The sequence below is a fragment of the Megalops cyprinoides genome, chromosome 4 (assembly GCF_013368585.1).
Source record: "Megalops cyprinoides isolate fMegCyp1 chromosome 4, fMegCyp1.pri, whole genome shotgun sequence".
Lineage (NCBI taxonomy): Eukaryota > Metazoa > Chordata > Actinopteri > Elopiformes > Megalopidae > Megalops > Megalops cyprinoides.
Window position 1 is genome coordinate 45,307,655 of NC_050586.1, and position 135,048 is coordinate 45,442,702.

Sequence of the window (135,048 nt, forward strand, 5' to 3'; positions counted from 1 at the left end):
TTCTTATTAGTGTTACTAGTCTGCATGTGAAACATTCTAAGACTGGAAGCATGTAGGTGCTGAACATACTGTAACATATGCAATGCCTTATCTGAACTTATTTGTAATTATTTCTTCATACACTACCAGTCACCTGATTAAGATAATGGGAAATAGGCATTCAAAGACATTTTGATCTAAAGACTTACACTTAAAAGCTTGAAACGCCCATGTCCTGTCCATTTAATTACTGATGTCTTTACTATTATTCTAAATGTGCAATACAGTAAAAATAAAGAAAGTGTGTCCAAACGTTTGACTGGTAGTGCATATTAAAATAATAAAATGTGTAATAAGACATATATTGTATGGATCTTAGTACAAGATAATGTGTTTTTCTATTTTGTTGTACATGTGCATTCTTATGATCAGAAACTCTTTGATTGAATAGCTTAGGCATACACTACTACTTTGGTCAACGAGTTGGTCCTGTACTGGTCTCATGGCTACTCTTTAGCATGGCTAGCCTTTGAAAAGGGGTCATAGGTGTGCATAATGTGAATTTCATGCCTCCACAGTCATGTTCTATCTGGAGCTTTCATGAGGGCGGTACAAGGCATGCCACAATGACTCTTCCTATGGTAAAAATCTGGGAAGATAATGAATAATGCATGTCTCGTGAAAACACGTTCTTACTAAGTGAACTGGGAACCAAGTATCGCACTCGTCTGCTGGAGGTCTGTTCCAGGTGTTAATTTCACTTGATTAAGTTAGGCTTAGGTAGACAGTAATTAGGACATTTAAAACGTAATTTACTCATGCCAGGGTATAATTATTTTTTTAATATAGCTAACAGCTCTCTGTCAAGCTCTTGTGTTATCATGAAAGGGCTGTTCATGACCATGCTGTATTAACCTTGTGCCTTTCCCCATCATGAAGAAAGTTTCTACATGTCCTCTTAAACATGAACATCACTGGTGGCCAATTTTGGCAGCTTTACTATTTTCTTTTATTGCATTTAGCCATACTGAATACATTTATGTTTTGAATAGACAGCAATATATCTTTAGAGTGCCATCTATCGACTGAAGTATAAATCACTTTCAATTTTAGTAGCCTATTTTATAATCTAACATTTAGATTAACGTAGGGGATTTGTGTGCTGAGGTTGCATAAAATTATCTGTACTTATTTATTCATGTATTTATATACCTGTCGTCATTATCCAAAATGATTGTCAAGTACACAGTGTACCCTAGTGGTAAGGAACAGGACTTGTAACCAAAAGGTAGGTTGGGTTGGTTCCCCGCTGTTGTACCCTTGAGCAAGGTACGTAACTTAGAATTGGCTAAGTAAATATCCAGGTGTATAAATGAATAACATTAAAAAAATTGTAACCTGTGTAAGTTGCTCTGGATAAGAGCGTCTGCTAAATGTCAATAATGTTATATAATACATCATGCCAAGATACATGCATGTAGTTCCAGAGAGGCTCTCAATTAATTTTGTTTCATGGGAACCACTAACTAAACAGTGATCTGGATTTTATATCACAAGCCATTTCAACAATGCAGAATTAAGTCAGCGTTTCTGGATTGAGAACATGATGACAAGGAACAACTTTTGGCCTGGGCCCCACCCTCACGGGGGCCCTAGCTCCTGCAAGCACATACTGAATCAGTGTTTGGCATGTCCAGCCTAATTCTGTGTCTACCTTCCTATTATGCAATTTTAGATAAGTATTCCACTACATTGTCACACTGATGATTTACAAAACCACTGGTACATGACAACAAAAGATGATCAATACAGACAATCAAAGCAAAGAATATTGTTATCTGATACTTGCAGTTATTGTTTCTTACTACTACTTCTCCTATTCCAGCTCTGAATAAACGTTCTCCTAACTTCACATATTTACTATACTTTGCCCAATTTAGTTTGCTAAGTTTGACAATTTTTTTGGTGAGCCTTTTAGTTTTTGGTTTATGGCTTGTTAAATACTCAAAATTTTCCACAATTTAAGGCATACATTATAGTGTCACGCTAACAAAAGAGCTCAACAAGACACTGCTATTTCACTGGTTGGAATTTTTCAGCTGTCCTGCATCCGTCAAAAACACATTATAAATGCCATATTTTTCGAGGTTTCTAGGATCACTGTTCCCTCCTCAGAGGAATTCTTGTCACTGCACTCAAAATGTCATCAGGCTGTAGTATGTTAGGGATTCATGAGCGCATAACCATGATATTGCATGACTGGGACAACTATCTCCACAAACAGGGAGGAGGCCATTGAGGATAAACTGAGGATCTCATCTGTGCTTTGTTTGGTTGGTTTTGTTCAACCTGCAATCATTTTGAATTTCAAATGTCACATGCACTAAAAACCTCATTGGAACATAAAGACACTGAAATGGTCGCCGATGATAATAAATGCATTATAGTCTAGCAGAGGTGATCAAGGACACGTGGGGATCACTTCTGATAGAAAACTATTTTAATGGTGTGGGGCTTCTGGTGTACATTTATACAACTCCACAGGCAAGAACACTCACATGCACTTACATTAGCTAATATACAGTACGGTGGGCACACTAAAACATTGCATATGTTTCTGGTTATTATCCAGAATTTCTGAAAGATGTAAGCCTCTTAGTGAGATGGTGAATGTTCAAAGAATGCCCTGTGGACGGTACTCCAACCTCTCCCTTTGGTCTTCACAGATGGCATCACAACGCCACAGCAACTTAAAAACACCAATTTTATGTCCCCAAGGGTTTGGCCACTAAAAGGTCTGCAATAGTGTTATTAATGTCAGATGAACAGCAGCACAGAGGGGTGGGACAGGGTGGTGGAGGCAGGGTACTCTAGGCGCCATAATTGTTGAGATCATTCATAAGGTCTGGACCCTCAGATATGATGTGTTAGATCAGGATGGAATCAAATCTCATCAAACTTTCTTGTCACACCTGATTAAAATATTGTAGCACGGGGTGCAAAAGACAGTTAAAAGTAGTCAAGCGACCAGAAGCCGAAGCCTTAAATTCTGCTGACATATATTTATACACCATTCTCCACCGTAAACAACTGGAACAAACAACTGCAACACACACACACAAACAATACACATTTATGAGCAAATTAAATGTGCAAATCGCAGTAATCTCAGTAAGATATCTCAAATGCATCCTTTTATAAAGCAGTCTGAGTAAAGTATGAGTGTGGAATAACATTCACATGATCAGTTTAACCTTAAAGCTTGTTGTAAGATACATAGCCTAATTAATTAGGGTTTCCAAGACATGTGACCATGTTGAATATTTCAGGAATCCTGGAGATGTTACAAGCTCAGCATATGACTTCTTAGCACATTTTCAAGTCTTAACGTTTCATTGTGTTACTCTTGATTTTATGTTTCCCTAGTACATTCCTCATAGAAAATATCCAGGTAAACCTGCTATGATGTCAGTTTGCTAACTAGCTTCAATGTTTGTTTTAGTCTCTAAGATGATGTTTTAAAGACTGAGTTGCTGTGCAGTCTTTTGATTGGGTTTTTATGCCCAAGGAGATTAAATGGACAAATTGAAGAAATTACATGCTGCCAAAATGCCTCCCTGAAACCCTTCCAGAAAACTGTCTTGAAAATCTTTATGAATTTAGTGCTTTTTTCCCCTCAGTGTTATATGCAGTGTCGTGCCCAGCATCTGTACCATGCTGTGAGGTATACCACGTGTATCTCATGTCTCTGCTGCATGTATTTCAGGTATCTGTTGTACATGTGCATGAATACAAACATATGAGAACATTTGGTGATAAGATGCACACTGCTCTATCTCTGGATGCCTTGCTTCCACACGCCTTCTGTGAAGTGAACAGAGGAGCCACAGAGTCATTGTATGGGTATGAGCGAGAACGCAAATGAGTCAATTAAATCAGTCAATCAAATAATTAATTCATGGCTAAGGAGTCCTGTGCAGCAGCTGTCAGGCTGGAATGACTGATTGCTCAGGCGTATGTTCCTCCTGGCTTCGCACTCTGTCAGATAAAAGATGGTGGATGATACTGCAGACTAGCTATAGCTTCCCATGACAATTTTCAAAGAATGATTTACAATGGCACATGCTCATGCAGGAGATAGATACTGACCCCCCAAGGTCCTTTCTGCTTTACAACTACCATTTGTCAGTGAGGCTAAAGCAGAGAGGACCTTGGGGGGCACTGTCTATCTCCTAGATGAGTGTCTGCCAGTAGATAGACACAGCAATGCGAGTGGGGGACAGAGAGCCTTTAAAATGCAGGTAGCATGTAGATCAAGAATACTGTAATTAACAACAGCGCCACTCTGAGATACTACAGCAGTTGTGCTATGTCCTTGTGATTGCTAGGTTTCAAAACGAGGTTGTGTTGATTTGCATATGAGAATGTAAATGAAGCTTGCACTTGGAAACTCACATCAAACTTCTTGAATCCCTGAGAGAAGTGAATGTGTGTGCGCTCTGGGCAAATGTTCAGACATATATTAACCTTTACAAAGGGTTTCAGGCTAATTACTCTCTGAGTTACTGGAATAATTGGAAACATTACTGTAATGAGTATTTGAAGCACACTCATTAACCTTTGTAACTAGCCTATATTAGAAAGATTGTGCATGCTGAAGGGTGACGGCCAGTAGCTATTGTTATATTGTCTCACAGCGCTGCCCAAACCCTCACCTGCTTTATGAGATAGGTTTATCATTTTACAAGCGCTGGTTCTCTGTGCTTATTTCAAATGACAAATGAATAGCCTTTACAGACAAATGACACTTACGGACACATTCATTTGAACTACATTTTGCTTGTGCTTAACATTTTACCCATATTTTTACGTAATATTGAAATGAGCAGAATCATTGAAATAAACACAAATGGAAAAGAACAACCCTTTGTGGCAAAATTTAAATTGAGCCCAAAGATAACTTCCATGCTTTTAATTTGATGCTAAAGATGCTAATTGATATTAGTATTATTAGGGCGGCAGTGTAGCATAGTGGTTAAGGAGCAGGACTCGTAACCGAAAGGTTGCCGGTTCAATCCCCGCTGGGACACTGCTGCTGTACCCTTGGGAAAGGTACTTAACCCACTGGTGCCTCAGTAAATATCCAGCTGTATAAATGGATAACATTGTAAAGAACTGTAACCTATGTAAGTCGCTTTGGATAAAAGCGTCTGCTAAATGAATAAATGTAATGTAAATATTATGATGTACCTCACTTGAATACATCTACTTCCTGCTTGTGTATGGTAATGTTTATTATATTTTTAGATGAATTAGCTGGCATTTTTCTGTATTATGAAGTTTCTTTTTTTTAATATAAAGTGGGGCAAACCTCTTCACAGACTGAAACATTGGTGCAGTTTTGTAATCTTGACCATAGATAAAAGAATTATATACACTGCAGTGACTATCTGACAGTCAATCAAACATGTGTTAATGCTATGGTCTACAAGCTGTTGTGACAGAGCTGAGCTTTAAAATGGATTTATTTCTTCTTACAAGCAGCACACGTCTACTCACAGTGCCTTCAATTTTTGGGTACTCATAAGATTAGCAGTCTAGGAATAGGAACAATGACTGACGTTGCAGCGAGGATAAAAAAACAACTCACTAGGAATCAGTTAAATTTTTACTTACGTACGACTTGTTCCAAGTCACAAGTCTTGTAGATATTTTGTGTAAGCTGTATGAAACCTTTTTATTTATTTTAATAAATGTTCTTCTGAGGGAGGAGAGCAAAAGAGAAAGCGTGCACTCTTCTGTGTAGATGCGCATGTAAGTGTGCAAGACAGAGAAAGATATAGAGAAAAAGATAAGCAATATCCTCAGCTATGACAGCATTACATTTGGAATGAGGCCAGGATAAGTTTGCTATGGTACATTCATACAGACAGAGGCTACACAACATAGACAGCAATATAGAAACAACTGAGAGCAGGAGTTAGGCCTCAGTGGTCACTATTCAGCTTGCAGAGTAACTACAGTACAGCCGCAGCTCATTCAGCCGTTTTTGCAGCAACACTGTAGCTGGACACACCTTCTTCCTATCTTCCATACATCTACATTTTACATTTCCTGTACCTGCTACCTGTTAAAAACAGTTGAGAAATTCTGGAATTTTTTGGGTTCAACAAAAATAGAAATTAAAAGATACCTGAAGTTTTGCGTCATATGAAGATTACTGTCCATTGGGCTTTATCACTGAATAAGGAACCTCTGAAATAGAAAACGGAAAGCACATTCCTATGTCCAAGGCTTTAATAATTCTATCAATATGCAAGGACGAAGAATGTTTTTGAATGAAGCTTGAGATTTTACCTTTCAGAAAGTTTCACACTCTGTACAAATAATTCCATAATCACCTATCACTGCATTTGTTATTTTACAAGTGCAGTTGTAGATTTATACTGTAAATCATTTTGATTTTATCATCAGCATCAAGCCTTTGGAAAGCAGACAGTGTGGAGAAACAGTGATGAAAACAGATGTGCAGTTACCCCCCTTCAGGCCAGCGGAGTTACTGCAGCTGCTCTCTCTCCTCACACAAGTCCAACAATCAAAATGATTCTGCCGTCTCCTGCTTACTTCCATTTGTGCAAGGTTTATATGAATCTGCGTAAAACTTCGAACCCATTCTTCTGTTTTTTTCAGCATCATGAAATGTATTTGTAATGTGGAATTGTTTTGTTTCCTTTTGTTTTCTTAATTAATTTGCAGAGCAAATTGTGCAGAATGTGTCTGGAAAATGTCATTTGTAAAATGATTTCATGCTCCTAAGAAATGTCACATATAAAGCAAAAGACAAAAAAGCAAGCCAGAAAGTCAGATAACATGCCTCTTGGCTACAAAATCAGGTCTTTTCCATATTTAGTTCAGACCTCAGTAAAAAAAAAAAGTAAAGTGACAGCAGTATGTCATTTTTAAATGCCAAATGGCAGATTTTTCCCCTTTAAGGACAAACTTACTGCACACCCTGTGGTGCATTCTGGGAACACCAGGACCAAACTGGACATTCCTCAATGATTCTCGGGATGTTTGCCAACCAGTACCCAAATCTGCTTTGTGGAAGACAAATCTAAAAGTTTTCAAACTACAAGACACTCTTTGTGACAGAAAAAGTAATAAGTAATACATTGCTGTATGTTATCTTGCTAATTTGTTCCTATAAATCCTTAGTAATGATGATTAGAGTTCATCTTAATTAAGCTTCATTTGTTTTTCCTTTAATTATCATAGGACCTAAAAAATAATTGTTTGATTGAGGAAGAGACCCCACCTTTGTTTAAGGAGCTGATATTGAAAAAATAAGCAGAGGCAGCACATTTATGTTAGTCTTGTCATAGTTAGTAACATGACTTCAGCCACATATTTCAATGAGAAAAGATTCTCATCAGGTAACTGTCAATAGATGTAATATCCTGTTCAGCATTCAGTTAACTACTTACTTAAACCACTTCATGTTTAATGCCTCCTCTCCTTCTCCTACTGTTGTCTTAATTTCTTCTTTGATTATAAAATGGCTAGACCTAAAAACCAGTGGTGGCTTTAGTATATCCTGATATACAATAACGCTTCATCTATGTTTAGTTGGTTGCATGATTTCTTGTTGGTTGGCTTCAGGTTGATTTAGACAATTTTGGTTGCATTATAATGTAATATTGTATTATTTATGACTGAGCCTGTTGTTGCAAATATGTGCTGCTTCATCCCAGTATTGTTTTTGTTGATGTAGTTATTATGTGTGAATTTTTGAACAAAAAATGTTTCCTTGTATGATGAAGCCTGTTTATATGAGCATTTGGCAAGCAGTTTATTTTTTGATCAGAGTGGCTCTCTAAGAATTGGAGATGCTACATTAAAAAGAACTTTGGGGGGCAATAAAGAACAGAATGTATGTTGTAGTTGTAAATATTTATGGACAATGTATTGTGACGTAGAGCTTCAGCAGGCAATTTTCAGAACTAAAGTTAGGGTCCACACCAATATAGCCAAGAGAAACACATTTTGACCCTTTAGCTTTGTAAAATCCAGTAGTTTTTAATTTTAATTAATATTGTTCTCATTGTGAAATGAACATTTTGCCTTTTTTGTTACTGTACTTAAACAGCCCCAGATAAACACAGACAGGGGTAACAACTACATAAATATCAATGTTTCTTTGCAACATGTTACAGCACATGATTTAAAATGTTATCAGCAAAACATGAAACGATGATACAAAAATCAGCTTTGTTTTATTCTAAAACATACAGATAATACAGCACAAGGAATGGGAGAGTTGTAATTCCTCTTCGGTTAAAACAAACAGTAAAGTCAGCCATCAGGAAGTCTGTTTCATTTCTTCTTACAGTACCTAAGGGAGATATAACACCAAGCAGTTATTACACAGAATGACATTTATACTCCCAAGGAAACTGAGTTGACTTTAGCCAAGTGGTGGATTGCTATATCACATGAAGCAATATCAGCAACTTTCAAACTTAATGTTCCATGAAGAAATAATAACACTTTAAAATGCCTCATATTTGTTACCCAGAGTTAAGGACAAAGTACAGTGAAATAATATTGAATGGTTTTAATTTCACAGGGTGCTTAGAATCCATAGAAGACAATCCAGTTCTACAGCTGAACTATGTATTAATACATACTCGACATCACATGCAAACATAACTGAAATAAGATGAAACTATTAATTCAAAAGCTCATGACCATTTCTGACAGGGAAAAAAATTACCAGACACAGGATTGTCCCAAAAACGCAGCAAAAGCAACCAGTCCAATGAATCCTCCAGCAATAAGTGTCACAGACTGTATAATGTAGGATGTCCCTGCAAGGGAGAATGACTCCTATTGCCATGTATGACTCATATTGCTCCATTACCCTGAGCTGTCTTAAGATGCGGCATGGTAAGAAATAAAAAGGCTGTGCTCTGTCAGCTTAGGATCTCTGTATTACACAGGAATGCACATATTTCAAAGTAGTGATTCTGTTCTTCCAGTCCATTTGTTCAAAACACTAGCTCTACATTCTCTTTCATTTCTGAGCGAAATGATTCTGTTATACACTCAAACTGTTGAAAACTTGTGTGAGTACATTAATGAAAAGGTAAAGGCAATTCGATATTGTCTTAAGAAGCAAATGACTCTGTTACCTCTTGCCTTTGCCCACGTGACACAAGATTGCTTCCTGACCTGCAAAAAATATGAAGGCAAAACCACAGACAAAAAACAGCTAAATGTCACAAGAGATACTTAGAAAGTCTAATGCCTTGACATTCATTAAATATGCAAAATATTCCAAATACATACAACCCAAGATCATTACCTAAAGCGAATACATAAATTTAAAACATGAAATAGTAAACATTAAACCATGCAGAGCCTTTTATTGACACATTTATTAGAACAATCCCTCTGAAATCTATTCATAAAACAGGAGGTCTCTGAATAAAATATTTTCTTTCTGCAACTTGGCTGGAGTTAAATCAAAATGTTGGCCAAACACTGTTAATTCGGTACTTACTGAATCATCTGATGGAATTGTTCTTGGCATTTTTTGTTAGAGTGAGTCCAAAAATGAGCCCATAATTCCTTGTGAGCTTTCAACTAAACCACACAGACTGATGGATTCCAACATTCACATTACGTAACAAGTCAGATTAGTTACAGACAAGAGGCATAGCTGGGGTGGGGTGGGGCATCATATCAGGCAGACTGTCAGAGGCAGGTGCAGAAATTCAAGGAAACTGAGCTGACCAGTGCAATAATTCAATTTACTAAACAAGCAGAAACAAGATGGCAAAGGAAAGGGTGACAACAGAAAATTGTCCGGTGTATAACAAAAACCTACCACCAAGCTCTTTGGTAGGTATTTAAATGTCACAATAACTGTGCAACCCACTCTGCTTGTCCTAGGTTCCCTTAGGTTTAAAGCACACAAGTATTCAGTTTAAGTCATGTCTGGATAATGCAGGTCTTGCCCTTGCCAAATGACTCCTGGCTCCTGGATTTTTAATGGAGTATGTCTGTCCTTGACCATGTCACTCTCTCTGTCACACAAGGAGTAGTGATGTTGCATTCAGTACTGATATTGCATTCAATACAAAGCTGCAGCATCTCTTAACATGTTTCCCCAGACTAGATAACCACCTTTACCTTTCCCCACTGATTGACAACACGTAGTATGATGTAGTAGTCTTTGCCAGGCTCCAGAGGGGCATTATAGTAGCCACCGTAATAGCTCTGGTCCCCCACAGTGAAGCTCAGCTCACTCCCTATCTCCTCCACCCGCATCTGTGCTGCCACATACAACCCATGTGCCTCTCCCAGGCCGTGGAAGTGCGGAGTGCTGGGAGATCTGCAGTCAAACTCCATGGTTCCCTCCAGGGGCACCACGAACACCTGGTACACACTGTAAGCACACACAAAAAAATCTTTTTTGCAGGTAATTTTCTACACCTACTGTACATTGGAAAAATATACCTGCATTTCATTTCTTAAGAAGTTAAGAAATACTTGTTTTTCTACAAACTTGTAATTTGATTTCAGTCTTGTGCTTTTTTAAGAAAAATTCATTAAAAAAAACAGGAGAAAAATGTTTTTGAGATGGGGCGGTCACAGAAGAAACATAACTCAAGAAATTCTAAAAGATAATTGTTGAATTAGATTTCCTTTTAATTAGATGAGCATCTCTGTCATCATTGGAGAGGGATGCTGCCTGTGACCAAAAAGTGTGCAGCTGTTTGACCTTCACTGTTTGATTGCAGTTACTTCAGGCTTCTGCTGCTGCCATGCCACCCTGGATCACCTTCTTGGAAATGATGTGGAACAGAATCACAACTGACTGCAGATTGTTTCTGTTTCTGAGGTGTGGCAGGGTGGTGGTGTGGCTGGGTCAGGGGTAGGGGTGTGGGCACTCAGCACGTGTGTGTGATTGAAAGCAGCTCTCAGGGCTGGGGGTTTGGATGGTGGGTGGGTGAGTAGTGACAGTGGGATAGTGGGGTGGGGAGGTTGAGAGGGATTGGCACGCGTCTCCTGCAGCCACTGACAGGTGACACAGTCATCTGGAATTTGTTCATTGTCACGCGTCATTCTGCAGGGACCGCTGCAGCATAAAACAGTGACCCTCACAGCCTCCTTCTTCATGCTCTTTTATTCATAATTACCTGTTGTGGTACTACTCTGTGGTACTACTCTGTGCAACCTCCAGGAGACGCATTGAATCCTATATACAGTATTATGTTAGTATGGATCTGTTAGGAGACAGTTTTGTGGAACGGCATGGCATTTGATCCGGAGACACGCGATGTGTGTTTGAATTCAAATGCTGGAGACAAGTGATGTGTATTCGAATACAAAGCGATGCCGCTACATCCGACTGGAGCCAAACGGCGCCTCTTGTGAACCCCATGGAGCCAATTAGGTTACAGGGCTCAGGAAAAACCCAATTAGAGAGGAAGCTGTTTGGCTATGCACAGCTCCACAAAACCAATCAGAAACAGCACCCCTGCTGGTCATCATAACTCACATGTAAATGTAACTGTATAAAAAAAGAACAAAATGTTATACTAGTTGAACTTCTGCTGTTCCCACGGCTGTGCAAATAAATCTTCCTGTCTTTTTTACGAACATTGAATCTGCTTCTCTGTCATAATGAAACACGTTTTAGTGTTTGGGACTTTTACTAACAGATCTAAAAACCATGCTTGCTTTATTTGTTCTTTATTGTTTATTTGTTCTACCATCCATCTCTTCACACCACAATTTAGGGTTAGGGATAGGGTTAGCTTCCTCAGCCTCTTGCAAATTTGCTACAAACTGAAGAACTAGGAAATGGTTAGTATTAGTAAATATTAGTAAATAGTTTCTGTCTGTCTATTCCTGATGATGTTACCCCTCTTTAAAATCAAAACAATGACTACAGCTATAATGTACATATATAGTGTACTGCAGTGAGACGTGTTTGCCATTTTTCATCAACAATTGGAATGAAGATCGCACCTTTTGTTAATGATCTAAATGTTGTTTGTCAAAATTTTAAATTGTTAGTGTAATGAAACAGACTGGGAACCAAGTGCCGTTAAGGGGCTTTAATAACAGAATCCAAAAACATGGTCAGCAACAAAACAGGTTGGCAACGGGAAGCAGCAGTACACCAATCCAAATCCAAAAACACAAGCAAGGTCCAAAGAACAGGCAAAGGGTCAAAACACAGGATCACATGTGAGAACAGCAGAGAGCAGGCTTGATAGAGTCACAGGAACAATACCTCACAACGAGGAAACTGAACTGAGTCCTTAAATAGCCAGGGCTTGATTGAGGAATGGTTACAGGTGTGCTTGATGAGTGGGCGTGGTTGAGCTAGGCTGAACTGGGCGTGGCTGGTCTGGCTGAGCGGGTTGAACTGGGCGTGGCTGAGCTGGCAGGTGTGACAGTTAGGCTCTGAACTCATCCTAACAGAGCATGTGACGAATATTTCACATGAAATGTTTCAATTATCCTAATGTTATTATCCCACTTAGCCATCAGGCACTTTCCTGTCTGGATTTTGACAAACAGGTCCAATTTAAAAACTGGAATTGAGAGGGAGTCTCTGGATTATTGTGAGAGTCCATGACTAAAAGCAGCCTTCAGTTTAAAATCAATTAGCTATATATATTCAGTAGGCTCGTTGGTGATGGTCAAAGAGCTTGTGTAGACTCTTAATGGCTGAAGCATTTTTGTTATGTATTATAGTGCAAACACAAGTTTTCCAGTAATAATATCTTAAAATCAATACTAAAACTAATATAATCTGAAAGCCAATGTAGAACTTGAAACAGTGGGAGTAAGATATCCTCTCTATTTTACCGGCAGTGTGGCATAGTGGTTAAGGAGCAGGACTCGTAACTTAAAGGTTGCAGGTTCGATCCCTGCTGGGACACTGCTGCTGTACCCTTGGGCAAGGTACTTAACCCATGATTGCCTCAGTAAATATATCCAGCTGTATAAATGGATAACATTGTACAGAACTGTAACCTATGTAAGTCACTTTGGATAAAAGTGTCTGCTAAATGAATAAATGTAAATGTATTTTTTGTGACCTAGCTTCTGCATTTTGTTCTTTTACCAATTATGTAATTATGCAATTTGGAACACCAAAATACAAGGAGTTACAGTTCTTCAATGGTGATATGATAAAAGCCTCATTGCAGATGACATCTCCAAGTGAGAGCAAATATCAATAAAGGTACCAGAATAGAGTCTTGAGGAGATGCCACAAGTAAATGCTTCTTTTCCTGGGTAAAAAGTGCAGAAGAAACTGTTCAACCTGTTAACTAGAATTCAAACCATCTTAGCAATGTGTCAGGTAGTTCTTATCATATTTTAAAGCTGCTGCAGTAGAATGTTGTGGTCTGCTGGATGCAAAGCAGCACTGAGGTCTAACAGAACCAGCATCCCAGCATCTGCACTTAACTACAAGTTGGCTCCTGATTATTTTGTTGACCTTTTAACCCCTTACATAATTGACCACCCACTTAAGATTTTCTGATAAAGCCCTTCTAACTGTTCATGAGTCCTAAAAATCTAAAAAGTAAAGGAGAAGTTAAGAAGCTTGTTTTTACAAAGTTTTAAGTGTTATCTTTTTCAGTGTGTTTTATTCAATTACTGTTGCTGTTGCTTTTAATTTTATAAAGCACTTTAAGAAGCACATGTATTAAAGCTGCTTTAGAAATAATTTTTCATTGTATTAGTATATTGGCTGATGCATCCAAAGTGATACTTCAGTCTAATTATGAGAGACAGAGTGGATTATTTCTGATTGTTTTGTGTATATGGAAGAATGTATTGCTTTAATCTGCTGAATTGCCATGGAATGTACTGTTCAGTCTTTGCACACATGCATTGCAAAATGTTCCCAATGCCAGAGTTTGGCCTTTGTTACGATATAGGTGATATATCCTATATACCCAAACGGTCACAGAGGGGGATATGGCAGCAGGCTTTCCAACTTTCATTAACCTCTAATATTTCCAGTATTTCTAGTATTTGGTGAAGCTAAACAGATAACAATCAATATAATGACCATCATACCAGATAGTTAATATTCCTGGTGGCAATGAAATTCTGTGGACAAGGAAAACGACCAGGGCTGAAGAGGTCTCCACTTGCGCACAGGTCGCAATTTAAAAGTACATTTTGAAATCTTTATTTCGCCCAGAGTATTTCATAGACAATGTAAGCAAATGTCACATAAAAGAAATTAAATGACCTTAAACTCTACCCACTTATGAAGATGAAGCAATCTTTATAAACATGAAAAATATTTTCCTCCATGTTTTTAGTTGGCATGAATATTTATGTAATTTTTAAGGGCCCTTCATAAGCTTTGCCCATCGGGCCTTTTTCCTGAGCTTCACATTGGTCAGTATTGGTATGCATGAGGATGTCTATGTGTGTGACTCTGCTTATGTATTAAGTTAAGGGTAACTGGCTAAACGTTTTGATTGCTCACACCTCCTAATTAAGAAGACCAAATGAGTATAAGTGAGCACAGTTTGTGAATGGGGAGAGGGCAGAGACCGAGCAGGGAGGTTATTTGCGTTTAGGCCTGGATTTAATCTTTTTAAATCCCCTTTCACTTCTTCTTTACTTGTGATTTACTTATTGTAACTTCTCATATGTATCTGGAGGTAACTCATCCTTTCTGTCATATATCTCTGTTCTGGGTTGTTTTTAAGGAATATTTTTGTGATGAAGTGTTGGTCACCTTCATCATACTGCCTTAATAGAAATAAATAATAATCAAAGCATTTCAGCAACTGTTCTCACAAGTAGAAGGGAGTTGTATCATTACCTTATAGGGTCCAAGGTGTTGATGGATCTCCGGAGCCAAAGAGATGGCAGGGGCGTCTCTACATCTCTGAACACAACCTCTGGCACTTGTGGCACTAAGGAACAATAAAGACATATTATACTGTTCATGGTTCTTCAAGCTTAACGATTTTGAGAAACACAAATTGCTATTATTAGATATGGTTACTTATTTCAAAAAGCACATTGCAGACTATTTAACACATGTGAGGAAATTGAATCCTCTTCGATTCTAGTTTGGAACAGGAAGTTCTGTTTTTCCTTTTCAGTCGCAGCTTGTCCATGATTTCAGTCATCTTGTTGTGGCTGCTGGTCAGCTGATCTCAGCCTACTCCAATAAAACCTTATTACTGCATTGTGTGGTGACCCTGTTTAACCTCGGTTGTATTGGAGAGCCTTATCCTGAGACCATTTGGCTCATTATGCTGTTAATGAACTGAAACGGATGAAATGGCCATTTCCCTTGTGAATCCCATCTTGTCGACTGTCGACTTTGTCTTTCCACCAAAGACTGTTGTGTTCCCTCTACAGCGGTTATATGTAATTTCAGCCTTGTCCTTGTTTCAGCCTTGGCTCTTACTCACTGAATGTACACTGGGTCAGCAGGTCTCACATAGATTGCATTCAATCATTTTGGTGAATGAAACTGAATATTTGTTTCAGGTCCAAATATGGATTCTTGCTTATGTTACGGGTATGCCACATGACGTCAGGAAAAGGGTGCACGGAAGTAAAGGTTAGGGGTCACATGACGTCAGGGTCACGGGGGCACGAACTTGTGCACCTCGGGTAATTTAAACGTCTATGGCGGCAAGCACAGTCGGGGGGAATTTGAGTGAGTACCAGAGTACTATATTGTGCGAATTTAGTTGTTGTCTCACTTCGTGTTTAAAAGCAGCTTTATGTGTAAAGTTCGTGAGACGGTGGTGCATTTTTTTGTCGAGTTTATTTTCTAGTTTTGTTTTGGTTGTTTTGGATAGGACGGTGGAGCCGGTCCGACGGTCTATTGCAGACTGGCCGGTCCCCACCGTTTTATTTCATTCTTTTGCGCACCGATCTCCAGATCCATACTTTTCTTTACTCCACATTACTTTCTTCCCTCTCTCAAACCACTCTTTCTAAAACTCCAGTGCACTGCTATCTCTCCAACTATCTGTTCTCCAATCTGTATAAATACTGTTCAACCCGTTCAACTGCGAAGCACTCGCCGCTGCGTCTTCTGCCCGGCTGGACCAAACTCGGAAGAGTGAGTAGCCGGGGTGTTGTATTATTATGTGCGGAGTATTTGTCCTGCCAACTGCCCTGTGACTGCCTGTATTCACCTTTGGTAGGAGTCTGGCCGTAACACTTATCACAAGAAAACCATTTTCAAATTCAGATTTGTTTTTCAAACCTTTCAAACCTTTGCTAACAGCATTGCCAACACACACCTCTTCTACTCATAGCTATAGTGGAGGTTATGTGATCACCCCTTCATAGCTCTCTGACTGGGATCAGAATAGCTGAAAAGGCAAATGAATTTTGATGGAAATGACCCATGACCCAAGAGTGCCAATGAAGTATTGATGCGTGAATACGGATACAGACATCTTTTGTATAAGTCTGATATATAAACTTAAACAGTGGTGTATACTTCTGCATGACAAGACTGATATCTGTCAGAGGCAGAGAAAATATTTTACAAGGTGTAAAAATAAGTTAATGTCTTAAAATTACTTATGTAATTTCACCCTAACCTTACAAAACACAATGTCCTTGTTTTAGGACCAAAGGTTAACATGACATGACGTGTTATTTTGTAATTTAATGCTTTAATGACCTTGCCAGAAGTCAAAACATCTGCAGTTTCTTTCTGGAAAAAAAGAGAGTGAAGGCCTTATGCAAAAAAGGTAATGCCAGTTGAAATCTTAGGCTGAACTGATCGCAAGGTACTCTCCACATGTATTCTTTATAGTGCTTTACTGCTGAATGTCGCTGGAGCAACACTCCTAACATACACTGTTTTTAGAAGACATTAAGCAAACACATTACACTTACCACAAACAAAGATGTGAATACTTTCCCGACATTTAAAAGAGATGTGAATTGTTCATAAACAACTTGCAAACCAATTGACTTATATGGCTCACTCTCTGAAATTGTTTCATTGCTTTTTGCTGCTTACACTGATACTCTGCCATATACAGAGGAATCCCAACATGGTATGGCTGTTGTGGTATCACAAAATGTACAATAGTCATTTAAGACTATTTTTGTTACAAATTCGCTCATTCTAAATAATGGTGGAATGCTGTTTATAGTGGCTTCTTAGGTCATATTTCAGTGAATCCTTCCTTGACTTGTTATTTTAAAGGAAGTGACAGTGAACAGTGAGCAGCATTTGTACCTTGGATGCTAGTGTTGGCTATGATGATTGAGGAGAACCTGGCAGACTGTGCAGTGATGTTAATAGTGTAGTTTGTTCCAGGCAGTAGGTTCAAACAGAGTTCAGGCCAGTCAGCTGTTGAGCTGAAGACCCTCTTCCTCTTGTCCTGGAACATCCTCTGATATTCTCTGGATCCCACAAACTGGACCTGCATTACATAGGAGGGATCAGCCTTATGCAAAAATGCATTTCAGAAGATGAGCTTGCAAATACCCGATGACAGCATTTTAATCTCAAATAACAGTGTGCTCCTGAGTTCTGGGGGTACATACTTACTTACGCACGTCTGGCTCAGTTTTTAATCATAAAGGTACCTGATAAAGTGCGATAGCCTGATTACTGCAGTACCAAAGAAGATTCCACTCTGGTTCTGATGGAAATCACATGATCTTTCTCCTCAAGAGGCCATAGAGGAACAGCCAGAATGATAGTGGGGACTGCCCTCTAAAACTTGCCAAAGCAATTTCAGTGACAATACATGGACACAGGTACACAACTCTTACACTTGGGGAGGGCTGTGTTAGCTTCAGGTACAACATAGTATTGGTAATTGATAACAAATGTGTAAATAATAGCAAATACAGTAGGTATCACAAACAGTAAAGCAGACCATTGGAACTGCACCACAATATTCAGACACAAATACATAAATACCATGTAATCCTCCTTGTCCCCATCATATATTTCTGCTTTCCATCGCAGACATTTTTCATTAAAAACCACTGGCTTGCTGATCGCCGGCTTGATTTCTATTATTGACAGGAAATAAGAAAAGGTATGATCTTGGGGCAGAGCATCTGAATGTACTCATTAATGACAGGGGTAGAGAAAAAATACCCAGAATGCAATGGTCTTGGTAGAAATCATTATTTCAGCATTAACAGTCAAATATGACGCCTGTTAATCTGTGATGGAGCACGCAAGAGAAATTCTTGTTACCTATTGCCTAATGCAAATATTTTAGCTCCGACTGCAATTTGGAACATGTAGTTAGCTCAATTCCTTTTGCAAGAAAGCAGTTTTTTCCTCTTAGCAGAATGTGAAATGGGATGCTCCCTCATGGGTGCACAGGGCACACTCTGGCTTCAGGCTGAGACCCATTGTTGTGGAGGCAAAATCACTACTTCTGTAATAAATATCAAAATAACCACTTCTGGAACTGCTTATATGAACAGATGGACAGCCTGGGGCTTCTTGCAATCAATCTTGCAAAATCGCTTTGGTCTCATTTCCTATTGATTCCATGTAGGCTGCAGGGTTTCCGTTAAATTAAAAACTTGTCAAAATGGCTGGTAATAATGCTCATACAAAATGTAGCTATAATGAAGGCTATCGAATTAAGACGGTGCTGCAAAGTTTTCTGGAGGAGGAGAGAGTGAAGCGGCTTATGCGCATTGCAAGATGCAGACACATTGGACATGTTTGATTTCAAGTTGGCAGCAGAGGACTTTGCCGCAATGAAAAAAAGGAGAATATAAAATGTCACCTGGTAGCCTATAGGCTACATTTGATGCCATGTAGGCCTAGCCTTTTTTTAAACAGGCTACAGATGTTACAGGTTACAGATGTTTCGTAATAACCTACATCTTAGCAGCTAATGTTGAGGTTTTGCTCAATCATTACTGTTTGTTTTGCTTAATCGTTACTGTTCATTAAATAGACAAACTGATTTGAGGGGGTTGTCATTCTTTAGTCAACCATCAACCATCAACATTCTTTTGGTGTACATTCTATTTGTGTTTGTAACATAGACTGTTATTGAAACGTAACCGGTAAGTTTCAAATTTGTCCAGTAAAATAAATTCTTCCTGGACACCAGACCAGCAAGAAAAAATCCTAGCGGAAACCCTGGTACGGTGGTACACGTTTTTGGGGTCGTTTCAACATAAACCCTCTGAATGAGTTGGGGGGAGAAACAGAGAACAGCTAGGGGTGCGTTACCTCTGCAGAGCATCGTGGCCACCAGCCAGTCCCCAGTGTCCATGCAGACAGACAGGCCTGTCCCCCTACGGCTTCGGTACCCGCTGCGACAGCGATGGAGAGCCACGCTCCCCGCCACGCTGCCATTCTGCCATGCCACATCAGTGTGAGGCAGTGAAGGGACAGGACCACAGTTTGCTGGAGAGGAGGGGAGCATGCCATAAGTGCTCTTAGGGTCAAAAAAGACTTTTTTGTTAAACTACTTCTGAAACATATGGCTCACTGGAGCAGCAATCAGGACTCAATCACAGGAGGAATGATTTATCATAATAGTTCCACTGTGAATATATTAGCTTTAACTGAACATAAGAGACATAAACACAAACACAAACACAAACACAAACACACATACACATTCAGGTACGTAAATGCACATGTGCACGCATGCACACACAGACGCACACGCGCGCGTACACACACAGAAGCTGAAGCTTTCCACCTCAAATGTGTCTTGAGTTAGGCTCAAGAATTTTGTGTCTGTGAGGTTAGCAATACTAAATCATTGTCTTCTCTGTGCTGTCACAGAGAGGCATAAAAATGTGCAGTGCTAAGTGGCATTGCTCATCCCTTTAAGATGTTGCTGTCATTCCCCCAGAATCTTATTCGTTTGTGGTGTCTTCTACCAAAGCAATGAAATAAGCCTCAAGAAAATGCAGGCAAACCAAAGATTTTCACTGAACACATGCACTCTGTGCATGTGTATTATTGAAAGTCTGACCAGACTATTTTCTTAGTCTCTTGCTCTAGGATGCAGAAATCAATGAGCTGTACTATACTTAGAGTCAAACCTTATTAGGTCAGCTGGCCCCTGTGTTTTTAATCTTTGTTCCCATTTGTGCCTGGGAGCATTATAGATCTGATAAAAGCAGCTTGTTCCAGTCCTCTTTAATCCTGGATTAGGCCTTCACTCTCTTCCTGTGAGCTGTTTCTGCCGCTGTGCTGTTTCACTGACTGGGGGATTAATGACTTGAGTCATTCCCAAACCCTGAAAGAGTCTCATTTCACCTGAGACAGTGAGCTGGAGGTGTTCAAATCCCAGATTTTCTTTCATTTGCATTTTCAATATCATTTTTATCCGCATTTTATTAAATCATTCGCAAAAAAACTTCACCTATGATTAAGGTGTAGGCAGTTGACACTGACTGTTACTACAATGAAGAAAAAAGGTAATATACTGAGAGGCATTAAAATGTGACAAACAGGCCTCCTGAGTGATTCAGTTAGCAAAGGCGCTTTCATGAGCATAGGCAAAGACCCACAGCTCATTTGTCAACGGTGACCAGGAATCTGCAAAGGTGGAATACATTTGGCTTTGCTCCACTGGGGTAGCCAGCCAGGGTCCCCTCATCCTACCACCATGGGACCCTCTTGTGGCTAGTGAGGCAACTGCAAGTCACTGAGATATCACCAGTTCTAGATACAATGATTCCTCTTTCTTAGACAGGATTAATGATCAGTATATAAAAAGGGGCCATTATGACACATTCATTACTGAATCCATGATAAAATGAAAGAGTTAGGAAACCCTAGACTTTGACATTCTTGTCCTCAGCCTCCAATTTGTTTATTCTACCTTGAAGCATGAGGGGCTTTTCATTTCTAGAACTATCGCTAGTTTTCCAGGCTTTTTATGCCAATGATGTAGAGAAAAGCATGTAAATTGCAGAATCCACATTTGCACACCATGCTATATTTGATAAAATGGAATCATTATACCAAATATAGTATGGTACAATTGACTGAGAAGAGCTTTTCAGGTTTGGTAAATTGATTAAGAAATGAGACCAATTAACTGATTCTAATAGATTTTAGAGCCAAAATGATTTGTTGTGATTTTAATGCCTTCCAATACATTTTGACAATAATAATAATATTCAGAGCTCTCCAGCAATTTACAATAACTTGAACAAAAATAATCCCAGGATTCAACTCTAAGAGAAGCACTGTCAACAGCAAATGTTAAGTGCATTAAAAGCACACAGGACTTAGTTGCTACATGATCTCAGATGATTAATTTATCCACACACTTTAACTCACCTTAACCTGCCTTTATATATCCTAAAACAATTCTACGATATCTAGGACAACAGAAATATGACACATGGAATGTGATATTATACATTAGTATTATTGTTATATTTGTAGTTATAACATTGACATTGCTTCTAATTCTCATGGCAATTTCTTTCTCACTCTGCATGCTAAGAATGTGAACAGAAAGTCCCCAAATGTGACCTAGCATGGGCAAGCATTTCATGTTGCACATTCAGGCTCAGCTTCTAAATGTGGAAAGGCATTACCTCTGCATGTTACAGTAATATGTTCCCACTCTCTGGCTGATGTGCATGTGGATTGACTACCTCCTCCTTCCTGGTAATATCCATGTTTGCATGTATAGCGAACCACACTCCCCAGCCCTGTAGTACCATCCCAGTGCATGTCAGTGTTGGGGAAAGCAGTTGGGGGGCCGCAGTTGATCTCTGTCCATTAAAAACAGTATATATGACATGAGAGAACAGTGCAAACACAACTCTTCCAAACTGCTCTGCTCAGGTCTTGATAAATAGAAAAATTCTGCATCAGTGCACCCCTGACATGCAGCTACCATATTGATTTAAAATTGTAAATGCAGAATTTTCTTTTGTTGGAATCATTAAAGCAATTACTCTGAAGAAAGTAAAACTACCGCCCATAATAAATAGTAAAAGAGACCGTCCATAATACTGAAATGATTCAAAAGCACAATAGGTCAAATTACTTTCACAGTGTAGCGCAATATCCTCCCAATGTCCATTTCGTCCACAGACAGACTCATTCCTCTTGCTTGTACTGTAATATCCTTCATCACAGTGATAATACACAATGCTACCCATCTTTGCCATCTGGTCCCACAGGATTGTGGAGTGAGGTATTGAAATTGGTTCTCCGCAGTTAGTTTCTACAAATTCAAATGAGGGAGGATCATTTTATAGAGTTTTGTGTTGTGGGTTTCTTTTATGTACAATTAGTGCCATCCTACATGAATTAATACTGTATAGGAATGATTGAATGACTGAAGGTGAATATACTGAATACATTATATGAATGCATTTAATGTCTGGTTAAAATTGAAAATGTTTTCATCTTTCAGACTCTGCATTACATAAATCACTATAAATTTACATACCCAGGAAGTGGACCAATACGTCATGAAATATATAGAAAAACAAAACAAATCTATCCACTTTTCTTTTGTGCTTGAAGATGGGGAGGGACTGGCTATCAGTACCTTGACACAGTAAAGTAGCATTGTCCCAGTAACCATGCTCCATGCAAACTGAGACACTCCATCCACCCACGGCGTGAAATCCATCCTCACACTCATAATACACCACTGAGCCCACCGTGGTGCTCTTATTCCACATCATTACAGAGTGGGGGAGAGCAGGCGGCTCACCACAGTCAATCTCTAGGAGGAAAATTAGCAGGAGATTATCACCGAACCCAGGATACCATGAGAAAACATCATACAGGTATGCCAAGGCAAAATACTACATCAGGCTGACTGCAACAGCTCTCCCATACAGGGCAAAGTTTGTTGTGAAACTTCCCAAGGAGGTTTCAAAATGTGGGATTTCCCCCAGGAAATACCAAAAGTAATGTGCGTGATTCATTAATTCTTGGAGGGGGTCAAATATCTAAAATACCAGCAGTTGTTTTCAAGCTTAAATTGAGTAAGAAACATTTCTGCTGAGAAAGAAATGTATTGGTGACTGAACAACCAGGGAGATCAATGCACAACGAAAAGTAAATAATGACACAGATACCTTGACACAGTATATTAGGATGAGTCCAGTAACCTTCAGCTGTACAAATTGAAACATTCACATTTCCTGCATTGTAAAATCCAGCATCGCATTCATAATGCACCACTGTGCCCACTATAGTGCCCTTATTCCACACCATTACAGAGTGGGGGAGAGCAGGGGGGTCACCACAGTCAATCTCTAGGAGAGAAGGCAGCAAGAAATCATTACACAGACTATAGAAACCCACAGTTCTTCAGTTAGGCTCAGATGTTGTGTTTTGATAAGCCTTGGGGAAGACACAGACATCAATATCATTTTCTTTAGAAGGAATGTGCATTCCTAATAAAAAAAATTACAGTAACACAGAAGGCTGCAGGGTGCTATAACCAACCCACGCTCCCTCCCATTACTTTTACATATTACATGCATGTATAGAAACCCACACATATATATGCATATCAATCACTTTTTCACTGCATCGTTACATGCATGTTTTAAATGAGGTTGTCTTCTGGTCAGGCACAATTTCGCTTTGGTACAGTGGAGTGTTCTCTGATTCCCTCACTCACAGGGATTTCAAGAATGTGTTCCCTGTGAATGACAGGGGTCTCCAGTAAAGCAAGAATCCATCACCTTTGTGTGTTTAAAGTGATGTTCTGCCTCTGACTACCCACAGTGCACACAGACACGTTCACTCCTCTGCATGGTAAAATGCCCTCCCAGTGGGAGTCCCCATCCTCATGCTGCCATCGTATGAGAGCCGGGGGGGGGGGGGGGTTGGGGGGGGGGTACTGCATTTGGTCTCTGTGTGCAGAGTGAGCAAATCTGAAGGTGTTAGCTACCTGGAAGTGACAAAAAACTAAACAACAAAAAACTGTATAAAATGCGTAAAATAATTAATAGAGAGAATCAATTACCTTTGCACTGTAAAGTTGATTTGGTCCAGTAACCATTTCCTATGCAGAGAGAGACACTCTCTCCTCCCGCATGATAAAATCCCTCATTACAGTAATAGTACACAGTGCTGCCCAAATTTGTGCTGCCGTTCCATGCCCATCCACTGTGAGGTAGTACTGGAGGATCCCCACACTCAATCTCTGAGTTAAAGCACGACAGCAGTATGTGAGTACCAGGAATATGTCTACACTGTCAGTGGATATCTCTTCTACTCTCCTGACTTCCACCTATATTTGTGCTGGGTACTGGTTCTAATGGTTATATGTTATTATCTGCCCTTATCTTCAGATATTTTGTCAAGAATTAACACATGAAATTTAACAACATATTTCATGCAGGTGTCTATGTAACCTCAGTATGTACATTTGCTTCTCTGATCAGGCTTGTGAGAACTTATGATGAGATAAAGGTTTTGAAGTTATTTTCTATCTCTAGACAAGCTGCTGCAATTGCCCATCACTAGGCTAACAACCATCATCATTTGAACATGATGATGCTAATTTTGAAATAATAAAATAATTTCCTGAAAATTAGTGCTGTAATTGTTCTGACAATCTGAGATGTGGTCTCCAATTTTTTGCGAAGAAAATATCATTTAAAAATGCTCTCTCTGTAACGGGTGGTATCTTGCGTTGTGTTTAATATGATGTTCCGTAAGTCGGCGAGAGAGCGAGTTTCAAACCGAGGTTCTTACTGCTCGCTACCAACCCCTTACAGCCAGCGTTGTTACCAGTTGAGCTAAAGGCAAACTGCCCTTAACCTAATCGGCTACCTGCTACCCGCTACCTAAGGCTTTACGCAGGACTCACAGGAGCTAATCACTTCAGCTCTGCTACATATCTTCAGGTTGATTTAGTTATAAGACAATAATTATTCAATTATTATACATAATTGCTATTGAAAAAAGAGTCAGGCCTGGGCTTCAAGTGGTAAAACTTAAGAATACATAGGATCCTTCATCTATTGATGGTCTAGATTACCTTCTTATTCAGTAGAATGTACCACGCTTTTGTTCTCACTACCACAGTAATAAAAATGACCACTGCGAAGAGTTGTTAAAACGGAATTGCACTATTACCTTCACAAAGTATAGATGCACCGTCCCATCGGCCACTTGTGGTACAAACTGAAAAATTCCCATGTCCTGCATTATAGAATCCACCCCTGCATTCATAATACACCACTGTGCCCACTGTAGTGCCTTTATTCCACACCGTTACAGAGTTTGGGAGAGCTGGGGGCTCACCACAGTCAATCTCTAGGAAGCAAGGCAACGACATTGGAAATCTCAGATCTGGCTACCATGGAGTTTTCCCAGCAAGATCACTACAGCTCTCAGTCATTGATTTAAAAAAGAAAAAATGGTTAATGTATTGCAAGTTATCAGGGCTGATTAATATTTAGTGACAAAAACAAACTGAAAACACTGATTAAAATGAGTTCTAGAGAAAATTTCAAGCCAAAAGACTTGTTTCTTAAATACGGTCACAGCAAACCAATCACAAGACAAAGTAGTCACACAATGTCCTCTTTACAAAGACCCTTTCTTTTGACCCACTGTTTTCATTTACGTAAATATATTTAGTCTGAATTAGAGGTAATATTTTGTAATGACATGTATAGCAGATAGTTTTGTATTAAGATTTATTATATTATAATGCAAATTTACCATTCTATAGTTTTGATTGCAGTGTTTTTGTAATGGTAGTCACTGTTTGTCATTATTTTTCTTTATTTTAGCATGCATTTCAGCGTCACATGCTACTGCTTTCCTGCAAAAGTCTGGCATGTTCACTCATACATGTTCACTTATATGACAGGGTTGCAAGCTGATAACTGAATAAACAAAGGGTGAAAACAAAGAAAGAAAAAGCAAACTCCTTTACCTTCGCACACCAGACTGGGACCTTCCCACACACCTGTGGCCCCACAAACTGCTGAGTCATGCCCACTTTTCTGGAAGAATCCTTCCAGACAACCAAACTTAGCTATGCTGCCATAACGGGTTCCCTTGACAGAGAGCAGGGCAGCGTTGGGGATGGAGGGAAGCTGCCCACAATCAATGGCTAGAAACACAGAAAGCACAAGCTAAATGGCCGCTGGGTTTGCTCGCCACTACTTACAGAACAGTCAAGGAGAATGGCTGTTGCATCTTTTTTTCCAAACAGGAGTCATGGTCATTTTCAAAGTAAATACATTATTGCATTGCATTATTCATTCAGCAAACACTCTTATCCAGAACGACTTACATAGGTTTTATCCTTTTATACAGCTGGATATTTACTGAAGCAATTATGGGCTAAGTACCTTGCCCACGGATACAACAGCAGCGCTCCAACAGAGATTGGAACTAGCAACATTTCGGTTACAAGCCTTGCTCCGTACCTCTACACCCAAAACTCATTCTTTGAGGTAGAGTCAATGAGATGGGTCAGGTCTTTGAGTAAAAAAGCCAGGGGCTGTCAATCTCATGATTGATTGATTATTTATTTATTTATTTATTTTTTACATTTGGACAGTCTTTGTTATAATTACCTTTGCAGAAGGCCTTGTCCCGGTGTGGGTGGAATGGTTCTGATCCATTCTGCACTTTATATCCGACTTGGCAGAGGCAGTTAAAGTCACCCTGCACGTTCCTGCATCGGCCCCCCTCTCCACAAATACCTTGTACCCTACACTCATCAATGTCTACAATAAACAGGAAAGTGGTGTTAGCATGTTCGCGCACACACATGCATGGACATGCACGCACATGTACACTCACACACAACTAAAAATCATAGCTAGTCAAAAATGACAGAAGTATCATCTAGCTATAGAGGAGGATGAATAAGATTAGAATAAGATGAATAAGAATTAGATAGATAGATAGATAGATAGATAGACAGTGTTGTGCATAAATGCATTAAAAGCGTGTTCATTGAATGTGCTCATTTTTTCAGTGAATGGTGAACTTGAACGTATCCATTTGCAACTAAAGAACGTGAACTTGAGCTCGTTCAGGTTTGCATGAGATTTGGAATCCTTGGGTGTGTTAAAGTCAGAGGTGGACACCCCGGCTTCAGAAAGTAAAAGTCCTGCCACATATTTGTTCTAGCCATTCATTACACCAGATGAATTTAATTAGCACAACTCTTCAGCCAGGTAGAGGAGCTAATTAGTGAAATCATCTTGTTTAGTGAATGGATAGAACAAATACGTGGCAAGACTTTTACTTTCTGAAGCCGGGGTGTCCACCTCTGGTTAAAGTTACTGCTTGATTAATAAACACGGACGGCGTTATTCCATACTTGAGATGTTTTTATTAGTGCAACTCATCAGATACACAGCTCAACAGCTCACAACCAACTGCCCATATCCCGCGTAACAATCACTGAGCATGTAGACGTACACATAAAATAGTCCCTGGAGCACCTCATTTAAAAAATGGAAGAAATGAACTGGGACTGTGAACTTGTTCAAAATTCAAAATTGTGAACTTGAACAAGAACTTGTTCATTTTAATCTGTGTGAACTGAACTTTGAGGAAGCTCTTGTGAACTTACACAACACTGTAGATAGATAGGTTTCTTTGTGAGAGGGGGAAAGTCACTGACGTTTTGCCTGAAAGCTGGGCCTTTGAAGCTAGCACCTCCATCGTCCTGGAATGCAACTTTTTATGGAAGCAAACAGTAGTGTTGGTGGTGTTGTAAACATACCATTACAGTGGGTTCCATCATTGGGAATGAAAATCACCAGGTTGTTGGATGGGCTGTAGCCGCTGAGGCAGGTGCAGTAAAAGCTGCCGTAGGTGTTGTGGCAGACCGTGTGATCTCCGCAAATTTTATCAGCCCCCATCTCACACTCATCTTTGTCTGGGAAGAAATAAATCCAATTGTGTGTTTAGGAGGAAGTTCTATTTGAGGAAAAAATAAACCAATAGGTTAAGCCGAACGGCTATTATATCCAGAAATATAATAGCAGACTCAGCAAGAAGAGTGGCTCACCTAGACATTGAGTCCTGCCGTTGCCTAGGAAGCCATACATGCAGTTGCAGACCTTGCCTCCGCTCCCATCCATCTTGTCCTCACATGTGGCGTTTGCATGGCAAGAGGTGCACACATCTGGCAATTCGCCAACCACCCAAACTGCAAAAGGGAAGAGCTGGTAACTGGTATGTAAAGCCTGGTGAAAATAATTAAAATAAGCAGAACAGAAGGGCCCAAAATGCCTGCTTATCAGAGAACAGTACTTTCGTGGCATTGATATATTAGAGGCAGGACTGAGAGCACATTGTTGCTTGCTGTGTGGGTTGTTCAAGGCCAGGAATTTATAACATTGCAAGACAATGACACACTTATCATCGATGGCTGACAAAGATCAGGGAAACATCACATGGTATTCTGTATTTGTAGTCAGTCAGGTTCTACTTCATCAGAAAGTCACATCAGAGCAATCTGCATATCAGCATTTCAGCTGTGAGGAGGTGGCAACACAGTAATTATTTGCAGGCTTGAAAAGCCCAGGTGATCACCCAGAGTCTGAGTTACCTGACCAGAGTTCACTGGTGCAACAGAAGGAGAGTCAAAGCATTGTTAATACCACCCTGCTAGACTTCAGCAAGGGCTTTCAGAGCAATACCATTTTTTGTTGTGATTGACAAATCAATCAATAGGTAGGTCCAAGTATGTTGGCCTGGGGCAGGAGTGGTTAGCCACTACAGAACTCTTTGTAATGACTGATGGCAACCTGACTGCATGGTAGCAAAATGATGAAGTCCTGTGACCTATTTTGCTACCTTTCCTGAGGTGTCATCCTGATGTGACAACATTCCAGCAGGAAAACGTGAACCCTTACGCTGCTTGTGTAGCAATGGCTTTAATGCTCTTGCCCCTCAATGTTGGAATAAATTCCTCAAAACAGTCAAGACAGCTGAGCTGTTGTCCATATTCCAGTAGAGACTGAAAACTTATCTGTTCAAACTACATCTTGGTTCAACTAATCCTTCAGTCTGATCATTCATTCCATATCCTGTACTATATTTGTTAAATAGAAGTACTCCATCCTACTATTTTTGTAAGTCGCCCTGCTAAATGACTACATGTAAATGTAATGCTAGATGAGAATGTCACAGCTTTGCTGTGGATGCCCCACTTGTCAGACATTAGCCGCCTTGATCGTTTGTGGGGCGATCTGGAATAATAGTGGCCTACCAGACACCCCAGACTGAGTGTGACAGCATACTCACTCAGTCCAGCCAATGATGTTGTTCTCTTGACATGTGGGCATATCAGTTTCTATCTCTGTTTTGCTTTCTTAGTTTTTACCGGCCTTGATATTCAGGGGGCTAAATGATCTCATAGCCTGGGCCTCCTCACCTCTTTGAAGAGTGAGGGCTAAGACAAGAGTCAAAGTCAGTATTGCATATCAAAATCAGTCACAAATGATAATTTAATCACATTAATCAAATTTAATAAAAAAATTAAATAAATATTTAAAATGCTTTTTTAAAAAAATCAAAAGCACATACTAAAAGTGGTATTTTAATATTGCTGCTGGTAGAATACTTCCAAGAGAATATAATCCATAGAATGCACATGAAGCAAACCTCAATAGCTCATCTAAACTGTTGTTTTGTCAGGTTTACTTTAACTCTCTATCTGCCTGAAATTCAGAATTTCAACCATGTAAGTGACATTTTTAAATTGCATTTTTAAATCTAAAACACCATGTCCCATGATAATGTGTTTCTCCATGAATCAAAATGTATTTTAATAGTTGTGTTCTGTTTTTTTTTTTTTTCATAGCCATGATAAATGTTGTTTCAAGAGCTCACCTTTGAGCACACCGGAGGTGAGGTAAAGCAGGAAGGCCTTGGTCACGACTGCCTTTTTCGAGAACATTCGGTCCACACTCATTTCTCGCCTTGTCTACGATGTTCCTGACGGGGGTTCCTTTGTGTTATATGCATTTCACTTTATTTCCTGCTGGCAGACTCCTTCGCCCTGACCAGTTTTGATAACCAGGATTGGGAGCAGGATATTGGGGGTATCTGACTCCAGAATATGAGAGCTGACTGTTGCTCTGTTCCTCTCGAGAGCTGCTCTGGCTGTGGTGGTTTGAGGGAATGTCTGTCACGTATAGCTTTTTTTTTTTTTTGACATTTTCAGCTCCGCATCACACTTGTGAAGACCACCCTCTACACTGAGGTCATGTAAAAACACACTCGTAAAACAGCAGTGTCATGTTTAGCTAGCTGATAAGAGCTATATTTGGTGCTTAGGAAGATGTGCCTGACTTTGTGAATGCTAGCTTAATATAGTAGTGGGCACCACTTAAACATTATAGCATAGTGTTATGGACCATTAATATGTTTATATTAGTTAGTAAATAATTATTAATTATATCAATAGTAAGATGTGCTGTGAACATTAAATTGACTCATAGAAAAATTACTGTTTTTAAAAAAATATACAAGGGATAAGTAAGTAAAAGTAAGTAAAAGCTTTCAGAATCCATGCATCATCATTGAAGACAAATTGACCCAATCAGTTGATTTCAACATTCAATGGCTCCATTTCTCAGCAGAGAGACTGGATTACACTCATGGTATATGATTTATGCCTTAGGCTGGTATGCAGTTCATGGTGACAAGTGGGTGACATATTTGTTAATATGCTTTCAGGAGGAACCTGATGATGTTAAAATACATGTTATGAAACTGACTGAATTCTGAATTGGCCCTTTAGCGCTTACACCAATAGCGGCCGTTTTCATTCACGGCCCAGTTGGATTCAGCACAAGCTGAGGGAATGGTGAGCTTGTGTGGGGGCAGAAGATAAGTTTGGTTTGCCCCTATCACACAGCCCACCAGTGCCTACAGGGCGCCCCCCTATCATTTACACATAACCCCCCGCCTTAATGTCTTCAGCGCCAGGCCTGCTGTAACAGTCTGATTAAAACAGCCTTTCCCTCTTAGCCACCAGTCTGCCCTTCACTGATGCAAGATTAGGAGCAGATAACTTGCCAGAGGTCGGCATAAAAACACCCCGGAGGTGATGAGGGCCTGGCTGGTGGCATGCTAACTTATACTGTATGAATAGCCTTTAACATTGCTAGTGTCAAAGTCATGAAAAATTTTTTTACAGAGAAACTCAGGTACAATGCAATGGGAGTACAATTCCCAAATCAGAATTCAACTCCAACCCCCAATCTCTTGACCCGAGCCCTGACCACAGTGTCCCCTGCTGGTTGATCTGTGTCCACAGTTGTGGATTCCCTGCATTTCTTTATGGTAAGGAGGATCCCTAGAATCTGTCTTTGAGGAAAAAAGGTGCACAAGTGGCCACTGAGAGCGAAAGAGAAGACAGAGTGGTTGAACTAAGCAAAAGGATTTTGTGTAAAGGTACAGTAAAGTTGAATATCTTGAAAGTTGAAAGAACAGAATATAAGCACTCAGAAGACAATGAAATGCAAAGTAAAAAAACCAGGCACAGTGAAGGACTGAAGAAAGTACATGACAAATGACATTTATTGAAGGCATGCAACAATTAAAAGCTAAGAAAACAAAAGTAAAAGTTTAGTAGTAGTAGTAATAATAATAATAATAATAATAATAATAATATTTATTATTAATAATAACTTTAACTAAAGACAAAAGCCCTGCTCCACCATGCACAGTGCAATTAGAAAATGTGTTTTTAAATTACATACATTTTTTCAAAAACTGAACAGCTATAAATTCACTTCTTTTCCTGCCTTGTCCTATCACTGTCAGACAAATTCATTTCAATGAAAGCTGTGAAGTGTTTGATGTATTTATAAATACAAAAATAAGAGAAGGCCATTTTTGTCTCACAAAAACTTTGTCCAAGCATCACTAAGAGAAGGAGAATTACAGACTCCTGTTTTCATTTTTTTTCCATTTTAAGGGAAAGACACTCACAAAGGACCTGGACTTCTGAAACTGAAAACAAGTGAAACAAAAAACATACATTATGAAACTTTATCAACAGTGTTTACAAACTTTCATGAAGTCTGAATAGGCTTGGTAATTTGATTTTGTAATTGATAGTTTTCTGTTTCAAATCCAAAATACTATCTACATATCTATATTAAAAGTTAACATCTCTATCTATATAAAATGTTAATATTTCAAGTAATAAAAGGATTTTTTATTTATATTCTCAGACAGTGCTTTATAATGTACATTTATAATAAACTGACGCTGTTCTAGATAAGGTAAGAGCAAGTAGATCAAATAAGGTTGATTAAAGGCACATAAACTTTGGTCCACCACTATCATACACTTTTGAGTATCAGTAGTATAGGAGTAGAACAATCTTAAAGAGATTTGGTCTATCAATGAGGTGAAGTGTCTTAAGGTCAGCCTGAATTGTAGGACCTGTCATTTGACAACAATCCAGGAGAGATGTAAGGAGCAATGGAGAATGTCATGTACACAAATGGTGACAGGAATTTGAAACAGGCAGAGCTTGAATGGGCCTACAATAATCCAGCAAGTATGTCTGCAGTTCAGGACAAGGTCTAGCTTTTATCCTTATGAAAAAATAAAAAACACAGAAAAGCCAATGCTAATAAAACTAAACAAATGGGAGAACTAATGTACAGCTGCTAAATATCGAGAGCTGCTGTTTGTTGCTAGGAGGGAACATAAATAAAGATTCACAGTTTGCAATGATTTACTGAGAATGGATTCTAAGGTCACTGAAAAATAATTACAAGAGAAAGCATCAATCCAGCATGCATAAAAGCAGACAGCCTAGAACATACCAAAAAAAAAATCAATAGAATATTGAAGCACATCAATGAAAGTGTTGCTCCTGGACAGTGAAAGCCTCATGAGTAAAAATGAATGAATGCAGCCTACTCCAGGACAGTGGCAAGCTGAAAGTTGTTGAAGAGATATTTAGTTTAACTGGTTTGGACATTAGCAGTAGGCATGCCTTTAGTCAGATGACATTGGTCGGGAAACACAGGTGTACTTAAAAACAGCAATATGAATATCAAAAGATCAGACTTAAGGCTGTTTAATTACATCCCTTATTTAAAACCAGTTACCTCAATGTAAAAAAACGTTTAGATGGAGAACAAACAATATCAAGGTCCACAGGTCCAATAATGAATGACATGGAACATTATTGTTCATCTCAAGGGACATGGAGAATTTGCAATGAAACATTCTCCAGTGATCCATTTAAACTGGCAAAAAATAAATAATTTTAATCCTGCATTACTTTAATCAAAGCTTTTCTTCCTGTTTATGTTTAATCTATACATGAAGGGACCACATTAATGTCTCAATAAAAAGGCAATAAAAAGTTCAATAAAATGTAAGCCCTCAGCCAGGCTTTCTGAGTTTCCTGCTGTCATCCAATACAGAGTGACATGCAAAGTGACAATACAGAGGCCCCTGTGAAAGAGGGGTGGCTGCCTCTGTGGGAATGTGACATACGAAGGAGGAAACCGTACCAAAACTGACCAGACAATAGGTGTCACGCCCCTGACGAGGCAGGGTTTCCAGCTGAGATATGCCTGCGGCTCTCTCCATTAGAGACTGCAGCAGCAATCCTTTTAGAGCGAGGTAAAGGGCAAATCTACCAGCTGTGCCTTCTGTGCACATGCAAGCTCCCTACCTAAACAAAATTCTCCATTTTTCTACACCCAGACCACAACATGGTGGAGTCCTTAAGTTATGTGTCACAGCCCACCTGTACTTGAGTTTCATAACAAGACTTACAATACATACCATGTGACAGGCATATACACACACACACACACACACACACACACACACACACACAAAATACAGATATAGATAGATACATAGATAATGGATTGATAGCACACAGCATCAATTACTTGTATAAAGAATTACCTGCAGTTGCCATATTTTGCAGTGTCAGCCCAAAAGTCTCATCTAAATAATATTTCGTAATGTATTTCAGTAAACATATATAAATGTATACACTAATTTAGTGTTATGTACATGTTCAACATGTGCATACAGTAACTTCCTAGTAAAGAGACAGGTAACCCCATACATAGTTATATGTAGTGACAGATACTTGATATTTATTCAAAAAAGTGGCAATATAGAAAACATCATGGGGACACAGAAAACGCCAGGGGCAAAATTTCAAACGTATGGTTTATTTCTAAAACTGATGGAATTAGTCTGAACTCAGCATGGAACTGACATATTCCACAAGACCGGGAACATTTGAAACTTAATTTTAAAAATCAGGTGTTGATAACCAATTCACATACTATAGCTTGAAACTGATATGAAACTAACATGATTTCACAAGATGAGACATCTAAACCACCCAATCAGTTACATTACCTTCTGCAGAAGCACTGATGGAACATATGGTGGGTCAAAATAAAGAGAACTTTCTGAATGCAACCATATGGACATTGCTCCATGTAATTTACAGCTGACCAGCCTGAGACTGGCAGAAGGTGAGCAGACCACAGCACAGCAAAGAGCAGACACTGCTGCACTGTGATGAAGACTGCATGATGGAAACATGCTCATGAATTCCAACCTGGAAGCAGATCAATATTCTCTTCCATCAAATTAGATTTTCTACCCAGCACCTGTGAATAGTAATGCATGTGTTTTTGTCTTCGTGTTTATTTGAATCTTTCTTTCCCCACAAAAATGCACATCTAAAAATAACCCCTTCAAGACAAAATATAATAATATCATACAATAAATCAACCCTCTTACCAAACCCACTAAAAGTACATATATTAAAACAACTAAAACAAATTTTGTGATAATGATAAGGCACATACAGTAAGAAATAACTAAATACAAGACAATGCTTTTTTTCCCCCACAATGACTTCTGGAATAACTACAGTGGTACACTAACCCCAGTGAGGTTTGAGACTTTTTTTTTTAATCTTCTGTTCTGTAAAAAAGAACTAATTACCAAAAATAAGTAACTTCTTTACAAACTCGACAGTCCTTTAAATATATAAACCTGAATAGCACTGTTTTAAGACTGTAAACATTTCTTATTTAATATAAAGAAGTGCCTGTTCTTTCATTACTCTAGATCCATTTTTTATTACAAATAGATCTTCCCTTGCATTGCTTTTTAATGAAATCGATCTTTATTGGTCATTAAACCTACAAAGTGTTACTGAGCTGACAGACACGCGGTTATATCCCCCTTTTGCTACTCACGGGGGAGCCACAACAATGTTTCTTGGAATGTTAAGGCTGACTTGACACACCAGTGTTTACACAGAAGAGACATGGCCTTTTTTATGAGGACCACTCAAGCCCAGACTATTTTGCAGACTGCGTAAGCCACTGTCTCTCCAGCCTGTGATGCACTCGGGCCCTGGTCCCCATTGTCTCTCCAGCCTGTGATGCACTTGGGCCCTGGTCCCCACCGACACAAACTGCCTGTGCAATGTTTAGTCTGATCACATGGATGTGTGTTCTGTGAAACTGCAAAGACGAGGAGGAGTACCCCCAAGGGGTACAGGTTTGAACTGTAACAGCAACAGGTTAAAACAAAACTGTCAGTTGACATAAGGCAAGACACGCACAAACAGCACCTGTTGCTTGTTGACAATTTGAGGGAAAGTGGAAATGCCATTGAGACTTGTTTGATTTTGGGAGATAGACGAAAAGTGACCTAGAAACCATTTTTTCGAAGGAAAATCACATTCTTGATTTCACTGCGGGGAGCCAAAGTATCTTTAGCAAAAGGCCACGGACAGGAATGCTGCTTGGAGGGCCCCAAAGGGCCTTGCTTCTCAGTTTTCTTAGCTTCATTTACAGTTTCTGTTCTGGTTCCAGAGTCAACCAAACGATTACAATAATGATAATGATAATAATAATAATAATAATAATAACAATACTAACAGAAGGCAAATTAATCCATATTTTGGAATCCCATGTGTGGAAGCAATTAAAAGCAAAAATAATAATAATAAAACCATCAGCCTATTAACAGACAACAAATTTTCATGTCCACTCAATAAATTCAGAGGTTAAGCGGCATTTCCCCCTCTGTGAACTCTGTCCTCAAATAAAAATACAGAAATAAATTACATGAAGTCACAACATTAATAAATCTAAAAATCAGCATGACGTGAGTTTATTTGTGCGTCTCTTCTGTCCAGCGTGCAAATTTGTACTGTGGCAAGAAGGCTGAGCCTGTGTTTTCATCACCCACATGCTACCATTTTCCTGTTTTTTTTTTTTTTTTTTTAAAAAGAAAGTCCATTGGTCAGAGCTGCAACTTCAGGGTTTTTCAGAAACCTTCCATGTTGCTCTCCTACTACATCCAACGACGAAGGCCGCCCCCACCCCAGGGCTACAAGACTGACTTGTACAGAGAGAAAGACGCATTGAACAGGGCGATGGCAAGATTTAAACAGCTTCAGCACACTGGCAGCAAGGCCTCCCCCCAGGTGGGTGGAGTCACTCATGCACACTCCATTCCAGCCAGGAAATAGCTTGTGTCTTTTCCTCTTTCATTGTCTGCAGCATTTTATAAAATGTCCTCAGGTTAAAAAGATGCTTGAGTCCTGCTGAATGTCTGTGAGAACTGCAGCTACTTCCATGGTGAATGGCCACTGGAAATGTGAGGTGGCTAGGCACACCAAGGCAACAAGGTCCCCTGGACTACTGCAAGCCCCTAAACTGTAAACTGGGAAACTGCATCCGAAAAGGGTCTTTGTGACTCTCTGGTCTCTGCCTGAGGACTTTGTTCAGGCTCTTCCTGTAGTGTTTTTTCCATGATCGTTCCACTTGTGTCCCTCAGTCATAAATTGCCAGTTTACCCCCTTCCTCTCTCTTGATCGCCCTTGGGGAGAAACAGCAAAAAGACCATCTGGGTGGAGTGTGTGCTGTTGGAGTGGCTGCTAAATGGTGGACTTGGAGAAGGACACGCGGAGGTGGTGGTTCTCGCCCAGGTCGTGGTTGTGGAGGTCGATCAAGGCCTGGATGGCCTCCTCCACTGAGCCCAGCTGGATGAGGGCCATCTTGCGGTCTTTCCTACCAAACAAAAGGGAGCCTATCAGGCCCAGCCTGAGCATGATGGACCAAATTCAGCATCAAGCAATACACCGAGCAATTAAGCAGTAAGCAGACACTCCAATCTGGAATATGAGAAATGAATAGCTCTTTTGTTTTGTGAATAGCTTCAAAGTACAGTGGGGGACAGGAAATGGGAGTGGAAAACGCATGGACCACAATGATGTGTACAATGGAACGCTGTCTGAAAATCTGTTTTCTCTTTTCCTGTGTACTCTGTAAAGTGCTTCCCTCTAGTGGTTAAACATATGTACTACAGATTTAGACCTAGTCACACATTTTACACAGCATACACAGCATTTACATTTACATTTATTCATTTAGCAGACGCTTTCATCCAAAGCGACGTACAAAAGTGCATATAGTGGGCAAACAGGCACAAGGGCAAAATGTGTACAGGTCATACAATGCAGATAGTGCTGAAGCTGAGCACAAGGTCAGTGTAGCAAGACAGAACTAATCTGATCTAAGGTTACATATATCAAATACAGTCACTGGGACTATAAAGTGCCACTATACTACCTAGGCAAAAACGTGCTACGAATACAAGGTAAGAGATAGTGCTACAAGTGACAAGAGATAAAAGTTTGTGGCAACAAAAGCTTGGTGGTTGGAAAATAGCAGTAATGGTATTGGTTATTAGTATGGGTATAAAAGCACTTTTACGGTTACCTTTACATTTTACGGTAATGTTTCCCACAATGGTGCTATGTTACAAGTATGACACTAATGACTTCTATCTATACATATATACATCTATACAACTACTTGCCTAACCCTACTAAATGCATTTTGTAAGCTGCTATGGATAAGAGCATCTGCCATGTCTGACATATAGTGCTCTTGAGAGGACAGTGCCCCTTTTCACCAATGCATTTCGACAGCCAAAGAACCGGCTCTCTGCCACGAAAACTGGATAGAGAGCAGCGCCAACACTTTGCTGGTCTAGAACAAAGAACCGCTACGTCAGGGGTTGGGGGGCGGGATTATCCAACTAAGTCCAACTAAAACTTTGTGACCGCCATTTTTAAAAAACCAGAGCTAGTATAGCATGTAGTCTGCCTAAAAAGAAGAAGAAGAAAAACGTGTTATGTGTTACGAACGTTTTACATGTTAGGAACGTATCACTGATGGCTAGCTAGCTAGCTGTTGGTCAGCTAACATTAGCTAAGCAAGCATAGCTAATAATTTCTCACATCAATGTTACGTTCGATGTTCGTATCATTGACGTGAGAAATTAGTAGCTATGCTTGTTTGGGTAATGTTAGCTGACCAACAGCTAGCTAGCCAGCTACCGTAACCTTGGTAACAGTAGCTAACGTTAGCATGCTACTTTCTAACATTGCCATTGATTCACCTACCAATGTCACTAAACATCTGGCTTCACAAAAGGCTAACATTGTATAATGTGTAGTGGACAAGTTTGTTTTATAAAGCACCGTTCTCTTGTTTTGATTGTTGTTGTTGGTTCCCGCTAGCTTGCAGTGGCGGCTGCCATCCTTGTTAATTAATCTCACATTGTAGCTTTCGCAAGCACACAAACTACAGACAATCTGCGGTATTTCACGAGCATAATCATTTATTCTAACTACGCGATTGGTGTCGATTATTCTGTGAATTATTTGTTTTATTGTTAATCAAGGAGAATAAAGGGGAACAGGTTGAACATAATGATAGATTTAAAGGTAGTGTTTGGGCTTCCCCTGTCTCCAGCTCACCAGCCACCACTGCTAGCTTGGCGCTAGCGGGAAAACGGAGATGTATACAGACGTATACAGTGACATAATGACATGGCTCTATAGTGGCTCTCTAGCCCGTGGAAAAGCAAACCTGTTCTTAGAAGGTTTGCAAGTTGAAGCAACTCTGAACCTGTACTAGCACCAGCCCAGAACTAGCACGTAGTTCGCATTGGTGGAAAGGGGGTACTTGATAAAACCATCAATTTTATGAAAACAAGTGGAAAACCCCTCCCCAAAAGATAAAACTTTGCCTAGATTATCTCTCTTCCAATTATCTGACTATTTGCACATAAGCACTAACAAACAGCAGTCTTAACCTAAATTCCCTCCGATGACAGAAGTGTAATTGTGGACTTACAGGAAGAATTTGAAGGCTCTCACTGAATACCCACAGCCAGCAAACAGATTCTGAAGGACGTCATCAGTGACTGAGGGTCTGGAGGGAGCAAGGGAGTGAGGTTGTGAAGAGAATGGCATGTATAAAATGATCATTTACCACAATCAAGTCCATCATAAAAAATAGCAGCCTTTTCTAAGTGCAGCCTGCTGAAAGTAGTTTCAGAAAGCGTACGCTGCAGCCACCAAAGAACCAAATCAATGGTCATTGAGGATAATGGTGGTCTATGGTTGACACACTGTTCTGTTCTATCCCACTCTCATTCGCTTTCACTACTTAAATTCATCAGCAGTGTTAACAACTGTAGAATACTCATTATCTCTTTGGATATTAGTACTTGAAAAGAACATATTCTTCCCTCTAATTTGCTCATCTTTTCAATGTCGAGGGCATGGTATTTGGGCCCCTGGTTCATGTCCACCATTTCCTTCACTACACGAGTGTACTTCAGAGCCATGACATTCTAAAGTTCTAGAAATGTGAGTGAGAGCCTCCAGAGCCTGAGGAACTCATACTGGGTCACCACTGTCAGAGCTGCCAAAGCAGTGGTACTGCAAACCAAAGAGCATCCTGCGGTCGATAGCTCCACAGAAATTTGCAAAGCCTTGTGTTAATGGAGATGCACAGCTATATATTAAAAATCATCATCACAAACATCTGAGTGTGCTACTAGTTTAAGAGAGATAGAGAGAGAGAGAGAAGACAGAGGAAGAGAGGGAGGGAGAAAGAGAAGAAAACAGAGAGAGGAAGAGAGGGAGGGAGAAAGAGAAGAAAACAGAGAGGAAGAGAGGGAGGGAGGGAGACAGAAAGAGAGACTGACTCACGGAATGTTGGACAGGTGCAGGGTGGCTGAGGGAGGGAAGATGTTCTGGAAGTTCTTGGAACCGGGCTTCTTGAAGCGGTGCAGGGGGCTGCCACTGTAGTCCTTGGTCAGGCCGTGGTCCTCCTGTCCCTCCCTGGGCAGCTGTACGGCCTGGTGCTTTGAGATGGTGACCCGCATCACCTTTCCATGGAGCCGCTGCCCATTCAGGTGGCTCATCGCTGGGGAGAACGAGGCCGGCATGTTCAATCACACCATTTTGAGAAATAAATACAACTTTTCTATTCGTGACAGTTCCATCCAACACCTTATTGAAGGATTTTGAACTGGATTTCATCCTGCCATCTCTTTTGGGCAACAATTTGATCAGTATACAGAAATATTTGTAGAGACTTAAATCAAGTGGCTTAAATAAGGTGTGGTAACGGTGGCTGAGATGGACACATGAATAATATCTGGATAAATTTGTATTTACAATGCATTCAAACTGTGCTTTCACCATAAACAGTACAGTATTATTCAAATCTGACTCAGAGCTTCAGAAAAGATATCCCATTCTATATCCATTCTAACAATACTTATGGGATATTAATTTGATTATAGTGACGCAAGCCTTACCTAGCTGAGCTTGTGTGGCATCTGCCATCTGTATTAAGGCGTTATCTTTCTTGTTGAACATAATCTTGACTCTATGCACATCCCCATAGACTCCTAAAACAAAGAGAGAGGAGAGACATATTAGTGAGACTTAGTTAAATAACCATTAATAAAAAACAATTATACACAACCACACAATCAAATACATTTAATACACAACCATGGCGAACGCAAAAATGATAACACCACAAGCACAATGTTAAAAATAACAATGGACACAGTACACTCAGAATATTAAATACATTGCTTTTCTTAAGCCAAGATCATATCAACACCAAAACCACCTTATTCAGCTAACTCCAGCACCATCTATTGCCCACCTATTTTAAGGTTATTTGTTAAATCACCTGTATCTAATTCTATGTTCTGGCAGCAGTCATCATTTATCAACAGCACCATCCCACCCTTGGCCCTCCTGTTTCAGCTTATGTGATGTTCAAATTGCAAGTTTTTTGCAAAGATATTAGAGTATTCACACTCTCAAAGGCCACACTTAATGTCCTGACCGACATGTTTGATTAATCCAAGTAAGCAGTCACAACAGTTGCTTTGTTCTGACTGCCATAAAGTCACAACAAAAGGTGTCTATGTCAGCCACAAAATGGTCACTTCCCTTGGTCAACTATGAACCAGTTTGTTGGAGACAAAGCTGTCCACCAGTTTCCTCCAACAGAGATTTAGCACTTGCTTAAAGTGTGGGTCTTTGTACACAAGCCTGCAGGAAGGGCAGTGTACCTTTTACCTGCCCTGTAAACAGTGCTTTAACATAAAAATGGTACATGAATTGCTATATTATTCCTTAGAAAGAGAAAAAGAAAGAGAAGGAATAAAAGAGAGAGAGGATGAAAGAGAATTAGAATAAGAATCAGAGCTTGGTGCTAAAAATTAATGGTACCATTTATTTATTTGGCATATGCCTTTATCCATGGGGGCTTAAAGAGCCTTAAAATCTACACTCATCTACAGGGAAAGAACTGTGGGAGAAGGGGTGGTCTGATCAGTCCATTTGACAACGATTTTAAACCACTTTTTCATGTGGGCCAGATAAACATTTTCTTCTTTCTACCGATACAACAACGGACAAATAAGTAGTATGTATACATGTATGAGTGTCCTAGACATGCACAGATTAATGTTATGGGTTCTTTGATTCCAAGTGAAAAAAGGGTCAACAGGAAGTCTGCGGTCATTCAGCTCTTGACCATTTGAATCCTAGTGGTCACAAGCTGAATGACCTTGCCCAATTATGATTGCCAGTTTACACTAACTGCTTTGAACTGTTTTTTGACAGAATCCATGCTATGAACAACTTTCAGACACAGAGGTGATACAATCTGTTGTACCTTTTTCCTGCATGAGAATAATGATGGTTTCATATCAGTTAAAATATTGTTCACAAGACCTCAGAGCTTGTTATTTACCATTTAGACTGACGGCTTTTAAATGACTGACACAACATTAATATAACAGAATCTGCAATAAACTATTTTACAACACAATCTATAATAGCTTGCAGGGGTTTGTGTGCTCCCTGTTAATTACTTTAAGATACAGTGAGCTTATGTTTGTGTTGTAACTGATTTCTGTTGTAACAAAGAGTGTGTTTGCTCAAAAATAAATTCTAAATGGAAATGGAAAGTATTTTGTTTCTTACCAAACAAGATGAAGAGTCCATGTGGCGATATGCTCTGTATGAGGGAGAGAATCACAGGAGCTGTCAGTCAGAAGGCTGATGTTGGGAGTGCAATAGACAATTTATGCCAATGTTAAAATGTTAGATGAGAAACAATAATGGAAACTGAGGGAAAGAAATACCAGTGTACAAAAGGATATGCTGCTAAATCTAAACTGGGAAAGAAACAAATGGTCTTTTTCAAGTTTTCTTTTTCCATTTAGAAATATACCAGTCTCTCTAGTTTGGCATTCCCTCTCCATTGACAGTTTTTCTTTTTTCATTTTTATTCCTTCCTGGATTGTAGTTTTGTATTCATAATCAGTGATACATTAACAGATACAAAAAGCCATCATTCACGTAGTGACTGCTGGGTATCGAGGTGAGTGTATTGCTTTAATTATGAAAATAACATTCTATACCAGTAATGACACATTTTAAATTTTGATTATAACACAATGTGACATTATTATGAGACATATGATGGCACAAATATAACTTCAAAGTATAAAGTCAAAAGAATGAAAACAAGCCATTATTGTAAGTTAAATATGAGTCAAAATTCCAAGAAAATTATCAGTTATAACTGTAAAGAAATGATACAGAGAAGGCAAGTTCAAATTATGAGATGCATGCATCCTTCACTATATAGGTGTTCCTCAAGATGTAGCTGCACTGACTGAACACGTGAAATAAACTCATGAGAAAATGAGAACTTCAGCAGCATTCAGACCAACAGATATACAGTTCAGGAGGATGTGCAGACCCTTTACCTAAAGTTCATTTAGCTGAATATCATATTGGTGGTTAGTGAGAAATGTACAGAACATGTTATTTTGAGAGCCACTTTAGTGTAACTACATTTAGAGGAACACGGCTGTGCAGCAAGATCTAATAATGGGGTAAAATATGACAAAAAATTTCCAGAAAATTATATTTTCTTTCATTTGTGTTGGCTATGAGCTTCAATTAGAAAGTTATTTGTTCTCAAAATTCCCCCCTTTCAAGCTTCTAAACGATTTAAAAAAAGTCATGAACTGTGTCCTTTTCCCATTACCCATTTTGAGATTTCTCTTCCTCATTGTGAATTCTTTTCTCACTTGCCTTTCCTATTCCCCATTTAATACTTCCTTGTAATTTTGGCATAGAGTAAGTATAATGGAAGCATGCCAAGGTTTTATGCTAATCTACATAGTACACTCATCTGCTTTATCATCAGATGTTTTCATTTTCTAGTCCTGAATCAAACAAACTTCAAAACTCAAGGTCATTTTTCCAATTGAGTAGATTGTTATTCAATTTTTGCCCTTGTGAAATATGTAAAAAGATATGCGTTTTGAAACTTGTTACTGGCTTACAAACACAAGCTCCAATGGTTTGCTATCCATTCACTGACAAACCTTTGTCCACAGGTGCCACCTTTCTTAATTTAGCTTTACTGTAGGCACAATTTGGCTAGTCAGTGAATTTTGTGTCGTTACATTTTCGTGTGTATTTCTTATACTTATTTCCAATATGGTGTTTACATATTAATAGACCCCACCAAGGGGACAGTTCTGAAGTGTGGAGACAGTGGAGGACTGCAGGACTCACACTGGGGTTGAGGTTGGAGACAAGGAGGACAGCGTTCATGGCAGCGGGCGGCATCCCTTGGATGGCCATGCGCCCTGCCATGGCAGAGGTTGGGATGGTAAGTGGCTCTAGAGCACCTGGCACCATCTGTAGGGACAGACCTGATAGGCAGGGGAAGGGGAAAGTCATGAGCGGGGATGATGGGGGAAGAGATGCAGACAAATAATAAGTGTGTGTGCGTGTGTGCGTGTGTGCGTGTGTGCGTGCATGTGTGCACTTACTGGATAAACTGTGCATTCTTAATAGGGTTATATGTTTATTCTGTGCATAGAAAAAGATCTTCATTCAACCACATTATGGTTTGTCCTTAAATCTGAGCTTCAGCTGCAAGCAAATTGCTTTGGAATCATATCATTCATTAATTCAAGCAACTACCAAGCCCACTATATGGTGCGCATAATGAAGAAAAAACACACAGGATTCAATGGTATGGACAAACTGTATTACAACTAGACTGGGCCTCAGTAACACTGATATCAGACATAAATTCAATAAAATCAACAATAAAGGATAAAATGCATAAATGGTTTTGCCAAAAGAGCAAGGAAAAGTGGGATAAATCCTTTGCTAATCCTGCACCAATTTGATTATCCCCTTAATCTGACACACACATCAACAACTCAATGTGTTGCCAGTAGTTGATTTTTACATTTGTAAAGAGACACGGAGGGTGCAGTATTAGCTAGCACTGTCAGTGCTGATCAAGAAAAATGAACTAAGACATACTGTGTGGGAGTAGTATTAGGGCATTAATGCTACATAAAATACCACCTGGCCTAATGTTTAGGAGACATTACAAATTCCAATTCATTCTGTCTTGTTATCAACACACTGATCTTCTGGCATGATAACCCAGTCTACATGTCATCTGTGCTGTTTGGAAAACATATGCTCTTCCATTCATACTTATGTGTTCTTAACCAAACTAATGGGTTGCATACTGAAGGCATGACATAATGGACCATACATTATGAGCAGAAGCATGACTGACTAGCTAATTCCTCCATCACTGCCGGAGTGTATGGCAGCGTTTCCCAAACCTCTCCTGGAGGACCCCTTGTCCTGCATGTTTTTAGATCTCTCCCTGCTCCGACACAGCTGATTCAAATGATCAACTCGTTATGAACTCCTGAAGCTGCTTAATAACAAACTGATCATTTAAAATCAGCTGTGTTGGAGCAGGGAGAGATCTAAAACATGCAGGACAAGGGGCCCTCCAGGAGAGGTTTGGGAAACGCTGGTGTATGGTGTAGTACAGCATTTCTCAAACTGTGGGCCGCGGACCGGTGCCGGTCTGCGACGAGGAAGCTGCCGGTCCACAGAGCCCTACCACTGCGCCAGTGAAATTATGCTAGGTGCTTCTGTCACTCGCCAGGTCCCTTGACTGAACTTGAACTTCTTGCTTCGGAAATGGTAACATTTTATTCAAGATTCTAGAATGTTCAGCATTCCCGCCCGCAAGAACTTGCACCCTTTGTTCTCTCATTTTGTTCTCTCTCAATCGCACACAACTTGAGCTGTCATTTAGTCATGGCATGTTCCAAGCAAGCCAGTCTAGATTCCATTTTTAGGAAACAACCAGCATCTAACAATGCTAATTTAAACGAAGAACCAGAGGCAAAAACTTTGCCCATTTACTACTCATAATTACGACTCATCATATATTAAATTTGATTTCATTTCCAGCGATAGCTTCCCCCCAAAGCCAATCTGTGTCATTTGTCAAACCATGCTAAGCAACGAGGCTATGAAACCATCGAAATTGCGCCGGCATTTAGAGACAAAACATGCACATCTCAAAGACAAATCAGAGGATTTCTTTAAAAGGAAAAGGGATTAATTGGCTAATCAAAGTATAGTACTTAGAAACAATCTGACGGAAAACGAGAAACTTGCAAAAGCGCCATACATAATTTCACACCACATTTCAAAATGTCAGGCTTCATTCATGATGGGGGAGAAACTTGTTATGCCCTCACTAGTCAGTGCTTGCTCTGAGGTGCTGGGTCCGGGTGCTGCTGCAAAGGTGAGGGAAATCCCTCTGTCAAATGACACAGTCTGGGGACATCGCAGCCGTCCGTCTCTGATGTGTGTTGGGAATGTTCATAAAAATCAGCTTATAGGTTATTTGGCATTGTTATTTTTGGCAATGATTTTATGTTCAGGGGCGTATGGGGCCTTGTAACCCCAAAGTCTGACATGACTGGGCCCCAGGACAAAGAAGTTTGAGAAAGGCTGGTGTAGTATGTCCCTTCAGCTTTCTCTGTGAAATAGGTGTAGTAGCCTGTTTGTAGACCTGTGACCAATGCCCCTTACCTGCAGTGTGGGGGAATCCAATGGTGGGAGCAAATCCCGCAGCCCCTGTGTAGGGTGAGGGGATTATCCCAGGGGTCCCTGCGAACCAAGCACATCCACATCACAAAAGGCCACAGTCAGTGAGGGAACCAAACTGAAATTGTGATTTCAAGCAGCACAAGACACGTGTTTAATCATCATTACAGTTAGAAAGTGGCAGCAGAAGAGACAAAACCTTAACAATGACTGTCTGTCAATGGTCCCCTTTTCAGCAGATCTGCTAATCGCTCATGTGAAATTCTACCTGTGTAAGGTACAGGCAGTCCCAGTTTTACACCACAATGCATTCCAAACTGTGAGAAACTGTGTTATCATGGATCGAATGCATTTCCCCCACTGACAGCGGGGTTACATTCTTGAAAAAAAGATAGAAACTGATTTTCTAGAGCTTTCTAGTTCTAGTAAAGGAAGATATACAAATATGGGATTAAGTGAAATTATTCACAAGATACTGCATAAACGTTAAATACACTTAAATATTCTCACATATATAAAGCACAGTATAATTTATTCAGTACTGTGACAAGTTAAACACGTTCACAATATTTTATTTGGAACCTCCATAGGATATACAATATGAACATGTTTTCATACTGTATTTGAAAATCCACAATACTTTTAGATATGTGAAGATCTGAAGTCTTCATGGAGTACTCTGAAATTTCAAGATATTTTGCACATTTCTACAAACACTGCCAACATTAGCTGTTGTTTTTTTATGTTTAATACCTTGTATCCAATTTCAGCCACTCCCCGTACATTCATTTGAACATCTTAATGGGTTTGTATATGGTTTGTGAAATATGGGTCTAAACATTGAATATATGCCTAACATTAATCAATTCAGTTATCAAGTTATCAATTAGAACTGTACAAGATTTTGTTCAATTGGTGTGTCCTAAATAGCAATAGTCCTGGAACAGAAAATACCACTGGGATCCTAAAAATTATTGGTGCCTATATATTTTGCATATGAAATACAAATCTTCTCATTCATGCATTTAAAATTAAATAATTACTAAGTTTATGACTATGACAATTACCTGCCAGAATTACTGAACTCAACACAACACAACATTATTCCCTCCAAGTGGAGGAATGTACAATGGCTCTAGTGGCATTGCTCTAAATGTGTTCATTAATTGTGCAGTCCAGTGTTATGCAGTTTAGCCTAAACTTGATAGCCTAACCTGATAGCCTAACTTTGCTATCAAGGGTGACAGAGCAGTTAAAACAGAGCCAGTTCCCTGAGTGACAGCGTCGGGGGTGTGATTTACTGCCCCCAGAGGAGACGTGGAGGCAGGGGGGACACATTGGCTGCTTCTCAGAGTGAGACTACCCTCTGCCGTCTGCTTTATTGGCATCCGCAACGCCACTCGCCCCCAGACAATGCAACTGATTTACAGGGTCTGACGCAACGAGATGCAGGGACACTGGCGTGGTGTCGACCCTCCACCAATCAGGCACCACGCCAAGCGGACTGTGATAAATAAAATTTCCTCCAGGGTCTCTGCTGTCCAGGTCATTCAGAAGTTTCTGAGGTGGCGATAAAGGCCTCTCACTTCCTTTTAATTACATCTGTGCTGGAGGCCGATAACATTACCATCAAATAGGTTGACATAAAATAAAATGTTACTGAGCCCTGCCTTTGCCAGTCCACTCCTTTAAGGGGATTCATGGACAAAAAGTAGTTCTTAAAATCCATATGGTAGAACAGGAAAGCTTTTTTTTAATCTGCACATATACCAAGCACAATGAAAATCTTCAGTAATACAAATAATACAGTTCTTGGATGCCAGCCTGAGGGTGCAACAGCTTCTCACAGAATAATTTTTTGAAATGGGTAGCAGCCCTAAAGTAAAGGGCACTAGAAAGGAAAACTAAAACCGATCAGGTGCAGACAGTATATCCTCAAAACTGACATTTCATTTATTCAGTAGACTAGCCTGAACTTTGCAAATGAAATATTCTCATTTCTTAAGCATTTCAACACGGCAGTAATCTTTCTACAAGAGACTAAAGGATATCTTGCAACTGACAATGTATATAATGTTATTTGTAATACGCAATGTAATGAATATCTCTGCATGGTAGGATGCATCTAATATACTCCAACCCCGTCTGGCCTCTTTTCATCTAGTTTCTGACACCCACAAGCTCTCTTTACCGGAAGATGACTCACCACATAAGACACAACATCATGCCATCCCTTATTGAAAACAACTCATGCAAACCTCCCTACATCCTGTTATGAGTTGCTGACATAAATCAATTTAAACACTCTTCTGGCTATGACTAAGTCTGCTTTGATTTTTCTCAATGTATATACAATTAATACATCTCAAGCATAATATAATGATGCATACAGAGGTAAACAAAATAATGGAAGCAACAATTTATATATATATATGAAGTATGAAACCCTGGGGACCTTCTCCTAAAAGAGGAACAACCCTTAAAGGTCTGATTTATAAGGGCTTTGTATGTTCAACAGATTACTTTCCATAGATTTTTAAAACTTACATTTGTTCAGATGGCAGACACTGTGATCCACAGCCAGTTATAAAAAGTGCATTCACTAGGGCTTGGAGAGTAGCCATATACATACTGAATCATTATTTCCACCGCTGAAATATAGGGCCATTGTGGGAAACACTGCCACAAAGAAAACAAATGCTGTCATAAAATGCACAACAATTTGCAACTACCGGCAATTTCCAGCCACCAAGCTTGTACCGCTACCAGCCTGTGTCGCCACAAAGTGTTTACCGCTGAGCTTCAGCTGCTACAAAAAGAAAAATACTTTTGTTCCCATACATGCAGTCTGGCTGCCTTTTATGGGGGCAAGCTGAATCACCCAGCCTTTGAAATGCATTAGGGCCAAATTGTGCTGACGGCTTGTGATGTCTTACCAAAGGCGGTGGCCATGGCGTGTTCCAGGGCTGGCTGACCATCACCAGATGGGAGATCAAGGCGCGTGAAGTCCCTGCTCTTGTCATTGTTGTATTTAACATTAAGGCTGGACAGCTTGGAATACTCCACATGCAAAGTGCAGCAGGCATTGTAGATATTCTGGCCATCCAAAGTCTGGAAAAGAACATCAAAAGACATAGCAAGGACACTGAAAATGTCACTGACCACATTTCCTTTTCAGTTTATTCCATCATAAGTACAAAATCTGACCAATCACCAAAAACCAAACAGGGATTCTTCTGGACAAAGCAATACTGCACTAATAAGTATATCTTCTTCTCTTTTTGTGACAATCTTTTACTGATGGTACCAGGGTGAGAGTACATTACATTACATTACGTCATTTAGCAGACGCGCTTACCCAGAGTGACTTAAAAAGGTTATACTTTTTTTTTTTTTTTTTACAACATTATGCATTTATACAGCTAGATATTTACTAAAGCAACTGTGGGTTAGGTACCTTGCCCAAGGGTATGTAGAGTAAGTGCACTGCTTTCATTCCAAAGTCAAGTTCACATTGCTTCGGAGTGGATTAGAGCTTATGTATCAATTCTGTCTGATCTACAAAGATTTGGCTCAGCTGTGTTTCTCTTTTCTCACCCAGTAATTATGCTGCAGTGAGTGTCTGTTCCCTTTCCTAAGTATATGACAATCATTACAAACGTCCTGTCTGTAAGAATATCAGAGAAATATAAGAATAAATATCAGTCTCCTCACTTTTGCCTCATTATGACATGTGCATCTAGGTGGATTTCACCACCACCACCCTGTACAGCCAAGGACAGGTGAGGTGTGACTGAAAGATTGGACTGACTACCTAGTACTTGTTATATAGGCAGGGCATGGTTATACTGCATCTAGCAGAAGCTGGCTTGTTTATGAAACCAACAAAGGAGGAAGAAGCCTGGCAATATAGACAGCACAATCAATTAGAACTGATCCTTTAAAGTAAATGAACACATCCAGTTAGATGGACATCTGTGAGGAAAAGACAGGCACATTCTATTTTCATTTCATTCATGCTGGGTCTTCTCTTATAAGGGCGTACTCACACTAGGCACGGTTGCCTTGTACCATGCCTGAGCGTGATTATCCCCCCTCCCCACTTCCCCGCTGGCCTGCGCTCACATTGTGCTTAATGTTCCGGGCCCGAGCACGCTTACGTCATCATGATGCAAACTTTTTGTGTTGAAGAAAAGTGCTCTCGCACAGTGGAATTCATGATTGTACTTACTTTGTGGCTTATTTGGAGTCGTTTTGTGTGTGGTGACACACGGCCCTCTCACATGCCTTATAGATTTATCAATTATACAACGCAGCGACTTTCAGTTAATCGTGCTGCACGTATAAGAAGATTTTTATGGAGGCAGCTGAAGTTTCAGTCATTATGCTAAGGGACTATGCTACAGTATGCTACAGTAGCCTAATCACAATAATGTTAGCTAATATTAACCAGTTAGGGCTACTACTTGTAATGATGGCAGTAGCACACAGACAACAATAAACATCTTCTATTACTATTTGGACAGTACACTTTTCAATTAATTCGAGAATATTTTGGTTAATAACGGGTCTGGTTCTCACCTTATTGATGAACGTGAATTGTAGTCAGCGAGTAAAACTCCAAATTCCTCCCTCAACATCAGCTGCCTCCGTAAAAATCTTCTTATACGTGCAGCACGATTAACTGAAAATCCCTGTGTTGCATAATCGATGCTAACTGGCTGGGGAGCTAACATTAGCTATCTAGCGATAGATTTGACAAACATAGCTAGTTAGCTAACAGGCTACATATCTGAACAATTGTTGAAGACTAGCTACTTAAACAGGTAGACTGCTTCATTTGTGATACTCTGACTAAGCCCCTGACAACAGCAATGCTTACATCGCCACATAAAGTATGGTTAGTTTTATTTTGCTTGCTAGTAATCAAGATAATGTGGGGATCCACAGAGTTATTTTTAGGTATAAATCTACAGAACTAACCAATCAAAGATCATTTTGGAGGTAGCCAGCTTGTTATATTTAAGGAAGTCAGCTAGCTAATCAAATCATGGTTTAAAGGAATTATTATGACTGGGCGTGTAACAGATATCCAGCTAACTGTTGCTATAACGGATATATTTGTTAAATGGGACAGTCGCATCATTGGCGTCATGTTCGAGTTCCGTGCTCTTCAAACGGGCCGTGCCCGGGCACGGTACGGAGCGATCACACTATTTAAACGAACTGGACTTTGGGGTCAAACATGCTTGAGCACAGTACGGATCGCCTAGTGTGAGTACACCCTAACTGACCTGCTCACCAGCTAGCTGCAGGTGCATGGAAAAACACAGGAATGCTCATTTACTAGTTTTGATGATTCAGAGAGATACTAAAGTCTAAACTGGACCATTTTTCTACCTAGATAGCTAGCTAGTATTAAGTGACCAGCATCAGCAAGCTAGCTAGCAGCTGAGTTGGTTGCTGGTTGTTACCGCCATGAAAGATATGGACTGGGAAAGGAGGAGATATTGGATGTCCTTCACAAGCTACCTGCTCCTCAAGGTGATGCAGGAAAAGTGCTCATTTTTCAGGTAGACCCATGTCTGCTGGGGAAGTTGACCCACGGGTCAATGTGGCTGATGGAAATGACCTATTTCTTCAACCCCTGTCGAATAGTTTTGTTCAAAGGAAATACATACTGGAATATGTAAATGACAATGCAATTCCTGAATTCACTATGGAAAAAGTAAAACAAGAATTTCCTGTTGGAACAGAATTTGTCCTTTGATCAGCTATAAAAGAGAGCCACCATTAAAATGGCTGCAAATTAATAGAACACAATGATCATCATTCATCTGCTGAAATGACCAGTGCACACATCTGCTTTTCACTGTAAAGGTAAACAGAGCTTCATAATACTGCAAGAGTGGCTTTTGGATGGAGAGCACAGATTTTCGCTGTATCCACATTAGGTTCCCAACTATACTACTCTGCTACGTAAAATCAAAGCAATTTGCCTTACTGTCTTTTTTGTTCGGGGGTGGGGGTACATGGAGAGATATATCCATCTTTTCCTTTGTGTTTTTCCATAGAGATTAAGCAGGAGGTCTTTTTCTCCACAACAAAAACTTCCCGAAAACATTCTGAGATGCAGTCATTGTGCAGTGTAGCAATGTACTGCTACATGACACGTGCACAAAAGATAACACTCATGGACTGATGGAGTAATGACTTGCTCTTTCGTTTTAGTAGTACTCATTATACGTCTTAGGCAGTGACAAATTAATCACAAGGCACTGTAAACGGTGCAGTGTGGAAAGGACTGGTTCTCAGTGGAAGAGAATAACAGGAAAGCTGGCAAACCTCTGCCTTGTGCAGGGAGACGGATGTACAATTTTCCCATGTGCCATCAGACAGACTTGCATTGATTCGAATGGATTAGGAGGACAATAGAAGAGGCAGGCTCCAGAGGGATGGATGTGTGTCAGTACAAAACCTGAGTGAAATGTGACATTAATTCAGACTAACAGCCTCCACTAAAAAGAATAAAGGCCAAATGTCATTTCACAACATTTTGTACAAATGACATCAACAAGAAAAATGGAGCAATAGGGAGGCAGAAATCACTTCCACTCAAGAAAGAGAGACTCTCAGTCTATTTGAACATGCAAGTGACACAAAGAGCCCAATCTGTCTTCAAATACAAGGAAATAAAGCACTTGACAAGAAATCTTTTCTCATTTTTAACTCATATTTTCAAGGCTGGCCCAGAGAAATGCCATATCCACTACATTTTAAATTTGCGTTTGTGCCTTTTACAACTTGCACCCAATTTTTTTTCACATTATTGAATGTTACAGAATGAAAATGTTCTGATGTCACAGAATAAGAGACAGATGAATAAAAATAAGATGAAAGATATATATTAACAATTAATGTCTATGTGTCTTCCACACCAACATATTAATCTAGTGGATTGAAGACTGAAATGTATTTGCCTTCATATTTCTACTGGCATTCAATTCAGCAAAGATCACATTTATACTATCTAGGACTTACCAGTTTGGCATGGTGGGCATTTACTGGATCACTGTATTGTAGCAAAGCCTGGAACTGGTTATTCTTAGTGAAAGTGATGATCTTCAACACTGTCCCAAACTTAGAAAAGATCTGCGGTGGAACACAATAAAAAAAGATGTGACACCAGGCTGAGTAAAATTCTCTTACATATTTCTCAATAACAGTTTTGACTGGCAACAGAGTCAAAATTTTCATTACATTATAGGCATTTAGCAGAAGGCCTATGCGCTACCTGAGTAGAGCAACTTATATGGGTTACAGTTATTTAACAATGCTATCCATTTCCAATGCTGGATATTTACTGAGGCAAATTTTGGTTAAGTACATTACACAAGGGTACAGCAGCAGTGCCCAACTGAAGAATGGAAGCGGCAACCTTCCAGTTACAAGTCCTGCACCTTAACCACTACTACTGCTGCTACACTGCTGCCCCAGTGTAGGGAACATTTGTGACATATTTAAGTTTATGGCTATTTTTTCCTTTTCCAGATTTTGCTAGTTGTTTGTTCTTCTGCCTTTAAAAAGGAATTGCCATGGGAAGCCATGCTTTTCTGCCGCAGCTGTAAGAACAGATTGTACAGTGCTCTTCAATATTTGATGACATGGAAAGGGCAACTTCCCATGGTCAATACACTCATGTTCTGTCTGCTTCAATCCAAAAAGATGGCATTTTACATGACTGGCCTTACGACACTAAAAGGCAACAGGCAGCGAAGGTGGCCTGACCTGGTGCAGCACTTCCAGAGAGACTGGGTAGAAAAGGTTTTCCACAATGATACGTAGCACCGGGCTCTGTCCTGGCATCATGGTTCCACTGCTGGCTGGTGCTGGCCTCGTCAAGGTCATGTTCCCAGAATGCACTGTGTTTGCTGCATGTAGTGCCGCATGTGTTCTCTGGAAGACACAGCATTGCATTTAGTTCAGGGACACTGACTGTGCCCTGCAACCATCCTACAAAAATAGAATATGAGTTAAATATAAAGGCACCATGGAATATTCTCTGAAGAATATTGGTAGTGTCAATTACAATGAGCACCCATGTAACTGGAAAAAATGAAGAGTTTCAGTAATGAAATGAAGACAAAGTATCCTCTTATATGATGTGGCAGGCACATTTTCTATGGCAATGACAAAAACAACTGAAAAATATAGCCACAAGCTGCGATTACAGGGTCCATCAGCGGAAGTTTGAATGGGTGACGGCTGCCATTGTTTCTAAGTCATCGACTTGTCCTTGAAGACTTTATCAGGACCTTTGACCAAGATGCATTATACAAAATTCTAACTTTATTAGGGAATTGGTTTAGGAGATATGGCCAGTAAATGTTAAATAGGTCAATTTTTGCCATTGTGAAATACATGTATTATATGCAAGAATGTTTGCCATTAGAAGAAAACAAATGATTTTTGCCATCTCAGTTCAGTGAAAGTTGACCTGAGTCTAGGTGTCTGGGTCGATGAATGTTGATCTGGGTGTAGCCGTCTGAAATGTAGCAAAGTGTAATTTTTGACTGGGAGAGTGGTGGAAAGTGAGTTTGCCATGTATTTTTCATATCGATTGCTATTTGACAAATCCAAAACAATCCTGCAAAGTTCCATGATGATAGTCATAGTTGAGTCAGTTTAAGTGCTGCTGAAATTTGATTGGCTGATGGTGGCCATCTTGTTTGTGCTATCAACTTGTCCTTAAAGACTTTATGATGACCATTGACCAAGACACAGCATGCAAAATTTCAAGTTGATCAGACAATTTTTTTAGGAGTTATGGCCATTTGTTTGCTATAGTGCCACCTATGGACAGATTTACACCAAATTTGGTAGGATTGAGTCTAATGGACTGTAGATGATGGATCTCAAGTTTGGTGATGATTGGCCATTGCATTCAGGAGTTATTACTCATTATATAAAAAGAGGCCATGTCCACATAACTCATTGGTTCACTGCGTCCACATCTTTTAACGTAGCAACTTTATACTGGGATTAAATATCTTGGTCTGAAGATGCTGTGTACCAAATTTGGTGCAAATTGGGCGCATCCTCTAAGAGGAGTTAGATTTTAAAGGTTTTACAAAAAATTCAAAATGGCGGAAATCCAATATGGTGCATCATTTTGGTCCAAGAGGCTTTTTTGTTCATGTGGAGCCAGAGAATCAGGGGAAAAAAGAATTTTGACTCTAGGCCAAACGGTTCAACAGTTATAGGCCAAAACGCGTTGTTGCTATCCTATAGCGCCACCATGTGGCCAATCGGGATTATTTTTCTAACATTAGTAGTGAGTGACCATAGGAACCTACCTGCCAAGTTTCATGATGATAGGTCATAGTTAAGACAGTTTAAGGGCTGCTGAAATTTGATTGGCTGATAGCGGCCATCTTGTTCAAGCTATCAACTTGTCCTTTTAGATGTTATTAGGACCTTTGTACGGTGGCCCTGAAGTGCAAAACACAACAGCAAATCAAAAATCACAACAGCAAATCACTAAACACAACAGCAAATCAAAAATCACAATGGCAAATCGTTAAACACAACGACATTCATTTCTACCGGAAATTAATTTCTATCGGAAATGGCATGTCTCCCCCCAAGAATGTCACTGATTGGACAGAGGCATACAGCGAAGAGAACATTCACCTAAGACAGGGGTTGGCAACCCACGGCTCTTTAGCCCCTCTCTAGTGGCTCCGTAGCTTTGTCAAAAAAAATATGGAAGTGAATAACATTTTTTTACATTTTGCTATCATTGTTGTAGGCCTAAAGTCATCCTTACATTATCCAATGTTCAAAATTTATTGCGTGATATTCGTTTCGAGAACAATAAAATTACGCATGAGCACATGAACACATGCTACGGTAAACAAAGAACAACAACCGTATGCTTTTGGTGTTTCCTGAAGTCTCGCACGATAGACCAATATTTCCGTGTCGTCACACAGGGGGCTGGTGGCAGAAAGTGGCTTTGGCTCCCGTAGACTTACATGCAAAATTCACGACTTTCTCAATGTTATTAAATAACTTAACCATGTTTATATAATGTTGGTATAATTTTTTTTTTTTTTTGCATTGTAGCAGTCACATAGAACCAAATATATTCTCACTAACATGATCACATGAGTAACTTTATAGATTCATTTTAATGCGGGTTTTCCCCCATAAAGATAGCTGACCGAATGCATGTGTCAGCCTTAACAGTCACCGACCGTCTTGGCTAGTTTCAAGGTAAATTAACTTATTGATTATCTAAGTGCCTTAGATAAAAAATAAAACTTCACATTGGGATTTCGTTTTTTATTAATATTACACCTGACAGCACAACTCTTCGCTATTACTATCAGGCTCCTGGGGATCTGTTGACATGTGGCTAAACTGCTACCTAGCTGCTCACTCTAGGTAACATTACTAGCCTGCAAATTCCCCATATAATCATATGGTCTTCCCCGAATCGGACACGTTACCTTCACAATTTTTTTTAATTGTAGGCGCACAGAATTGCTACTGTAAACAGATATTATTTAAGATACATCTGAGAGATCATGTAAAAATTATAAAATGTAAGATTACATGATGATAACACAATAAAACACACTGTCTAGAATGATCAATTTTCTGTTGGTACTGGTTAGGCTACTGCCTGGTGGCTTTCTGCCACCAGCTAATGCTCACGCTCCACAATGTTTGTAAATATAGGAAATGCAAAGTTAAAGTACCAAATAATCATAAATAGCCTACTGCAGCCACCTTGTGGTAAAACATATGAATGAATGCTCATTTAGATCTATTAGCAATGTTGATAGGCTAATTTAGACTGATACACTGTGGTAGGCTACCTGCATTTAAAGGGCTCAAATAGGCTATTTTTTGCGGCTCCAGACAGATTTTTTCTTTCTAGCCAAAAATGGCTCTTTAGATAGTAAAGGTTGCCTAACCCTGTCCTAAGACAATAAGAAATGCAACTAACCTTTCTTCCCTCTAAGAAAACACTGAGACAGAAGACTTCCGGTAAAAATGAATGTCATTGTGTTTAATGATTTGCTGTTGTGATTTTTGATTTGCTGTTGTGTTTAGTGATTTGCCGTTGTGATTTTTGATTGGCGGTTGTGATGTTTATTTTGCTGTTGTGATTTTTGATTTGCTGTTGTGCTTTGCACTTCAGGGCCACCGTACCTTTGACCAAGAGACAGCATGCAAAATTTCAAGTTGATTGGACAATTGATTTAGAGGTTATGACCATTTGTTTGCTATAGCGCCACCTATGGACGGATTTACACAAAATTTGGAAGGCTTGACTCTAATGGCCTGTACATAAGGGATCTCAAATTGGATCTTGCATTCAGGAGTTATAGCTCATTATATAAATAGAGGCCACGCCCTCTGTTTTCATTGTCTTACTGCAGCCACATCTTTTAATGAAGCAACTTTCTTTATACTGGGATTAAATAGCTTGGTCTGAAGATGCTGTGTACCAAATTTGGTGCAAATCGGACAAACCGTCTAGGAGGAGATAGATTTTAAAGGTTTTACAAAAAATTCAAAATGGCAGAAAATCCAATATGGTGCATCATTTTGGTCCAAGAGGCTTTTTGTTCAACTGGAGGCAGGGAATCAGGAGAAAAAAGAATTTTGATTATACCCCAAATGGTTCAAGAGTTATATCCCAAAACGCGTTGTGGCTTCCTATAGTACCACCATCTGGTCAATCGGGGTATTTTTTTTTACCTGAGTAGTGGGTGACCATAGAAATCTATCTACCAAGTTTGGTAGCTCTAGCATCTATAGTTTTTGCTGTGCAAACACTTTTAGAGCAGAAAAAAATAATAAAAATAATAAAAATCGGAACAAACACAATAGGGTTCCAGCACTACGTGTTTGGACCTCTAATGAGTCACACTAAGCATTCAAAGTCTGTCTACACCATTTCTGCTTAGGAGTAGGCCCTTCCTGCCATTGAATTGCATTCCTCATGTTTCATTCTGTTCCTCTCCTAAATCTGTTTTCCATCTGGGGTTCACTACAACAACAACTTGCAAATACCTGATATACCATCTACGGCACTACAACATTAATTACAGCCACCCTCCAACTTCGAGAGAGTCAAAGAGTTGTGATCTGTGACAGTAGAGGAACACAGCATACGAATACTCATATGCTGTTATGCCCAAACTTTCACCCAGCCAATTTTTGTTTAAGATTTCTTTCTCTCCATTGTTTGTTTGTTAAATACATATTTAGGCATGTCAAGTGATCCTGGAAATTCATATCCCTGTTTGAACATTGTTCTATGGGGAAAAGAGCCCCTTTATGCTATGATTCACTATAAATCCCCACCACTTCTCTGGAATGTAACCTAGAAAGATAATGAGGACCAGGTGTGTAACTTTTGCAATTATAACAAAATTGATCTTTAAGAAATCTATTTAAGAGAAATTTCTATGAGAAATTACTGACCTTACATAAAACTGAAGTCATTCACCCCCCCCAATTAAATATCTTCCCTTAAACTATGCAAATTCTCACCTCATTGGGTCACAGAAAAAACAATGTGTTGTTGCTATTTCAGTTAATCATAATTAACATTAATTACAGGGAACAACACCCCATTAATACTTAGCATGTTTCCCACCTTCAGAATTTTAACGTTTATGGAACTAAAACTGGAACAGCGTAAGTCAAACTAACAATATATGGTGTCTGAAAGTGCTTCTCAGACACGGAAGCGCCCCTTGTGGTCAATCAATGGAACTACCACAACTAGAGGTAGATGTGATGACAGCCAGGCATAACTGTAACTCAGGCATGCATAGGCTATATTCTGACTCTGGGAAGCAGTACAGCACGCTCACCCCCTGGTTTGGCAGGTTGTCGGTCTTGAGCTCACGGTGGTTGGAGTACTGGATGAAGACGGGCTGGTTCCGCAGGTGAGGGGTGGCTGCTGTGTAATAGTTCAGCATAGTGACTGCTGCTTCCTCAGAGGCCATTTCTATAAAGGCCTGACAGCAGCAGAACAGTAGAGACATATTAAAGAGGCTGTGGAGCAGGACACAACAATTACAGCAATAATAATGTATGATTAATGACGGGACATCATTACTGTTCTTGTAAAACCCACTTTAATAATGGTATACTCTCAATACTATTAGTGTTATCATATTATAAACCATCATTAATAATGGTAAACAACCAAAGACTTCCAATGTTTTATAGCAATTTTTGCTTTCTCCTAATCCATTTATTGGTTTACAGAACTGTACCAAAATGTATTTAGGGCACATGCTGATAGAGTCTTCCAGACTTGGCTGCACAAACACTTAAATCACCTGTGTGATTTTCCAACAGTCAGAATGTTTTATTTATAGTCTTTTATCGTATGTGGATGTTCACCGAACACCACAGACTTGTCTGCAAACAGAATGAATAAATGTAAACCTGTTCAATATTAGTCACTGCATTTTATTCTACTGTTCAACAGGCACTGTGTGACCATTGTCACTGTGCTAGGAGTACACTATTATGTTGCTATACTGACATTTAGACTCAGACACACCACTGTATTACTGTATTTTCTGTGTATTCAATATGAACCATATGTACCACTTGCAATAAAATAGTGCTGCACTCTGTATAATAAATAAATGAATAAATACCTTGTTATAAGATGTACATGTGTTGCCATATCTACTTCATATTGAAATTTGAATCAATTAAATCATTAGATAAAATTCTACATTGCCAGCCACAGAGTCAAACATGTTTTTCCCTATAAAAATGTACATGTAGGACACCTTGTAGAGATAACAGAGAATGAAGTGATAATAGAATAATGCATTAAAATAAATGACTGGAAGATTTCATGATTTTTTTCTATAAAATTCTCACTTTTTTCTGTAAGGGGAGAGTGTACATGTAGTTTAATGGCATTTGGGTAAAAGTGATATGCTTGTGAATGTTCTGATGATCTGACATAAACTGACTTCACCAAAGTATGAAAAATAATATGAAAAAAGCAAACAATCTCAACACCGAAATAAAATGGATCTCTTTGATCCATACATGTGGCACAAGGGAATCCATCTATCAAAGGTTTGCTAATTTAGTGGCTCCTTTGATTAAAAGCTGTCATTTAAATATGAAAGGACACTCAATGGAGTTGCCAGGCTGCAGACCTATTCTATTAAAGCGATCCCAATGCATTTGAACACATTATACCTCCCCCTGTATTAAAGGCATGTGTGGGGAGAACGTGCAATTAAAAACGTCCTGCAGGACTGCCTGCAGAAGCCCTTTGTTTCAATTTCAGTGGAGGGGAATTTCTAATCGCTGCTAATCCATGAAAACACACTACATTGATCCATGCACAGGGAGAGATTCACATGCACGTGTTTGTTTCACCTGCGCCTTGGTGTGGTTTTATACACGGGAGTTATTACACTCGCCCAGTGTCAGTATAGGGTCTCAATGCTCTGAACATGCTGAGGCCTCAAAGTCACCTAGGGTAGCCATGTGAGAAAGAGAGGTGACTCTCACCACAAGTTAATTTGGAAGGAATATCTTGGATTTATATTCTCTTCCAGTTTAGGTTCAGTTTGTTTTAGACAGGTGTGACAGCTATGAACTGTAGCAGAGCGAGCGAGAGGGGGGGGGGGGGGGGGGGCGAGGGTGCAGCTGCCCCAAGCCATGGTTCTTCCAGGTACAAAGGGGCCCATGCATTTTTGTTGTTCAGTTGAATATTTTGAATAAAGTTTGTGTGTCTTGATTGGGTAAAAAAATAAAAAGTCAGACTGAGGGCATAACAGGGCTCAAGACTAACTTTTCCACTGGTAGCACTGGTGCTACCAACTTGGTGATTTGGTCGCACCCTTTTTTTTTTGGTGCAGCATGGTATTAATCAATGATCTTGCATGCTGATGAATAGTTGTCTTAATTTGCATATGATAAAATGTGCTGCACTGGTGATGCGGTGATGCTGCGGTGATGGGAAATAAAACAACTGCACTAACATTGCACTGCAATGTTAGCCATTGTGGTTGTTTTATTTCCCATCACCGTCACTGCTGACGGAGCCGCGTTATTTAAAAATGGTCTCACGCAGTGAGGTGTGCTGAAATAGCACACCTCATTGTAATCCGCATTTATCTCCGCATTTTGCCCTTCCGTCTCCGTAAGTTTCTTCTTGGATCTGTCTTGCATCTCCATACAGCCTATAATAGACTGAAAAAGGGCCCACTACAGGTCCTCGCCCCCTCTGCAAGGGGCCATCGGTTCCACCCCTGGCTTTGAACCAAAAGAGCATGCACCAAAAACCCTGCAAGTTTGTTTGTAGGGGGTGGTCTCAGATTGCCCACCCCCCACTCCCCCTAAGTTTACTGGTGTGAAAGCAATCGTTTCACTTCCAGGAAAGAAACCAGGCTGCCAGTGAGATAATGCATACCCATGACAAAATTTCTTTCCTTCATGTGAAAATTAAATGACAGTGTTTTATAGCTACTGCAGGACTTGTGCAAATTAACAATATTTTTAAAAGAAAATTTATATCATGGGAAAGACACAAGAAAGTAGTAAGTTCAAACACCCTCTGTACCGATGAGAGGATTCAGGAAAAACTTGAGAAAATGCATGAAGAAAGGTCGTTGATGTGATGTTTAAACAATATACGCCCAATGGTATTAGCAAGCTCACAGTATTTTTATGTTTTTTTAATTAGGGGTGCAACGAATAATCAACGTGGTCGACTAAAATTGATGACCAAATTTGTTGCCAACAAATTTAATTGTTGATTAGTTGGTGACATCATCGCGTGTGTTTTTCATGCTGACTCGGAATGCTCAGACATGTAGCCTAGGCCAGGTTGCTTTACTGGAGTGAACAATAGAGATGACGACACCTTCACAACCAAAGATCTCAAAAGTGTGGCAGCAATTCACTCTTAACCCTTTCGCACATAACTTATTTTTTATGCTATTTTGCATGCGTGTTACGTTAGATGGTTCGTTATGTTTTCATTAGCATTAAGCTTCTCATAGTTTTCAGTTAGCATTTGCTATATTTTTTAATGTTAAATTGCAGTTTCCTCAAAGATAAAATGAACTGCAACATTTGCAAACCTGACCTTGCCTGGCATGGGAGCACATCAGTTATGCTTGAGCATCTGAAGAGGTGGCACGTTGGCTCTCTGGAAGAAGACTCATCTCATTAAGTTAGTTAGCTAGCTAGCATAGCCAATGTTAATGGTAAAAGCCATGTTACTTCACGTTTCAAGCTGTAACGTTCTTGAAATACATTTTCTCTTGATCAATAAATTATTAATGACATTAAACATACACATTCGCATTCCAAATGTGCCCTAACTTTACAATGTTAAACCAGAGCCCGTCTGCTATTTAGAAATTCTCTGCTTAAACGTTGCGTTGTTGTCACGGCGACGTTTATGGCTGGAGATAGTGTTGCTGCCGAGTGCACAAGTTTAGAGAACTCCAGAGAATTTGATACTTTCTAAATCGCAAAGTGTCTATGCATGCATGCCCTATGTGGGTTGCATTCGAATTAATTTGAACGAGTTATGGGTTTGTTGGATCTCGTAATGCTACCATGGATGGCTTTCTTCAAAGGAAGCAGACTTGTACTCCCCAGCAAGCAACTGCCCGCACTGAATTAGTCCTAGTAACCATTCGTTAAAAGACTTATTTTTGAATGAAGTTCTCATCTTTATTGTCTTTATTGTTAGTTAGCATACGCCTAAAACAACCTCAAGCTAAATTTAAAAGCCGATAGATAAATAAGAGCCATTGACTAATTATGCCGATTCATAATCCGAATAGTCGATTATTTGTTTCAATAATCATATAGATTATTCAACTATCAAAATAGTCATTAGTTGCAGCCCTATTCTAATACAGTGTTAGTGTTAAATCTCCAGGGTTATTTGTGATGTGATACCAAATGATCAGAACAGAGAAAAAATTTTCAGGTTAACTTTCAATTCAGTTCTAATAACTGTGCGCTTTAATTCCCACACAAACCCAGGGGAAGAGCTTGGTCAGACTCTATGGGTTCTTAGCATATTAATTTTTTTTCTTCTACAAAAATATCAGAAAACCTCACAAAGAATTTGAGGGCCAAGCCACAGTTTTTTTCCAAGGAAAATAATTAACTTACTTGGTTTTTCTTTTTGAGCATCAACAGATTGGTAACTTTGCCGAAAGGGAGTCCTAGTGAGAGGACCTCTGCTTCAGAGACCTCAAAGGGAATCTTGCAGATATGCAGCACACAAGAGGGGCCACACCGAGATCTCTCTTCTGTAAACTTTGTGCTGTCATTGCCATTTACTGCAAGAGAAGAGCGTTACAGAAATCAGGTAAACAGCTGATACATACAGAAGCCCTGGTCTGGTACAACACCACCAACACTGTTTTAGACACCTACTAGAGGTTCCGTTTTTTAATAATTTTCCCCCCTTTTCTTCCTGTTTTGAAACTGAAAATTGCTCATATAAAAAGCCTATTGCTCAAAAGGCTTATATGAAATCAACGACCTCTGCTCTCGTGCAAAAGTGCTAGGTGCAGCAAATGAAACCCTCCCACACACCCACATACCTACAGCAACTATTTTTCATGCTACAGACACCGCAGTGCACCACAGTGAAGACAGTGCTGATTTGAGTATAGGCACATGGCCACTTATGTCATCTCAGCAACTCATAGCACAGACAAGTCTTAGAGTGTCTGAAAATGGCAAGATGAGAAAACCCTGCCAACAAACCCACCACGACCCCAGAAGAACAAATAGGCCTTGATCTGCCACCACCGTGTGTTTCCAGTCATTGTCAACTGATGACATGGCTGGGCTGTAGGGGTTTGCCTTAAAGAAGAACAAGCTCCTGAACTCTTTTTCTTTCCTGCAGAAAACACTGCATGAATGAATAATGATCCATTCTAAACAAAAGCACTCTTATATGGCACACCCTAGCAAAGTCAGCAGTCTGTGTACTGGCTGTATCAACAGTGCCATGGGAGCAATGCTATGTGAATCCTGTTGCCTACTGATAAAGTTGACTTTCAAACAGCAGCTGATCAGTGAGGAAGCGCTGCCCCACACTGAAACTTCCACCTCCAGTGGGGTGGGAACTGCTATATGCAACAGTGGCGACAACTGGTTGTTGATATCCAAAAAAAAGTGGAAAAAAAAAACCCTGGCCAATTAAAGTGGGTCCAATTTATGCTGACAGATGTGATAGATCGATTCTAATGAACCAATCAGTGATTTCTCAGTCTTCCCTAAAGCTCATTATCAGACAGTTTTGAAAACATCAGTGAGAAATCAAAATGAGCACAAACACCTGCTGTTCCTATTAACCCAGCAATCAGCATGCCCTGTGGATTATTCTCATAATTGAAATTCCTTTGAATTATACATTTACAATAGTGACTTTAAAACACCAAAGTGGACAACTGTAGTGTCCGGTGTAGTCATTAGGTGCATCAGTTTTATTTTAAACCACACATTGCCTGAATTATCTGATTTAAGGAGATCTGAGAATGGGGGGGAAAACTTCATACCTACTGCTTTGTATTGTTTCATCATACATTTCAGTATGCAATACGTGCAGTTATCTATTATTAATTTATAAAGTTAGTTTACTTTTAACAGACACAAATCCTAGTTCTGCACAAACTGCCAAAATTACGAGTGATACATCAAAAGTTAGATTATAGCAGTTATTCTTCTTTCTGTTAAGAGTGAATACTGCAAAAAACATGTTATTTATTGAAATTATATCCAATGACAGCAAGTAATCTAGGTGCTTTTAAATGTCAAAAGGTCCATAAAAATAAAATTTTCGTTCCAAAAATTACAGTCCTTTCGCCATGCTCCACCCCACAATTGCAGGGGATCCTACTGTAATGGTATAGTGGTAATAAATCACTATCAGCAAATGAAACTTGTAGCAATTTATCTCAAATCCTATTTGAAGCAGTTATTTGGAGAGTTTCCAGGAATATGTCTATAACACTTCAAACCTCTTCTTGTGAAAAAAATCATGTTCTCATTCTGCCGGAGGGAAAGAAAGCCTCACCAGAAATATTACTGATCAAAGCAGTTTGCAGACTAACTAAGCCACACTGAGGAGGTAGGATGAACCAAAGCACACAAGAAACTGCTGATGTCAGCATGATTCCAGACTTAAACAAAGACACGACTTTGCCTGCTATGCCTGACTAACCTTCACTTAAGACCTTTAAAGGAAGAAGGCACTAACTGAGTGACAAGCAAACTACAGCACACAAAGGGAAGGTCTTGCACATGTCTATTTTTAGCAGAACCTACAAAAGAGTGTCTACAGGCTACAACAGCTGGCTTAAATGTAATTTCAGAGAAACAATTAACAGGCTCTTGAAGCGAGAAGGCGAGAGAAGGACGTAACATGCATGTGACAGCTTCTCTATTCTACTGTACCGAGGTAACACTGACAGCATAAACCGTTGCTCAGCATTGGAAACTGACAATGCTGAAGTTGCTTACTATAGGGTCCAGGAGACTCTCAGTTGGTAAGTGCTTAGAAATAAGTCAAGGCCAAACACAAAGAATGCAAGTCACCTCAAACTGAAAGTATGGAGAACAACTGTTGCATCTGTTCTCTTAGAAATGACCTATAGCCCCAGAGGCCACACTTGCTATCTAATGTTGTATTAGTTAGCTAATCATTTTGTCTCAAACTGGCAACTTCTTTCTCCCTATTTAACAGCATATTGACATTTTGAAAGCAAATTTAGCTGCCTTACTTAAAACACTGAGCATGTGTAGTATGTGCTGGTATTATGTGAAAACAATACAAAATAGATTAGCTACAAGAAATACAAATTTGATTCCAAGACAAAAACCACTGGCAGAACAAATTAAGGGAATTTATAAAAAGAAGGCCCACCCACACAATCGCTCATACAAAGACGATGCTTCTGTCCAATCAAACATTTTTCATAGGTTTATTGCATGTTCTTCCACACCCCTCATACTTACTGCATGTACACACCCTCTCAATGCAACCTTTAATGGCATGACAAATTGTTTCATGAGAAAGGACATGTGGTAGCAAGTAGAACCTACAGCTTTTTAGGGACAGTGTCCTTTAGCGTTAAAATGATTAATCTGAGTTTGCGCCAGCTGCTGAGGAAACTGTATTAACTTAAGTATGTCACTGAACAGTTCCACCTGTTCACCATTACTGCAATCTTACTGATGCTTTAAATTATTTTTTAAAAGGTACAGTACTGTAAAGACATAACTATATAAGTTTCATTGTTTGAAAAAGGTAACAAGCCTAACAGGTATAAAGTGTTAAATAGACATCAAAATATACATTTTAATCATAACTTTTTCTTCATTGGCAAAATGACACAATCTATTTTGACGAATGGGAGACTAAGAGGGAAATCAGCGATTTTTCAAGATTTGATGAGTATCGACTGGCTGGCTTTCACTAGGTCAGTGTGGAGAAAATAAAGCCTGGTTACATGAGAAGAAGGAGAAGGAACAGGCAACGGTTCGTCTAGTCTCTCAGAGATCCTGTGTTTCCATAGTGATGTGTGCATGGCTTCTCTGTCACATCCGTCTGTCATCTTGTTGTGCAGTTAACAAATCTTGTATGTCAAATGGGATTAAGATGGCCTCCCTACACAAGCTTTTTGAATTAAAAATGAGTTTGAATAAGTAAGTCTCAGTTCTCAAGAACAGATTTTATTTTTTGTATGTTTAATGACCCTCCTAAAATTTGTTCAGAGCAACAAAACCAATTATCACTTCTGAGTCGTGAGCCCTACGCATGCCCCCTCACACACACCTCTTTTGACTATGGTTCTTTAACGTAAAACTAGATTCATTCATTCAGATTCATTCAGCTATGTAAATTAATTTATGAGGTAAAAGAAAAACAATTCAAAGTAGATTCATGGACACATTTTATTCATATTATGTTGAAACCAGTTTAGGATTTCCCTCACCATTTTCCGTTTCTGTATTCATCTAATCAATGCTTTGTAAAGGGTGAAATGCCTATACACAAAGTGTAGTATTGCTGTGTGTTTTTTAGTTTTATTGTATTATTTAAAACGTAAGATTGTGAGGCTGTTTACAGGCTGTGGTCAGTGCATCAAGATATCTACCTGGGATAGTACACGCACATACACACACAAATTACATATATGTACACAATATGTTGCCTGGTAGGAAAAGATAAGCCCTGGGCTATAACATTGGCAGGGATATTTGTGTGATGTCATAGTTAGGTGGAGACCTGCCATGGGCGTTGCTAGGACACCCAAGAATGTGAGGAATGCAACATGCACAGCAGTTACCATTTTATTATTCCCTGTTAACAATTCACTGCATTATTATAATGCCTCTCTGGGCAGAGCACTTCCTTTTAGTCACCAGCTCCTGTAACAGCCTAGTCAAAGCCCCCCAGCAACATTACACTGTTTATTCAAACAGGCACTGTGAAAAGTCTTGTAAATGGGGTTCCTTACGTTATTTGAGGGAATTTGAAGGCAACCAGAAACAATCCTGTTATTTGAGCAGAGAAAATATACTTGCATCTATGTTCATTATTACATAAATAGCTTATCAAATGCCTTTACCCACAGTGACGTACAAAGCTTACATATCATCGATTACCTAGACTGGATATTTTGCTGGTTATTGAAGAGATTCAGCTAGGTACCTTGCTAAAGGGTACAGCAGCATAGCAGTGCTCCACTGGGGGACTGAATTTGCAACCACTGGGTGACAAACCATGTTCCTTAAAAAAAAAAACCTCAAACATAAATCAGTACATCAGCTTTACCTGAATCCATCAATGATATTCTCTCATTTTTACTACAAATGAAAAATGAGAGCTTCATAATGTTTCCAAAATCTTATGACTGTAAATCATAATGTTTGTCAAATCTTAACAAAAGATGGTATTCTTTTCAGATATACAGACTGCAAATTCTGAAAGACCAAAGAGTGTGTTATTTCGGACATCCCAGTTAGCTAGTCTGTAACCAAGTACAAATGCATTAGCTTAACACATACTGACTTGTGTGGGCAGCTTGGGCACAATAATTCATTAGGCACGTCATAGCAAAGGGACATAAACAGTTCATTCACTGAAGTCACACTGTAGGTCCTCTTTTACTCCATGTCAGTCAACTTTATGGGATTACAAGCTTTATTTACTGGCCTCTGCACTTCCCCATCCCTATTTCCCTAAATTGATAGAGGGGTACCTTGGCTACTCTCTAAACAATATACATCAGATCATTACATATCATTTAATACACACCTCTGACTGGCTTTTGATATGAATTTTCTCATAAAAATAAAAATATTATATATAAGTATTTGAATGTGAACCCCAGGGAATGTGTATAGTTGGTCATACCAAGCACACACCATTCCTCCAAACAAACTGGTCCTTTGAATATCATTTCCTCATTCTATTGTCTTGTTAAAAGGTTAGTACAAAATTAGCACAAATGTAGTTTTATCATTGTGGAAAACACCTCCATTCAAACAAAACATTACTTAACAAAATGATATCATGATTGAGGACTTCCTGAGAATGATCAGAATGAATCTGCTGCAGAGCATGACTGATGAACCATGACAAACTTTCAAGTATATGAATCTGGCAGCTATTTCTTTATTTATTTATTTAAAAAAACCCAAGCCTGGAATGACACAACCAACTACATCACAAAAAAGCCCAGTGTTTTTTTTTGTAAATTATAAAATCTTGTCCTGTTTAGATAATAGCTATCGTGATTAAAGTCTTACTAAATTGTAACAACCCATCAAAGAATAAATCTTTTAAATCCAGGCAAATTAATGCTGGTTTGAAGAAGCAATAAAATATGTTGCCATCTGGATTGATTTCTCCTGATATCAAATTTAGACACAATTGTACATGTAAAGAAATTTAATGTTACGGTGTTGAGTGTCAGTTTCTATAATTCATACCAGGCAGCCCTAAGATTTTGCTTCATCTACAAATGAAATTATCAGTTTAAATGAAAAGTGAAACTTGATCCAACCAGGATGTCCTAAAAAGGAAATAAACTTACCAAGTAACGTCTGAGGACTGGTAGTGACGAAATTATGTGACGAAAAAATACAGCTGAAAGTGACAAAAGAAATACTAGAATAGAATAACAGAAACTTATCTTTATTCTTTCACAACATCCATCACTCCTGACAACTATGACCCTGGGAGAACCTTGTGGGTTACTATACCAAAACTAATGCAAGCTTATGGATTTTGTATTAAATCTATTAAATGGCTCTGTTTAACCCTCCTCTAAAAGGGAAAAGCAAAATTACTGCTTATGGCCTCACTCATTCACAGATTTAACAGGACCCTGTGCAAGCATGCCATTCCTCTTGTGTCTGGATGCCTTACCCATGAAGCAAATCTGTACTATGTACAAGCGGAACTGAAAATGATAGTATTACAACAGTTCTTGTAAAAGACAGATATTTAATCTTGTTGGAACCAACAAATATCTCTTTATTTTAAAGAGGAACCCTTTTTTACTTTTTAAACAAGAGGTGTTGGGTTTTTATATCACTGTAAAAAAATGCTACCCAAAGTACAAAGCTCCCCAGTGGTGGAACGAACTCCCTGTCCCGCTATGGACAGCTCCTTCACCCCATTCCTTCAGACGGGGCCTGAAGACGCACCTTTTCAGACTCTACCTGGACTGACCCAGCACACAATTGCTGCCCCCCCAATCAGTGCTGTCGTAAATTGCTGTGCTTTTTGAATTGTTTCTTGTTGCCGCCTTTACCCTGACACTCATTGCACTGCTTGAAGTTGTTGAAGTTTGCTGTTTGAAGGTGTATCGTATTAATTGCCGTATACGCTGTAGTTGTACAAATCTGACAGTACTGTGTCCTCAAACAGACCTTGCTCTCAGCTGAGAACTGTCTCATTGTGGAACTGTACACATCCTGTCCCCATACTGTCGCTATACTTACTGTATGCACTTTTGTACATTGCTTTGGATAAAAGCGTCTGCTAAATAAATAAATGTAAATGTAAATGTACAAGAAATGCAAGTAGCAGGAACAGGAGCTTGTCAAATCATGCATGCTGGACACAGCACCTTCACCAGATGCAGAGATTTGAGAATTTGAGAATCATTTTAACAGTGAGCACAAGCATTCACCATATAGTACTCCTGAAATATATCTACTGTCCATAAATACTTTCACCAGTAAATACAGAACTAAATACAGAACACAAACAGAGGCCTTTTCCTCTGGTTCCAGCCAGAGTGCCACTTTAACTGGCCTGAGAGTTTCCATGGTGATAATTTTGGAATTAAAAAGGCAAACTGGGAGACATAACTGGCACATGAGACACAGGAAGTCCTGGAATTACCAAGGGAGAAATGACAGTACCTGCAGATGTAGTAGAATTGCTCATGGTAGAGGGATCAACAGTGAAACCAGAAGATGAAAGCTCGTCATTTCCTTTCTGAAAGAGGAAAATACACAAAAGAGTATTTTTTTTAATGGTCACATGGTCATGATGCTGTGACCCCTTTCAGATTTATCAGCTTTTAAGTACCTGTATTTAAAATGGTACTATTTCCATAGCATTCAACCAGTAACGTACTAAATAATTATCTACTATTACAGATGGTACTATACTAAGTAAACCATGAACACAAGATACTGCAGGAACATTTCATTTATGAAGTTTCTTGTACTGACAATAAACATTCACAACTCATTTTAAAAAAAGGGATTTGTTAAATCACAGTGTGTGGGGGAATTCATAGTACCCCTTCAAAACAGACACAACTGGTATGGTCCAATGCCAATTACAGCAGGATTTCCTGATTTCCTGTCCCTTTGGAGGGCAAGGTCCCATCTAGAGGAATATAGCTCCACCACAGTAGAGGAGTCTTTTTGTATTTCATTTCCTGCATACTTTACAAATGGACTTGCTCTACAGTTCTTCCTTTAGTCATTTGTACAAAAAAGTGGGCAGCTTCAGCCCAGCTTATAAATTAGTTTGACATCAAGTATATGCTCTTTGCAAATTACGTTAAACTCCGTTTTCATAAAACAGGAAAGACACTGCCTTAGCCATTATCACTTATAATGTTAGTGAAGCCCAGTGCACTTCCTACCTACTCCCCTGTGTGCCAGCATTTGTTCAGGCTATTTTTGAAACTGAAATGTAACTTGCTAAAGATAAATGTAGTACTTAACAAGCTGAATTTTTCATCTTAATTTTTTTACAGGAAAAGCTGTCATATGATTTAGCAATATCTGATGGAATATTCTAAAATAAACCATTCTAAAATGGTGTAACAATCACTGCTAACTTAGGGAACAGCAAATATGAATCTAATAAAGTACAGAAATGTTTGAGGTATTCTCCTTTTTGTCAGCAGAACAATGTCACTTTAGACTGGCAACACTAAAAGCTACTGGCACCAAGAGAGACGAGTGTCTAAATACAGAGTGAGTGCATTGTGGGAAGAAAAGCCGCACCACTCGTCTCTGCTCTTTGCTAATTTGGCAGGATCACAAGCGGTGCCAAAACAAGGCAAACCAAATGCAATTGAAGAAGTGAAAATGGAGTTAAGAAACGATTTGTGTAGATGTATCGGGGGGAGGGGAGCAACATTTAAATCATCATGGAGCCTCGAAAATGAGAAATTGTGACGCCCACGTTTCTATCTGTGTTGCTCCAAACAGAAATTTGACAGAGCTCTCGGTAAAACAAGGCACCAAGAATCATATGATGAAAGATTCTCAGGAGTGCAGCAGGCTGCCAATTAAAAAGGGATGGATATTACAGAGATCTCCGTAACATTAACCTCAGACATTTCACACACGATCCTGGACGCATGCGAAGTGCTGACTGCATAATTAACATAAAGTCACCAGGATTTCAATGGATAAGTTTAAGATTCCAGCTGATAAAGCAAAACGTCTAGATTTCCTCCAAGCGCAGCACTCGGGCTTTGCCACCTTAAGGGAGAGATTCATTATCGTACTGGCCTTAATTCTGTTCTGGATTGCGATTTCAGTTCATTTTCATTCTCTCCTCAAAAAGCAGATACAGTGTACCTTTTTTTTCAGATGATACTCCAATCCCTACAGGCTGAGTGTAATTATCCATAAATGTTATCTCTTTACCCTCATAGCAAAGCCTTTCCATAATGCCTTTGAGTTTTCATCTTGTGAATAAGGAGTTGATCTCCATAGGTATTTTGTATTCCGACTGGAAATAGCACTGATAATGAAACTATTGTAGTCCATTTGGACCATACTATGTTACTATGATACTATGTAAATACTATGTACAAACAGTAATACTCCGGACCTCTCCCTCTGCAATGCTACATTAAAATCCACATCATCACCACATTACAACAAAAGTTTTACATTTAACATACAAACTCTTTTATTAGAGAGATGTATTTTTCATTAATTCAGAAGAGGTCTGACTAAGTGTAATTTGCAGCAGCCTGACAAACCTTAGAAATTAACACTCTCCCATAAATATGCCATCACTTACACGGTTATCAAAAGTTGGCTAGACACAGACAGTGGGGTAAATCAAATTGATGTAACTACTGTTGCTGATGCTGGCCCTGTCTTTTCCTGTTCTCACTCAGAAGGATGAATAATTTGACACAATTATCCCAAACATCTTGTGGCAACAGGAACAGCTCTCACAACTATGGAGACTGATTTTAGAGTGCCATCCCATGTAAAAGTTCAGTTTGAGCTTATCCATGCTCAATCCACTGCTTAGTCTTGGAAGCTGAATTGTCACAGCTAGCAAGCCAACACAGATCTGTGTTATTAAAATAACTTGTGCTTTAAAAATGTTGCATGAATATAAAGAATGCAGCTTATTTTTGTGTATGCTTTATTTCACTTTATAAATATATCCATTGCTTAGGTAAAGAGTAAACAGTAAACAGTGATATAGATTTTATATGAGGCATTAATTTTTTAAATAAATTTAGTAAATTTGTCTAACCAGTTAGGAACTTCAATGTAAAGCCAAAAGGCAGGGAACAGAAAAATCTGTATCAAATGAACAGACGGGGGGAAAATCGCTTTATATTCCCTGTGCCTTACAGCCAGAAATCTGGCTCAGACAAAGGCATGCCAATGTAGCGGGTAGAGTGAACTCGTGTAGGGAGGGTAATAGTTTAGTTTTACTCAGATGGCAGGAAAGCTAGATCTGAGTGTCAACTTCCTTAAAACAATTAATTTCTAAACCACCCCACCCTTTCTCTCCAGCTAGGAGACAAAGCTAGTCGAATGGTAAACTGGAACAATAACATTTATTTAAACCTAACCCAGCAGTTAGTTTCCGGGACACACACAGAAAAAAAACAGGAAAAGAAATCTTGACTGTCTCCAAACACCTTGATACAGTATAAACTTAAATCAGATAAATCAATAAATGCACCCTTTTCTCACACCGGTGGAGTTTCTTGGTACGTTTCTAGGTGTCCCGGGACAATAAAAATAACCCCATTTCTATTTGCAGTGAGAAATATCCTCCCTAAACTGCTTTTACTCTGCTACTAGGAAAAAACCTGAAGGCGGCATAAGGCTGCGCTGCTAAAAGGTAACCCGAATTACCCACTGAAACTGTTTGAATGTTAACTCGAAACCGGACTGTAACCTCACTCAATCTTCTCTTCCAGCAATATAACCAACATTTCATAACAGCATACTTCACAATTGTATTGCTCAGTCCATCATATATTCAGTTACACAGTTTGTATGAAGTTCGTAAATTTCTGCTCCTTTAAACCAGCAACAGTGTCCGTTCCGCTTATTGAAGAATGATAGGGCAGTGTCACGGTGTACGTTGAACAGCAGCGACGATCTCGTTCCTCCTTAAACCTAGTGCTAAAGTGGATGGAGCCCAGTGGCAGGGAATACTCACAGGAGGGAGGTGGGAGAAAGGGGAGGGAGAAACGTCCAACAAACGCGCCAACAAATTCACTGAGGATCCCGCCTCTGCTGCAGCACAGTCCTGTTACTTCCAACACGCCAGCCGCCGTCCGTTTCCTCGTGCCTCTCGACAGTCTACACAAACTCGCACAACTCTTGCAGCTACTAACTTTTTGTTACGTTATCACAATCAAACATCAACTTCTCATCCACAATCAAACTTTTTTATCCACTTCCTTAGCTCGCCGCCCTGTTCTTCTCTCTCATGTCACACAAGTCCCGCCCTCTACCACGCTTTCTTTTTTTTAATAGGTTTACAGTTCTTGACAGTCACCGATTGGATGATAAAGTGCTCAATCATTATTAGAGGCAATTTAACCCTTTACAGGTCAGTCAGTCTTACGTGGCTCACCACACCAACAAGGTGCTTGTTTCTGAGAGAACAAAAAGCCATCCTGATGTTTTCAACAAGGCAAAGCAAGGCATGCTGTTTATCTGAACAGCTTCCACTAAGCAAAGTACCATACAGCAGTGCACATGGGATGTGATGAAAGATTGTTAAAAAATTAAAAATAAAATATGAAATAGGTTGTTAAACATAACTTCACAACCTCACAAATCTCAGAACTACAACCTTCTCGGAACTGTAAAATTGTATTTGCCATTCAGCCTGCCAAACGTATCCCCTGGTTAGACAATGAGTAAGACAGAAACCTCATATGTTTAGTAGGGCTGTGCGATATGACGATATATAATGTGACGATAGAAAAACGTCTATCGTTTCATATTATACTCTATCGTTTATTTCGTTGTGTCGCAAATCACACACTTTACGGCAATATTTTTCGTCATTTTTCTGGCCGACGCTTCGCGTTCTTTTACACAGTACGGATGCAGGCAGGAAATTTGCATGAAGGCAACACAAACAAATATGAAGGAGAGTGAATGTGACAGAACTATAGTTGAAAAGTGTTTTCTTTTTACCTTTTTATATTTTATATACTAATATTTTATATTTTGTTACATGCTTAACCCTTTCGCACGTAACTTTTTATGCTATGTAGTGCGTGTTACATTACATGGTTCGTTATGTTTTCATTAGCGTTATTAAGCTTCTCATAGTTTTCAGTTAGCATTTGCTATATTTTTTAAACGTTAAATCGCTGTTTCCTCAAAGCTAAAATTAGCTAGAATTTTTCCAGTCTAGTGTAATCGCATCGGTTTTAGCATACACACACCGGTATGACCATAAGCACGAAAGGGTTACACCTCGTTTCCACACAGTTTTGTTTGGTGTCCGTAATTCAGTATAATATAGGCAATATTCCCTCTAGTGTTCAACGCAAGGAAATGGAGATGGATCAAAACGTAACTCTCACTCGTGTCGGTGTCATCACGGAATGAATGCAACGGTGAAGCAACCTCTAGGCCTATTTATATGTCAGATGAGCGGCAATATAATGGAGGGAAATCACAGCGGTAGAATGGGAGGGAGATCAAGTTTTCATATCAAAGTGATAAAGATGATCTGTATTTCTTAGGATTATTGGCTAAAGCACAGTGTTTATGTCGATGCAAAAGGTTGCCTGGTTACGCATATTCTTTCTTCAAAATATGTTTAATGAACTCTCTTCACTAGTCAAGCAACTGAATTGAAGGAAATAGCCCGTTAGCTAATTCGTTTTTCCAATGCTATTAACTTCCTGGCACACAGAGCATACGGTGTCTCCGAAATCCGCCGCAAAAGTTCAACGCACTCGAAGGCAAATTCTGGACCTAAAAAAACGGAAGGAGGAGTTTCGCAAACACATCAGAGATCACGGAGGTTCCCATAGGAATGAATGGACTTCCGGTTGACTGGCATACGTACACAGAGCTATATGGAAACGAGGCGTAAATTGAAAATTTGCACAAAGGTTCTAAATAAAAGGAGAAAAATAATCAAATATGAGTAAGTACCTTTTATTTGTCGCGTATATAGTTCAAAATGTAATAAGAAATAGGCCTTTCCATATGGTCATTTTATATAAACTATTTATTCATTGAATTTACAGAAAATGTGCTATATCGTGACCTATATCGGGATATGAGATTTTGGTCATATCGCACAGCCCTAATGTTTAGATCAAGTTTTTTCGAAGGTCCACTTATTGTCTGACAGCAAATCTTTTTCTCTACCTCCATTATAGAAGTCAGCCAGACAGTTGGTGCCTGATATCAATATTCCATGCAAATTGAAGGACTTGTGTGACTCAAGCCCACTTACAAGCTGCTTATGAAGTCATAATGCAAGGTCACTGTGAGGTGTCGCAGCTGTGTAAAAGGCTGTGACCCCCATTCAGGTACATAGCCAAGGCTACCAGGACCCCCAAAAAGAACACTTGGAACCAACGGAACAACAGAACAGATAAGTTAAAAAAAAAAAAAAACTGACATACAAATTGCTTTGGATAATGAAGAAGGCCACAGGGACCTGAACTGGACTGAATATCACACACATTGTTTGGTTTGTCCTTGTTTCTTCACACGTAGTTCAAGGAGACAGGAAGCACGCCTAAATCTAAACAGTGCAGCCAGTGGAAAGTCTTTCCGCATTACTTTCATAACAAAATTTTTTTCCTCTTCATCATTGGCTGAGTAATGGGAGCAAGTTGCTGATGACTGCTAAAGTACACGTTATCAGGTAAATACAACGGAAAAAAATGAGTCAGAAAAAAAACAACCCAGCAACTTTCAGAAAATTTCTCATATGTATTTGTCACAGGACGCACCACAAACATTCACCCTCAAACATATTCACTTGATATCAAAGCGTAAGATGTGAAAACTTTACTCTCAACTGTTAATCTGAGGGGCTCCATGTTATATATCTTTTTGCACTACATGTACAGTTGTTTGCTGATTTGTTGTTTTTTATTGTTTAATACTTTATTATACATTATAGTATATTTATTGTATTATATTTTTGTCTATACTTCTTCGCCTGTCTTTCTGCTGCTGTTAACACCCAAATTTCCCCACCGGGGGATCAATAAAGTGTTATCTTATCTTATCTGATCCTATGTCTACAGAACTGGTCTTAGTGATTTTCCAGCCATTGCGCACCTTTGGGCAAAAATATGAAATGAGAGGAAGGAAGAAAATCTCCATAGCAACAAAGAGAACCAGGACACTGGTGGATTACAGTTAAAAGAGCATCCTTGGACCCTCCGTGCAGCTGAGGGTACAGGTAGCGAGACTCAGTGCTATTACTCACAGCATTCAGAAGCAAACGGAGACAGGCTGATGGCTTTGCGGTCTCGCTGGGTATGTGAAGCAGCGGTCACGTCAGTACATGAACCATGACCTCTTAAGAGCCGCAAGAGGGGAGAGGGTGCACCGCTGCATTCGGAAGGGCCCCAGCTGCGTGACTGGGGACCGAAACTGCCTCTGGTACAGTGATATGGTTGAGCCAGCCTGCATTAGGCCCCATTGCGACACAAATGAGTAACACAATGAGGCAAGTCTGAAATGCAGCCAGACACAAGCCGTTTATTCCCATCATATTGTCTTTAAGCCATCTGTGTTATTTAGATAGCCATAATTATTCACTTGACTTTTAAGCTCCTGCTATTTGTTTGCAAAGCCAAAAAAGGCAAGAGAGAGACATTTGAAAATATGATGCCGCTGATCCTCCCAAAATTAAGGATGCAAACTCTACAGAAGCAGTATCCTATAGTTACACAAATATGAGCTGGTTACAAAAATATATATCCCTCTCCTCCCCTGAAAGACTGCTAGCAGCTCACAAACCAGTACCTCAGGAATCGATGGAACTGAACACAAACCCACATACTATGAACACAACCCTTTGTATTCTGTTAAGCTTTATTCCTTGGTGCTGTGTGAGTGCTGTGCACGGCAGGCTGTGCAGTTGATTTCTCCTTCTTATGTAAAAGAGCAGGATGAAACTCAAATCTTAAAATCTACAATGACCGACTTGGTGTGCTCCATCCGTTTCCACTGACAAGTGCTTGGACTGTTTTGCCACCACATCCTTTGGCTTGAGGTGTTGAAACAAAGCAGGTGGGGTGCATATGAGTTAGGCTACCTAGTCCAAGAGGGAACATGCATTCTGCTTTATACAGGTGTCAATACTGCTGTGCTGCACAATCTCTTCACCCTATTTAATTTAATCCAGACATACTCCTGCTCTTTACCTGTGCATCTGCTCCATTAAAGACTGGAACAATAAGCTTCCTTTCAGTCTACATAAATGCCAGGCTGTGGCAAGCTGTTGCAAGAAAGATGAATATGTCTGGTTAAAAACACTTATGTGTTGACAAGGATGAGAGTGGCCTACTTCACTTTCAGATGTTTTTGGGAGTGCCACTTAGATTGTCATCTTAGATTCCATATCCTGCAATTTTAGATGACAACGATGTTGAAGAAACAAAGAAGCTATCCAGAACTTACAATGGGTACTGCCCATGGGTCATGGTTCATCTTAAACAATATATGTTACAATACAGTGTCTGTGAAGTGAGGGGGTGTCATTTGTCACTAAATGTTTACAACAATGTTCAGATAGCCTTCAGATTAACATTAGTTCATGAGATGTCCATACCCCAGAAGTTGCAAAGCATAGGATATTTTCACACTTCTGGTTAAGTATCAGGCTTCATGATACAAGTGCTGTCTCACCCAGTACTTGAACCTGCAACTCTGGTTACAAGCCCCTGACTACTTCAGATCACCATCAATTTGACTGAGGTACAGGATTCAGTCCCTCCTGTTTAAACTCTTTGACAGTTTACATCACACGTGCAAACTACAATCTGTGTACTTGAAAACTATATGTATGTTATTTACATAACAGACTCGGAGAGTCTGGATTCATGCAATGATGTGCCTCTCCAGAAGGTGAGGATTACTTACTTCTCTTTCTGACTCAGATCTTGAGGAATGACATTAGCATGACTGTTTTTGTAAGGTCATCAGTCGTTCGGCTGCCACAGATAATAAAGCTCTAGATGTTTGTCATATTCAAAACTGAGTGTTTGCTTCAGGGTGGCTCCTTCATAACAATTTATGTGAGTGGCTGCCTTGTGATAGAATTTAAGGATTCAAGCAGTTTTCATTCTCCATTTTTTCCTGTTTTGCATTGAACCAGGTCTTCTTTCAAACTGCACTGTTTGAAGCTATAGTGTATAAACAAAGATATTAAAATTGAAACATGGGGAATTTCACCATTGTCAGCAACTGTGGAAAGCTTTATGCTGCTCTGCTGAAAATACTGTGTTCCTGATAAATGATATCTGCTCAACCTTGAAATGAGTGGAGGCAGAGAAAAATGGACATGCAAGTTCCTCTTACTGCTATACTTGTGTTCAGACAATACTACCTGTAGTTCTCCATAACAACCATACTACTGTGACCAAAGGCATATCAGTGCTGATGTACATTCAGGGAAGCACCTTCAATAAATCACTTTAAGAAATGTTCAGGGTTAAGAGGTCGGTGCTTTACAACACGATCACTTCAATCAATTGAAGGACAATAAATTATTCAACATGACTTTCAAACAGCGAGCAACACTGTGCACACTACACATACAAAGGAGTTTGCTGGTCCAGGGCAAAATATCCAAATAAACTGGTTTATGAGTACACATATGCACTACTAACATAACATATGTAAATGTTCTCCAGTTGCATTTCCTTGGTAGATAATGCAACATTTATTCTTTATTTCTTTGGTCTTTACTGCAAACAATGAGAAAATGGCCTCAGGGAAATAGATTACCAGACTCACTGCAGGAAACAAGTGTGAAACACAAAACAGTGAGCAGATCAGGCCAAACAGGTTGTCAAAATGATATGTGAAGACAATGATTCAGAGGAATGTAGGAAGACTCCATACCTCATACCATACACTTCGAAATAACACAGGTAGCATTAAAATGGACAAAAGAAACTAGGGTACATTTATCACAACTGGCAGGACGCTTTTGATCAAGTTAAATAATTGTTCCAGATATAACAATTTCTGTTCTATGAAGCTGATTGAAACAACCAATTGGCGTCACAGTGAAACCCTCCCAAAACAATCTCTGAGTCACATGCTGACAAAATCAATACAACATTCAGGGAAAGCTGAAACAAAGCTGAAACAACCACTGTACCTGAAACAGACTGGCAGTGGCCCAGGCTACTCGAAACACAACTTATCAAATCAAAGGAGAGGAGAGAAAGAGAAAGAAGCCAAAGACAGAGAGGAAAAAGAGCTCATTTAGTTCAGGGACAGCGGAGAGAGAGGTAGAGAGAGAGAGTGGAGCAAGTGTGACAGTCTGGGAAAGAGACACGGGAGGAGAGCATGGAGATAAGGGGAGGAGTACATGGGACACACCCACACATGCTGGGCTACTTCCTAGTGTGGAGGGAGGGAGGGATGGTCTGTGGAGGATGAGTCTGCCACCATATAAATGAGCATATTTAGGCATGTGATTTGGCTACAATTTTTTATTATTCCATTCATGAGCTTCCTTATGTTCAGAGAAGCCCCTGACTCCTACAGATTACCTTCAATCTGACTGAGATACAGCATTCCCTCCCTACTGCTTACACTTCTGCCATGACAGCAAGTTTCCAAAGGAAATCATTTTTATGCATCAATGAATCATTGGTTTGCAGATACTGGTATGCTTTGCCATTCTCATTTTCATAAGACCAAGATTGTATAATACTCCTAATATTTATGTTCATTTATTAAACATTAGTTATTTAAACTGACAGTTAAATCTTAGATATTCCTCTGATACCTCACCAAACATGCTCACATTTTGTGTCATGCCATTTTCAGTTGCAAAATATTTAAAAGACTAAAGATTGCTTGCCTGAAAGGATATGGGAGGCGGTTAACAGCAGGACACATAACTATCCCTAGACAAGCTGATTGGCCATCCATCAAGGAACATGGGCTCTGTAGTTTGCAACAGAAAAGGCTCTGTTGGCCAGCTCTGCAGTTCTCTGGCTGGTGACAGGTGAGTGGGAGCATGGGAGGGTGGAGGTGACGAGGAGGGGGTGGGTGCATGGGGGGATCTGGTATTGACTGACGCCTTCATGGATTATGACTGGGAAAAAAAAACAAAAAAAAACAGCAGCAGCAGTATACCCAGGTGATAGGAGAGGTGGAACTGTGAGCCAATGCCCTGGGATGTGATTGTGAAGATAAGGGAGACCTTTGGAAAAGGTCGTTCCTTCTCAGCCTCAACAAAGGAAATGAAGCCTTGGCTCATACAATAACAAATCAACTCAATATGTCTGCCTGTCTGACAGGTGATGGCGGATGGACTGGTTTGCTCATTTATAATCGAGGTAATCTTTTATTTTTTTTTGAATAGGCACTCTTTGAATAACATTGCCTTCCAACTGAAATATTAGAAGGTTTGAGTACCTAGTTAATGATGAACCAAGAGCCCAGTTAAGGATGAACCGTGTGTTTGAGCCTGTGTAGCCTTTGCTTATCAAATTAGTTGTGAAAAGAGTCTGTCACAGTCAAGGAATCTCAAGTGTGTTACAGCCATGATCATTGTAAATCTTCTACCCCTTCAGCAACAAACAGCAATCCATCATTGAACATAGGCTTTTTGATATTAAAAACTGTCAATCAAATACCTTTTCTGCACATTGAAGGGGGGCGGGGGGTAGGGTTGGGTACTGAAATCCGGTGCCAATATCACGCGTACGGTCACACCGGTGTGATTAGCTGTTTAGCGCGTATGCTAAATCCAGTGCGATTAGAACACTAGATTGGAGAAATTCTAGCTAATTTTAGCTTTGAGGAAACAGCGATTTAACTCTAAAAAAATATAGCAAATGCTAACTGAAAACTGTGAGAAGCTTAATAACACTAATGAAAACACAACAAACCATGTAACGTAACACGCGCACTACATAGCATAAAATAGTAAGTTACGTGCGAAAGGGTTGTTAAGGCGCTAGGCTTCTTCCCGTATTTTTTTCCTTTAGTCATACCTGACGCGGGAGCACACCCCCAGTTTTCCAAGGCCATGTGAAATGCTTCTGGGGGGAAAAACGCCACTCGTATCTATTCGATGTTGATATCACAGCAACAGCACTATGCTGCTTTCATGTGGTAGATAGAAACACATGGCTACAAAAGATAAAGAGTGAAAACGTGCTAAAAATGCGAACATTTGTTGAGTGTTTTGTATTTATTTATATTTATATATTTAACTATACTTTAAATTAACAGTTAATATATTGTTCAATTTCGATTTCAAATTTGCTTTAGCAATAAAAAAAGCCATTCTTTAATGTCGTCGATCGTCGTTTTGTGCTTTTAAGTATCAGTTCAGGCACCGTTTAGGCACCAGTGCCGTTTTAAAAGTATCACTTTAGCACCGGTATCGGAAACCCCCCCCCCCCCCCCCCCCAAAAAAAAGAAAACCCTGTTACCAATTCAATTCACAGGTAGGGTGCTACTGTTGTGCCCTAGGGCATTGTGCTTAACCTGAATTACCTCAGTAAATATCCGCCTGCATAAACGTATAAACCACAAATCACTGTGTAAGTCTGAGGATAATAGCATCTACTAAGCAAATGTAAAGTGACCGTCAGACCTGATGCGTATGCTAAAACAACTGCTACCGTTAATTTAGCTGAATGACAAATTAATCAGTAATGTTCCTGCTGTTCTTATTGTTCCTTTGATACGCATTCACTGTATCTTGCCATGATGGCCTTGTGAGCATTGTTGTGTCTGTTGCATATGTGATGCAGGAATGATATCGCTGCGTGACAATGATAGTCTGTACCCGATCAGTAACCAGGTGGCTTGAACTATTATTGTCCTCTGCCACCAAACTGTTAAAAAGTGTTGGCAGTGTAGCACAGTGGTAAGGAACACGACTCCGGAAGGTTGCTGGATCAATTATCCATGAGGGCACTGCTGCTGTACCCTTGGGCAAGGTACTTCATCCACAATTACCTCTAGCTATATAAATGGATAACATTGTAGAAACCTGTAATTGATGTAAGTCGCTCTGGATAAGAGCATCTGCTAAATGCCAATGATAATAATAATAATAATAATAATAATAATTTACCTTCAGTCTACATTCACAAATTCCACAAATTCAGAAACTTTCTCAACAGGGCAGGGATGTTTGCACTTCAACTGAGTTTTCTGGAAACCAGTTTTCTGAAATTATGTTTCCAAGTTCCAAGTGAGATAAATTGCCCAAAAAACAATTTTCACACATACATTTCATATGGAGAGTCTTGAGTGACTGTGATATTCTCCCATTGTTCTTTCTTTCTCCTGTGTGGCACGTGGGTGCCCTTCTTCATTAAAGACAGGAAACCCTTATCTTGAAGGTCAAATCTGTTTGCATTCTAACTCCAGTGGAGGGAGATGTGCCGCTTTCTATCTTTGTTTTTAGAACAGTCCTACTTAATCAAATTTCTTCCATGAGAAGGCAGACAATTGGGCACCTGGTGTGGATCTTATAGACAAACCTCTAAAATTCACCCTTTCACTACCTACAATTACAGTTCTCTTTTCTCTAACAAATATATGGCGTGAATAGGAATAGCACACCCAACACACACACCTAAATATATTAATACCTAACTACTTTACAATGTCATGTGTGCCTGCAGTATTGAATCATTTTTAGAAATAAAACCTGAAATACATTGTGTCTCCTGTTGTACTGGTATGGTTAAAAGTGACTTTGATTCACTCCAAAATTTGGGCCTCTTGGCCTCTTTCAGCGGATCTTTCATAGGATCATTAGATCCTATTTTGAAATTTAAAATTCTACTTTTTTTACAACAATAGTTCAGATTCAAACAGACGCTCTGACATATTTGTAAAAATTTACTGAGATGGTTGTCACCCTGTGAAGTCACAGGTTGCCAGTACACACTAAAGAATATGTCTTCCACCCAAAAATTCTGATGTCAATATGAGGCCAAGGGTCAGTCACATGAAAGACATGAGGAATAGAGCCACTTTTGTCAGTGCGGGAGAATGTTGTCTAAATTTATATTGGAATACATAGTTTTAACCCATGTATACATTTCTGAAGAATATAAGATTTGTATGTAAGAGTAACATTCCACTTTTTCACACTGAACATGCATTTTTGTTGTTGAGATACATGTGAAATTTTGTCTTGTCTAATCAAATAGATTCTAAATAAGGAGGATTCAGCCAGCCTTGTTAATATGCCCTTACAGTGCGAGTGTTTCACTCGCATTTGCAACTAAAAATAGATGTGTGCGAACTGTAAAATATATTTAAGCACATGTGTGCAAATAAAAAGTATTACAAAATACAGCCCAAGCAGCCTCTATTTTTTACTAATCTAACTGTAACCAGCCAAGAAAAAAACCTCGACGCACTTGAGCGAATTGAGTTTCTAACTGGTTTTCTTTGAACAATCATAAGGAATATTAGCTAACGTTAGCCAAATTAGCCAATAATGAAGTTAGGAAACAGACTGATTAGATGTCATCGCTTACTTGAAACCTAAAAAATCCTCAGAATTCCAAAACAATCAGAAAATATTTTTTTCACAGTTTAAAGCGCCTTCCTGGTAATCATCATAAGCTACTTCTGGTATCGGCATATGATCACACTATGAAGCGAACATCACCAAAACAGCATCAAGAATTCAACAAGAAGCTGCCTTGGAGTGTCCACAACTGTAGACTTCATGTGGATCAGCTTGGGCCTTCAGTAGAACAATTTGATCCCAGTCCTGCTGTGGACCGCTGGCTGAGCTCAAAGTGGGCCAGACGACCTGCTTACAAAAGCTGCTGGACCAGTGATATCCTTTGTGTCTAAACGGACTGAGCAGACTTTTTCTGGTGTTAAGAACTAAGAAGAACTACTTTATTATAGAGGTGTTCATACTGTTCATACTGTTTATACAGTTTAAAGCAGTTTAAAGTATAAATAATTACATAATTATTACATAAAGACAGTTTGAAGCAGAAATAATTAAAAACCAACTGTACTTTTTGTATTCAAATAAATTAAATCATTTTGGTTGTAAATGTTTCGTCATATCCCTTTGTTAAGGAAGAACACATTATTTGATAAATGTTCATTGCGCCCCTAAAGTTCTTTATGTGCTCCTAAATTTTTCAACTTAGGAGCACATGTGCTCCTTGGGAAGAAAGTAAGTGTCAAGCCCTGCACTATGACCATACAGGTACGCTGAAAGACTGGAAACAGCTGAGGCACTCCCCTCATGTCAGTAATGACAATGCTGCCCTTGAGACTAGAGGGAAAATCCGACCCTAATGGCCTAACCAGACTACACTGTAGCAGCAAGGCAAGGAAAAAAGTCACTCTGATACTGTCCAAAATCACTTACCAAGGACTCAAGTACATTTGTAAGCAGTTCAAGCATAATTAACAGAAAAAAATGTTTTAATACTACTAGCCAGAAGGAGCTTTACACTGGCTGCTTCCTGCCAACTAAGGAACTACCCTTTGCATAGGGCAACACTCGCAAGTTGCTGCAAGTGAGCTTCACCACAATAATCATACACAACAAGTCTGAAACCAAACCAACAAAACGAGAAACGACAGATATTAAAATCGAAATTAAAAAATCTGTCATGCTTTGGTAATTCCAGTTCTGCCAAAGGTAATAGCCACTGGACATGACCGATAGATTCCATTTCAGAAAATAAAATAAATGTGACAATAAAGGGAATGATTTGCTACATGAGCAAACATCATATCTTCACATCGACGAGCTCTTAGTGGAGAAAAGTAAACCACCAATCACCTTCACTTGGTTCTACCTTGGTTCTGCCCCAGCCCTTCTCCCTTTGCCACAGTAGATGCTTCCCGAGTGGCACAAAGCACACACTTTCTCCTTCCCCCTGAGTCCCACCTCAATACATAATAAAGCACAGGGAATACCGGCTCTCATGACGTGCCCTAGCCATTTATCCTTCTCTCTTTTGATTTGTAGGTCTGGCTGACCTTGACCTATTTTTTTTTTCCTACACAGTTCTTCATTTCAAATTTTGTCCTGCCACCACACATAAAAGATGTCCCTTAGGATCTCTTGCAGTCTTTTTGTTGAAGGTTTTGTTGAGTGCCAGGTTTTTCATTTGAACAGTAGTGCGGATTTCACATAGGTGTTGAATATATTTTTATTTGGCTTTTTATTAATTCTGAGTTTGATCTCCTCACAAGCGTCAATGCCTTGAATGCTGCTTTTCCAATTCTGGCTCTTATCTGAATAGAATGTGTGGACTGAAGACAATCCATCACATTGAGTTTGGTTACTGTTCCACATTTCATTGCTGCAGTACTTTAACTTATTACATGCTATAATGTCCATTTTAAGCCCACTTCACATCTAAGGTGGCATATGGTGAAAGGGGGGAAACAGATACAATATTGCTAGTTATGGTCTTTAACAAGCTATACCAATAGCTAATTTCATAGGATAAGGCTATTTTACAATTCTGGCAACCTATAAGCACAGGGTAATGCCAGGTAATTAGAAGATAAACAAAAGATGAATACTTCATACTGCAACCATCCAAAAGAGTACGTTCACCTTGAACAAATATTTATCTTTTTGATTTTCAGAAGCCATGTTTTTTTTAAAGAAATCTGACATCAATCAACAGTAATTGCAAGATCAGGACAATATTTCCTGTGGCTGCTAAAAAGCCATTGACAATCATGTCATGCACTGCAAATTTGCAACATAGCGTGTATTGTCTGTGGCCTGCCTCACACTGATACACACTACATAAATGCTTAGTAACACATCTTAAATTAGCTGAACACAGATTTTATTACTCGCTGTGCATGATTTGTTATAAGGATCTGTGATTTGGGAAACACTTCAAAAAGGCCTGACAAGTCTCCACTACCAATCTTTTTATTTATTTATGTATTTACTTTAAATTCTTATCTTATTATGCAGCAATACAGCATTTTTGGAACAAACTCAAAGTCTAAAAAGTTACATCGCCATCTTCCATTTTCAAAAAAGTACAGTGAAGGACTGCAGAGGATACTGCATACCAGTTAGGGTGAAAATGGAAATCAGTCAGACTACTATTCACAAATGAACTCTAGCTCCATCATTTGCTACATGCTGCTGTGTGAAACAAGCCTTCACACCTGTTAAAAAAGTAAATTTAAAAAAGTAAATTTAGTTGGTATACAAACTGCAATCAAAGCCATCTCTTCTAAACAGTACACAAATGATTTCACTAGCTGGATATCTTTGTTGCAGTCTATTTCCAAGTGCAGGTTTTTGGGAGTTCCTGTACCTGTTTTCAAACAGCACTTCTCAGCAGGAGAAGGCTGGATGGTAGTAAAATTCCATTTGTTCTGTGTATAGTACGACAACATGAAATTCACAAGGACGTACCAGTAACTTCTGACCAATCCTGCCGGCCCAACAGGTTAGGAATTCCCCTCCCCTTGGCTACTGCCAAAAAAAGATTACTACACTCTGAGGATCTATTAGCATTTAAATAGCTACAGGTGTCTTCAGAAATCATTATTTATTTATTTGGTTTTTGTTTCTCAGTCGGAATTGCAACACTTCAGCATATATTAATTTCCTGTTGCTTCACAGTAGTCAATTTATCCTCTTGCACCTGGATATAACCTATGATCAGAGGGTTTTTAAGTTTGATTTGAAAACCAGTGAACCAAAAATACCACATGTTACATGGAGAAAAATACACTTCATTTTGTATCAATGTTTCGTCAGATTTTACATTGTGCATAGAAAAGTGTGAGTGTGTGCAGAAGGTGACATCATCCCCTATTTTAAGGACAGTAGTACAGCTGGTTCCCTTAGCTGGAGACCCAAGTCTGTAACTTTGCAAGCTAACAGTATACAATATACAGCACACAACATACAGCATACAGTTAAGGCCATAGTCCAAAACCTGCAGCAGACCTAACTTCATTAGCTGGACACTGTCATTTCAGAAATAAAGTACACAGTTCCACATTACGTTAGTTATAACTATCTGGACAGAGTGCTACTACCACTATAGCAGAACACCTACAAAGAAACCACCCGCACGCTGTACATGTGATGGTATACAGTGACGGTGAGACTGAAGGGGCCTCTACAGGGTCATACTTTTCTCTCTTCAAGTCAAATCCTGTTTCTGCCAAATACTGCATACTATAATTTACTTTGTCATGCTTACTAAAACCCAGTGCCACAATTTGTGAGCCCCTCCTGCCTTACTGCTTAGCAGATCAGTTTATTATGTGTGACTAAGGTACATTAGCCTAGCTCTCATTTTAAGGTTTTCACAAATATAAACAGATTAGCAATGTCCAGTTAGACCACACTGGACAACAGTGCAATGCACTACTGAATACCCGTCATAGAGGTAAAATGCCTCCCTTGTTCACATGTGAATGGCTACCCGGAACTTAAATAAAGCATTCACTCCACATGAGAATTATACGACGTGGAAGTGGCAAAAGCTGAAATGGATAAGAGGACTTGAATTCAAGTTTTGCTCATAAGACAGAAAACAGACTTGTTCAAACTACCGAATTAATGTCAGTTAGAATATTTATTTCTGATGGGTTATACTGCCGCAGCACTCATTAAGTGCTGCTTCAATCATTTAGATTTAGGTCAATAAATTTTTTTTCCCCCCATCTCTTAATTACTAGAGGATTTGTCACAAATGCAGTTTTAAAATGTTTTTATGTGCAAACGTCAGCATAGTGCAGTACCACTATGAGCAGAGTGCTGAACTGGTGAAGATCCTAAAGCTGAATTCTCACCACTAGCCCATGAGGAATGAGGAAGCAGCAACACCATCCTACTCTCTTCTGAAAAGCACTTCTCACTGCCAAGGAGCCCTTGCTCTCAACCTGCACATTACCTGCACACTCCACTAAAGTGAATTCCTCTTACACTCCAAATGCAGCAGATGCACTCCCTTCCCTTCTCCTCTGCCATATAGGCATGAATATTTTTCTAATGGGCAATTGTAACTGCCTTGCTGGTGGACACATAACCCTCAGTTTAAATATTTTTCCTTGCACTTCGCACTTCATCAGCTGGCTCATTCTCTACCACCCAGCCCTAACATGCACCCCAGAAAGTCAGCACTGACACCCAGGTGCTGCAGCCTAATTAAGGAGCAAGACAATTCCAGTAGTCAGTGCTGTCAACTTAAAACTGTAGGCTTTAACACTAACCAAATATGTCACAGCACATATCATCACACTTTCTTAAACACCTCTTCCGGCTGCAGTGCTACAATGATTGCCAGGCTCACAACCAAAACCAAAGACAAGCATTTCTGTGCACCATAAGGGGACTGTAAACTCTGTCTGTAAACTCCAACCCTACATGTTTTAAAACAATATGCATCATTAGAAGGCTGCAATGGGGGCATCAATGATAAGGCAAGAGCAGGGCTATGGCACAGAAATGACAGCTCCTAAGGTCAGCCTGTATAACCACACTGTTTCTCAGCCAGTATGCCCAGCTAGTCCCTTTACACTGACATACCATCCTTGTCCGCAACACATCTAGTTATATGAGAAATGTATATAATTTGCCAACAATCCAAAACTGTTATTATAACAGTGTTGGATTATTGGCAATAAGATTTACATCAAGGATCATGTGTCTATTTCCAAGACATGACCAGGGGCATTTCTCAATTCACCAACCAGTTACTCGACACTACAGTTCTAGAGAGCTTTTAACATTAAACTTATAAAACTGATATTCAGCAGGTTCTTGAAAGCCAACCTTTTGTCTGCTTCAGTATATGCTAGCTATATGCCTCTTCATCGGTACAAAGCATAAAAGGATTAGTCACCTGTGAAAGTTTTCCTCCTTCCGTATGTCAATTTTCACCGAATGCACCTCTACATTTAAAAGGCCACGTCGCTAGTAAGTGAACACAATATCTGCTTCCGAGTTGTATGTAGCCAGCTTGCTACAATTTAAAAAGTAAAAGCAACGTACGTTTCAGGAAGTACCGAGCCTTTGATACCAGAGCGCCAGTGAAACAAACTTATCCTTCCGCTCATATGTTTCGTTGACTTCTCGCTTCATCAAGATGCATTGAAAATACACAAACGGGTGAAAACTGCATCGAGTATATTACTATAAGATTTGTAATTAAATGTACTTTGCCCATCTAAATCGCTGAAAGTCTCGGTTCAAAATGAAACAATTGTACAAAAGCAAAACATGAAAATCACGGTCCCCGCCCACAAGCCACATGCATTTCTGTCATACACAGACCAATCGTGTCACCTCTACAATTTCCTTGTTCCGCAATGGGTATTATTGCAGGATTAACGTGTATGTCCGTAAAACTTGATTTTTCTTACTTTGCGCGTGGGCGTTAAATGTTTCCCATGTTAAGAAAACGTGAACAGGAAAAACGTGCTTATCATGACAACCCTTCTGACGTTAAAATGGCACCGTAATATTCCGATTAATACATTGGTTTACTGATATGAAACACTAACCTACAATTTATTTTGCGATTTTTGGAAGAGGCAAGTAGGTGATCTCATCTCACAGAGATATAGCTAGAAATAGTGGAATTCGTCGCATGCTTTCTTAAGATAACTTTCACTAAACAACCAAACCCAAATAGACACTGCTGCTTTGAGGGGTAATAGATAGACCACTGCCTGGTGAGTGTTGAGTCATGTATACGCGAATAACAATAGCCTAATACGGGGAAGAAAAAAAGACACGATCGGGGCGCCATAAATATAACATGATGGAATGAGCTGAGTTTTCTTCCATGTCCCCCGCTTTCTCGATCCTCTCGGTAGCTTTCCACTGTTCACTTAAACAATACAGACAAAACCGCTACACTAAAACAGGGACTGAATTAACGCAAATTTAGTAAAAATAATAATAATAATAATAAAGAATTGACACTTGAATTCTAAAACACGTCGGTATGTTTTACGCATACAAACGACACATACACAGACCAACGATGTGAAGCAATAAATCGTACATTTTAAAATGCACTTACCCATCCATTGCACACAGAGAACAGAAGCAGGGTGAAGCAGTCGCTGGAGCTGTGAAGTCTGAGGTGTTACAACAGCTCAACCCACTGCACACTCGCAAGCACACACATTTTCGCTCTCTCGTATGGGCACAAAGAAACGCTTCCTGGTCCTGACGTGAACACAGAAATACACAGAGATGTAAGCTACACACGCCTCACCGCACAAAATGGTTACCTTATTTTTCCTGCCAAGCATTATGTTCTAGCGCTGTTGAACACAAGATAACGGAGTAAATGCCATGTCTGTTGTTCGTTCTTAAGTTATCACTACTGAATAAAGCAATAAACAAACAGCGATTTTTTGTTGTGTTGTGTTGTATTTGCCTATCTAAAGCAGGGGCACATAATTTAAGCCTCTATGGTATTAGACTGATACCATATTAATAATTTACTCAATTAGCGTTTGCAAAACAGGCAGCAAAAATAGCAGCACATGAAAAAATCATACCTGAATAAGTATAAGTGCTGACAGTTGTTTGATCTCCATGTTATGTGAATTGCAATTAGGGAGTGAGGCATATTAAACCTATTCACAGCAGACTGAGGACCATATAGCCTTTCCTGTAGCGTAATATTATTTGTTACATGTTGAATACTGGCAGGACTCATTCCCCACTTCATTGTGGACACTGACAAATTCTGGCCCCTACTCTGTATCAGGCTGTTACAGGCTGTTATATTTAATTTGAGTTGATATACAGTCATGGAAGGTGACTGACAACTAGTCAACCAAAACATTTTATTTTCTATTTGTACTTTGTGCTCATTACTTTCAACAAATGGAGTTTCTAAGCCATTTAAGCATAAGTTGAAGCTATTTTTGTTGTAAGCATGCTTAGCAGGGACTCACAGCAGGAAACCTTAGCTGCCCAAGATTTTCTGAAAATTGTAGGTAAAGTGGTCCTTAAAATGAATACTCTGATACTTTTGAGAATGGAGAATTTACACAAGACTGCTCTTACATGAGATAAGTACCTTGGGGACCTACGGAATGCCAGTCTTGTGTGAATAGGGCTTTTGTGACAACTGAAATTCATTCCAATTGGATGCTCCTCTTGTAACCCAGTTCAGCCTTGCCTTGTGCAATGGCATGTACCAAGTTGGCTGCACATGGCCTATATGTACTATATAATACACCAAGATGTAGGCCTATTTTAATTCCCATGGAAATAATGTAACTGAATTTTAGGTCTCAGTCCTTTAATACATTTATATTAATACCATTGCACAGCAGTGCCCATTCAGCTGTTCACACTACATCCTTTTGTATATACATAGAAACTTACCTAATCATACATGCAAGTGCAAGGAAGGGCGGCTGGTCACATTATGCCATTTATAAATGTCTAAAGGTATTTGAGCCTTGTCATTAGCACCTGTGACCGGTGTTATGTCATGCTTATGGCAAGGTGTCAAAAACACAAAGGAAATTAATTGTTACAAAGTAATTTAAATAATGCACAACCAAAACTACTATGGTATTCCAACATATAGGATTCAAATACCCCCACTTGCAATGAACGTTCAACTCACCTCTTTGAATGCATTTCTACATACACACATGCATGCATGCCATATACTTGCATACACAAACGCAAATAATATGTAACTTGTATAAATATGCAATACGTGTGCACGATTTAATTTCTACATATGATAAGAATACATTGTAAATATTGTACCACAAAGAAGAAAAAATCCTTTTTGATTTGTCTTCCAAAATATTTCTCATTCTCTAATTATATTTCCACATCAAAGTTGAAGCCAGACAAAATTATTGTGTTGCCTTACTTAAATAAAATGAATTTGAGTAATTAAACTTTACTTATCTCTACTTAGGGGGGTAATAGAGTGCAATCCCTTTATAAGAAATACTGAAATAAGAATGAACTGTATGTAATGATCAAAAACACTGAGAGAGAATCACTCCTATACTAATACTGTTTAAAAACTCTGCTCATAAAAATCAAGCTGTCCACATGTAAGAATTAATTTGGGTTACTTACAACGTGTAATACATTACTTAATGGAGTGAAAAGGTCCATAATTAATGAAAAAATAATAATTAATATTTGAAGACAGTGTGTATCTTACAGTATCTACTAATTACCAATACACCTAGCTGTGCAGTTTAGTGCCTACAAAGCAGATGACACAGTAGGAATAAAAAGGCGCTTTATATAAATCAAGAACACTGCCTTCTTTAATCTTACAGTAGTCTTTAACCCAAAAAATGCAACTGAGAAACTGTGCAGTCCACAGTGTACACAGTCTAAGATTCTGTCTAGAAGTAAAGAGGTATCACATCATGAAAACAAATGTGAACCGGCAAAGCACCACAGTGGCAGTTATTATGGAGACATTAAAAAAATTGAGTCATGTTATTTTTATTTTATTTAATAAAGGATTGTATAAAAATACTGAACACTTCAAATAAACATCAATTTAACCCCTTCATCTGTTAACTCCACTTTTAAGAATCAAACCATTCTGGCAGAGTGCACAGTAATAATGATAATGAAAATATAACATTGTCATTGTCAAGATGCATATGTAACCTGACTTGTCAGTCTGAGCAGAGTCATCTATTAAATACTTCCACTGCAGTCTCTCAATGGGCCTTCAATCTTGTCACATTGTCCTCCACTCTGCACATTTAAGGAAATCATAATCTTATACAGATGGTGTCAACTGACAATATTGAAACATGTTGCATGTTGCATAAACTAACAACCCACTCTATTAATTAACTTACTTTACCCTCTCAATTTTACAGAACAGGGGTAGCTGGTGAGCTACAAACAGGAGAAGGACAAAATGTACCTTTGTCTAATAATCACCCTGAAACTGGTTTTGATGGCATGATACATTTACCCAATCAACAAATAAAACATGTAAAAAAGGAACTCTCCATCAGTGATTTATTTTTGCGTGATTGCGTCTATAATAATATTGCATTTGTCCAATTTTCTTACTAATCAAGATTACTTAATTTTACCCAGATCACTTTGCTGTAATCAGAATTGTGAGTTTAATGTGTTTAATTTTCACAATTAATCACAGTTAGCTGTTTATGAGTGATCTTGCCTGAAAAGGTTGTTAATCATTAAAACCAACCAAGATAATTGTTCAGGACAATTATCAGTTTTAAGATACTGTACCTTTAGTAAATAATCCACTTTCCCTATTTCTTGTTTACAGGTGGCCAATGAATCATGTTCTTAGCCCTGCTATAATAAAAAATGGGATGGAGGCAGAGATCTGACACCTTCAGTCTTGACTATTCTGCAGAGGGACACCAATACGGAGCTAGTCTTGGGTAGAATGCAAAAATGCTAAATATAAGAAAACTGGAAAGGAAATATGATGTACACCACTAGAGGGAGCGTCAGGATAAATTCAAGCTTCAGCAAATGCTATCAACAAGAATGCATATTTTTCAAAAGCAAACTTTTGACTGTTGGATATGATCTATTTCCTTGACACTTTTGGTGGTTTCTGATTTTTGAAAATCCCTGCATGTTACCTTAGAATAGTTCTGAACACTGCATCATTGGTCAGAACTAATCCAATCATTTGATTATTTTACTCAAACCAGAGAACAACAGTGTGTGTTTTGCTTTTTGATATTAGTAACGTCTGGCTTTTGCAGAATCATTTAATACAGACTGCAGATAGGGTCTCAGAGTCTGATTTTAAAACTATTGTCAAACTATTCATCATCATTCTGTAAATAACTTACTTATTATTTTTTAGACATAACTGTGAGCCACATACAGTATTTAGTTAAAAGTTAAATGGTAAAAGGCAAAAATAATTCAGTCCAACATCCACAAGGAGAACATCCATAATTTCCATCTTTAGTAATGCAAATATATGAACTTAGCCTTAATAATTCTATGCTTTCTTTAATAAGATTTCACCTCCAACTTTTATTTTAACACTCGGGAAAATCGTGTGAATGTTTTAGCTGCATAAGTAACCATTTAGTGCTCTACAAGTGAGTGTTCCATCAATTCATTTGCAACCTTGTGAAAGAAGTCAGTATTTGGTAAAATAATGAATTTAAAATCAGGAGTACATTTTTATAAAATATGAATAGGTCAGCCATTTTTATGTCATATATGCATTGTTAAGAGCTATACTGTAGAATACACTTTGTGAATTACAAATATAAATACACAAATCACACAAAAGAACCTGGAAATAAATGATGTATTTACAAATGCATACAACATATTTTTACACATCAGTAACAAATATTCCTAGGATTTGGGTTTCATATTTGACTGTAAATGACTTCTTCACAAGATTCTATGGTTGTTTCTGCTGGATATTTGCCCTTTTTCTACATAAAGGTTCTCTTTCTTACTGCAGACCTTCATCTGACACAACTCTGCAAACAAGCATTTTTTTTTCTTCATAGTGTTGCATATTCCTCCATATGCTTGCACACTAAAAACACTCAAAAAGTGAAGTGGAAAAACAATCCCCCCATAACAGTCTTTCTGTGTATGTCTCATGAGTTTAAAGCCTCAAACCTGCTATGTTTGAAACAGGTCCACATCATGTGCTTTGGTTTGGCGAGGAGAGTCAATCCCTTGTGTAACACAAATACGTGGTGGTGAAAGCTGTCCTTTAGGTGTTCTGCAGCCCCATCTCATTACTTTTCCCGGGAGAGACAGTGAGGAGGGGCATCCTCTTCATAACCACTCCCTTCCTCTTGGTTGGTGTAAATCCCAGCTTCCCACCGTATCGCCATGTCGCTCTGCCGGCGTGTGACACGGGTGGCCTCCAGAACCTGCCCAGAACCGTAAAGGCATCAGTCAACCAACCAACCAATCAAACAACAGATAATCAGTCACTCCTGTCAGCACCAACAGAAATAAAGCATCTCAGAATACAGTGAATTATAGTTCAACATGTATGCTTTGGGTTGAACAAAATCAGTGTTGTCTCTGAATATGACAAAACGTTTAGGTGTACACAGACAAGTTACATGTGATGAATACTTACTGTTTGGTCAAGCCCAGAGTTAAGTATTTTAAAACAAAACAGACTTAATAAATTTTCTCATGCACCATTTGGGTGCATACGAATAATAATAACCCTCTTACAAGCTCTTGTAATGTCAGGACCACAACCATCAAATAAATAAAGAAACAAATCGTCTACAATTGTTAAACAATTCATCCACCTGCATTTGTCTCAGTGACTTTTCTGATATTCTTAGAGCAGACTATGAAAGAAACTGTATCATGGCCATTTATGGATTTTTTTTATTTCATATTTTAATTAATTTTTGAATGTTATTTCTAATATTGTTTTATTTAAATGTTTTTTTTCTTTTTACAGAAGTCCCCACTATGAAAGCCAAGAACTGTTTTAAACTTATATGTCAGAAAGTGCTATTTTGAAACGATGATAAACAAATCACCAAAAAAATGGCCTCCTCTATATATGCTTCGCTTAATCCAGGAGAGTTGCATTATCTGCAGGGTTTTGGTCCAGCTAAGCCTTTAACCATTTGCTTTAGCTCCCCTCTGTTATTATGAGAACAGTCATGTTTTCAGAAAAACTGGAATCCAGCTGGACTGATGCCCCCCAAGGCTGGAGTTTAGCAGCATAGCAGTATGGTGCCCTTATCATTTGAGCTGGGACAGTACCCTCATCTTTGAAGGGTCGACATAAAGTAGAGCAATGTTGAGCGGACACCCCTGTGGCCTTCTGCTATTGGTAGACTTACGCATTTACAGATTGGTCAAAATGGCAAAACACCTATGGGTAAAATGGAGCCTTACCCTAGCATCCTCCATCATATCTCGTCGCTTCACTTTGTGTGTCTCGTAGTCCTCCATCAGAGTCTGCATGAAATTTTTGGGACGCTGACCATTCTCAGAGCTGTCACTGCCCAGGTCTGGCAAAGAGGACGGCGAGGGGCCCTCCGAAGAGGATGTGGTGAGCGAGACACATTGGATCTTCTCAATCTTACCTGTTTGTAAAAGAGAAAATCAAGGACCACTGTAGATAAGGTCCAGATTATACTGGACCTTCTTTTCTGTTGCATCTTAATAATTTGACATCATTAAAAACATTGTAATTTAATTCAACATTACAAAAATTTACATGAAATTGTAACAATTATCAGAGGTTGTTGCTGTAAAAAGACTGATTGTATAGGAATTACTGTTTTACATCATGTATCATTTGTCTGGTTGTATATGTGTGTGTGTGTGTACACGCGCACTGCTGTACCAAATAAGCTTTGTTGTCATTCATCACAGCCGAAGACATGCTTCTTAGGCTACAGGCTACTCACTGTGAAGGCTAATACTTCAAAACGCAAGACTAATTCCACATAAGGCTGCAATAATTTATGATTTTAAAACTGGGGACACACATTCTCCAGAACTGAAAATGTAACAAAGTAGCGGGTATAACCTTTTAAAAATATGACATTTGCATATGCTGCTAGTGTCAGCTCACGTTATTACTTTCATTTGGCCTGCTGGGTTGCTGGCTATTAATTTCCTCTGCAGATAGCTTACTTGAGCTTAGCATTACTGTCATAATGACTCCCTTCAAATTTGATTTTATGGAGACTTGTCCCGTTTACTACAATGTTATGAAAGCCATTGCTGAGTGCCCAAAATAGAAACCCTTGATTCTAAAATGGCATTCATCTTTAGTCTTGAACATGGAAACAGGAATTCAATAAGGAGGAGCTATTCAACAAGCAAAGAGACAGAGAGAAAATCAATCAAAAAGTAGGCTAATGAACCTCAGATGACTGGAAGAGTCTATCATTGTGAGTGATATTGCAGAGGACTCACCTGGTGCTGTCTTCCCTGTGACAACCAGTCTTGTGGGCAAGCTGGTGGTCCTCTCCTTGTGGCTGGGGGCTGGATGTGGATTTTGAGCCTGTCGCTGCCTCTTCAGCTCCTCCTCACGCTGCTGGGTTGCCCGGATCTCCTCCTCAATGAGTGACAGTGTCTGCCGCTTATGGGAGCGCAGTCTGAAAGGTCCTGAGCTGACTTCAGCATCTTGCGGCCGTGTCAGGGTGGCTGTGCTTCTGAGCTCTGCAGCCTCGGAGTACTTGCTGAAGTAGCTGAACTCCTGCCTCTCCCCCAGTCGAGGGGCCTGGCTGCCTCCGATTGTCAGGGGCTGGAAGGTGTCATTGTGGACAAAGGAGGTCCTTGTGGGGACCTCCGGAACTATGTCCAGCTTCTCATGACCTGGGGACGATACCCTCAGAGGATCAAATTCGGATTTTTCTTCAGATAGGGGAAGTGGCTGCTTGATGGCACCTTCTATGTTTATCCCCTGACAGGCCTCCTCCACAGGTCCCTCACAGTGTTCCTCCTCCTCATGTCTCTCAGGCACAGAGAAGGATGCCTTTGGGGCCTGTAGTGATTGCCGATCATCACTTTGCTGGATGGTATTCTGGACTTCAGCCTGGCACTCCACCTGCACCTCTTCCAAGGTGGTCCCTGGGGAGGATGGGGACATGCTAGGCTCACTCTGTTCCCTGGTGCCCACATCCAGATTTTCATCAACAGGCGTGGTTGGAGCCTGTGGGGAAGCGGGGAGGGAGTAATCGCCCAGAGAGTTCCCCAGGAGGGCATTCGCAGCCTCATTGGAGACACTGCTGTCACTGACAGTGTCCATACTGAAGTCATTGGACAGGCACTCCTGTGCAGCTGTGTCCTGAGACTGGAGAGAGAGGTCATCAAGTCCAGAATCAATCTCCTCAAGGTGAAAGGAGTAGTTTGTTGGCATCAAATCATCATGCTTAGTTGGCTCCACAAGCTGGAGCTCCTTCTGGCAGGCAGAGAGGCCAGCCTCCTCTATCAAAACGTCTTCCTTGACACTTTCCACTAGTACAAATGACTGCTTGACTGATGCCTGATCCACAACTTTGGGCTTCCTCTGTTTTCTCTCCTCATACTTCCTGTGTGACTCAAGCTGGTCTGGATCCAGCTCTTCCTCTACTGACTTTATCTGACGTGGGTTCCACCATTTTGCAGCTATCCCGGGGTTTTTCTTCACAGCCTGGCTGTGTATCAGCTCCTGCCGCTCCCTCTCCAGCTCCTCCATTTCCTCAGGGTCCCGGACCTTCCGCACACGGATGAGCTCCTTCTCCGAGCTGCTGTCGAACAGCTTTGAGGGCTTCTTCTCTTCCTGGAATGCCCTGAGCTCAAAGCGGGCTGCTTTCTTAATTTTTGTCAGCATGGGTTCCTTGGAATCCTGACTTACCATCTCTAAAAGATCAGAGGGATTTCTGAAATAGCAATCTTGGCTGTCAGTAGAAGCAATTTGTGTGCCCTCTACCATGTTTTTACTGATGTATGCTGGTGGCATATCAGCAACAAGAGATGGTCCAGAGATGGTATTATTTGCCTTCAAGTCAGAGGAAGATGTTCCATTTGAATTCATTTTATCCACTGGAACATATGCATTTCCATCCAGCACCTCATCTAGGTAGTGAATTTCCTTGGCTGCATCGCTGTCCAGGGAGTCATGTCTGCTTATGAAGCCATTTTTGCTATTAGTGTCGGAAGTGTCTTTTGGGGCTTCAAGAAAAGGAACTTCCATTTCCATATTGCCTTTGCACTCAAAGATCAGACAGAATGGGGTCTAGAAAATACTTTAAGGTTCTCTCTTTCTTCAGCTCACTGTTTGCCTCCAAGAGTTTGGATGGGGATATCTGAAAGACATAAAAACTTCATTAGAAAATGATGAAGGCCTTTATTTACACACACACACACACGCACACACACATGCACACACACACACACACACGCTTTTTTCCAAATTAATTGAACAAGTCAATAAACATCATTCATACACATACACAGTCCATGTAATTGTACATCATGGTGAAAAGGCTGGTAATGTTATGAGCATGTAGATGATAATGTATTCTGCCTTTACTAGAACATGGAAGTAATTGCTAGCTTGGCAGATAGCTAAACAGGTTCCTTAATAAGCATCCAGGAGACAGCAGGTGAGTTTAGGATGTTGACTGTCAGAAGCACTGTGAAACTGAAATACAGAAATAAAGTAACAATTCACAAATTGTAATGTGTTTGACTCACTTTCACATTAACAAACACTGGATCATAAATTGCTATGCACAACACAAATACACATCATCATGTGTTGGGATTACCATTAATGTAGTGACTACAGCTGACTAACAATTCGCGTGAATGCTAACTTAACATTGGAAAAGCCATAGACAAGATAACGCGATTATCATCGCTATCGTCTTTAAGTTTACCGCACGAACAAACAACTTCTCCACATAACTATTACAGGTAAGTATCACATAAACCTGAGTATTTAAATCAAATATCACTGATTACTTACAGACATATGTTCTTTAGGGTTCAGACAGAGAAAAAATTAAGGGAAGGGAAAGAACAACAGCTGTGCTTGCAAAGCTTTTTCAGTGCAAGTCAAACTACGACAAGTCTACATGGATAAACAGCGTTGCACTGTCAACATTTTATCAACTCTCTTAAAGGGGCAGCACATAATGAATGCACTGACCTATGACCCAAGTGATCTAAGACATAAGTTATGTACACTGTTGTCTCTCAAGCCTGATGCTGGAATAGAATTGTTCAGTCTGACAGGGAAAGGATTCAAGTGATTCATGTATGTATGAAAGCATAGAATAGGTCACAACCAGTACAATGTCCCACCATTTGATTGTCTGTAAGGCTTCATTTACACATGGCCAATAAACGTTTGCACTGCACAGACAGGACAAAACAGCAAGCTCAAGAGGCAATCAGGGGAAACCCTAGCTGTTAAAGCATCATCTTGCCACGATCAATGTCATGCGGTGGTTCGGGCAGCCCGGGGAGTTGCGTGTGGGCAGGGCACTGTGTTGTTATATACAGATTAAAAGAACTGCATTTCCCATAATGCAAGGGGCATATGGGCAGAACACACAAGAATGTATGCAAACAAAGAGTTCGAGTAAAGGTTCACACAAAAACCCACACAGACCTGTGAGAGTGTGTCATTTAGAATGCACTACACGACATACCATGGTGTCAGATGGTAAAACCTGCGAGAAGAAAGAGGACTACATGCTGCTAAGAGACTTGTGAGCAAATTGGAGCAGTACAAAGGAGTGGACTACCAAAGCTACAAGCAAGCTAGTCGATGTTAGCGGCAGGTGCTAGCAGCGAAAGCGTGGGAGAATTCGGTGAAAGTGAGTGGAGAGACGTGCCACAATTACCGATGCTGCCGCCTTCGTCGAGAGGACAGGCTGCACAAAGAGCCACAGTCATGGATAAGCTAAGTCCACCCTCACCCATGCAGTTTAGTGGCAATCTCGCTGATAACTGGAAACGTTTCAAGCAGAGATTTGAAATTTATCTAGCTGCTAGTGGAGTGGGATGGGGAGATGAGAAAGTGCAAGCACAGATCTTTCTCCATGTAATTGGGGAAGATGCACTGGACATTTATAATAGCTTTCAAATTGAGCCAGAGAATCTCAATCTGGATACAGTGATGCAGAAATTTGAAGCACACTTTGTCCCTACCAAAAATATAACGTTTGAGAGATACAAGTTCTTCTCCTGTGACCAAAAGCCTGGCAATACTTTCCATCAGTACTTGGCTGAGCAATACACTTTGAGCAAATCATGCGAGTTTCAAGACCTCAGAGATTCGCAAGGGATTGCATCGTTTGTGGAATCGCAGACAATGGATGAAGAGAAAGATTGCTGCGAGAGAAAGACTTGACTTTGGACAGGACTGTTGATTTGTACAGGGCTGCACAGAGCTCACGCGCGCAAGTGAAAGAGCTAAGTAAAACAGAAATGGTGGTGCATGCTGTAAAAGCAAATGAGCAGCACAAGAAATCTCAGGCTAGACCAACTAAACAAAGGGGACAGAAAGTAATTGCAAGAAATGTGGAGGCAGTCATGCTCCAAGAACCTGTCCTGCCTATGGAAAGACCTGTAATAATTGTGGCAAAAAGAATCATTATGCCAGATACTGCACAGCTTGACACAAAGAGAAAGGTGCATACTGTAGATGAGGAACCAGAAGAATTTTTTGTAGATGTAGTACAGGCATCCAGTGCTGAAAAAGAGGAATAAATAGTACCAGTAACTGTGAATGAGACTGTTATTCAATTTAAATTAGATACGGGAGCACAGGTGAACTAGTTGTCATTGGAGGATTACAGAACACTCAAGGTAAAGAGTAAAATTCATCCAGTAAAGATAAAGGTGAGCAGTTACACAGGAGAAAGTGTGCCAGTTAAAGGCAGCTGCATAGCGACTTTTCAGCACAACGGCCAGAACTTAAAGGCACAGCTACTGATTGTGGAAAAGAAAGTACGCAGAAGTGAAACGGCCTTTCAAGTTGTGAAATGCCGCCTCGGCTGCCGGAGACCAGGAGAATGCCCTGTTGGTAGACGTCAGAGCCGTGAGGGGAGCTGCTACTGTGCTGTAGTCACGGATGAAGCGGCGGTAAAAGTTGGCAAAGCCGAGGAAGCGCTGCAGTTCCCGACGGGAGGTGGGGTGGGGCCACTCCTCCACTGCACGGACCTTCCGCCGGGCCATTTGTATGCTTCCTGCAGTGATAACGAAACCCAGGAAAGAGATGGTGTCTCGGTGGAATTCGCTCTTCTCAGCCTTGACATAGAGGTGATTCTCCAGCAGGCGCTGGAGAACACGACGGACATGCTGGACATGTTCAGGCAGGGAGCGAGAAAAAATTAGTATGTTGTCCAGGTAGACAAAAACAAACTCGTTCAGCATATCCCGTAGGACATCGTTCACCAGCGACTGAAACACGGCAGGGGCATTAGTTAACCCGAATGGCATAACCAGATATTCGTAGTGACCGGTGGAGGTGTTGAAGGCTGTCTTCCACTGGTGGTAGGCATTGCGGAGGTCAAGTTTGGTGAAGATGGTGGCCCCCTGCAGCGACTCAAAAGCAGAGGACAGGAGCGGGAGGGGGTAGCGGTTCTTAACAGTAATGGCATTGAGACCCCGGTAATCGATACAAGGACGAAGAGAGCCGTCCTTCTTCCCAACAAAGAAGAAGCCGGCTCCGGCAGGCGAGGAGGACGGGCGAATAATCCCAGCTGCTAGGGACTCCCGGATGTAGTGATTCATGGCCTCAGTCTCCGGCGGGGATAGGGAGTACAGACGCCCCCGAGGTGGTGAGGAGCCGGGAAGGAGGTTGATCACATAGTCATAAGGACGATGCGGAGGGAGCGGGGCAGCTCGGGACTTACTGAACACGGGCTTCAGGTCCATGTACTCCGGTGGCACTGCCGAAAGGTCCGGAAACTCCTCTCGTGCGTGAGCGACTGGTGACACAGGAGCTAGGGCCTCATGCAGACAGTGGGAGTGGCAGAACGGACTCCAGCCCAGGATCTTGTTGCCCTGCCAGTCGATGTGGGGGTTATGCCGCGCCAGCCAGGGATAACCCAGGACTACGAAGGCTTGCGGGGTGTCAATGATGTGCAACACTATCTCCTCGCGATGGTTGCCGGAGATGAGGAAGCCCACAGGGGGAGTGGCATGGGTTATACGGACCAGCGGGGCCCTGGTGATGGCATGGGCCTCCAGAGGCGAGTGCAGCGGGATGCGGGGAAGATGCAGGCGGGCCGCCAGGGTAGCGTTGATGAAGCTCCCATCGGCCCCCGAGTCAATCAGGACGGACACCGCGTGAGGCTGATCCTTGACGAGCAAGGTGGCAGAAAACAGGACGGACTTCAGGGGACTGGTGTAAGGGGGTGACGCTCACCTGTAATCCCCTTGCTACAGGTGAGCGCTGGCCTTTTGCTGGGCAGGTTGCCACGAAATGCCCAGGCTGACCACAGTGCAGGCACGCCCCGACGCTGATCCTCCTCTGACGCTCAGCCGGAGACAGGCGAGTCAGGCGAGTGCGGTCGACTTGCATCGGCTCCAGGGAAACAGGCGGTGGTGTAGCAGGGCTATGCATCGCTGGCATGGGCAGGGGCTCACGAGAGGGGCTCTGCGGTCCACTGGCTCCTCTCTCCCGGCGCCGCTGCGACAGGCGCTGGTCAATGTGGATGGCCAGATCCACCAAGGCGTCAAAGCTGACCGGCAACTCCCAAGTGACCAGCTCATCCTTGATGGCCTCCGAAAGGCCGTGGAGAAAGGTGTCGTACTGCGCCTCCGTGTTCCATCCACTGGAGGCAGCGAGAGTGCGGAAGTCAATCGCATAATCAGACACCAACCAGCGCCCCTGACGGATCAGGAGCATCTCCCTTGCAGCTTCGCGACCGTGTTTGGAGCAGTCGAAGACCTTCCTCATCTCCTCGGCGAAGGCGGCAAAGGAGTGGCAGAAAGGGGCGTCGGCATCCCAGACCGCAGTGCCCCACTCCCTGGCACGTCCCGTCAACAGGGTAATCATGTAGGCGATCCTCACCCGGTCCGTGGAAAACGTGGAGGGTTGGAGTTCGAAAACCAGGGAGCACTGGGAGAGGAACGACCGTCAGGTTCCCGGATTCCCCGCGTAACATTCGGGAGGTGGCAATCGGGGGTTCCCGGCTTGGGAGAGCTGGTGGGGCAGACGGGGGAGCTGCCACAGGCGGTGCGGGGCGGTTCTCCTGGCTCAGCTGCTGCAGTTGCAGAATTTCAGTGGATGCTTCTCAGAACGGCTTAGGAGCTGTCCTTCTACAGTTGCATGACGAGAACCAGTGGTCTATGCGTCTAGAGCTCTCACGAGAGCAGAGGTCGACTATGCACAAATAGAGAAGGAACTGCTGGCCAGCACATATGCATGTGAACGTTTCCATCAGTACATACTGTATATGGACAGACTGTCGAAGTTGAAAATGACCATAAACCATTGTTCGCCATCATGTCCAAGCCATTGACTGACTGTCCAATGAGGATACAGCGTATGTTGATACGGCTACAAAAATATGATGTGAAGATGACATATACACCAGGAAAATACATGTATGCTGCCGATGCTCTCTCAAGAGCAGTTGACAAACATGATAGACTTGACAAGGAGAAATGTGCTGATATACAGGCATATGTTGATATGACTGTGACATCACTGTGTCAAGTGAAAGAACTGAACAGATAAGACAATAAACTGAAAAGGACGAGACAATGACAGAGCTCAAGAAGATGATTACAAGAGGTTGGCCTGAACACAAAAGTCAGTGTCCACTACAAGTACATGACTACTGGACAAGCAGAATGGAGCTGTCAGTTGTTGATGACATTGTGTTCAAAGGCACCAAATTTGTAATTCCATCTTCAATGCGCAAAGACATGCTACAAAAGATACATGAAGGGCACTTGGGTGAAGAAAAACGTAAACGCAGGGCTCATGAAGTCATGTACTGGCCAAGAATGAATCAAGACATTGATTGGGAGCAGATTTGTTCAACTGCAATGGAAAGAGCCATATAGTTGTGACTGATTACTTCTCCAGCTACCCAGAAGTTGCAACACTGCAAGCAACATCTAGCAAAGCAGTCATTGCATTCTTGAAAACAGTCTTTGCAAGAAATGGTGTTCCATGTGAACTTGTATCCGATAATGGTCCACAGTTCGCAAGCTGTGAGTTTGCTGACTTTGCCAAAGAATGGGGGTTCCAGCACATAACATGCAGCCCACATTATCCTAGATCAAATGGCCTTGCAGAAAGCTCAGTGAAGGTAGTCAAAGGTCTCATGAAGAAGGCACAAGATGGTAAGGCAGACTTTCACCAGAGTCTAATGATCTATCGGAGTGCACCACTGCAGAATGGCCTGTCGCCAGCTCTAATGCTGATGTGACGATGCATACGCACCAATCTGCCAATACATGAAGACCTGTTGACACCAAAAGGAGCATACAAAGTCAAAATGGCAAAAGAAAAAGAAAAACAGAAACAAAAACAACAACATGACAAAAGAGCAAAGCACTTACGTGACTTGAAGCCAGGAGAACATGTCAGAATTAGAGATCACGTGACTGGCATCTGGAACATGCAAGGATTAATACAGAGAGAAGTGGCACCACGTTCATATGAAATCTAGACAGAACAGGGAGCATCTTTGGGAAGAAATCGTGTTGATCTCAAGCCACAAGTGTCAAGCCAGACTGGTGTGAAACAGCCTAAAAGTACACATCAAACTGAAGACACCACAAGTGATTTGGCTGACCAGACTTCTCAGAAACAAACTGCAGATTCTCAAAGTGTCAAACGTGGATAACTCACCTGCAAAAACACCTGGCAGACCAAAACATAACATTCAGCCTCCTAAGAGACTCATTGAAAGCTGCTGAACACTAGAGACTGTAAATGTGTTGACTATTGACGTGTTGAAATTAAAAAAAAAAGTTTGTGTTATGAGATATTGTGAGTTTAAGTGCTAAGACCTGTGAGAGTGTGTCATTTAGAATGCACTACACGTCATAACAGGCACAGCGTTTGTTCAATAATTGAATAACGAGCGAGTGATGCCGGGCGCAGTGTTTCGAAACGTATGCACTTCGGAAACTCGAAATAGCGTCGAAACGTCAGTATCGAGCGTCTCATCCCTACTTTTTGTTTTTTTTTCTTTGTATTAGGTTTTTGGGGGTTTTCTTTTTGTTCGGTTTGGTCTGCGTGTTTGTGTTCGTGTGGGACTTAAGCAGGGCGGAGGGTCGCCGGAGCAGAGAGCCGGAAAAAAGGAAGATTGTCAACCGCAGACCCGCCGCGGAGAAGCTGCTGCCCGGTGGTCGACTGGCGCAAACAGCAGGAGCGTCCGCCCTGCTTACCGTTGTGCTTCTCAGTTCTCTCTTCGCGTTTGCAGGAGTTGCAGAATGCGGCGAGGGAACAGATCGGAGAGGCAGTGTAATTCCACCCGGCAGCACGACTACGTGGAGCTTGGCGTCCGGACACCAAAAGACTCTAGTTTATGGGACACGAGGGTGTTTTGGGGGATTCTTTTTGAGAATTCTCTTGATTAGCAGATTTGTTTCTTTATTTTTTGGCGTTGCTGCTTGGAGAGGTGATCAGCAGCAACGCCTGTTTTGTAAAAGTGTGTGCGTGTATGTGTGAGCGTTCCCAGTGGCAGCCTGCGACCCCCACCTGGGTAGCCCCGTTGCGGGACTGACTCCCCTGGCCAGAGGGAAGTGCCAACCGCAGCTTGTGAGGGAATTGCAGTGCTTGCTGTCTGCCAGAGTGAGAGGTGACCACTGTGTGCTGTGAATTTGGAGAGTGTGCACTTACCTGTGGGGTTGTTGTGGGCTGACAGTGGTCGGGGCAGTTCGGTGTCCGGGTCGGTTAACCTGTGACATTCAACAAGCAGCTAACCCCACAAGTATGATCATAGTGAAGAAAATGGTGAAAAAGGAAAAAAATGGTAAAGAAACTGCCCCATTTTTGACTTAAGTGTAAGTCTTTTTTTATGAAGGAGAATCCTCCATCTTAAGAGTTTGTGTGGGATTGCAGATGCCCAATATGATTTACACTGTGCTTAATTTTTAAAATAAATTATCCTGCAAATATGAGTGCTGAACTGTAAATCACCTCAGCTGTATGCATAAGGCCAGATCAACATCTTAGTATAATTCATCTTTTGTCTTGTATTTACTTAATTTCCTGCATTTCTCCATAACACTTTCATTATATCTGAAATAGACTTCATTTCATTACTCTGGTAATGTATTACAAAAATATGGTTCAGACAGAAAACTAGATGATCAATGTTTATGGGAAAATTGAAATGTATGAAATGAGACTTTTTTGCCAATTACAAGCTGAATACAGACTAAAGCACAGGCATTATTGTATATCCTGCTGTAACCCCGTGGACGACTATTCTATTCACAATTCCAAGGCATGACAACTTAATCTTTCCAAGTCAAGTCTTGCACCATACTCCCTGCTGTCCATAACAGGCTGATGTTTTCTTTACTTGACCTAAGATTGCACAAGAAAGGTGCAGGGCAAAGCTGCAGAAGAAAGGTGAACAGCAGGGCAAAACTGCAGAAGCTTTGAACAACAGTGTATCTGAATTTCCCCTTATAGTCAGGTTCACAATGTTCTGATTGCAACCTTCATTGAAAATCTTCGGGGAGTTTATAAACTATACATTCAAAGTCTCTGTGTTGGCCATTTTGGACTTTCAAAATGGTGACCACCCATAACTTGTTTTTAGCTGGATCCCTCATGATAAATCAAATTGGCTTCTGAGTTAAGTGCTAACTGCATATTTTTCAAGCCCAGGAAACAAATGAGACCATTTGCAACACACTGAAGATAGAATCTGAAGCTGAACCTGCTTATAATGTGTTTTGTATCAGGTAAATAATGCTGTATCTCTTGTAGAACTTATGGACTTTCGACATGACCCCACCTGACAGAGAGTGAAGGAGAACTTAGATGAGACTGACAAAGGCTCACACTCCCATATCTGTTGAGTATCTGTGTGTCCAATCAACTTTTGTTTGAAAACAAAAATAAACCTAGAAGTATCGTAATTTATTTGGAGAATATTTTCATATACTTTTCTGTAATGCTCAAGTTTTAAGGCTACATTGAAGTCAGCATTAAAGAAATTTGTTTTGTAATTTTGACTACATACAGAGCTCTCATACCGCTGTAGTTAATCACTATAAACTATATCAATTTATTAAGACAATATATTTACACAGGCATATCCTGTGAAACTTGTAACCATCATTGCTTTTTGCTTGTAGGTCTTTAATTAGTATTATGTGACACTTTGTAATTGTTATGGTTTGAATACCAGGTTCTTGGAGTTAGAGACTTTAAAAACTTAGCATGGCCACACCAGCATGTGCCTAAAAGAGACTGGCCAGTTGGTGTTGCAGCCAAGATTAGATTCTTACCCTACTTTGTTGTCTGCAATCAAAGAGCGAGCATCACTGAATGAAGATTGCAGATGTGGACGGGATGGTACTTATCCAGAAGCTTTCAAAAAAACCAACAATAGTTACAGAGCGAGATCTTAGCCATATTTTCTATGGAAGACTTATGAATCTAACACAAAACTTTGATGAGGTAATTCTTGTGTCTGACACATCCAAGCCTGATTCCTTGAAGAGTACAACAAAGCAGACAAGGCGCCAGGGAAAGGATCTTGTCCAGTACAAAGTCAGAGATGAGACAAGTATCAGGCATATAACCATGAACAGATTCTTATCCCATGAAAAAACCAAAGCCGATTTGACTGAGTACTTGGCAGCAAAGACTCTGGAATACATCCAAAATTCCCCTAAGTTGGTCATCACCTCAGCATCTGGTCGCACAAAGAGCAACAAAGATGTTGGACGCTTCAGCAAAAACAACCATGAGGAAGCTGACACCTTAATGATCTGCCTTGCTGTATCTGCAGCAAGATGAAACTGCAGATGTTCGACTTACTTTTTTCACTCCTGACACAGATGTCCTGATTTTGGCAATAGCCAACTATGACTTGTTGCCAAAGAACACTGCAATCTCGATGGCATCAGGTGTTCTGCAGATCCAACCATTCTGGGATATTTCTCGGTCCAGAAAAAGCAAAAGCATTACCTGGCACTCCATGCATTCTCTGGTGCTGACAACACTGGAAGGTTTGCAAGAGTGGGTAAGGCAACATGGTTCAAGTTCATTCGAAGCTGAGGATGACATCATTGAGAGCTCTGAGGATGCTTTCAGATGACTCCAGAGTAACGGAGGAACAACAGAAACGCTTGGCTAGGTTTGTGTGTGCTGCCTACTGCCCAAAAAGGAGTCCAAATAAGAAAACATTCCAGAGCTGTGATGGCACATTTTCCTGGCAAGTAGAATGGCAGAGGAGTGACAAGCTACCACCTACAAAGGATGTCTTGAAACAGCATATTGGTAAGGTACATGTGCAAACTTGAGTTGGAGGCCAGGCAAGCGTTGAGCAGCAAGTGCCTTGTGGATCCTCTGCAAAATGGCTACTAACCACTGATGTACTACCAGCTCCTAAGGCCATCATTGAAAATGGTGAGATGCCACTGCAAAGGAGATTGTTCAACACAAAGATGTTCCTGTAGGTCAAGAAACTTACAATACACTGACCCGCACAATGTGAGGACGACGAGGACTCAAGATCTGAAAACCGGGGATTCAGATGACAGTGATGCTGAAGATGATGAATGAGATTATGAGTTTACAGACAATCACTAACAAAAGTTTAAGTTATAAATGGAATGGTTGAATTTCAAGATGTCTTGACATATAGAGGAAAATTTGTGTTGTATTTGTTACAATCCATTTGTTATGGATGCTTGAATTTTTATGTTAAAATGATGTTTTTAGATTAAATATCTTTAATTTATATTATATCCAAATGATTTTCCTTAGTTTATGTGAATTCCTGAATAAATAAAATGTATGTTTAACCACTGAAAGTAAACACCTGCATAGCTTGGAACCTGACATTTTGAAAAAAAAAATGTGTTTTGAACATTTTTAAAATCCAAAATGGCCACCATAGAGACTTTGAGAAAAATGGAAAGATTAGCTTTCATATTTTTTTTATGTTCTAGACAATTACAAAAAACGTATAGTTTATCAAGCTCCTGAAGAAATTTGAATTAAATACATAACGACTGGACTATTAACTCTCTCTGAAGCCTACTTGGCATTGTGTTGCTTGCCTGTGATTCATTATTAACTTGAGGGAAGAATCATCATTTTAACTGCATTTGTTCAAGTACCTGATTTCTGAGGAATTATCCCTTTAACTGTTGGTGCAGTGGTCAGAAGAATCAGTTTGCACGAGGGAAAGAAATGTGGATTTGAATCCATACTGTAGTCATTGACGGTACTAGACAGATATACTGTTCAAGGATCTATATAACAAGATCCAGCCCAGGTCAATATTTCTCTCTAACCACCCTGGTTCATTACTTACCTCATGTTACAATCTGTACATGTTTTTTTCTCTTTTCTGCACTAAAAATATGTGCTTGGCTATACCGAGGCCTTCATCGCTTGTATTTCTATGGACAAAAAAAGTATATATCTCATGACCTTCAGTCATAAATTCTTTCTGAAAAGTGAATGTAGTTGGCAATCGATCATGTACTGTAGTTTTGCTAGGTAATATATGCATAGCTCTACAATTACAATTGCCACTCTTAGTGGAACACACAACACATGCTCTAGGATTTGTTTTGTTCTATTTCCTGTCTCTCCCACCCTTAGAAGTTTTTTCTATGCTTGATATGGTTTTAAATGCACTATATTGTCCCCTACAGACAGGCCTAGTTTGATTTGTTTAATTTCAGTCATACACTGTAAACATACAAAAGGGACATTTTCTAGGAAAAATAAACTGTTTATGTCTTATTGACTATGTAATGATTATCTGGTCTGGAGTAAGGCCAAACTTTTCCAGTAGTTCCTACATGCCCAAAACACCAGGAAACCAGTTTTCCAAAGATAGACTAGGTGTCCAAATACTTTTTAGAATGAATATGCTGTTTATCCATTCATGAACCATTTCCACAAACCAGTTCTATCAATGTGCTGCCAACAAGCCACATTCCTACTTACTGTGAGAACAATAATAAATATAACTGCAAGCAGCGATACAGGGGCCAAGCACAATGAGGGCCTGTTTTGCTACAATACCACTTTCAACAATCAAAAATCTACAGATAACTGTTGTGAGGCATACCCTCACTATGCTCTGACTCAATTTTGGTGAAGACTGGAGAACATTTGTGGGAGGAGTAGCAGAAAAATTGTTTTCATTAAAATTCAAAATGGCAGACATTGAAACCATTATGTGTGTAACTTTGCATTACTGAAGGAATCAGAAGAAGAAAGAATTATGATTTCAGGCGGTGCAATTCAAAAGATATGTTAAAATATCAGTTATATGCAATAAGTGTTATTGCATATAACTGATAATTGCATATAAGTGTTATAGCACCTCCTACTGGTCAAATGACACGAAAACGTTTGGGCACCCTCAGGGCATAGTCACAAACATAGGCACCAACTTTGGTGTCCATACACAAAAGCATTGCCGAGATATGACCTCACTACCTGTTTGGCGTCTTTGCTGTTGACTTTGTTAGCGCATTACTGGCAAATTCTTTCCATAAACAAAAAATGATGGCTAACTTTTGTGTGGCACGGTCTCAATATGCTCTGACTCAATTTTTGAGAAGATTGGATACAATTTGTGGGAGGAGTAGCGAAAAGACTGTTTTCATTAAAATTCAAAATGGCAGACAGCCAAATATTGTGGAAATGAAGGTTTTATGTCTGTTCAACTTGACATGACTCAAGTAATCAAAAGAAAAAAAGAATCATAATTCTAAGCTAAAGACATCAAAAATTATAAGCACAAATTCAATTGTTTTAGTTATAGCACCAACTAGTGGTGAAATGACACAAAACTTCTTGGACACTCTCAGGACTGTGTAGGAAGTTGATATACCAACTTTGGTGTGAAGACACAAAAGCATTGCCGAGATAGGACCTCACTTTGTTGACACCTGTTTGGTGTCTTTACTGTCAAACTGATTTGCATGTTACGGGCGAACGCTTTGGAATATCTAAAATATTTGGATAATTTTTATGACGCATGGTCTCAAGATGATGTGTACCAAATTTGGTAAAGATTGGATAAAATTTGTAGGAGGAGTAGCGAAAAAACAGTTTTAGTTAAAAATTGAAAATGGCGGAAAATCCAATATGGCGGACTTTGATGGCAATGGGTGTGTTGGACTCGGCTTGACCTAAGGAATCTAGGAAAAAAGAATTTTGAAAAAATTCCAACAGGGTCAGGAGTTATGGCCAAAAATGTTAGCTGAACTTTGACCTGATGGTGGCGCTAGAGGGCTTGATTTACTGACCCCAACATTGGTGAGTGGACAGCTGGGACTGTCTATGAGTGTGCCACGTTTCATAAAAATTGTACGAACAGATCTATGGGCTGCCATAGACTCCCATGGCAGAAAGTATATTAGTGAAGAATTCTAACAATTACAATAGGTGCCTAGCACTTTCAGTAAAAAATAACATTAACATTTATAGTGATAATTAAACTTTTTAAACAAAATACAACTAATCATCCCTCCTTCATAATAATGTAACATAATAGCACTAACATAGTAATGATCTTAGATACAAGTCCTGAAGAGACTAAAGCTGTCGTGTCATCACCATTCCACACTTACAAGTCATTTATCTGGAAGAGGCGTGACACTCACAATAATCATTAACATTCTCTATCAAGTGAGATCATTGCAAGTAAATATGCCAGATTCTATGTGTGCGGGTGTGTCTGTTCTGTTATTGATTGTCCCTATTACTTAAAAGTCCAAACTATATTTCAACATATATTACTGTAAAACAGCATGATTTAGTAGAGACAGCATTATCTTCATTAGTCACAGAAATCATTTTACCATCATGTTAAATCCTCATCTGTCTTTTGACTTGGGTGTGTAGGCTCAGCACTTCTCAGAAATGTTGTGGGAGCCACAAATATTTGGAATGCTGGGAAGAGACGTGTACTTCTTCCAGAAGATGCATTTTTTAGCTATGATTGTGAGGAGAATGGACTTTTACTTTGCAAAATTACGAAAGTGACTTGCTTTGACCCAGAGGACATGTGTGTACTGTGTGGTTTTTGAAGTTCCAGAATTGACATTTGACACCAATTTGTCTATTTTTTCTGTGTTCTGGTGAAAATGTTATAGGAAAGTAATGTTTAAGAATCTGGTAATTATAATGCGTTAAAAATACTTCTTTTACAGACACAGTACACATTTAAGGAGATATTATTGTATAATTATGGAGTTATTTAGATAAGCATTTAATTCAGATATGCATTTAAGTCACCAAATACACTGTAGGCAGGCCTACTTGTTAAACACAAAACACTCTTAAAAGTGCTGGAGTGGTAATGGCAAACAATGAATAGACAGAAATTGAGTTGACAAAAACTCATGGCAATGCGTTCAGACAACAGAATGTGGGATCTGATTGTAAGCAGCTTGTTCTACTTGGCTGGCACCAGAATAATTGAATATATTCAATATCATAGGAGGAGGTGAAACAGTACAGAACACGTGCAAAGCAATTAACTGTATGCCTGGAATTAGCCCGTAACAGGATGTCTTGTATGCCTCACCATTCTGGTATTTCAATGTTTATTTCTGCAGGTGTACTATATGTCCATTACATTAGTCTCGGATATGCAGTATCTCACATTTTATTAGTCTTACTGGGAACAGGAACAACAATTAAAAAAAACCCCCAAAACAATGACCTGAATACGAGACCTACATGAATAACAGAAACTGTACTTTTATTGTACAGTTTCTAACAGCACGTGTGACTTATGCTTTAAAGTGGGTAAAACAGCCACAAGGTGAACAATATGTAAAGCTAGTGCTTTGACCCCTTGCTAATGAAACAGTCATGCTAAAAAATCACCCTTTCAAGAAGCAGCTTTCTCAAAACATCAACTCAAGGGAGCCCATCCACTTGTCTTAGACCCTAGCCTTCCTGACCCCTCTGAGGTCCCAACAATGATTTGGTCAACAAAGGAAACTGACCCCTGGGTCTCTTTGTGTCGAAAGAATTGCACAGTGTGCAAAGGAAAGGTGTGGCCCTCATACTTGGGGTGTTGCATAATGGTCAGCCACTTCATTTTGTTTTCCATCGAGGCTTACACGTACACATGTACGTGAGCACATAGCGTACACACAAACTTACGTGTGCATGAGTGAGCACACATAAACACACATTTAGTGGAAAACAATGTCATCAGAACAGGAGTAAATAAGTAAATAACAGAAGAAAAATAATTGACTGCAAAAAAGGACATCTGTGCGGTGTAGTGGTAAGGAGCAAGGCCCCTAACCAAAAGGTTGCTGGTTTGATTCCCAGTTGGGGCTCTGTTGTTATACCCTTAAGCAAGGTGCTTAACCCAAATTGTCTCAGTAAATATCCAGTCACTTTGGATAGCAGCAAATATAATATAATAATATATATAATAGGAACAGGAATAAATAACTGTTTCCTCACATATAACCAGTTTTCTGTATGATTTGGCACATTGGTAACATTCTGACACGTAGGTCTCATTCAGTTGGCTATGAACAGTTGAGCTTCAAGTCTGGTCATAACATACTTACTCATTATTAACTTACTCATTATTATTAAAGGAAAGGTAATAATGAAAATACAAGATTTGTCCTCCTCTATCATCCTCTCTCTCTCTCTCTCTCTCAAAGATTTCAGCGAGTAAAAAATGTTCTTGTGTACTGTAGACCATAGCTTTAATATAACAACATGGAAGCTGATGAGTCAAATAAACATCAAGGATTATGAAAAAATATTCCACTCTTTTTGGCTAATTCTCTGGGGTCCTACTTGTATTGTCTGTCTTCTTTAGATCAGCTACATTGTCTAATGTTTCACTTTATTCCCCTTACATTCAATAGCATGAGTCCATGGATAACCATTATAATGAATAAAGCAGGAAAGCATTTCTTGATATTTGGCACATATAGGAGTGGGTTGATATGCTATGGAGCTCTGTTATTGGGCAGTCTCTCATAAATATTTTTTTTTTCTTAATCTGAACAGCAGGGCAGCAGTTCAAAGCTGAATGAAATTTAGACTCGTTTTGTACTCTACCTAGCCAACATGTAGCTTACCTTCCATAAATTCATAAATAAAGACCTGCGCTTGGCACTGTGATGCATTCCACTCAAGCACACCCTGAGGCACGACACCAAGGCATTCCCTTCATACCAGTCTACACTCCATCTGTGCAGCGGCACCACTGGGAGACAAGGACAGTCACTACCCCTCTGCCCTCTGAATTAATAAATTGAATGACAGACCTCTGAGTATATGTGTGTGTGTGTGTGTGTGTGTGTGTGTGTGGATGTATGTGTGTATGTATGTGTGAAGAGGATGTATGTGAGTGAAAGAGAAAGCAGTATGAGTGTTGGGAGAGAGAAAGCAGAGACACAGCATGTGTAAGTGAAAGAAAAAGTGCACAGTGTGTGTATGTGTGTGTATGCTGAGAAAAGGAAAGTGGAGATAAATGATGTATGTGACTGAAAGAAAAAGAGCAGTATGTTTGTATTGGAAAAAAGAAAGTGGAGAGAGAGGATGTGTGTGAGTGAAAGCACAATATGTGTGTATGTGTGTGTGTTAAGAAAATGGAGAGACAAGCATGTGTGTGTGTACTTACAATGGTATGCATGTGAGCGTCTGTACGTCTGTGTGCTCTGAATTAACTGTCTGTCTTTTATCACGGGCCTACCACCCCCCCCCCCCCCCCCCCCCATCACCTTGCTTCCTGAGTGTGACTGCAGCTGAGAATCCTGATGGCCTTTTACAATGTCCCACATTCCCTGCATGGGCACTTGTCCATTCATCAAATCTGGAAGTGTTTGTATTCTTTTCCAGGTTTTCCCTCCACATGCTGGCCTGTTGCTCAGCCTTTGAAAGACTTTTGTAATCATTTGAAGTCAGCATGGTTTACCTGGTCACATGCTAGTCACTTATTTTTTTTCCAGACAGCCGTATCCGCATGAAATACATGGCTAACATCCTCTTTGCATGCAGCTGGATATTTGCTGAGAGGCTTCCTAAGCAGCTCACTTAAGGGTACAACAGGGCACACCTGGAATTCACATTAGAAGTCCAGTTTCCCTAATCATGGCACACTTTGTTGAGCCTGTTACAAAATAATTTCATTCCTATAGACTTCATTCCTCTCTGCCACAGGCACTGCAGAAAATAACACTTTCTCTGGAAGTACAAGCAGACCCATGCCAGCTTTCAGTCGGTTCTCATGCGAAACTTAGTGGACCACGATGACACAGGCATCAGTCAGCATTGCTGCTAACACAGCAGAGAAAAGCAAACAGCAGAGAAAAGAATGCAGAGCTACTCAGAGGAGACTCAAATGTCATGTTTTTAGACTTACTGCCATTGAAACCCAGCGCCATTAGAGTTAACCACATTATTCTACCATTTTTATGTACATCATCAAAGGGCTGTAACTTGACATGAGAGAATCTTGAATTATTTAGGCAACGTTCTGGGAGTTTTTGTCTGTCTTTTATCAACCATATCAGACTAGAACACTGAATCTAGTAATCTGAGTTTTACTCACAATCCTGAAACTTTGAAGTCCATACACCCTCCTGGTTATGTTTTGAGAGGAACACAGGGACACTATGTCACCAGAGCAGACTCACTGGAAACAAAACTCCCCGGGATACTCCCGTCCTGTTATTGCATGGAAAGAGAGAGTCATGCTGGGTCTCACTCACCCTGCATCACCGTGGTCCCGCCTCAGCTCAACACCGCTCGCTGCCTACACAATGCCTCTCCTCTCCTCTAGCTCCTGCAGATAAATTCCTTCCCCTGCCTTTTTGCAGCCTATGACATCATGGGCCGAGGGGCCGGGCAAAAAAGGGAAGGCGCCCTTTCCTTCCAGATCCATTCACACAAAGACCCACTGTGCCTCCAGGCCCCCTTTCCCTTTAGGCCCGCCTATCTGGGCGCGGGTCAGACACTCTGTCACTGTCATGGGCCTCTACATGGGGGGCAGCGGCCCGTGTTCAGCTCCAGTGAAAAGAGGGTGCGGACGTTGTGGGGAGGGGGCTATTTCCTTAGCCCACAGAAAACTCTTGCATTCTTGGTCTCAATCACTTAAACACCAGTAACCAAACAGCTAACACATACGCTAACCCCTCTGTTAGTCTGATGTATAAGACGTCGGTGTTTCCTCTGTCCTGATGGTGTCAGAGGGTAGTAAGCTCAGCTCATGTCACTAAACAGAAAGAGAAGCAGGTGGGGTGTCCTGGGCCCCCCTATTGACATTTGACTCATGAGAGAAGTGTTAAAATGTGTTCCTAAACAGCTGTTTGTATGCTGATTTTTCACTTTCACTTTTACTCAACTGGTATTTTAATAAACGTCTTCTTTTTTGCAAATCACACATCACAGCTTTGTTTTATTAGGTGCCTCCACACCCATTAAATTGTTTTATTTTAGTGCCATTTATTTTAGCTGGAAATTCACAGATTTACCTATAATTAAAACCTAATTGGACCAAACTGAAAGGAATTAGAAACGACCATACACACAGCATTCTGGAAAACTGAGTTTGACATTCTGGTTTTGACACAACTCATGTGGGTGCAAACTGTTACAGAGTCCTTAAATAGTTTTAATAACATACAATAAATATGGCATTTTGTAAGTTACAATGTATGACAAAATATCAGTGAGTGGCTTTTTTTAACTGGGGAAGAAAGCATTTGGCCTGACAGAAAAAAACCTCAATTCAATTTAAACTGGAAATTTAAACATCTATTTTTACACATTGACTGTAACACAGACGCTTTATGTAAACCCGCCTGTGTGCCCACTGAGCCAGACCTACAAAAGTGTGCCTGCCGCATAAATGGGAGGAATGGCTACACAGGCTGCTGATGTTGTAGTTTCAGGCCAGGGGTATGGTTTCTTCCTGTCTTTTCAATTCAGAAGCCTAATTAATAAGACAGTTTCTCAGAGTTTTTCTTTCTTTTCTTCTTTTTTTGTAATTATTACAATGAACTAAAGTATCATTTAAGCTACCACAAATTTGGTCATATCTAAGTATTTCTCAAAGTCTTAACAGTAATCCACATTTTATACTGTGTATACATTACTGATCCTGCTTCGTTTTGGCACTGGAAAGGGGAATAAATGAGGGCTGGGGGAGGGGTCTCCTCATGAATGGGTTTATCACTACTGTCTCAGCTTTAGGAGACCATACATTCCCAGATGGGCATTGCAGGTCTATATAATGTACCATCTGAGGAGTTATAGTGCTTTTTTTTGCTCAGTGTGGAGTCAGAAAACCTTTTCTTTATCTCTATGTGCCTTCACAGTAGAACAAACATAGATTTTCTTAACAGGTACTGCACGTCTGACTGACCTGTGGTTGGTTTTGTAAAGCTTATAGGCTTATTTCTAGAAAATGCAAACTTTGTACATTTTCAGTGACAGTGTTACAGCAAACTGCTGCGTACAGCCCAAGGTGTCCTTAAAAGAGCATATTTAAATTATAAAGGAGGCTGATGGCGGGCAGCGCAGGAAATGGGGTCATCCAGGAGACAGTGCGCCATATAATGCCCTCAAGGCCATCCAGCACGGAGGCTGAGGATAGTTGTAAAATAGGTGCGCTCACTCAGCTCCTTGTTTTGCTTTGGGAACTTGATTATTCCGGACATCTCAAATGGGTCTTTGTTAGCCTGCTTTCCTGTCCCATGGGGTGGCTAGAAATAGTACATGTCGTGACAACTCTAAAATTGGAAGGCTGGATACTGCCACCAGTTATTTGTAGATAACAGTTCTGGTTGAGGACAGCATTCTTAGGATTTCTTATTCATCTAGAATGGCTCACTAACTTCTTGTAACTGTGGAAAGAATATTCTCACAAAAGGATGTACGTGTTTAAGATATTCTTACTCGTTGTTGCTGTGTATCATCATCAGGGCATCACACCTTGTAAATGACATAGTTGCTTTGTACCTTTCCTTCACTAGAACCTACAGTTTGATCCCTTCTTGTCCCAGAGCAGGAAGGTTTTTTGGGAAGGTAACATCAGCTTTCACTATGATTCCCAAGGTGACTAGATTAGACTTACCCTCATGCGTTTCTTCAAGTATTTGGAGAAGTTACAGAGCAAGAGCAAAAGTGCATTTTTATGGTGCCATAAAGATGGTCAGACAATTCCTAATTAATCTGTTAATTTAATTTAATACTGAGGGTTAATTCTCAGTTAATACTGAGGGATACATTGTCCTTTGTTTCAAGTAGAAGCAACTGGCTTGATGATGCAAATGTGATTCCTAGGTGATTCCTAGATTCTTGCTGTTGTAGTAAGCAAATAGATAATGTACCCAAAGGGTAAAAAAAAGAACTTCCTGCCCTCAAGACAGAAACTCTAACAAAGGGATGTTAGAATCAAAACAACTACCAGAATGCTACTGTTTATTGGAGGAAGGGGATCCTACAGGCAATTCTGGTAAGGGAAGGAAATTGCATTATCACCAAAACAAAATTCAGGTATCTTGCTTAGTAGGTAATAGAAGAAAAAATGTCAATGTATGTCAAAAACGATGAAGGCATGAAGCAGATATGTCATTCCTCCCTGCCATTGCCGTCTTATATTACCTCCTGACAAAACATTCCACTGTGGAATTGTGGGATTTGCCTATATGTAAATGTTATATTGGCAAATATATCCCCTGCTTTAGAGCCAACTTCTTACATGTCAGAGATGGAGGAAAGTCTGATTGCAAAATGCTAGAGAAGACATGATGACAGCCTTGAATCTTTTTCTATAATATGTGATAAGTTTAGAGAACACATTTAGAGGGTTTTTGACCATTTCTCCATGCAGAACTTTTCAAGATCATTGATATTACGTTACATTATCTAACATGCATTTAGCAGATGCTCTCATCCAGAGCGACTTCCATCACAGTAGAACATAAGTGTATCCATCCAATTTAAATAAGCAACAGTGTCAGACCAGGCTAACACTCCCAGACCAGTGAGTGTGAGCATAACACTATTCGAGCCCTACCACAAGTTGACTTGTGTAATCTGACAGGAGCTAAGTATACTACAATGCAACAGTCCTTAGAACACAGAATCTAGATACATCCAAATACTACATGTAAAATAAACATCAAATACTAGAGGTAGCAGGTGTTAGGGGGCAAGGATTGAAGTGGGACCGAGATGCAGTCTGAAGAGTGATTCCACTGTCTTAACCTCCTTGGGGAGTTCATTCCACCAGTCAGGGACCAATACAGACAGGGATTGCGTCTGAAAAGAGCGACCCCGTCGGATCAGGATAGTCAGTTGCCCTGTAGATACAGAGCACAGCGATCTTGAGGCAACATAGGGTTTGAAGAGGGGTCAGAAGTATGAGGGGGCTGTCCCATTCACTGTCCTGTATGCAAGAACCAAGGTTTTGAACTTGATGTGAGCGATCACAGGAGGCCATCCTTGGGTTTGCGCTCTACATACCGCCCTCTTCAGTTCATACTACAGGTTTTCGATGGGATTTAAGTCCAGAGACTGAGATGGCCATCGCAGAACTTGGATTTTGTTTCATCTTAACATTTTGATGTTTGTTTGGGGTCATTGTCCTGCTGGAAAATCCACCTACAACCAAATCTCAGCCTCCTAGCAGAGACAACCAGATTTTCCTTGTACTTGGTAGAATTAATTATTGCATTGATCTTACCTAGTTCCCCTGGACCACTGGCAGCGAAACATCTTCAAAATATCAATGCCCCACCCCATATTTGACAGTAGGTATGAGTTGCTTCTCCTTTTGTGCATCCCTCTTTTGCTGCCAAAAATGCTGATGGTGTGTATGGCCAAAAAGTTCAATTTTGGTCTTATCTGACCATAGCACTCTCTTCCAGTCATAATTCCAATGAGATCTGGCAAACTCCAGACACTTAGTTTTGTTTCTTGTGCTCAGTAAGGGCTTTCTTCATGCAAACCTTTCAAAGAGCTTGTTGGTATGGAGGTGAGGTCTTGTGGTTGTTTTTGAGACATGGTCACCCCAATATGCAACCAAGCCCTGCAAGAACCATGATCCTTGGGTTCTTTATTGCCTCTATCTCCATCTTCCTCACCGTCCATGGGGGCAATGTGCAATGTCATCCTCTTGGCAAATTTGCAACCATTCCACATGTTTTAAAATTTCTGATTCTTACAGTGCTAAGTGATATGTTTAACCATGTATGCATTGTTTTGTAGCCAGTAACAGACCTGTGACGGTGAATTACCATCCGTCTCTTTTGAAATGACTGTTCTTTGGCTTTTCCATGGTGATGGATGAGAAGGGATTTTGCATGCATGTTACTTCATTTTTATACCCTAGTGAAACAAGAAGTTATGGAATGACACAGTATAGTTCCTTTAGACTAAGGTTAACTTTAACTTTGTTTTCAATTATTGAGAGAGGAATGTTGGAATGCGAGGAATTGCTCAGCAGGACAAATCATTGTAGCAAAGAATAAAAAGTTTAAAATGTGAAAAAGGTAAAGTGAGATTTTTCCATGTTATTTGTTTTACCGCATCCTTGAAAAGATTACGTTTTATTCCAGCTGCCCAAGAATAGATAAGAAGTGAAAAGAGATGAAGGAATCATTTACTTGTGAGAAACATATGAAAACAATGAACATTAAATAGGATGTATACTGACTCCATTAATTACTTTAATGGTGGAATTTACAAAAATGTCTGCGGACACTGCAAACGAAAATACACCTACCATAACAACAGCATGTGCTTTACATCAAATTAATTTGAACGCTTAACTAGGAGGCAACATTTTGAAGACCTTTTAATGTTAAATTTCTCTACCATAAAATTAAAGCAACTCAAGGTCAAAGCATCTGTAAATAACTAGAAAAACTATAAAACAGATGGAGCAAAATGAATCAACTAACATTCATTTATGTTGTAGTTCATCCCCCCCACAGTTTTATAAGACTGATTAATCATGTCTGTTATTGCATACTTTATTAGATGTGACTACAGCAGGAAGGAATTACAGAAATGCAGCATAATTTGAACTGATATCAAGGAGCACTGGAGGCATTTTAAACACATTCATCAAGACACAGGTGCACAAGTATGCAACCGTCACTTGATTGAGTGGTACCTCAATATCAGTGTTGCAGAAAATAGATGAGAGTATTGCAGACAAAGAGATTAAAGGTTTTGTACCACGGTCAACTGCTACCTGAGCTGTGTATGAACATTAACATATCCTATGTGCGCTGAAAGACTTAATGAAATAACCTTTCCCTCAGGTTGCTGTGCAGGAAATGGTTTAAATGCAGAACTGAAACTTTACAATTTTTCATAGACAATGTAGAACATTTATTACAATATCAATTGGATTTTGCACTTCTACTAAGCTCTAATGTTCAATGTTCACTTAAAGGATTTGAGGTAGTAATTATCAGGAATTTGTGCATCATAGCAATACATACATAGTTTTGCCATTCAGATTAATTTGTATATTATGTAACATTTTCCTTACCCAGTATGCCACACTGCGGGTGTCAGTGCTCCCGCCCCCTAGCTATTGTGTTTTGTTTTTTCCCCTGTCCATGTGCTTTTGTTTTCCTTGTGTTCTAGCCCTGCCCCACTCTCCGCCCTGTCTCCGCCCACCCGATCATCCCCTCCTGCCTGCTTACACACCTGCTTCCCATCTCCTCATCAGCCCAGCCCTATATCTACCCTGCTTGTCTCTGTCTTGTTGCCAGTTCGTTCCAGTGTGTTTTTGCCTGTCTTGTTCCCCCCGTGTTTTCTGCCTGATTGCTGTTCCCTGAATCGACCCTGCCTGCTCTTCGACCTTGCTCCTGCCTGCTGTCCTGCCTTGTTCACCTGATCTTCCTGACTACCTGGTTTGACCCTGCCTGTCCCCGGCTTTGATTCCTGACTGTGTTTGGACTGCCTTCCTGGTATTTTGACCCTGCCTGTTTTGGACTGCCTGCCTGTTCTACGACTCTGTTAAACGCCTGGATTCTGGAGTTCTCGTGGTCCGCGCCTGAGTCCTTGCCTGTGCCCTGACAACGGGATGCTTATTCACCTTGCTTTACCATACAAGTGATTTGTGCTAGAATGGAAACGCAAACTAGAAAATCAAAAAAAGGTAATTGCAAATGGTCTTTGCTTCATGGTGTTTTGAATTGCTTTTCATTAAGCTGTCAACCATTCAGTTGTTACCTGTGTTTGATTTGGCATAAATCACCCTCCATGTCGTATGCAAGTCATTGCAATTTTATACTGTAAATAAATGAATAAAAATCACACACAACAGACCAAGAAGCAGCACCAGTAACTTGCAGTCTGGGTGGTGGTGAAACTGAACACCTATGGTCCAGTAGATGTGATTGCCTAGACTTCTGAAAGTCTCCTACTGTGAAATTGGCTGGCAAGTGGCAGTGATTGGCCTTGTCACACACGTCCTAGATACACAGAGCCCGGCTGTCACATGTTTTTGTATTCACCTGTAACTTCTCCTTTTTACTTGAACAGCAACAAAAGACATCTACCCTTTTTGACTGCCCTTTCAGAAACCGCATTGTGGGATAGTTGGATTGTTGACACACATGTCTATTTTCATCAGACAAATTATATGCAAGCAATTTCTCTGATTGGGCAAACCTCAGTTATAAATTTTGGCCACATAATTTCAAATGCAAGCTTTAGAGTCGGAAAGACACTACGCTCCTATTTTTGGCCGTACAGTATCCAAAGCAAGCATGGATCAGCTAAGTAAACAGTAAATATAACTACCCCTTAATTACTAAGGTTTCTTATCAAAGAAGGCCTTCCATATCAGATCAAAGCCTAGATATTGTAATTGTAACATTTCAGCATTTTCTAAGATTAAAATGCAAATTGAATAAAAAAAAACTGGATTTTTAAGATGGGTTGTATTGTGCATAATTCTGATACTTCTCTGCTGAGAGATTTTAGATCTTAATTGGAAAGGCTTGCTGGATGAGCCTATAATGAGACTATGACATTGTGATCTGATATGTTGCAACTACTGTAAGTGCACATAGTAACCAAATACTTAGTCTACATGACTATATTCCTCTAAGGACTACATATTGTACTATAAGAGATAAAGTATGACTCTTCAGCAATCTGCCCAGCAATGAATCCATGTTGTATGAAGTTACTCAATTTAACTAAGGTATCATAGCATGTATGGAATCAATGCAGTGGAAAGTCTAAGCAGCGCAAAAGGCCAAGTTTAACAGAGATATAAGTTCATGACTTTCCCATTTTCTGTGGCTATTGCCAGCATTTACTTTAAGTACGTTTTTGGTTAAGAATTAGTATTATATACAAATATAGGATACTCATATGCTGTGGGACACTGAAACTGCTGTAGACCTACAGACTACATTTTCTGTTTCCCCCTAATCTCTGAGTTACCACTGATCTTTAATTACTGTCCACATAGCATGAACTGCATTCCAAAAGTGCTAAATTGTGTCCTTTCCTTAATTTCTACATCCTCATATCCTCCATGACCTGTAAATCAATAACTGGTTAATTGCCATCCTACAGATAATTGCAATTCAGAAGGAGACGTATGAAAGAAGCAACATATTTCCCTGATTGAGTGCTTCAGAGGATCTGTAGATGTATCCTCATTGGTTTTTCAAGGATCTCTACTGTAAGCCCTCACACGTGTCACATTCTATCTGTCCTGAAGAGGGAATGAAAATGTACAAGAATGCCCTACTGAGTCTGGTACCAACAACTTCTTTCCTCCACCTAATCTCCACCTCATCTTCTCTACACGTTTTACCAAGGAATCGAGGAAGGGACACAAGGAATTACATCTAAAGTAGTGGAATGCACCCATTATGTTTGTGATTACGGTGTTTTCAAATGAATGCTTTGTTTTTGTATAGTCATTTTGTTGGTAGATCTAAAACATCAAAACTCTGAGCACACATCAACCCCAGCTAGTCACATTCAAAGTAGAACAACAGCTCTTTTGTTTGTTGGGTCAAATAGAGTTGCTAAAAACAGAAACTAAACAGCCTTGGGGCAAGTTTTACTGCTAATGTCTGCTTAACATGGAGTCCATTTCTGTACAAGCAAAGACCTTTGTGCTTCTGTGCCAGCCCGTTTCACACTGTAGCAGTCATAGAGGGCACACCAATCTGAACTCCCAATTCTACATTCCATATGCTCCATCTGCTTGAAAATACCCAGGGCAATTTCACTGATAAATTCCTTTATCTGCAACCAGTGGAACCCACAACACTGTGACCACAGTGTCTGCATTGGGATTCCAAAGTAACGACAGTCTTGTTGACACAGATATGATTTCTGCTTGAGAAGAACAAGCTAGGGAAGTGAGAGGTGGGAGTGTTTGCATCAGAATGTTTAAGTGCAATGTACCTCTTTAAAAACCTCATGCATAGTGATAATTTGAGTGCTTGGAGCTGGTAAGACACACAAAACATACAGTGCAAAGGAAGAGAAAAAGTGATTACACTCACATTTTTAAACCGTGTCATATGTTTGAATTAATACAACTCTGAATGCAGATTGCGAATTAAAATTAATAGCCCAATTGGAGCTACATATGCTTACTTAACACTTCTAAAATATACATTAATATATACATAAATTCATACACACACCCCACACCTACACACCAGAATATATTTTTGCATATTATATTTGCCTTCAGTCTTACTTACTTATGCTTACAGGTCCTGACAATGATGAGGGTCATTTAGTTTCAAGCTTTAACTAGCAGAGGATGAAACAGTGTGCTCTGTATACATGCTTCCTTATTGCCTACTGACTCTTGAACATAATTCCTGACACAGTTTTACCCGCAGTCCTCTGGGGTCCTAAGACGGAAGCAGTCTGATCTAAGGTCGGCATGAGGGTTGGGTTCTATGTAATAGCCATGCAGCAACTTTCAAATGATTGTTCCTGGTACATCAGACTATCGACAAAGCTGAACACAGTCCCACACTTAACCAGTCCTCCAATGGTGTGATGTGAGACTGCAGTGGTGGTGGCTCTCTATTAGTCAGCACATTGGCAATCCTAAGTCCTGCATTGCTGTATTTATACAGTGTGAATAAGCTTCATAGATTGATTGGCTTTGACATTTAGTGAGAATTACATTCCCATGTACGTAACTGCTAGGAGAGATGTCTTACTACAGTTGATGAAATGCATGTGTTAGGTTTAGCGAGAAGTCAGAGAGTTTCTTTCTTTTACAGGCCACCTGAGAGGCAGCAGATAACTATTCCTGTTGTCACTGCTGAGACAAACACAAGGACAAGGAGAAGCAGGCACTTTGAGTTTGATAAGAACTATGGAGGGAGGACTTAGAGCCTCATTAACTTTGTCTGGAGTTTCATTAACACTGTCTTTTTTCTCTAGCACCATTGCTAGCATTTAAAGTGACCTGTCACTCCTTCTAGTAGGATAAAGGTGAACAGCAGTGCAACCAGCATCTTCCCTCAGAGAGTTCCATCACAAAAATTACTGTACTGATTGTAAAAAATAACAAGTAGTTTGTTTTATTAACTGTTTCTTTGGGATTTGAAATATGTCTGCAGCTCAGTCACTCAAAATAAAATGAGATGGCACTCCATTCTCCTTTTTTTAGACCTGTGTTCAGAGTGCCAAATCCAGAATTTTATCTCCATCTCACAATACAAAGCAAAGCAATCCAGAAGATTCACTTAATTTCTTCTGGATAAGAAATGGGAAATTGGAAAGTTAATGTTTGCTGGGCCAGAAAATTGTGTCTAAGGAGGTTTCCAAAGAACAGATAAATTCACTTCCTGTTTCTGCGAACTGAATTCCCAAGCTCCTGGAAAAAGCTTTCCTCCACTGAGCAATAATGAAGTTTACGCTGTCAAGGGCAATGGGATTTCCCTAATGCAAAGTCAGTGTCCATTACTGGCATTCCCCATGCAGGGTGTAGAAGACAATGCCCTGACCTCACATTTCTGAGGAAATCACAGGCCAGAGATGAGATCACTTTGCTTTTCCTATAGTCTCATGTGCAAACCTAGCCCAAAATGTGTTTCAACCAGCTCAACATCTGCTGGTTCTCATAAATAAGTAATTGAGAAGCTGTTGTGGCTGTGATATTCTGCTGTGTGAGAATGTGGACACTCAATGAGCCATTACTATTTATTTAACATGTGGTTAACGTGCATGACACTATGAATTTTTCCCCAGAATTCAGACACGGAATTCAGCTACCATTACAGGCAATAAGGAATATAGATACTTAGTCAATCCTGTCTTTCATGCCCTTTAAAGTGAAAGGAAAATCACTCCGGACAGAACTGGCCTTGAGAATTGACATTGGCTACAGAAAATCTAGTGAGTTGGGAGTGGGGGTTCATGGAATTTCCTGTTTATTTATATATTTATTTATTTATTTATAATACTAGGAATACTGGAATAATAGCAATGACATACACTGGCTATCCAAATTCATTATATCAAAATAAAGTATCCCTTGATTGTTAGGTTTTGAAACTAGAAGTAATATTTTTCTTAAAAAATAATGTCAATGCTCTTGTAGAATACAGATAGAGTTTGTAGTAAATGGATAAGGGTGACTCAGAATAAAGTGGTGTTGATTTCATCCTTAAGCATTTAGAGGCCATTATAAAATAATATTTTGGGGGGAATGCTATAAACCATGAAAGCTGTTTCCAAACAAAGATTTGGTAGGAGAGTTTTCAGACAATCCCTGCACAATTAATCGAGACAATCTGGTCCTGTCCACAACTGTAAAAATCCCACTCAACCCCTCCTTTCTAATGTCAGCTGCTCACAGCATCCTTCCTCCACCCCATTTCCCTCCTTCCTTTCCCTCTTTGTGATGTCCACATGGGGGGTCAACAACCTTGGCCCATGGCCAGGTACAATCCTTTTGTTGAACTCCAAGTCAAAAAAAGTAGCGATATGACCACATCAAACGCAACTGTCATGTTTTTATTGTATGAAAAATCATATCTACTAAATAAAATCTAATTTTATATCACGTATATACTGTACATGATGCCATATATTAAGGGTTTATTCCAAAAGTGGTTGTCATGAGATTACGTATTTTGACATTATACCAACATATATGTATATATCCAAGATCATGAGCTACATAACCTGAAATGCATAATTATGTATCTTGTGATCTCAAGTTAAACATTTTGATAGATTATTTCAGCTCACTGTCTCATCAGCATTGGATTGGACAGGCCAGAAAATTCACTGCTTATGTACAACACAGGTAAATAACCTTAATATTACACTCTGATCTTAACTAGGAAAATGTTAAAAATGAAAGTTTCATGTGAAATGAGATCCTAGCACTCATGCTCATTCTGTGGTGCAATAGTACACATTCTTAATATACATATTGCACAGTAATAGTAAATGCATTCCTTATTTTCAAATTACCCCTTTTGAACAGCTCCTCTTAGATGGCAGGCTTGAATTAATAGTAAATGTATGCTTGACATGTATTTATTTTGCATTTTAGCATATTAGAAGTATTATTTTTATTTGTCCCTTTGCACAAACCCAAAACCTTTTGCATTTACTCACTAGGAATTCCATGTGTCATGCGACCCCAGGATTTTGCCTCTTCGGTTACCGATATTGCTGTCCAGGCTTCATAGGCTGTCACATGCAAACTGGCTTATAATGGTCATTCAGAAGAAAAAAACATGGATTCAGGGGGCTGACATCCAATGAAGAAGAGCAGAGCATCCAGGTGCTGAAATGCTGCCCCTCTCTCTAGGGTATGCAAGCACGGCGCTGACATTCTCAGTAAATCCAAAGCACTACAGACCTGCCCCCGGCGTTCTCACTTTCCTTGGACTTGCTCTCCCTCTCTTTGTCAGGATACCAGCTGAATAATGAATGGATACCGCAATGCCACAGATTTCCCCCTCCTTCCACCACAGTCAGCCGCTGGTCGCAGTGGGAGCAGCACAATGAGGCCCTGCGTGAGTCACAGATCATGTTACTGTTCCCCATTCAGCAGGGCAGCCACCTGGCCTCTATCCTGCCTTTGCTTTTCTCCTCAGACAGTAACAAGCTAATGGTCCTACGGACACCACAGGGGAAGCTGAAAGCTGTTGGCAGAGGTGTTCTCAGGACAGCACTGAAAACACATTTAGCAATGATATTCAAGCGATGATACATTTTCCATTTAGACAAACTACGCAGAAGGTATATTTAGAGTCAAAAGTATATGTAAAGTATGTCCTGACTTCTCATTTCAGGTGATTTTTATGTCTCAAGAGCTAAATCACCCTGGCATTAGATGCTTTTATTGAACCTTTTGTGAGTCTTTATTTCTCAACAAAAAAAAAAAAAATGAACATGCTTTTTGTCACCAAATATTGCTCTCTGGCTCTTGCTCGATTTCTCTATCTTGGACGAGTTCCTGCTGTGTTTTTGCTGTGTTTGTTTGTGTTGTGTTTGTGGAGTGGTCTCTGTGCTATTACATTCAATAGGATAAAAATAAAAATTGGTGCTATTTACCTAGCTATTACATAAGGTAGGTCTGGTCTGCTCCTAAAGTTAAATCTTTTGTTGCCATTAGGGGACAGAGAGGGAATTTTCCACTTTTTTTCCTCCATCGCAGCTAATTCGGCTCAAGCCGACGAGAGGTTTTTTTGTGGTTTTTCGCCACTCAGGAGCAAATCTTTCAATAATTAAGCAGCACACTTTAGCTAGCTAGCCGGTTCACTTGTTTACATTTTTCTACTATTTTTCAGTGTCAGATTTTAGGATATTCTGATTCTGGTTGTGTTAGCGCGTCTGCTGAACTAAGTGGCATTTCTTGCGCTTGATTTCTGCCTTTGACTGTTCTGAGCCACCTTGGTGCTTTTAGCACTTTTTTAGCTGGTAATTCTGTTTCGGCAGTAAATCCTTATTTAGGGAAAGCGTTTCAGTTAGGAGACAAGCTCCTGGCCAGAGTGGGGGAGGATCCAGTGGTCATGGTCCATGTTGGAGCCAATGACATAGGAAAGGGTAGATTCGAGGTTCTGCAAGAAAACTTTATTGAGCTAGTGGGGAAGATTAGGAGCAGAACCTCCACAGTAGTCTTCTCTGGAATTCTACCAGTACCACGTGCAAGCAAAAGGAAGCAAGCCTTTATATGGAGGTTTAACACGTGGCTACAAACCTGGTGTAGGAAAGAGGGGTACAGGTTTATGGGGCACTGGGACTCCTTTTGGAACAGGGGTGACCTGTACAAGCGGGGCGGGTTGCACCTGAACCGGAGGGGTACAGCTGCACTGGGCCAGCGTATGCTTAGGGTAGCAGAAGGTTATTTAAACTAGGGTCTGGGGGGGCAGGGAGTTTATACAGTCAGATGGGTAGGGATAGACAGACTGCCGGAATAGAACACACCGTGGCTAAATATTTTATTAGTAGAGAGGAAACGATGCTTGTAAATCAGTCAGAGCAGCACTGTAATAGAGGTGATTCTGAGCAGTTGGGGCCGGGGGTGAAGGGCAGGAGAGGCACACGTGGTACCCTGAAATTCCTCTGTTTAAATGCTAGAAGCATAAAAAATAAAATTCTCGATCTGGAAACCGTTATGAGTAATAGTAACTTTGATGTTGTTGCGATTACAGAGACGTGGCTTGGTGCAGGGGATGGGGATGAGTACAACGTAGAGGAATACAAGCTGTTAAGAAAAGATGAAGAAGAAGAGGAGGAGTAGCTCTCTATGTAAAGGATAATCTTAATATTCAGGAAATACCAGGAATGGAGCCCCTTGGTGTTAGTGAAGACATATGAATTAAGATATTGGGGGAAAATGAAAAAGGCTTGAATGTTGGAGTATGCTATAGGCCACCAGCCTCCGATAGCAATGTCAGTCGTACTCTCTTTGATAACATTAAACTAGCATGTCAGGAGGGTGAGACAATAGTAATGGGGGACTTCAATTACCCTTCAATTAATTGGGAAGCTGTGTCAGGTCAAGGTAAATGTGAGGAAGAGTTTTTGGATGTTGTAAATGACTGCTTTTTGATACAGTCTGTTACTCAACCCACGAGAGAGAACACAATCCTAGATCTGGCTCTGTGTAATAATCCTGATAGAATCGGCAGTATTGAGGTAGGGGAACCACTCGGTACAAGTGACCATAGTTCAATTACATTTGAAGTTTTTTGGCAAGTTAAGTCTGCATTCTCCAATGCTAGAGTATTCAACTTTAGGCAAGCTGACTTTATTAAGATGCGTGATTATACAAGGAATATAAACTGGGTACCTCTTCTAGGTGGTAAAACTGTCAAAGAAATGTGGTGCATATTTAAAACGATTATTCTGGATGTACAGCGTAAATTCATTCCGCAAGTGAGAAAAGGAAAACTGAAAAAGAAGCATCCACAGTGGATGAATAAGTCACTACGGAACAGTTTGAAAACAAAAAAGGGAAATTATTTAGAAAATACAGTTGGAGAGCTCAGATAGTAATAAGATTGAATACAGTAATATGCGAGCTCAAGTTAAGAAAAAATAAGGGAAGTTAAAAGGTGTTTTGAAAGACAGATTATACTAGATGCAAAGAGCAACTCTAAACGTTTTTTTCAATATTATGGTCAAAAAAGGATAGTTAAGGATAAATAAGAGGTATAAAAGATAAGGATGGGGTTATGGTTTACAATAACAAAGCTATTGCTGATACACTGAACAGTTACTTTGTGGAGAGTTTCACTAGTGAAGTGTTTTCGCATATGCCTTCAGGTGCAGTCAGTTCTCAGAGACTTATAGAGGAAATTGATTTAAATGATGCAGAAGTACTAGATAAACTTCAAAAACCTAAAAAAAAATAATAATAAAAAAAAATAAGACAGCAGGCCCTGATGGAATATATCCAAGAGTTCTCAGAAAACTAGCAGAGGTGGTTTACAAGCCTCTGACAGTTATTTTTAAGCAATCCCTTAAAACTGGAGAAATACCAGATGACTGGAAACATGGCAGTGTAGTACCTATCTACAAGAAAGGAGACCAGACTGAACCAGGAAATTATAGGCCTGTCAGCTTAACTTGTATCGCATGCAAAATACTGGAATCCATCATTAGGGATAATTTGGACATTATTCCTGGAATGAAATGGTGTTCTAAATGATAGCCAACACGGTTTTCGCAGAGGGAGGTCGTGCTTAACAAACCTCCTGGACTTCTTTGAGGAAGCTACAGCATGTCTGGACTCAAACCAAGCTTATGATATCATCTATTTGAACTTTCAAAAGGCATTTGACAGAGTTCCGCACGAGAAACTCATATTGAAAATGAAATCTGCAGGAATTACAGGAGCTATCACTGAGTGGGTTCGAAGTTGGTTGTCTGATAGAAAGCAGACTGTAACTGTGGGAGGAATTGTATCAGAGCAGGGTCCTGTACGAAGTGGAGTCCCGCAGGGATCGGTGTTGGGGCCTTTGCTATTTCTTATATACATAAATGATCTTGATGCACAGGTTAGTAGTAAAATAGTAAAATTTGCAGATGACACAAAACTAGGGGGCCTAGCCAACAGTATTGAATCAACTAAGGTAATACAGGAAAACCTAAACAGCATCCAAAAGTGGGCAGATACCTGGCAGATGACATTCAATTTAAATAAATGTAAAGTCTTGCATGTGGGAAATAAGAACCTTAGACAAGACTACTTCATGGGTGGAAAAAAACTAGAATGTACTCAATTTGAAAAGGATTTGGGAGTAATGGTTGACCCAAGCTTAACAGGATCTACGCAGTGTGCTGTAGCAGTAAAAAGGCCAACAGGATGCTGGGATATATAGCCAAAAGTATTGAGTATAAATCTAAAGAGGTTATATTGAAATTATACAATGCCTTAGTCAGACCGCACCTGGAATACTGTGGCACCACACTATAAAAAAGATATTGAAGCTCTAGAAAAGGTTTAAAGAAGGGCAACTAAATTAGTTCCTGGCATGAAATATAAAAGCTACGAGGAAAGACTCAAGTTACTTAACCTATTTAGACTAAGCGAGAGGAGGCTTAGGGGTGATTTAATTGAGGTATTTAAATTTATAAAAGGAATCAATAAGGTTAACTATAATAGATTCTTTAGGGTGAATTCAGTCTGTAAAATAAGAGGACATAAATGGAAACTAGTAAGAGTAAGTTCCGTGCTGATATAAGGAAATATTATTTTACACAAAGAGTTATCAATACATGGAATAGGTTGCCAGGTCATGTAGTTGAGGCAGAGACCCTTGTGTTCAAGTCTAGACTTGATGCAGCTTTGGATACTCTTTAATTAAGAAATGGTGAGCTTAGTTGGGCCGAATGGCCTGTTCTCGTCATCATATGTTCTTATGTTCTAATATTCTGCGTTCACAGCTGCTACGAGTCTTGCTGGAACATAAACAATGGCAAATGACACTCAGGTGTTAATGGCTGACAGTTATTTCCAAACAAATCATTTATTATGGAGGGGCATCTGCTACTAAAAATAATTATTGGTAAAGTTTGTTATTGCTGTCATAATTGAAGTTCATAAATTCCGTAAATAGATCCTTTTTTAAACATGACCTAATTATGCCTTATTCAAACTGAAGACTAGAATAGTATTTCCTGTGATAGCTATCTGATCACTATTCTGAAAGTTTGGTTTTCATCCATTGAAAGGTGGGTGAGATATGTGTGATGAAGCAATCATACTTAGACTTTACATCACATAGCTTCAGTACTCTTATTAAAATATTGCAGCCAGGAGGCTCCTGAGTGGCTCAATTGCTCCAATGGCCTGAGGTCAATTCCAGCAGACTGATCAGCTGGCAATGACTGGAAGCCCACTGTGGTGGAACAAATTGACTTTGTTCCACCAAGATAAGAGTGGACAAGAAAAAAAGCCATTGGCTGCAGGTAAATGTATCACTGAATTGAATTTGTCTCACCTCAGCAGTCTGCAGAGGTTGTTGTGGAGAGATGAGCTTAACATGCCATTCATGATTCCA

At 40.0% G+C, this 135,048-nt stretch overlaps 3 protein-coding genes across 14 annotated transcripts; all 3 read right to left on the minus strand.

Annotated features, from left to right (window-relative positions):
- Window positions 1-8,057: 8,057 nt before the first annotated feature.
- susd1 (sushi domain containing 1) lies at window positions 8,058-30,123 on the minus strand. Of its 6 annotated transcripts, XR_005004896.1 has the most exons (18): window positions 29,837-30,123; window positions 28,008-28,148; window positions 27,720-27,875; window positions 26,557-26,709; window positions 25,908-26,087; window positions 25,100-25,279; window positions 23,982-24,161; window positions 23,083-23,262; window positions 22,545-22,724; window positions 21,577-21,756; window positions 19,238-19,414; window positions 17,951-18,045; window positions 17,258-17,444; window positions 16,691-16,723; window positions 14,855-14,948; window positions 9,171-9,210; window positions 8,753-8,846; window positions 8,058-8,371 (listed from the first exon to the last, which is right to left on the minus strand). XR_005004896.1 is itself a non-coding variant. In XM_036525928.1 (17 exons), exons 1-17 carry the CDS (start codon window positions 29,916-29,918, stop codon window positions 8,820-8,822), a joined length of 2,265 nt encoding a protein of 754 aa, XP_036381821.1. In that variant the 5' UTR covers window positions 29,919-30,123; the 3' UTR covers window positions 8,543-8,819. The 6 variants fall into 6 exon arrangements, 5 of the variants coding, with proteins under 5 accessions (XP_036381821.1, XP_036381818.1, XP_036381820.1 ...); XM_036525928.1 differs by lacking the exon at window positions 8,058-8,371 and having other exon boundaries at window positions 8,543-8,846; XM_036525925.1 differs by lacking the exons at window positions 8,058-8,371; window positions 8,753-8,846; window positions 9,171-9,210 and adding an exon at window positions 9,443-10,429.
- Window positions 30,124-36,240: 6,117 nt separating this feature from the next.
- On the minus strand, window positions 36,241-91,530 carry LOC118775949 (polypyrimidine tract-binding protein 3-like). Of its 5 annotated transcripts, none has more exons than XM_036525933.1 (14): window positions 91,424-91,530; window positions 70,827-70,902; window positions 63,543-63,712; window positions 59,234-59,380; window positions 54,123-54,290; window positions 53,376-53,486; window positions 49,271-49,445; window positions 46,320-46,397; window positions 43,965-44,104; window positions 42,354-42,387; window positions 40,661-40,753; window positions 40,047-40,263; window positions 39,184-39,261; window positions 36,241-37,047 (listed from the first exon to the last, which is right to left on the minus strand). In XM_036525933.1, the coding sequence occupies exons 2-14, from the start codon at window positions 70,849-70,851 to the stop codon at window positions 36,915-36,917; spliced, it is 1,569 nt and encodes a 522-aa protein (XP_036381826.1). In that variant the 5' UTR covers window positions 70,852-70,902; window positions 91,424-91,530; the 3' UTR covers window positions 36,241-36,914. The 5 variants fall into 5 exon arrangements, with proteins under 5 accessions (XP_036381826.1, XP_036381828.1, XP_036381827.1 ...); XM_036525935.1 differs by lacking the exon at window positions 91,424-91,530 and adding an exon at window positions 90,388-90,411; XM_036525934.1 differs by lacking the exon at window positions 91,424-91,530 and adding an exon at window positions 80,530-80,675.
- Window positions 91,531-95,741: 4,211 nt separating this feature from the next.
- On the minus strand, window positions 95,742-117,827 carry LOC118775948 (A-kinase anchor protein 2-like). 3 transcript variants are annotated; one of them, XM_036525932.1, is made up of 5 exons: window positions 117,760-117,796; window positions 106,399-106,450; window positions 98,296-100,169; window positions 97,264-97,454; window positions 95,742-96,263 (listed from the first exon to the last, which is right to left on the minus strand). In XM_036525932.1, the coding sequence occupies exons 3-5, from the start codon at window positions 100,061-100,063 to the stop codon at window positions 96,126-96,128; spliced, it is 2,097 nt and encodes a 698-aa protein (XP_036381825.1). In that variant the 5' UTR covers window positions 100,064-100,169; window positions 106,399-106,450; window positions 117,760-117,796; the 3' UTR covers window positions 95,742-96,125. The 3 variants fall into 3 exon arrangements, 2 of the variants coding, with proteins under 2 accessions (XP_036381825.1, XP_036381824.1); XM_036525931.1 differs by lacking the exon at window positions 106,399-106,450 and having other exon boundaries at window positions 117,760-117,827; XR_005004897.1 differs by lacking the exon at window positions 106,399-106,450 and having other exon boundaries at window positions 96,187-96,263; window positions 97,264-97,483; window positions 117,760-117,827.
- Window positions 117,828-135,048: the final 17,221 nt, after the last annotated feature.

Bases quoted from the DNA above. Each gene is read 5' to 3' on its own strand.
- susd1 (XM_036525925.1), bottom strand. From the start codon at position 29,918: ATGAGTGTGGACCGAATGTTCTCGAAAAAGGCAGTCGTGACCAAGGCC. The intron at 26,088-26,556 runs GTAATTATAACA...CTGTGTTTCTAG, and splicing joins GGACAAGGCCTTCTGCAAAG to CCATTGATTGTGGGCAGCTT. The intron at 18,046-19,237 runs GTAACGCACCCC...TGTCAATAATAG, and splicing joins GGCCACGATGCTCTGCAGAG to AAATCAAGCCGGCGATCAGC.
- LOC118775949 (XM_036525933.1), bottom strand. From the start codon at position 70,851: ATGAGCAATTCTACTACATCTGCAG. The intron at 42,388-43,964 runs GTGAGTCCTGCA...TCCCTCATACAG, and splicing joins TCTCCAACCTCAACCCCAGT to AGCATATCGCCACATGGACT. The intron at 39,262-40,046 runs GTGAGTCAGTCT...TGCTCCCTCCAG, and splicing joins CTGCACCTGTCCAACATTCC to ACCCTCAGTCACTGATGACG.
- LOC118775948 (XM_036525931.1), bottom strand. From the start codon at position 100,063: ATGGAAATGGAAGTTCCTTTTCTTGAAGCCCCAAAAGACACTTCCGAC. The intron at 97,455-98,295 runs GTGAGTCCTCTG...TTTTACAAACAG, and splicing joins CACAGGGAAGACAGCACCAG to GTAAGATTGAGAAGATCCAA. The intron at 96,264-97,263 runs GTAAGGCTCCAT...GGTTCTGGGCAG, and splicing joins ATATGATGGAGGATGCTAGG to GTTCTGGAGGCCACCCGTGT.